At 46.0% G+C, this 144,179-nt stretch overlaps 1 protein-coding gene across 1 annotated transcript; it reads left to right on the plus strand.

The window, feature by feature from the left end:
- Positions 1 to 47,187: 47,187 nt before the first annotated feature.
- Positions 47,188 to 120,348, plus strand: SIAH3 (siah E3 ubiquitin protein ligase family member 3). The gene is made up of 2 exons (XM_060080269.1): positions 47,188 to 47,404; positions 119,677 to 120,348. Exons 1-2 carry the CDS (start codon positions 47,270 to 47,272, stop codon positions 120,346 to 120,348), a joined length of 807 nt encoding a protein of 268 aa, XP_059936252.1. The 5' UTR covers positions 47,188 to 47,269.
- The last annotated feature ends 23,831 nt before the right edge of the window (positions 120,349 to 144,179 follow it).

Raw genomic sequence — 144,179 nt, forward strand, 5'->3', positions numbered from 1 at the left:
TGGTCCATCCAGCCATGACTGAAGTGTGACCGGTCAACCACAACCACAGGATACACGCAAGGCTGCCAAGACCTGCCCCCTCCGTGGAAGCTGAGGGCAGGAATAATTCCCAGAGAACGGACTGTGCCTAATCAGCCTGTTAGATTAGCTAAGGATGGGGCCAATGGAAGGAGTTCCCAGGGATAATTACACTTGCTCAGGAGGCGCCAGTTACAGTGCTCAGTACCTCACCATGTTTTTCGAATCAAAGCCTACAGGTCATTTATTTTCCCTTCCTTTCTCCTTGGAACGCAAACCTCACCCCACCTTCTATTTTCTCCATTTCCACTTTCTCTCATCTTGTACTCGTCTATGCCTCCTCCAACCTTTACGTCCATAAACATGTGATCTCAGCGGTTCCGGCTTCTCTTGCATACCAGATAACGTTAGTTTACTGAAACTTGAGCAAGCTATTTCATAGTGGTAAGAACGCAGGAAAATGCCCTGATTTACCCCCAGTTCATACACTTTTGGTGTACGTATTTGCCTTGCACAGCTGTTCACTATTTGAAGAGGCCATCACAATGCTCAGAAGATAATCAAAGCTACTTAAGAATAACATGCTGTCTTTAAAAAAAAAAAAAAAAAAAAAAAAAAAAACAATGCCCATGCTGAACTCAGAATGATAATGAGCTCAGACAGGAACCCAGCTGAGATACTTGCATTTTATACGAACCTTTTTACGATACTATAAAGTTCACATTTTTACAGTTACAGGTCTTAATCATCATGAAAACCATTTCTGCACGTATCTTTGGTAAACGGAATTCAAATTTCCACATGATCTGGAAATACTAAATTGTTAATAGCTTCTCTAGGGTCTTGTGGCTTGTTCCGACCTCTTGGATGATTTCATCATTGTTTATGCATATAAAAATCACAATCAGGCTCACATGCCTAATGTTAAGTCTCCCAAGCATTTTTCAGCCCATTTTTGCTTTCTGATACTCTTTAAGATAGAGGACCAGGGGTTTGAAAAGCAATGAGTGTATTGGTTGAGGCTTCTAAATCCTCCTCACAACAAGTTTTTTCAATAAGCAACACAAAATAGTACAAAATCATGGAGATATAATATACGCTGGGCTTACAACTTGTAAATACCACTGTATCTATTGTTACACTCTAAAGCATTCATTTGTAACATGCAATCACAAGGTCTGACCCGTAACTTTTAGTTGTTTCACTCAGTATTTGGCTCTTCCATCTGCTTTTCCGTTTATAATCTTTCTTAAACATTGCTCTAACCTCATTCATTTGAGATTTTGAACCTGCTCTTTCTACATCTGCTTACTTTTTAGGTCACAAAGCTTTCTGTAGCAGACTCAAATTTCTTGGATCTAAGGAAGCATTTGATTTAAAAGTTATCTCTGAGCCGTTTAGCAGCGACTTATGGACATTGTATGCTACTCTATGGGAATTCTTCTGAATGTTGCATTCATTTGTATTTTATCAGTTCCATACGTTTGGGGGTAAAGAACATAAAATAGGGGATGTGGTCACAAGACAGTAAATTTAACAAGCTGTTTTTTGACTTAACCATAAAACAAAAGTTTGTGCTGCCTTGAATACATCCTTCACATAAAATGAAGGCCTTTATTCCATGGCTGTTACCTGCCAGAGATGATCAAATCCGTGGTAAACGCTGTCCAGACTGGCTCCGCGGTCAGGCCTCCATCCACGCCGCCATCTTGAGCCCGGCTTTGAGAAGCAGGGAACGCCTTGGTTGAGGCTTATAAACCCCTTTCTCACACCAGGTGTGTGCGGTTAATGGTGCAATGGGGGCAATAGAGAAAGCGCTAAGTTTCCATGGGAACAAATGGAAACTGAAGAATTTGGACACACCTGTAAAGGATCTGATGGGTCCTGCCTGGGTGTCTGACAAAGCCCTGTTGTCCTGACAGTATTGGTCCATAAGGGATGCCGGGTCTGTCTTTTGAATTAGTTTAAGAACTTCCTAGCGGATCTTGCCTGCTTCAGCCTCAACAACGTGGCCCCTGGTTTATCCTTCTCAAATGTAAATGTGATTCTATCGTGTCTTCTTTGAAACACTTCAACGTTTTCCTATGGCTTGCAGGGAAAACATACAAATGAGTTGGCAAGACGGCTAAAGCTAGCGTCCTTTGGGCCCAGCCATCCCTCTGGCCTTGCCTCAAAGCACTTCCTATTAGTCTAGCCCATTCCAGCCCTGTGGAGTTGCATGCAGCCATTCTCCTTTCACGTGTACATATCTGTCTAAAGGGACTCTCCCACCCCATCCTGCTTTTACCTGCCCTGGTAACCCCCTAGCAAACTCCTATTTATCCTTCAAGACCCAGTGCAAGCATTACTTCTATGAAGTTTTCCCTGACCACCAACCCCCTTCCAACAACTGCATTAGTAGTTCCCTCCTTGCTGACGCAGCTCTGTGTTCATATATCACATACTGTTGTAACTATTTTTTCTCCAATGGGCCAGTGGTTGTCTCCTTGATTATATAACAAAGTCGCTTGAGAAGATTTTTTTTTTTCATAATACCTATGAAAAAGGTATTTTAGGCTGCACCTTTGAAGATTCCTGGGGTGGGACTCAGGAATTTTTTTTTTAAGTGCTCCAGGTGATTCTTTTTTTTTTAACACTTTAAAAAAGTTATTTATTTGGCTACGTCGGGTCTTAGTTGTGGTGTGAGGGATCTTTTGTTGCAGTGTGCGGGCTTCCCTCTAGTTGTGGCGCACGGGCTTAGTTGCCCTGCGGCATGTGGGATCTTAGTTCCCCAACCAGGGATCAAACCGGCGTCTCCTGCACTGGAAGGCGGATTCTTAACCACCGGACCACGAGGGAAGTCCCAAGTGCTCCAGCTGATTCTGATGTGCACAATGAAACTCACTGTCGAGATTGTTGAGAATTACCATACTGAACTGTGAGCTCTGGGCAGGCCAGGACTGGGCTTTGTTCATTGTTTACCACACATCTCGCCGCCCCCCATCTATGGCAGAATGGCACTTAATAGATTCTCAGTTGATACTGGGTATGGGTGGAGGGAGAAGGGAAGGAGAGGGGAAGAGAGGAAGGAAGGAAAAGAAAAAGAAAAAAGGAAGAAGGAAGGAAGGTAGAAAGAAAGGAGGAGAGAGAGGGAAGAAAGAAGGAAAGGGGGAAGGGAGAAGGGAAAGAAAGAAGAGAGGAAGGACGGGGAGAGAAATAGAGAGGGAAGAGAGAGAGGAAGGAGGGAGAGAGGGAGAGAGAGAAAGGAAAAAGCAAGGGAGTTCTAGGCTTATTGGAAGCATCTTGCCTCTGGGGGAAAATACTGCAAGTTAATACAGGTTGTTTTTATAAAAAGAAACCTCCTGGTTTGGCCATAAGCACCAGATCTATCTCTCAAGAAGATACAAGCCAGAAGATATACACTTAGAAAGGTGAACTGTGGGCACAGTTAACCATGGAAGTTATGAATGGGTTGGCCAAAAAGTTCATTCAGGTTTTTCTGTAAGATGTTATGGAAAAACCCAAACGAACTTTTTGGCCAACCCAACATAAGCCCCTTATAAGCACCACTCTGAATCACCCATAGAAAACACATCAATCAGCCCCTTGAATTTGGCTAGCTGTACATCACTCCTCTGACAGCCTGGCATCTGGCTTAAAAACGTCTCCCCCTTCTGTGAGTCACAAATTATTCCCAAGACCAGCCAAGTGTTTCCATTCTCAAACCAGTTTTTTGACAATCAGGTGGTCCTCATAGCAGCCCCGCCCCTGCCCAGAGCCACGGCCAGGCTGCTTTGGTCTGGCAGCAGAGATCTGCACTCAGCAGGCATCTTGTACAAGAGGACTGGAGAGACAAGAGAAGACCAGAGCGGGATTAGAAAGAAATCTTCCCCAGCTCCCGAGGGGTTTTCCAGCAGCAGGATTAGCACGTCATTTCCCTCTGCACTAAATACCAGGATTGGGGCTAAGCATCGTGCAAACTCAGCCCCCCAGGGCTGCCAGACTGGTACAAAGGCAGATCTTTCCCAGCTTATGGGATAACCCTTTCACACTCCTGGTTTTTGTAATTAGTGCAAAACAGACCTCAGGACTTTAGCAACCAGTCAGAGCTGACGAATGGCTAATGACTGCGGGTTTTTGTCTTTAAATATATGCCCTGGTTAGGGAAGGAAAACTCATTGCGCAGGGCGCAGCATTTCAAGCACAAACGTGATCTGGGGAAGAGTTATGATTGCAGCAACCACTGCACGACTCCCCTTTGGGGCTCTGCCAGAGTTCCCATAAAACTCTCCTTTTTCTGGCGTCTACACCATGAGCTCTTGTGTAATCAATTTAAGAGGCTTTTATGAGATGCCAGAGCATGTTACTTAAAGCATTCCCATTTACTTTGCCTTACTTTATGTTTTTATTACATAGAATTTGAATTAAATCCATTTGGCAATGTTTTACAGTGGAGAGAGGCGGGGTCCGTCAGGAAGAGAAAAGGAATTTGTCATGAGGGGAAAGTTCTAGCGGTCAGGCTGTTCAGACGCCTTGGAGGAAGCAGAAGTAAAGGTGCCTCAGGTGGGAAGCACACCCTCCCCGCAACTTGGTGAGAATGGACAGTTCCTTAAGCATCACTAGGCTTCCCTCTCTCCTACCATCAGTGGTAATTTTTCCAGAGGCTCTCTCTGCCCACCACTGTTCTGTTCAACACCCTTCAGTGACATCACATTGCCTTCAACATAAAGCCCAGATGCCACAGTGCGATGTTTTTCATCATCTGTGATCGGCCCTCGATCTGCTTCTCCAATGTGACTTACGTTCTTCCCTTTTGCTTCTCGCTCTCCGGCTAAACACGCACTCCCACTCACTCCCACTCACCAGCCTTCGAATCCTACCCGATGGTCAAGGCCCAGACACAACGTCATCCCAGACTCAACATTTCACAGAATACTTCTGGAAGGAAGTAGTTGCTTCCTGTTCTGAATACCTGCGGCATTTTGTTTTTACATCTTTATGACAATCATCACTTTTTATCTTGACTTGTGCACGCATCCCTTTCAAAAAATTGTAAGTCCAGAGCAACAGCTGCCCACATGTTTTATCTCTGAATTATGCTCAGCACCTAGTGGCCTAACTTGAATATCCGAGGGACCCAATACATACTCCTTGAATGGCTATGTCTATGCTGGTGGCCCCAGTAAGCAATTTCAGAATTAAGAAGCACTTGCCACTTAAGTGGAAATGGACCCAAGTGCTTGATTTAGAGGCTGCTCCCAGAGCCACAGCTGTTCACACTCCCCCGCTCCAAGAGCAGTCCTGGCGATCACACAGATCAGCCTCACGGCACCATTGGTTCAGCTCCGCCCCAGCCCAGAGCCAAGGCCAGGCTGATGTGCTCTGACGTCAGAGATCTGCACTCGGATGGCATCCTGCAGAAGAGTACTGAGTTACTGAGGACCAGGATTGTTTCACCCGGTTGCAGTAAAGAGGATTCTACTTAGGTATTACATAAAATCAAGCTCATCTTGAGGATCCAGACGGAGCTGTAATCAGGCCAAGCCCCTCGTGGACACACCTGGGGTCTGGATCTGGGGCCCTTCATTCTGGTGCCCCACCTTGGTCAGACACCACCTCACCTCAGATTCTACCTGCTGGGTCACCCGCAGACCCTCCACCTAGGCGAGGTCTCCCCATGCCCAACTCCACTGCATGGCCTTTGAGCTGGAGCTCTTGCAACCAGCCAGTGAATGCATCGTCTCTCTTTTTTTTTTTTTGCGGTACGCGGGCCTCTCACTGTTGTGGCCTCTCCCGTTGCAGAGCACAGGCCCCAGACGCGCAGGCTCAGCGGCCATGGCTCACGGGCCTAGCCACTCCGCGGCATGTGGGATCTTCCCGGACCGGGGCACAAACCCATGTCCCCTGCATCGGCAGGTGGACTCTCAACCACTGCGCCACCAGGGAAGCCCCCGTCTCTCTTGTTTTTAGTTTAGAGTTCTGAGTAAAGGCATTTGATTGGTCTAGTGCATCTCTGTAAGCCAGGTGACCACGGCCCTTAGGTCAGGTGCCTTCCGTGGAGTCCAGGGACTCGCGTGCATCCCTGGGTGTGTGCAGTGGAAGCTACTGGTCAGGCAGGCACTGCCACGTACCTGTGGAGGATCGTGCCCTGCCTCCACCGTGATCTTGCGCCTCGGTGAGCGTGGGAAGCACGGCTTCTGCTCCCTGTCTGAGCAGCAAAAGAAACACAGTGATCAGATGTGACCCCTAATTTACCCAGATGTCCAGGCTTTGAGGAGGTGAAGTGAGAATTGGGGGCAGTGGTGTGGGGAGAATGAAATCACCACAAGTGACCCCAGACTTGTTAGGAAATAAAAACTAAAAACATACACAAGGGAGAAAGAGAAGAAATGAAGGCAACACCATAATTAGCAGCTGAAGGCTGAGGACAGTCTTCTGTACTGAGTGATAAACTCAGTGCCTTATTTAGAACCTTAAATAGAGCTCATTTGGTTCTCCTGTATTTTAGATTCATATTCTATTCTGGGTCCTCATTTTTAAGACATTTGAGGTTTGCTGTTGGATATTTAAAAAGAAAACAAATCATAAGCCATTGCCTGATTAATGCCTAAGACACAGCCGTTTCTGATGTTCATTGTAAGTTGTGCCTCTAGAAGTGGCTGATGCTTGTTCAATTTTTACCTAACAAGCTCTCCGTTCTCAAGTCTCTGGTACTTTATAATCACAGATGGAGAGCCACGATTAGCTGTGCAATCTGGTGACCACAAGCACTAGTTATTTCTTTTAGCACACTCAGGCCCTGATGTATCTCTGAAAAGAGTCTAAGATCTGATCACAGGGCACTAATGGTCACGGAGGCCCTAGTGCCCTTTCCCTCCCCCCTCCCATGCTTCCTTCTCTTTCTTCCTTCAGGAATCCTTTGGCTCAGAGGATGAATCCAATACCGATCTTAAGAGTCAATATCTATTGAATGCCTAATCTACACCGGGCACCCTTGTAAGCATGTCCCATAATTACCTCACTGAATCCTCACGACAGCCCCACGGGGTGGGTACCATCCATACCTCTAATTTACAGAGATATTTTCAATGGTCTCCTTCCAATCTGGGCCGGGGATGAAGTGGGGGTGAGGAGGAAGGTGGGTACAGGAGCGAGAAAGGCAGGACACATGCCGCACAAAGCCGACTTGATAAAACTTACTAGGTTGTGAAGTAAAGTGAGTGATTCAACGTCTCCATGCCTCAGTTTCCTCATGTGCAAAAGGAGAATAACAGCACAGACCTACCTCACAAAGAGGTTGGGAGGATTAACTCATGCCTGGAACAGACACAGAGCCCTGTAATTGGCAGTGGTTGTAAGTATCCTATCAGCTCATCATGCTCTACCCCAGTGCCAACTGTGGCCCCTCCCAGGAGGGCCTTGCTTCCCAGAGTTCTAGGAAGCAATCTGAATGGCTGATTTCCAAAGAGATGCACTAGGGGGAAGCTTCCTGAGGATGGAATTCCTGGACCTACAACGAGGTGATTAAAATAGGTCGTGGCACATAATATTAGTTTATTTAATTTGCACAACAACTTCTGAGATAACAGATGACTTTATCCTCAGTTTACAAGTGAGGCACAGTGAAATGAAGCACTTTGCCCAACATCAAAGTTGGGCGAGCGGGGGCTTCCCTGGTGGCGCAGTGGTTGAGAGTCTGCCTGCCGATGCAGGGGACACGGGTTCGTGCCCCGGTCTGGGAGGATCCCACATGCCGCGGAGCGGCTGGGCTTGTGAGCCATGGCCGCTGAGCCTGCGCATCCGGAGCCTGTGCTCCGCAACAGGAAAGGCCACAACAGTGAAAGGCCCGCGTGCTGCAAAATATATATATATATATATATATATATATATATATATATATATATATCAGCTTTATTATTAGTAAAAGCTGGATTGGAGGATGTGGCTTAGCTATGCAGCCTCTTACTATTTCCCACTCCTGCCCAACCTCCCCCGGAGAGCCAGCCTCCCGCAAGGGGCAGAGCGTGGATGCCCAGGGAGCTGGCCCCAAGCTGAGAGCTGACAGGCAAACCTCCACGGGGGCCAGATCTGAAAGAGAAAGGACCGTACCAGTCTCAGGCCCGTTTCCAAGCTCACAGGTTCCATACACCAGTTACTCCTCTGCAAAGAAGGAACAGTGAGGGCAGGAGGAGGGCCAGGAATGTTGTTCTGGCTGAAGCCCCTGCACCGGGAACTAGAGACGCACCCTCATAAACACGTTCCCTCCTCTCATGGAGAGGACAGCCCAGCGGGGAAAAGGAAAAGAAGTATACAGTGATGGAGGCAAGATCATTGCTTTACAGAGTAAGGGGGTCTCTGGGCTAAGGCCAGAGAATGAGCGGGGCCCCTACCAGCTGGGCAGGTTGCGGAAGACTCAGATGCACGAAGGCTCAGAGCCTGACATAAAGCGCGTGAGTGCAAGATGAGAGCGGATGTGGGGAAGCGACCAAGGTGGACTTCCCCCTCCTGGCTCTCTAAGGACCAGCTTCCTCTGCCTCCATGACTTTTGCACTCAAGGAATAAGGAAATGAGCACAGGACCCAGGAGGTAGATGCTCCAAGGGCAAAGGCAGGCTTGCTCACGTGCCTGTGGCGGCCTGGTACATGTAGCTGCTCTGCAAGTATTTGTTCTTTGAACTCACATCACATCCCTCCAGCAGCTCTCTGCCCCGCCTGCAGCAGGCCGCTTTTCCTTTGAGCCTGTTTCTTTTAGCTGCAGAGACTCCAATCTGAGTCACCTTCCCACTTCCTCAGCCTCTGCTGTGAACAGTCCAGAAGTGATGTTTGCATAAGCCTGATGCTCTCAGAAGCACGGCCCTCTGTAAATACAGTTTTATTATTAGAAGACGATGAATTTTTAAAATGCCAATTCCAGCGTTTTCATTGTGACAGAGTGTAACTCAAGTCTGCATATACTTTGTTCTTTCTTTATCAGAAAACTTGCAGGTCTCAGCTCTGGGCTGAGGACACGACTCTGGGCAATGGTCAAGGCCACAGGTGCCCAGGGGAGACAGGGTGGTCCTGTGAGTGATGGAGCTTGCCCAGTCGGAGCACGGCCACCCAGCTCCTAGGAATGTTCAGGAATATAGGTCTGGCCATAGCTTGTCAACATTTTCAGCCTTATACTCATTTTTCCTTTCATGATTCCAATTGGAGGACTTGTCCTAATTAAGGTTTTATGCCTTATAGCACTGATTCTTAGCCAAATCGGGTTGGAGGCACACAGGGCAGAGCCTGTGATGTCACACCAGTTTTGGTTCAAATCCTGATTCCATCGCTTAGTGGCTGTGTGATTTTGGCAAATCATTTAATCTTTTTGGACCTCATCTGCAAAAGCGGAATGTTCATAATCCCTATTTCAAAGGATGACTGTGAGAGATACCACAGGTAAAGCACGGAGCACCCTCTTCTGGCAGAGCAAAACCCCAGAAAGAGGTTTCCCTGACCCTGAACGCCTCCTGCCCCCGACAGAGAACCCGGGGGAAATGGAAAGCCAAGTGGGCATCTCCTGGGGAGAGAAAAATAAGACCAGAATCAGCCAGCATCTGGGGCACTTCCTTAATTCTCAGTGGGTTGCTGATCTAACTGGGAAACAATTTGCCACACACCTAACTGGCCTCCCTTACTAATGGGATCAAATAAGCTTGCAGGGCAAAGTCTGAGGCATGGAGGCCTCTTAAGCCCTTGGCATTGACCCTCGGGCCCTGCAGGGGTATACAGCAGTTCCTTCTCTTGGATGAAGACTATTTCCCTGCCTCCTCCAGGACTTGACCGGAGATCTTGATGTGACTCACTTTCATGGCATTTATTATTCTACTGCATTTCTCACTGCCTGCGGGCAGGTCTCTTCCCCATTAGAATGCAAGCCAGTGGGAGGTAGGTTGGACGGCGGGCAGAATCTGCGTCTCCTTCATCCTTGTATCTCCTCTTCCTCCACCAACTTGCCCAGTGGCTGCCAAGTAGTGCTAAAAAACCCAAAACCCGAACCAAACAACTCTCCTAATGAAGGACTGAGCCGAGACCACCACAGGGCCAAAGGGCCTAAATTCTCTGCTAACCCCATGCTAGCTTTTATCCATTGATAGTTTTCACGTCCTTTTCCACTTTAAAGCTCTCAGTGATATCAATTATTGCCTCCACCATAAGACTGTTGTCTGTCTCCTCCTTTACCTTACAGATTCTTTGGGTGCCTGTACAACTTTGAACATGAAACTTTGGAAATAATGGACTGTGGAGAACAGGAACTAGGTCTTTAAAAAAATTTTTTTGGAGGCAAAATTCACATAATATAATTAGCTACCTTAAGGTGTACAATTCAGCAACATTTAGTACATTCACATGGTTGTGCAACCACCACCTATATCTAGTTCCAAAAGATTTTCATCATCCAAAAGGAAATCCCTGGGACTTCCCTGGTGGTGCAGTGGTTAAGAATCTGCCTGCCAATGCAGGGGACACGGGTTCGAGCCCTGGTCCGGGAAGATCCCACATGCCGCGGAGTAGCTAAGCCCGTGAGCCACAACTACTGAAGCCCACATGCCGCAGCTACTGAAGCCCGCGTGCCTAGAGCCCGTGCTGTGCAACAAGAGAAGCTTGCAACCACAATGAGAGGTCTGGCACCGCAACAAAGAGTAGCCCCTGCTTGCCGCAACTAGAGAAAGTCCGTGCGCAGCAACCAAGACCCAACGCAGCCAAAAATAAATAATTAATTAAGTTTAAAAAAAGAGAGAGAGCTTTGCTTTAAAAAACAAAAACAAAAAAACCCGAAGGAAGTCCTGTACCCATCGAGCAGTCACTTCCTCTACTTCCTCCCCACCAGCCCCCGGCATCAATCAATCTGCATTTTGTCTCTATAATAGATTTACCTATGCTGGATAGTTCAATTAAAGGCAATCAGATAACATGCGGCCTTTTGTGTCTGGCTTCTTCCATGTTTTCAAGGTTCATCCATGTCGTAGTAGGCATCAGCACTTTATTCCTTTGTATAGCTGAGTAATATTCTATTGTGTATATATTTTGTTTATCCATTCATTCGTTGAAGGATATTTTAGTTGTTCCGACCTTTTGGCTATGATGACTAACACTGCTATGAATATCTGTGGGGAACTGGGTTTTTTAAACCATTGTATTCTGGGTACAATGGCCCTGCAATAAATATATATTAAATAGTTGGATGGATTTCAAAAATGGTTGTGAAAAATTAGGCCAATGTAATAGCATTTAAAGTGGAAGCTTAAAGGGTCCTGTTACCTCATCTCCAGCTCCAAGGAAAACAGCTCACACTATTCAGTGCTTGGCAGATGTAATGGGTGCCGACAGTGATGATAAGACGGGCGGTAACAGTGAAGAGGAAACTCGGGATGATCGTTACAGACCTTGGTCCTGGCGGTAGCACGGGGTTTCATGGACTCATAGATGAATTCGTTATGGCCACACTGGATAACTTAAAGATGGGTGGCCGGTGTTTTAGATGTTCCTCAGCTCCTGCAGAAATCCAGAGAAAGAAATCCAAAGTTCTGAGATCGGACAAGAACTTGGTATTTGCCCCACGTCTGCCCCAAGGAGCAGCGGAAGCACCGTCCCGAGAGGGGAGCCGTGACATGCCGGGACGCCAGAGTGACAAAGGGACAGGCCTGCTGTGGGATGGTGGGCCGGGGATGGCTCCTTTGAAGGAAGAGAGCAGACTGACCCCGAGCCCAAGAGAAAAGGCTGTGCCAGGCCCGGGGAGAAGAGTAATGTGGTTGTACATCAAAGAGCAATCGCATCGTGGAAAGAAAAAGGGCTCCTACAGCGGTCTTGTCAGGGGCACCTGAACAAATTGTCAGTAACTTTTCAAGGTGTCAGTGTGACTATAAAGTATGTCCTGGATTATGGCACATTGGGAAGAATAACGAATGGTACAGTTTTGTTGCTAGGGTGCCACTTCCCAGTTGTGTGGTGAAGAGCTTGACATAGCCAATGATCCCACATTCATTCATTCGTTCGTTCGTGCATTCAGCAAACATTTACGGCATAACGTCCACACGCAGGGCACTGTGCTCAGTACTCCAGGATGACTGTCAGAAGCTCATTCATCAACGAGCAGAGGCAATTTGGTCTTAAAGGTTGAAGAGAAATTTACCAGGACGGGCATGGGCTGGGGAGGGGAAGGCACAGGCCTGAAAATCTAACTTTGAGGAAGATGAAAAATTATGTCCCAGAGACAAGGTTTTTTCAAGTTTAGATAACGCAGTTATCACTTTGAATATCTTTGGGATGATCTATCATCGGGCAATATCTGAAGCAAGTGATTTTGGAGTAAAATATCTTTCTTCCTCATGATTTATTAGACAGTGGTTACCTGCCAACATTCAAAAGGAACTGAAGTGACTTACAATAAAAGTTCCTTATTCTCTGTGTGAGAGAAAGCCCCAGCTATCTGCGGTTTTAGCAGACGCTGTGGCCCTCGGGGTTCCTGCAGGCAGCCACCTCCACTTGCCCTGGCTCCAGCTCTGCCCGAGGGCTTTCCCAGGAAATGGAACCGCTAGGAGGCAACGCCCCAGCAGCCCCAGGCCAATGACAGGAGAGGGGTGGAGGACAAATACTCCAACCTCCTCGGGTGGGACATTCTCCATGGTGTTCGGAGGCCCCCTTTCCCTGGCAGGACTGAATCCCAACCTCATGCCCTCTGTATTGCCTTCCTTCCCTTCCCTTCCTCATTTCTCCGCCTACTCACAGCGCTTCCTGGGATCACCTTCCGAATTTTTTTTTTTAATTTATTTTTGCTGTGTTGGGTATTCGTTTCTGTGCGAGGGCTTTCTCTAGTTGTGGCAAGCGGGGGCCACTCTTTATCGTGGTGCGCGGGCCTCTCACTATCTCGGCCTCTCTTGTTGTGGAGCACAGGCTTCAGACGCGCAGGCTCAGTAGTTGTGGCTCACGGGCCCAGTTGCTCCGCGGCATGTGGGATCCTCCGAGACTAGGGCTCGAACCCGTGTCCCTTGCATTAGCAGGCAGATTCTCAATCACTGTGCCACCAGGGAAGCCCTCACCTCCCGAATTTGCATTCAAAATTTTGTCTCAGGGTCTGTTTCAGGAGGAACCCAGCTGTTGCAGGTTGAACTGTGTTTCCCAAAAAGATGTGCGGAAGCTTTAACCTTCCCTCCCCGACCTGTGCATGTGACCTCATTTGGAAATAGGATCTTTGTAATTGAAATCAAGTTAGGATGAGGTCTTCCTGGATTAGAGTGGGCCCTAATCCATTATGACTGGCGTCCCTATGAGAAGTCATAGACAGGCACAGGGAGAAGGCCACGAGAAGGTGGAGGCAGGGACTGGAGGGATGTGTCTACAAGCCAAGGAACATCAGGGATTGCCAGCGATCTCCGGAAGCCAGGAGAGGGGCATCGAAAGAATTCTCTCTCTCAGGACCTCCAAAAGGAACCAGTCCTGCTGATCCCTGGATTTTGGACTTCTGGCCTCAAGAACTGTGAGTGAATAAATTCCTGTTCCTGTAAGCCACCCAGTTTGTGGTCCTTTGTTATGGGTTCCCTAGGAAACAAATACACCAACCTATGACAAAAGTGAATGTTTCATTCTTTTGAATTTTCCGAGAGTCTGGGGTTCTTTGACCATGTGCTTCAGAGACCCTTACTGCTGGGGTCCACATTGTCCCTGCTCTGGGGTCAGACTGTGATGACAGGAGGGCTCCAGAAAGGACAGGAGGAGGAGGCTAGTGGACTCTGCTGGGGCCCTCCTGGGTGGTCACAGCCAATGAAAATAACAGTGTGACCAGGTTTAACAAACAGGAGGGATTGGAAATGCCTGATGCTTCTGTAACATGTACAGGTCTTTTCTATACTCCCCCACAAAACCCTACACTCACATGTAACTGAGCTTGTACAGCTGTTAAATGTTACAGTATGCTGTTTGCCATCATTAGATGGATCATGGCACTAATTAAATACTGGCAGGGGAGTTCATGTAACTGTAAAACTTGTTTACGTCAAACTATACATTCCAGATCTCTTGACTGCTTACATTTCTATTCCATTTCCAAGAAAGGAAGGAAGGAAGGAAGGAGGGAGGGAAGGAAGGAAGGAAGGAAGGAAGGAAGGAAGGAAGGAAGGAAAGAAAGAAAGAGAGAGAGAGAGAGAGAGAGAGAGAGAGAGAAAGAAAGAAAGAAAGAAAGAAAAAGAAAGAAAGAAAGAAAGAAAGAAAGAAAGAAAATCACTGACCTCTTTTGGAAATTATCTTAATCCTTTATCAAAACCCAATTCCAGTTTTCAAACCCTCAACTGTTTCTATCTTCTTTTATCTTCCTTTATTGAGCCAGCTGCCTCTTTCTTAACTTGCATTCAGTCCTTTTCTGTAAGAAATAAATCTGCTTTTAAGCGTTTGCCCTCGAGCCCTGAAGACAGAGGAAGGACAGAGGAAAATCAGCACAGCCTGATAAAGACGCTGCAAGCCCTCTCCTGAGGCTGGGGAGACGCTTCATGCGTTGTCTTTGGAACCTTGGAGTTTTCCTCATGGTCTTTTATCCCCTAGGCCAGAGACATCAGGTTCCCCAAGCAAAAACCCAGTGCGGACCTGTGGCTGGAAGTGGCCGTAGCAATTTGGAATCTCTTTTAAGGATTCCCTCTCGCTATTCAGCAGACAAGTGTTGCCATGGTAACTCTCCGGGGGGCATTTTCAACCAGAGACATTCCAACATGTGAAGACGGTTGGTTAGGAAAATCTAGCTTGACAAATAGTTGGCGTTTTAATTTGAGGCAAAGTCAGAAGCTCTGCCTACGGCTCCGAGTGACCCTTTGAGCAGGAGAATGCAAGTGATCAAAGTAATCTGAAATGTCTGTAATCAGACTCCCAACTGGGGAGAGCAGGGCCCGGGAGCCCTTTTGGGGAGGTCTCTCCATAAGAAAGAGGCCCGGCTAGTGAGATATCCTGTGAGTGTTGTTAAGAGCAGAAGTCAATGGTGTTGATTTCTCCTGGAAAGGGGAGACGGGCGCTCTTTTCTTTTACGCTCTTACTCACTTATTCACTCTCCCCATCTCCCTCCTAGAATCTTCCTGCCTTTCCGGGTTCCATTTCTCTTAGGCCACATACCATATTGGATTTTGAATTCATTTGAACCTGGAGTTCGATCCCAGCTGTGTGACCTTGGTCCTTAACCTCTCTGGGCCACAGTTTCCTCATTTGTTAAATGGAGCTAGTACGGTGGAGGATGCTTGTAAACACTGAATGGGATGACATCTGTACCTGGGTTAGCACGAAAGCAGCACAGAGCCACCCAATAAACATTGGTTCCTTCCCCTCTTGTAACTTTTCTTTTTCTTTGTATTCTTTTTTTTTTTTTTTTGCGGTGCGCAGTCCTCTCACCGTTGTGGCCTCTCCCGTTGCGGAGCACAGGCTCTGGACGTGCAGGTCCAGCGGCCATGGCTCACGGGCCCACCAGCTCCGCGGCATGTGGGATCCTCCCGGACCGGGGCACGAACCCGTGTCCCCTGCATCGGCAGGCAGACTCTCAACCACTGCGCCACCAGGGGAGCCCCTCTTTGTATTCTTTATGTAAAGAAGAGTGACCACGAATTTTAGAGAGACATATCCTTCAGTTTCAGTGGGTGTTTGGCTAAAGCGAAAGCATCTCATGGTACCTACTGTTCAAATGGAGAGACCCTCACAGGATAAAGGCACGATATCCCAAGAGAGCTGGAACAGAACCAGCAGAAGTATCAATTGATCAACAAAATCCTGCTATGCCACTTCTAGTAAGTCCAGACTGCTGGGGGTAGGGGTAGGAGGAGATGCAGAAGTGTGTCCAATGGCACACTAGGAATGTAGTTCATGCCACTGAACTGTACACTTAAAAAATAGTTACAATGGTAAATTTCACATTACGTGTCCTATCACAATTTTTTTTAAAAAGTGTCACTAGTGATTTCCTGAGGATTTTATTCCAAAGTGGAAAGAAATAATAATGCAATTAATGCATTAAAGGAAGAAATAAATCCATTTAGGATTTATTCATTAATAACAACCAAGGCATCCTTAACCGGGGTGAACTCTGCAAAGAGAAAAACACTCTAAATTTTGAAAGGCCAGTGAGAGAATGAAAAGTCGTTAAATCCCAAAGACTGCAAACCTCCTTTCAGATCCCCTTGAATTAGGATCTGAGGCACACTCAACACTGGCAAGTCTTTAGGCTGCCTTTAAACACATTTGCTTTTCTCACTAAACATCTCCATAGTCTACCCTTGAAGGTAAATTGATCTTCGTGGAATTGCAGAGTTGTTAAACAACTGTGTCTGAGATGTAGTGGGTTTTTGTCGGGGGGCCGGAAAACCTTTGAGGGTGTCTCCTGCTCTCTAGGCCCCCTAGAGAACACATCCTCCTCCCCCAAGAAGGTTGCTTCTCACCGACCAGGTGGGCTCTAGGAGGGGTTCGGAAAAGTTCTGTTGTAAAGGTGGCTTGAAGGGCTTCCCTGGTGGCGCAGTGGTTGAGAGTCCACCTGCCGATGCAGGGGACATGGGTTCGTGCCTCGGTTCGGGAGGATCCCACATGCCGCGGAGCGGCTGGGCCCGTGAGCCATGGCTGCTGAGCCTGCGCGTCCGGAGCCTGTGCTCTGCAACGGGAGAGGCCACAACAGTGAGAGGTCCGCATACCGCAAAAAAACAAAACAAAAATAAATAAATAAATAAATAAAAATAAAGGTGGCTTGAAGGGTTGCATTAAATTACCACTTAGAATGGCAAGTGCAGTCAATTATTTAATGTATCTTCCACTGCAGGGTTTTGGGCTTTTGTTTTCTTCAAATTAAAAGTGAAGTGGTGGGGGGTGGTTTCCCTGGTGGCTCAGTGGTTAAGAATTCTCCTGCCAATGCAGGGGACACAGGTTCAAGCCCTCATCCGGGAAGATCCCACATGCCACGGAGCAACTAAGCCCATGCACCACATCTACTGAGCCTGTGCTCTAGAGCCCACGAGCCACAACTACTGAGCCCATGTGCCACAACTACTGAAGCCTGTGCTCTAGAGCCTGTGCTCCGCAATAAGAGAAGCCACCGCAATGAGAAGCCCGCGTACCGCAATGAAGAGTGGCCCCCGCTCGCAGCAGCTAGAGAAAAGCCTGCACCCAGCAACAAGCCAACGCAGCCAAAAATAAATAAATAATATAAATAAGTTTATTTTTTTAAAATGAAGGGAAAAAAAAGCAATTTCAGTGAGACTCTGCTTGACAGTTTTTCAAGCCTGTGGAGTTTCATTTCCAGCTCTACCCCCAGAAAAAAAGCATGTCAATCATGGACAGGTGTCTGCAGTCAGGAAGGGGCTTCTGCTGTTCTGGGAGTGAATGGGACCAGAGGTGTGAGGCCACTCACGGGCTGCAGAAAGGGATAGTAAACACTGAACTTGTGGGGCAAGGTTGAGCCTGCTCTGGATCTCTGGCTCACAGGCTCCCCTTTTTCTTTAACTTTTTATTTTATATTGGAGTATAGTTGATTAACAATATTGTGTTAGTTTCACGTGTACAGTAGAGTGATTCAGTTATACATGTATCTATTCTTTTTGAAATTCTTTTCCCATTTAGCTTGTTACATAATATTGAGCAGAGTTTCCTGTGCTATATAGTAGGTCCTTGTTGGTTATCCATTTTAACTATAGCAGTGTGTACATGTCAATCCCAAACTCTCTAACTATCCCTTCCCACCAACCCTTCCCTCCTGGTAACCATAAGTTGGTTCTCTAGGTCTGTGAGCCTGTTTCTATTTTGTAAATAAGTTCATTTGTATCATTTTTTTTAGATTCCGTATATAAGCGATATCATATGCTATTTGTCTTTCTCTGTCTGACTTATTTCACTCAGTATGACAATCTCTAGGTCCATCCATGTTGCTGCAAATGGCATTATTTCATTCTTTTTTATGACTGAGTAGTATTCCACCTTCTATATGTACCACATCTTCTTTATCCATTCATCTGTCGGTGGACATTTAGGTTGCTTCCATGTCTTGGCTACTGTAAACAGCGCTGCAATGAACACTGGGGTGCAAGTATCCTTTCGGATCATATTTTTCTCTGGATATATGCCCAGTAGTGGGATTGCTGGGTCATATGGTAACTCTATTTTTAGCTTTTTAAGGAACCTCCATACTGTTCTCTATAGTGGCTGCACCAATTTACATTCCCAGCAACAGTGTAGGAGGGTTCCCTTCTCTCCACACACATGGGCTCCCTTGATGGGGGAAGGAAATAGTATTTCTCAAAGTCCCTACAAATGACAAGTGCTTTATATGCCTTATCTTTCTGAGTCCCCACATCAACCCTGCATATTAGGTACAATGCTGTGCATCTCATACAAGTGGAAAATGGCTCAGATCAAGTAAATAACTTACACAAGTTAACCCAGATGGTTAACCCAGAGACCTCCCCACTTCCATCAAACCACAAGCTCCATTCAGCACCCTCGGAGGAGAGACCACAGCAGCTTGGGAGAGAGGAGGTTTGCAGTTGGGGTGGAGCAAAGAGGGGCTGGAAAGAAGCAATAAAATGCAGTGCTGCTAAAACAAAAAACAAACAAAAAAATAGCGGCAAAAACCCAGTCATGGCCAAGTCCTGGGGGACTCTGAGTGCTGGAGGGAGGCTCACTGCCCATGTTGAGTCATTAATGGGGAGCCATTGAGGACCGTGAGGAAGGGAGTGCCCATACAGATCTTTAGGAAGGTTCCTCCAGCCTCGATCTGGGGGACACCCCCAAATGGAAGGACCCCCTACATACGAACGAGTTCTGTTCTGAGAGCACATTCATAAGTCCAATTTGTTTGTAAGTTCAACAAAGTTAGCCTAGGTACCCAACTAACACAACTGGCTATATAGTACTGTACTGTAATAGGTTTATAATACTTTTCACACAAATAATACATAAAAAACAAACACAAAAAATAAACAGTGTTAATCTTACAGTACAGTACCTTGAAAAGTACAGTAGTACCAGCTACATCACTGCTGTTTTTGAAAAATAAATTTATTTATTTTATTTATTTATTTTTGGCTGCATTGGGTCTTTGTTGCGGTGGCTTCTCTTGTTGCAGAGCATGGGCTTCAGTACTTGTGGCACGCAGGCTCCGTAGTTGTGGCTCACAGGCTCTAGAGCAGAGTCTCAGTAGTTGTGGCACATGGGCTTCGTTGCTCCGCGGCACGTGGGATCTTCCCAGACCAGGGCTCGAACCCATGTCCCCTGCATTGGCAGGTGGATTCTTAACCACTGCGCCACCAGGGAAGTCCCTCACTGCTGTTTTTAAGCTTGCTTCTGGACATCCTGGGCTTGAAATAAAGATACTGTACTACTGTACCCTATACAGTGCTGCACAGTAGAGTACACAAAAGCACAACCACTTGTAGAGGATGCACATACGTGACAACGTACGCCAGACACGTGAACTAACTTACGTGACTGGACATGCAAACACACGTTCGCATCTTTGAAAGTTCACAACTCGGAGGTTCATACGTAGGGGACTTACTGTATTTGACGGTGATGTCGGCCTCAGGGTTAGACTCTCCCTGTTTTCTGAGCAGGTACACTTTCTCCCTTTCTGGGCACATCTCGTGGGAGGAGGCAGCGGAGCGAGGTGGTCGGGAGCTCTGCTAAGCTCCGCCTCTTTTCAGCTGTGTGTCTGGGGCAAATTACTCTCCCTCTCTGAGCTGAGTTTCCTCTCCTGTAAAATAAGCATAGTACTATGCACCTCAGAGGGTTGCTGTGAAAGACGCAGGAGCAAAAGGTTATGCATCACGTGGCAGAGTGTTACACGTCCGTGAATGACACTCATTATTGTCACTATTAGGACACATCAAAGTGCCCTCCTTCTTCAGTGCAAGCAGGTCTGACCAGAATCAAAACTGTGAAGAAAAGGCAATTCGCCTTTGGTCTCCTTTTATCTGTACCCACAATTCCCAAGCTGCAAAAACTCATTTGGGGGCAAAACCTGCCCTGAAGTCAAGGGAACCTAGTAACAGACTGTATCTCACTTAGTGTGGGACATACCATTTTACTGCTGAAGTGCTTGTGAGCTTGATGATGTGAGGCTTGGCTACGGTGCCCACCTGTTTAGTCATACAATAGTCTAGCAGTTGCTGTGAAGGTATTTTAAAGATGCAATTAACACCTGCTATGAACTGACTTTCAATAAAGAAGATTAGCCTCAAAGGTAGGTGGGCCTCTGTATTAGTTTGCTCGGGCTGCCATAACAAAATACCATAGACTGGGGGGCTTAAACAACAGACATTTCTCACAGTTCTGGAAGCTGGAAGTCCAAGATCAAGGTGTTATCAGGTTTGGTTTTTTCTGAGGTCTCTCTCCTTGGCTTGAAAACCTTCTCTCTGTGTCCTCACAAGGCTTTTTCTCTGCGTGCCCCTCCCTGGTGTCACTTCCTCTTCTTATAAGGACCAGTCATGTTGGATTAGGACCCCGCTCTATGACTTCATTTAACCTTAATTATCTCTTTAGAGACCCTCTCTCCAAATATAATCACATCGGAGGTTAGGATTCTAACGTGTATTCTGGGAGACAAAATTTAGTCTGTAACAGTCTCATCCAATGAGCTGAAGGTCTTAAGAGCAAAAACTGGGATTTCCTGGAGAAGAAGAAATTTTGCTGCCAGACTGTAACACAGAAATCCTGCCTGAGTTCCCACCCTCCTGTCCTGCCCCACAGGTTTTGGACTTGCCAGCTCCCACAATCATGTAAACCAATTCCTTGTATCAAATCTCTTTATATACAGCATATGTATGTGGTATATAATATATGATCTAGAATGGCTAAAGAACATGTGATACACACACACACACACACACACATACATATACACAATGGAATACTACTCAGCCATAAAAAAGAATGAAATAATGCCATTTGCAGCAACATGGATGGACCCAGAGGTTATCATACTAGGTGAAGTAAATCAGAGAAAGGTAAATATCATATGATATCACTTGCATGTGGAAACTAAAACATGATACAAATAGACTTATTTATAAAACAGAAACAGATTCACAGACATAGAAAACAAATTTATGCTTACCAAAGGGGAAAGGGAGGGAGTGATAAATGAGGAGTGTGGGATTAGCAGATACAAACCACTATACATAAAATAGATAAACAATGAGGCCCTACGATATAGCACAGGGAACTATATTCAATATCTTATAATAACCTATCATAGAAAAGAATATGAAAAAGAATATATATACATGTATAACTGACTTTGCTCTACACCTGAAACACAACATTGTAAATCAACTATACTTTGGTTTAAAAAACTATGATCTTTAATCGGATACGTATGTCACGTGTGGTATATAAAGGATGAGTGCTGTGCACGCCTGACTTCTGGCTTCTCCGTCAGGGCTCTCCGTGCCATGCTGTCCAGCAGCTGAAGGTCCAGGACCTGAGGCCTCAGGGCACACTCCTGGAGTGGAGTAGGACTGAAGAGAAGATGGGGGTAATGTAGGTTCTCCAGAGCACCTCGCTGAATGTAAGTGCTTATCCTGTAGGGACTGGCCCTTTGAACGTGAGCCCCATTCGATGACATGGAAACTCTTTCTTTTCCCTGGATAACATGTTTTCTCAGTCTCTAGTGATCAGTCCTTCCTGCCACCGCATCTTGTCCATTTTCCTTATAAGTGATCTCACTCGTGACCCTGAGCTACTAATTAAGTCAGTTAAACACCGTGAGTTTTCTGCCTCCAGCGGTGCTACAGAAATCGAGGGTTTTGCTGGTAAGTGACTAATCTGTCTGAATATATTAATTCCTGCACGACCTGTTAGAGCTTTGAGAACATCCTAAGAACACTCTAAGAATACCTTGATAATAAAACATCTCCCTGCCGCCCCCGCCGTGATTCACCTCTTCGTGGTTGGGAGAATATCTCACACCAAAAGAAAGCCTCCGTCTGTGTAAGGCGCTCCAATACGCACTCAAAACAAGCACTCAGAAACAGAGACCGTGTGAATGTGCTTGCATATTTGTACCTGTGAGGACTGGCCAGGTTATACGGCAGGAAAACAGCTCCCCAAACGCAGCAGCTTAAAAAACAAGTTTCTCTCTTGTTCATGCTACTTAATCCCTAGGGGCTCTGTTCTGGGTCATCCTCACATTGGGAGGAATTCGCTGGAATGAATTAGGCCTCCTTCACAGTGACATCAGGGCAGCTGTGGGTCAAAGTCACGTGCCAGTGAGGCAGAGGAGTGCAGCCTGGAGGTGCGAGGGCACCAGAAAGAGCACCTTTGGGGACAGACAGGCTTGGGTTCAAGTTCCAGCTCCAGCACGTCCCTTGCGTGCGACCTTGGACATGTTCTTTTTTTTTTTTTTTTTTTTAATGCTTTAAAAAACAGATTTATTGAGGTATAATTTACATGGCTTAAAAGTCACCTAATGTAACTGTACTGTATAGATTAATGATTGCAGTACATTTATAGTTGTATGATCATCGCCACAATCTAGTTTTAAAACATTTCCACCACCCGCAAAAGTCCACTCGTGCCCTTTTGCAGTTAATCCCAGTTCCTACCACCAGCTCTTGGCAACCACCAATTTATCTTGTCTCTATAAATTTGCCTTTTCTAGACATTTCCTATAAATATACAGTATATAAACTATTGCATCTGGCTTCTTTCACTTAGCATACAGTTTGGGGGGGTTCATCCACACTGTGACATATATTGGTGCCTCTCTTCTTTTTGTTGCGGCATTTCTTCATTTCATGGATGCATATATTTTGTTTATCCATGCACCAGCTGATGGACATTTGGATAATTTCCACTTTGGGGTAGTATGAATAATGCTCCTATGAACATTAGTGCACATGTCTTTTTGTGAATGTATGTTTTCATTTCTCTTGGAGAGAGTCTTGGGATTGGAATTGCTGGGTCAGAGGGTAATTTATGTTAACTTTATAAGAAACTGCCAAAATGTTTCACAAAGTGGCTATGCCATTTCAATTCCTATCAATAACTCAGGAGGGTTCCAGTTCTCCACATCTTTGCCAACACATGTTATTGTTTGTCTTTTTAATTATAGCCATGCTAATAGATGAGAATTTATTAGTGATTTTTGTATATTTCATTGTGACCTTATTTTCTATTTTCCTAATGAGACTGAATATCTTCCATGTTCTTATGTAGTTACTAGTCATTCATATATCTCATTTTTCTTTTTTCTTTTTCTTTCTTTCCTTTCTTTCTCTTCTTTCTTTCGTCTATTCAAATCCTTTTTTAAACATCTTTATTGGAGTATAATTACTTTACAATGGTGTGTTAGTTTCTGCTTTATAACAAAGTGAATCAGCTATACATATGCATATATCCCCATATCTCCTCCCTCTTGAGTCTCCCTCCCCACTCCCTAGGCCACCCCTCTAGGTGGTCACAGAGCACCGAGCTGATCTCCCTGTGCTATGCAGCTGCTTCCCACTAGCTATCTATTTTACGTTTGGTAGTGTATATAAGTCCATGCCACTTTCTCACTTTGTCCCAGCTTACCCTTCCCCCTCCCTGTGTCCTCAAGTCCATTCTCTACATCTGTGTCTTTATTCCCGTCCTGCCACTAGGTTCTTCAGAATCTTTTTTTTTTTTTTTTTTTAGATTCCATATCTATGTGTTAGCATACGGTATTTGTTTTTCTCTTTCTGACTTCTTCACTCTATATGACAGACTCTAGGTCCATCCACCTCACTACAAGTAACTCAGTTTCATTTCTTTTTATGGCTGAGTAATATTCCATTGTATATATGTGCCACATCTTCTTTATCCATTCATCTGTCGATGGACACCTAGGTTGCTTCCATGTCCTGGCTACTGTAAATAGTGCTGCAATGAACATTGGGGTGCATGTGTCCTTTTGAATTATGGTTTTCTCAGGGTATATGCCCAGTAGTGGGATTGCTGGGTCATATGGTAGTTCTATTTTTACTTTTCTAAGGAACCTCCATACGGTTCTCCATAGTGGCTGTATCAATTTACATTCCCACCAACAGTGCAAGAGGGTTCCCTATTCTCCACACCCTCTCCAGCATTTATTGTTTGTAGATTTTATGATGATGGCCATTCTGACCGGTGTGAGGTGATACCTCATTGTAGTTCTGATTTGCATTTCTCTAATGATTAGTGGTGTTGAGCATCCTTTCATGTGTTTGTTGGCAATCTGTATATCTTCTTTGGAGAAATGGACATGTTCTTTATTCTCTGAACCTCAGTTCTTCTATCCAGTGGGATTAACCACATCTCCTAAGGCTGATGTGAAGATTTAGGAGATGATACTTGGAAAGCGGAAAAGCACTGAGCTCCATGCTTGGCAGGGAACAAGTGCTCAGTCAATGTGAGCATCCTTTTATCCTTTCTGTGGCTCTGATTTCCTCTAAGGCCACCTCCACACACACAGAGACACAGAGACACACCACCACCACCACCGGGCAATGAGAAAATCCCGAGTTTTATAAAAAGTACCATTCTTACCTTAGGAACCTTTAGACTGGTGTTTTCCAACTTTTTTGATCACAGCCCCCAGTCAGAAAAACATCTGAATAAAACAATGTGTGGGCTGGTGGGGGGGGGGAAATGGGTACAAGCACTGAACTGCACCTCACCCGGGAGTATGTGCAGGAATCACAAACCCAGCACCCCTCTCCTGTGTATCCAGAGAAACTCCTTTGCAGGTGTGCCAAGGAAATGAAGGAGAAGGTTCGTAGCAGCCCTGTTTGCAAACACCCAATCTGGAGCCACCCCCATGTCTACCAGCCCTGGGGCGGAACATGGATCACGATGCACTCATAGGAGGAAAAGCATGCAGTGCTGAAAATGAATGAATTCCACCAATGGGAATAATTCAGCAAATACTGAGTGGAAAAAGCAGATTCCAGAAGAACTGTTAGGAAGAACTCAGAGACAGGCCAAACTAAACTCTATCTTTCCTGATGTACATGGGGGGGGGGAAATTATGAAGAAAGCAAGGGGGTGATTATCATAAAAGTCAGGATAGGATAGTGGCTGCCTCTGTGGGGGAGGAGGGTCCTTCAGGTGGTTTCTAGAAGGCACGGCTCTGTCCTAGTTCTTAACCGTAGTGATGGGAATGCAGGGGTTTGCTTTACTAGTCTCTAAAATATATAAATTGTATATATGCTGCTGGGAGTTTAATATATTTCACAAGAAAAATAAAGATTAAAAAAAAAAAAAACAGGGCTTCCCTGGTGGCGCAGTGGTTGAGAGTCCGCCTGCCGATGCAGGGGACACGGGTTTGTGCCCCGGTCCGGGAGGATCCCACATGCTGCGGAGCGGCTGGGCCCGTGAGCCGTGGCCGCTGAGCCTGCGCGTCTGGAGCCTGTGCTCCGCAACGGGAGAGGCCACAACAGTGAGGGGCCCGCGTACCGCAAAAAAAAAAAAAAAAAAAAAAAACAACCACCAAAAATACTTTTTAGGTCCTATCCCAGTACACACATTTATAGACCTGTGTGCATGTGTATACACTAGAACAAAAATTTTCCAAAGAAATCTACCTTTATTACATGAGGTGTATTCATGTGTTTATTTTATTCAATTTGGTTTTTTTTTTTTTTTTTTTTTTTTTTTGGCCGCTCCACCGGCTTGAGTGATCTTAGTTCCCATAACAGGGATCAAACCCATGCCCCCTGTGGTGGAAAGGTGGAGTCATGGAGTCATAACCACTGGACCACCAGGGAATTCCCTCAATTCTATTTTTTAATGCTAGCTGTAAACTACTCAACTGATTTTAGACACCCCTAGTGGATCATGACCTATAGTTTAAGAACACTGCCTTAGACTAATGATAAATACCAACATCCCACCTTGCTTAGATCAGAAAGGCTATTTGAAATATTTGGCCAAGCCCAATGTGGCAAAGCCAGACCTTGTTCTTGGAAGAGGTTTACTGCTTTTGATCAGCCATTTGCAATTCAATGGCAAAGCTTTTCCTCTAGGGAGCCGGTACAATAAGTGATTGCGGGTTATTGTACTGTAGCATCAGGCACCCTCATCCCCTGATTCAAACAGCCGAGGGGGAAAAAAAAATGGCTGGACGCAACAGTTCGGGGGCTGTGTTTCTGGAGTGGAATAACAATGTTTCTGAGAGACAAACTAAAGTGTATCATCAGGAAATGGGCAGTGGAAACTATTTACAGATGCAGCAGGGAGTGAGAATTGCTGTAGGCATCTCTAAAGGACGAAGGATGCTGAGATGAAAATGGCATTGTAACACAGCCTCCCAGGCAAGAGTGCTTTGTTCAGGTGCTGTCCTGTTGTGGTTGGCAAATTACGGAAAGGGAGTGACTTGGGGGTGAAAGCGTTGCTGGCCCGCCCGATAACAGAGCAGCAGATAACAGAGCCATGTTTGCTGGACAACCAGCAAACACTCCTTTAGTGTTTAAATTACTCCAGATGTTCCTTTCCAGTGCTTCAGAGTCAGCATTGCTTTCACTGGTTGAGTGGGACTCTGGGCAGAACAAGCCACATCCCCCAACTCAGATCCATGTGAATTGCACATATGCTCTAAGGAGACCAGACGCCTCTGGTCTCATGCCTTTTGGGATCCCTGGAGTGAAGGCCTTCTTGCCCTCTGACTTTCCTGTACCTCCCAAGTTCAGAAACGGTGACTCCCTCACAGGCCAGAGCGGAAGGCTACAGAATGCTGTCTCCAGGGAGACAAAACCCCATCTAGCAAAAGCCCATACGGACTATTTCCAATGGCCTCTGCCTTGGGCTGGTCCCAGGTCCTTCTCTGGAGAGTAACCAGAGGACGTTAGGCTCTGGCTGCTTGTACGTACTTTGGGACCCATTCCCTTCAAGCCTTGAAAAGATAAGTGGATAAAGCATCCAGGTGTTATCGCCAGGAGAGGTACACGCTGCCCTGTTCCTGCAGGGAACTACAAGAAGGCAGCACACAGATTCTGGTAAATACCCAGCAGATAGATTGGGTCAGGGCCTGTGACATGAGCTGCCAGGAGGCAGGGACATCACTTGGGCTCCAGATGGTCCTGCAGTGATGCCAGGGCACCCAGTCACAGGGGTGTCCACCTAATCACTGGGATGGGTTGCATTAAGACAACGCAGGAATGAGAGAAAACGAGAAAGGAGAAATGACGGAACTCTCACATTCCCCTGTGTTCTTGACAATCACTGGATATTTATAGCCAGCATAATAAAACTTGGGTTCCCCTGTCCCTTTCATCCCAGCATTCCTCTTCAGAAGCAGGAAGGAGAAATGGTCTGCATTCTTGGTGCTTTACAAATCCATTATCATCTTACACGCAGAGAAGCAGACCAGCCCCAGGTACAGTCAGCCCATATATTCTCGGCCTTCCTTCTGCATCAGGGTTTACAGCAAGGCAGAAAATTCGGAACCTCTCTCCTTTGAAAGAATCCACAAGAGAGGTTGGCTATGATGACATGAAATGTGTCCCCTTTGTCCCCAGAAAACTGTTAATACTTCTTTGTGTTGTGGATAAGAGCCTGCGATATGGCAGTTCTGTGTGTGTGTGTGTGTGTGTGTGTGTGTTTGCACGCACATGTGTTTGTTCACACAGCACAGGGAAGAGAGAGAACAAGCTTCTGAGAAAGACCAGAAAGGGATGGAAACACAGCCTATGAAGCAAATGTTGACATGATCAAGATCGGGTATCCCCTTCAGGAAGCAGGTTTTATTCCATGGGCTCCTCTTCCCAGTAAGTGTGGCTCTTGGCTCTTAGCTCAGCCTGTGGATGAGTAGCGCCTGCTTCTAACCTACTTTGTATAGAAGATGCATATCTACATTCTAGGTAGCCCCTAAAAGGAAAATCAAGCTTTGAGAGGCTGAATATGCCATAAAAGCTTTGTGAAACAAAGACTACGTTTCACAGTAAGTGCACACTTCGTGGTAACAACAGAAATTAAGCTGCGGTGGGTTTTTCCTATCCTACTTGTAAATGCGCCCAGAGGGTACTAAGCCATGAACACGTCCAATAACTCTAATCACTGAATAATAAATAAGCACTGAGTCAAGACAGACGGTATGAGGGGGCGCCGGCAGCAGACAGGAGCAGCACCTCCCCAGTGGCACAGAGGCAGGTTGAGACAGATTACAGAGGAAGTGTTCGGACAACCCTCTGGAGATTTCCTGCCCTTGACGTTTGTCCAAGACACGTGGTGCAAACAACCTCCTAAATGCACACCTAGCACACACCCCCGACCTCCTTGCGGCTCTAAAGGAGCCTGTTGAAACCGTGGTTGCTCTGGTGGGGGCTTAAGATAGCCACTAGCAGCTGCAGGGCGATTGCCTGGAGTACTTAGACCATCACAAAATTGGATGGATTCTGACTTCAGCATCAATCAGCTTCTTCCCTGAGGGGGGAAAAAAAATGTGTGCAGTGGGGGGCAGGGAATTAGGTTATTGAGTTGGAAGAATTAACATAATGGAAGGAAATGAGGAGCTACAGAAAGTGCATGAATTCACTGCCATATATAACTCACTCCTGGAAACATTGGTTTTTTTTTTCCTTTATGATCCCTGGAGGATTTGACCCAGTGATTTGGGGGCCCTTGGGAGGCGCCATTTATATCTCAGGTAAGGGAAGAGTGGAGCTCCTTCACTGAAGAAAGACCTACAGGTACCAGAGGAAGGAAGGAAGGAAGGGCTGGTGCGGGTAATGAAATTCGTAGCTCACACTTCTTGGGGGAGCTCAAGTTGGGGCCACGGCCGAATTACAGGGGCAGCCTCCCTCTCCCAGGAGCTCTCATCGGGGAAGCCATGGCCACCTTTAACAGAAACACCCGGAGCTTGCCACTGGCCATGCTCCTTTGGACCCTGGGAGATGGGGAGGGGCATGGGGCCAGCAAATCGCTGTACATTCTATGAACGTTATTAGCACGTCCTTCAGAGAAGTGACAAAGTGCTAGGATATCATTAGAAATGGAAGATATGGTCTCTTTCAGCCCACGGTGTAAAACTACACCATGAAAAACAGTTCTATGAGCACGCATATATTGATCCAACAGTCCTCTGTATTCATTTTACGCATTTAGCATAGCACTCTGAGCACAGGTCCTTTGTTGAAGGTTGTGTGATGACTGGAGAACAGAGGAGGAGGGGGAGAGGAGGAGGAGGGGGAGAGGGAGAGGAGGAGGAGGTGCTGCTGCTAAGGATGGCTTGGAATCGTTTGGCGCAATCTTTTTTTTTTTTTTTTGCGGTATGCGGGCCTCTCACTGTTGTGGCCTCTCCCGTTGCGGAGCACAGGCTCCGGACACACAGGCCCAGCGGCCATGGCTTACGGGCCCAGCCGCTCCGCGGCATGTGGGATCTTCCCGGACCGGGGCACGAACCCGCGTCCCCTGCATCGGCAGGCGGACTCTCAACCACTGCGCCACCAGGGAAGCCCCGGTGCAATCTTTTCTGTAACGAGGATGGATTAAGTGACCTAGACTACTCCTTGTAATCTACGAGAAACCACTCTGCTTTCCTATTCAGTCCCAAAATTCTGTAAATGTGAGTATGGTACCTTTCAGGATTGTGCACATAACAGTTGAATAATAAATCCCTATGGACTGATTTTATGAATCCATTTCATAGACTGTAAGTGGGAGGACCTGTTCCACCATCAGACAGCTTGTCAACAGTGGCGCGCAAACAGAAATGGACCAGGCTGGGTCCCAGATACACAACAGGCCCTTGAATAATGAGCCCTTTGGATTGCATTGCTAAATTCACCTTTTCTGCTGAGAGGGGAAGTGTAAGGAAGCACCACAGTGGTGATGGTAGGGATATCAAAGCCATCTCCTCTCTTTTTTTTTTTTTTTTTTTTTCTTTTTGCGGTATGTGGGCCTCTCACTGTTGTGGCCTCTCCCGTTGCGGAGCACAGGCTCCGGATGCGCAGGCCCAGCGGCCATGGCTCACGGGCCCAGCCGCTCCGCGGCATATGGGATCCTCCCAGACCGGGGCACGAACCCGCATCCCCTGCATCGGCAGGCGGACTCTTAACCACTGCGCCACCAGGGAGGCCCCATCTCCTCTCTTGAAAGGAAGAATCACACACAACCACTGAACCATTAGGAGACTGAAAAATCAGCTTTTGTTTTTCCTAAAGAGCTTCAACTTCTTGTTCTCTCTGTCGGTGGAAGTGAGGAAATTTTGAGCGCTACTGTCTATTATTCATTCATTCATTCATTCAATGATTTTTTTTTTTTTTTACTGAATATATCTGCTAGGTACTGTATGTCATCAATGCCAAGCCAATGTAGAAATTGTCAGTGTCCTCAGGGAGCTTGCAATCTAGTAAGAGTCTAAGAAGTCTTTATATTTTACTACAACACAAGGCAGAATAAGTTAAATGCCCTGAGAGAAATGCAAATAAAGGCTAGTAGGAGTTCTAAGGTGGTAGAGACATGGCGAGAGAAGAATCTATCATCTCCATGATTAATGAGAATGGGGAGAGGCAAGTGGCCCATCAAAACGCTGACTGCCTGGCCTCCTGAAGCCCATCTGAGACTGCAGATACAGGGGTGTGTGTCGGCCTTCCTGCCTGCAATCCCTTTCTCCCTCCATCTTGACTCGTTATTTGCTGCCTCTTTAAGATATAGAGTGATTTTGGCCTTCTGCTTGGTGTTTCAGGATCTAGAAGCCTGAAACGACTTCAAGGGGTCCTAACATATGTGCAATCAGGAGAATAAACCTCTGATTACAGGTCAGTGGTGCAAAAGGAGAACAGGGTAACATGATTATACGCTGGCATTTCTGCAGTGTCCAATCTGAAAAGTGCTGGCTGTTTTCTAGGTTATCTACACTATGAGCACTCAGGGTGAAATGTCCCAGTATTATCAAGAAATAGCATCGTTTCAAGCCCTGCTATTACATATACTAAAAATATCAGGTCTCATGGTTGGCCAAGAGGAAGAAAAATTTTCAACTCTGCTTACACACACACACACACACATCAAGGTTTCTCAGTGCCACCTTTGTTTATATTTCTGACTTCTGATTTTGCCATTAACCCCAGAAACTTCTTGATGAATTTCTGTTAACAAACCTCAAAGATTGCAGTCTTTATGACAATATGGGTGCTAGGGTTTCTTATGGGATTAAATGGCTGCTTTACCTTGCAATGGTTCATGATCTAGCCTTGTTAGAAAGAGCTCTCTGGTTTGGTGTCTGCTAGGATTTTCTTTTCTACAAGAGAGAGAAAATCAATCTGAGAGGTTACTGTCAACAGTGATGTTAAAACACCATGGAGGGTGAAAAATAACAAATAATGCTGAGTACAATGTTCCTCCTCAGATGTCCTGATGGGCCTCAAGAATACACAGCACTCACCCTTCTAATCAAGGATGAGCAGATCGTAGGGCAGTAAATAATATCCAGGAAAGGCATTTTCCCCCTTGATTTTCTTAGCTATATTGATACAAATAATCATACACTCAATGTAGAAAAATAGAAAATACAGATATTAAAAAGAGTTAACCAACCAACATTCTAGTACCCAGAGAAGATGACTGTAAATATTTTGGTATATATCCATTGCTATAGATTGAATGTTTATGTCTCAAACAGAAACTCCCCTGTTGAAATCCTAACCTCCAATGTCATGGTATTTGGAGGCAGGGTCTTTGGCAGGTGATTAGGTCACGAGGGCAAAGCCCTCAAGAATGAGATTGGTGCCCTTACAAAAGAAACCTCAGGGAGCTCCCTCTACCCTTCCGCCATGTAAGGAGACGGTATGAATCAGGAAGTGGGTCCTTAGCAGACACCAAATGTGCCCATGCCTTGATCTTGGACTTCCCAGCCTCCAGAACTATGAGAAAAAAAATTCTGTTGTTTATAAGCCACCTTGTCTGTGGTATTCTATTATAGCAGCCCAAACGAACTAAGACATCATCAAAACTTTTTCACATATCTGTGTGTGGTTATTTTTAATGGAATTAAATCTAAATTTAATATTTTGTGACCTACTTTTTCCCCTTAATGTATCATGAATATCTTTATACACACACACACACATGCGCGCACATCATCAGCTTATTATTTTTAATGGTTAAATAATATTCTACTCTCAAGATGGACTGTAATTCATCTATTCAATCCTGGATATCACTGGGCATTTAGGCTGCTTGCAGTTTTTCACTTTTAAAAGAAGACCCTAATGAATATCCCTGTACATATATTTGCATACTTGTCTGTTACTTACTTAAGGATAAAGTCCTTAGAATGACATTACTAGGTATCTTTCCCTTTTTTAAGCATTTGCTAAATATTTCCAAACTATACACCAGGATTTGTACCGATTTACACTTTTAGCAACAGTGTCTGAGTCTTTTCTCCTAGATGCACGAGAGGCACCTTTTAAAATCCTGTGTATCATCTTTGCCCTTGAACTCCCAACCAGGACACACTCCTTTCCTGACTGCAGCTTACAGAAAGAGCTCTGTACCACTCGTGTGCACCAGACAAAGAAAGATGGGCAGGCAGCCATAAACTGGAGGAACAGCTGAGATGGGCTGTCAGGACATCGCGAAATTTTGCTCAACAGAAAGAAAGAAAAGAGTGAGGTGTCAGCCTCAGAGATATGTGGCTTGGTTCCCTCTTCCCTTCCTTTTAGTGTTAAAAGCAGCAATACTTTCTGTTTACACAGCAAGGTTTCAGCTTTCAACCCATTTCCAGATTCAAGTATAACTGAAATCTGTGTGCTTTGACACAGATGATCGTGGCAAGTCCTCCCCACTACCTGATTTGGTGCAGGTGTGATTATCTGCCTCACTATGGATCAGGACACTTGCCTAAGTGGCAGGGTAGAGTGTTGAACCTCTGGTCCCCAGTCTAGAGCTCCCTTTAAATATTTCCCTCTTTCACTTAATATTTAAGAGATTGGAATAAATACATATTAACCCCAGGACCTGTGGCAGAAATTGCCTTTTTGACATAATTCCTGCTATCAACTTTTGCTGTGCTTTGATTTTCTCCTAAAGAAGGGTGAAGCACCAATAAAGAAAAACTGAAATCTGGTCCCAGCTATTCTGCAGATGCGATGAAATGAGCTGCATTAATGGAACTTATTTATTGTGTGAGTGACTCTCTGGGGTCATGGTTACTGACTCGTGAGGAGGTATCAACGTTTGGACAGTGCTCTAAGGGGCCCTGTCATGGTCAATTTTATCTGTCCACTTGGCTAGGTCATGGTACTCAGATATTTGGTCAAACATAACTCTACATAATTCTGTGAAAGTATTTTTTGATGAGCTTAACATTTAAATCAGCAGACTTTGAGTAAAGCAAATTACCCTCCATAATGTGGGCAGGCTTCATCCAATTAGTTGAAGGCCTTAATAGAAAAAACTGATTTCCCCTTAAGAAGAGGAAGTTCTGCCTCCAGACTACCTGTGGACTTGAACTGCAGCGTCGGCCCTTCCCTGGGCCTCTAGGCTGCTGGTCTGCCCTGCAGATTGTGAACTTGCCAGCATCCACGATGTGTGCACCAATTCCTTAAAATAAATTCCAACCCCCCAGCCCCTGCTCTCTCTCTCTCTAATACATAGAGATTTTAGATATATATTATATATAATTATAGCTATATGTAATAGAGAGAGGTAACATATAACATTATATATATAATATTACATTATATATATATATATATATATATATATATATATATATAGCTAAGAAAATCAAGGGGGAAAATGCCTTTCCTGGATATTATTAGATTTTATATATATATAAAATCTCCTGCTGATTCTGTTTCTCTAGAGAACCCTAATACAGGTCCATTGCCAACTTGTGACCTAACTTTCTGGTCAGGGTTTCTACCTACTCTAGTGTCCCTTTCAAATCCAAGAAGCAAGCACAGGTGAACTCCATTCTTTCTCACCTTTCAAAGACATGTTCAAAGACGAATGAGGATGATAGTAATGGTAATGTCACAGAAGCTGTGCCAACACTAGGCACAGGAGACTTGAACTGCAGTCCACTGTGCAGTCCTAGTCACAACCCAACACTAGGAGGCTGGCCCTGGCATCCCCACTGACAAAGAGAGGAAGCTAAGGCCTGGTGAAGCTGAGCCACCTGCTTCCATCCTTGTAAATGTGACGCCAGTGAAATAATATATAACGAGTAATGAATAAGCAGCTGGAGCAGCAGCTCCAGTCAGGGGATCCAGGTTCCCCTGACTTGCCTGACTCTCAAGTTCAGACTTTTGTTTTGTTTTGTTTTGTTTTGCGGTACGCGGGCCTCTCACTGCTGTGGCCTCTCCCGCTGCAGAGCACAGGCTCCGGATGCGCAGGCTCAGCGGCCATGACTCACGGGCCCAGCCACTCCGCGGCATGTGGGATCTTCCCGGACCAGGGCACGAACTTGCGTCCCCTGCATCGGCAGGCAGACTCAACCGCTGCACCACCAGGGAAGCCCCTCAAGTTCAGACTTTTGATCTCGAGGCCATTCTGCTGTGTTAAAAGTGGTTGGGCATTTGAAAAAATATTCAGCCTCAACTGGGCACGACCAGGGCTCTAAATTCTCTTCCCTTCTGAGCAAGTGAAAACTGCCCAGAGACCGTTTCAGGTTCTGAACACACACAATGAGGTTCAGGCAGGAAAGAGAGTTTTCCCCTGAGCCAGGGCGTCAGAGCTGTGAGTGTCTCCAGGTCGAGAATGATTCTGATGCTCAACATCTGCCACCGATCGTCTCCGTAGCTCCATCTTCATCTCCAGCTCTGATCTCTCTCTCTGAGGCCATCACATGCAGAGCTGGGCTCCAGCCCTGCTTAACTCGCCCTGACTCAACTCTTCCCAGCCTCCCAGTGTCCCCGTGCGGGCTGCCTTGTGGCCAGGTAGCCCTTGGCTGCAAATATCTCTAGCACACTCCCCAGACCTGCTGCTCTCTTTCCCTCCTCACTGCCACATTCTCCTTGATTCATCCTCTTCCTCTGCAGGTGGAAAGATCTGGAGGCAGGAGCCAAGGGGAGGAGAAGAGGAGGAAGAGGACCAAGGCTATTCCTTTCCTCTCTTCTTCCCTTGCAAATCCAGACACAGTCAAAACATAATAAGCATCTTTCAGCCACGTGAATAGATGCTGCAGTAACTGTCACAAGAAAACATCAAGGTGTTTGAACACTCAAGGGGATAGAGCTGTAAGAAAGCCCCGTCCACCGCTGTTCGGAGTCATAGACGGGAAAATGACAATATGACAAGAGGGACCACGTCCCTATTTAGTTCGAGGCAGATTACAATGTGAAAAACACCATTTGCCTTTCACTGATGACACTTTAAGCATTATGGAAGCATGTTGACCGAGAAAATAGTCAATGTTTTACAGTATTCTTTCCTATTTTCCTAGGAAAGATGTACAGAATCATTCTGCCTCTTTATTTCTCCTGTTTTCTCCCTTCCCTCACCCTCCGCAATGCCAGAAGCAGCTGCTGTTGCCTTGGCAACATTACAGAAGAAACTTGTTGCTTTTAGACCATCTGTACCCAACCTGGGCTATGTCGAGGTGGTCTGTTTCCTTTTCCTGTTCATCACCTACCAAAAGCCAGACTTCATAATTCAGATGCTGACTTCCTCAACAGTTATGTGAGGGCTAACTTCTCACGCCCATCTCAGAGTTAGAAGGGCTGGCTTATTCCTTTGAACTCAGGTCTTTTCCAAAGGACCCTTAATAAAATATATGCTTGTTACTAGGGAGATGGGACCCATCAACACACTACAATGGCATTAGTCAGTGTTCTTGCAGAAAACAGAATCTCAATGGACAGCACAGGGCCACCACATGTAACACAAGTGTTAAAGTAATATGCTTTTTTTCCCCTCACTATAGACATATTTTTAGTGATTTATCTATTTGTCCTTATTCCAAGAGAGACAGTGATTATAAAAATATTTGCATCTTAAAACAGATTTGAAAAATACAATATTCCAGAATTACCAATAATCCTGCTACCCACACACATTGTTACTATTTTTGAACATTTTTTTCTCTTGTGCTATATGTTTCTTCAAAACATAAGATGGATTTGTTTTATAAATACAATTTTATATTCTGATTTTCCTAACTTAATATACATTGGGCATTTTTGCACCTTCTAAAAACCGTTTGAAACATGATGTCTTTCTCTCTCACTCCTTTTCCCCATCCCTCTCTCTCTAAGCACTGTTTTATTTATTTATTAAAGAACCTGGTCATTTTTCCTGTAGAGTTTCCTACGCCCTGGATTTTGCTAATTGGATCTCCATGTTGTCATTTATCATGTTCCTGTGTCCCCTGTATTTCCGGAAAATCAGGAGAAAATCAGTAGCTACATCTCAAAGATGGATCAGATTCATGTGGTTACTTTGGTAAGAATGCTCTGTTGTGACTTCCCAGGAGGTACCCAATACCTGGTTGTCTTTCTGTGATGTCAGCAGCCAATGATGATCACCGCCCAGATCCATTACTTCATTAGGAATTTCAAAAAGGTGAATATTCTCATTTTACCATTATTTCTTCATTCGTTAACTGCTATAAAGAGAAACTTCTCCTCACTGACTATTTAATTACACTGAGGTACAGCTCATCGAAGAAAGGCAGGATAAATACCTTATTTATTCCCTTTATTTGCCAGTTATCAAGATAAATGAATTAAGTGCCAAGCGCCATGCAAAGGGAACTAATTCGTTTTTCTGGTGTCATTATGAACGTGTGGATTTAAACATATTTGATGTGTCTCAGTCCCTTGCAGTTATTATTCTTTTTCTTTTTTTTTTTTTTTTTTTTTGCGGTACGCGGGCCTCTCACTGCTGTGGCCTCCCCCGCCGCGGAGCACAGGCTCCGGACGCTCCGCGGCATGCGGGATCCTCCGGGACCGGGGCACGAACCCGCGTCCCCTGCATCGGCAGGCGGACTCCCAACCACTGCGCCACCAGGGAAGCCCCAGTTATTATTCTTAATCATGCTCCAACCGTCCCATCTTCAGGCCGTGGGAGCCTCTTCACTTTGCTTTCTGAATCCTGACAAAGATCCTCGCATTTTTTTTCTAGTAATTTTTTAAAAATTGCATCCTTACTTTCTGTTGTTATGGGATGTTCCAGGCTCATCTTAAACATTTTCTGCTCCAGATCTAGAACTAGCCATTTCTTTAAAGAGATCTAGTTTGTTTGCTTTTTTTTTCTTCTTTTTTTTTTTTTTTTTGCGTTACACGGGCCTCTCACTGCTGTGGCCTCTCCCATTGCGGAGCACAGGCTCTGGACGCGCAGGCTCAGTGGCCATGGCTCACGGGCCCAGCTGCTCCGCGGCACGTCAGATCCTCCCAGACTGGGGCACGAACCCATGTCCCCTGCATCGGCAGGCGGACTCTCAACCACTGTGCCACCAGGGAAGCCCTGTTTGCTTTTAAGTGGGAAATTTTATATAGAATCTGGGTTTTAAGGTATTCATTTTCGAGGTCTTTTCTGTGGACAGAATTAAGAAACTTTGCTTTCGCTTTCCCCTGTCCCTCCTCGTCCTCCTCCTCTCCTTCTGCCCTTACTGCTCTTTAACATAAAATACGCCGTTGCAATGATCGCCATTTGAATTCAAGGTTACAGTATTTTTTCTAACCTCATCAATCTTACACCTGTGGTTCCTTTCCCTTACATCAATGACACCAACATAATTACTCCTTTGCTTCATTAACAATACACACACATCAAATTACCGCACAACTAATGGTTCAAAGCAACAATAAACACTAATTATGTCACAGTTTCTATGGATCAGCAAATCAGAAGCAGCTTAGCTGCACGGTCCGGGTCTGAGTCTCTCATGAGATTGCAGACAAGATGTTAGCCAGGGCCACAGTCATATGAAGGTACGAATGGGGCTGGGAGATCTGCTTCCAAGGGGACCTACTGACATGGCTACCAAGTTGATGCTGGGTGTTGAAAGAAGACTTCAGTGGGTCTCAGAGGGCTGCTGGAGGGTCCAGATGGCATGATCTCTGGCTTCCCCCAAAGTGAGCTATTCAAAATGCAAGGTGTAAATGGCAAGGCCTTTGGTAATCTAGCCTCAAAAATCACACAGTTTCATGTCTACCACATTCTATTGTGATAGTGAATCACTGTGTATGGCTCATATTCAAAGGGAGAATTAGTCTCTACCCACTGAAAGGGGAATGTCAAAGAATTTGCAGGCATATTTCTTTTCACTCTCTGGCTGCAACTTAATTTACATTATAAATGTAAAATATACTCACCCCTACCAAAGACTCCCCCAAAGTCTTATTCTCTTACAGCATCAGCTTGAAGTCCATGATCTTGGTACTAAATCAGGTACAAGTGCAGAGGAGACTCCTCAGGTGTCCTAGAGAACAGCTCCTCGAGTACAGTTCCTCACAATCTGAAGACCTATGATCTAAAAAGAAAAGTTAATTGCCACCTACACACACACACACACACACACACACACATGCAACATCCAATGGTAGGGTAAGCACAGGATAACTACCATGGACCATCACCCCACCACCACTAACATCATTCAAAATAATGGAAAACAGGAGACACACAGAAGCAAAAGATAGGAAAATCCATCAGGGCAAATGTTGAAAGTTCCTTGTTTAGGACTCCAGGTCTGAAAATGAGTCTCCATAGCTTTAAGCTCCAGCCTCTGAGCTCTTGTTTCCACCCTGTAGGTCATCCTCTCTTTTTCATAAAAGGTAGCCCATGTTTTCTACTGAAGAGTATTCTCAGCTTACTTCCTACCAGTAGAAGCTTCAGGGTCCAAAGGCCTCTTATCATTTTATACTAATTCTGCCCCTTTCAATCCAATCCATGTGGTACTTCTGCTAGTTTACTTCTCTTAAAAACTTTATGGATCTCCTATGATTCTGGTTGTAGCCCACTCAGACAAAACCACATTCACAAACTCTTCCAAAATAAGCCCTTCTTGACCTTGGGCTTCTATTCACAGTCTTTTCGAGGCCCTTTAGGCTTTCATTAATACTCTCAGCTTCTGTCCACTGCCCAATTCCAAAGCCGCTCATAAATTTTAGGGTTTTGTCATGGCAGCACCCCAGTCCTGGAACAAATTCTGTATTCGCTATCTATTTCTACATGACAAATTATCCCAAAACTTAGTGGCTTAAAGTAACACTAAACAACTATTATGTCACTGTTTCTGTGAGTTAGGAATTTGAGAGCAGCTCAGTTAGGTAGTTCTGGTGGGGAGTTTCTTATAGGTTGCAGTAAAGAATTTGACCAGAGTTGCAGTTATCTGAAGGCTTGACCAAGGGTGAAGGATCTGCTGCCTAAGTATCTCATCTGCACGGTTAGCAAGTTGGTACTGGCTGTTAGCATGAGACATTAGTTCCTTTCCATATAGGCCTCCCCAGAGGGCTAGTTGAATGTCTTCATGGCATGAAATCCAGCCCCAGAGCAAGTGATCCAAGAGAACAATGGGGAAACTGCAATTCCTTTGATGATCTAGCTTCAAAAATCACACATCATCATTTCCACACTTCATCAGAAGTAAGTCATCAAGTCTGGTTCACATTCAAGGGGAGAGAGATTAGGCTACACTTTCTGAAGGTGGTGATATATTTTTAAACCACTACAGACACTACCACCAGCAATACATTTGCTAAAGGTAGTTAAATTTTTTGAACTTCTTTCTGTCTTTGGAATACATTTTACTAAGGATTTATAGTCATCTTACTGTGTTCCAAAGTAACTTAAAATTGTCTTTTCTGTGTGCATATGCCACCAACTTGTCAAATAGTTGATTTGTTTTATTTTGGTTTTGACTTTTGAAGATTTCTTTTTTATTTTTGTTTCATAATTTTATAAAATAATTTCAAGGTTTTGAAGTCCAACTACAGAACAAGATATATTCAGAGAAGTCTAGCTTTATTTTTGCCTCCTCTACCCTCTTCCCTTCTCACCCCTATAAGTAACTTTGTTGTTAGTTTTTGTTGTTGTTGTTGTTGTTGTTTGTGGTACGCGGGCCTCTCACTGTTGTGGCCTCTCCCGTTGCGGAGCGCCATGGCTCAGTGGCCATGGCTCACTGGCCCAGACGCTCTGTGGCACGTGGGATCTTCCCGGACTGGGGCACAAACCCGTGTCCCCTGCATCGGCAGGCGGACTCTCAACCACTGCGTCACCAAGGAAGCCCTATTGTTAGTTTTTAATTCATTCTTCCATTTTTAAAACATAAATAACAAATAAATAGATATCCCCCATTCTAAGATAAATATTTTCATGTTATGCACAAAATTCTTCACATTACTTTTTTTTAATCTACCAAGATAACCTGAATTCATTGCTTAGCAGTATTTGGAGATAACTGTCATTTCTTTTTATGGTTAATTGTCACCATTTTATAAATGTATATAGTTTATTCAACCAGTCCCCTATGGAGGGATAATGTGGAGGTTTCTAGTCTTGTACTATTACAAATAGTGCCACAGTGAATAGCTTTATGCATACGTCTTTCTATACTTTTTCCAGAAACCTATTTTTACAGCTATAATTTATTCCATGCTGTGGCTAGATGTACCTTAAATTACTTAAGTCTACTTAAATAATTTTGGACACATAGGTTCTTTCTATTATTTCCAGTAGTATAAGTGATACAACAATGAACATCCTCATACTTAAATATTTGTTGACATTTCTGTTTATATCATAAGAACAGATTTCTAGATATTTAGTTGGTAGGTCAAAGTTTATGAACCTTCTTAGGCAGTTAATGCATATTGTCAAATTGTTTTCAAGAAAAGGGTACAAGTATACATTCTGAGAGGCAGTAAATCTCAGTATCTGGCACTGCAGAAATCTGGGGTCAAATCCTACCTTTACCATTTACTAGGTAACCGTGGACAAGTTAATATTCCTGAGCCACAGCTTTCTTGTCTGGAAACGAGAAGAATATCTGATGGGGTTATTGTGAAAAGGAAAATAAGATATTTGACTGTAGATATACTTGACTACAAAGGCCAACTATTTAGCATAGTGCCTGATATCTACAAAGCATTTAAATGTTTATTATTATTCACATCACCAGCAGAGTACAATGTCCTTCTCAATGAAGATTCATCAGCCCTGGTTATTATTGTTTAAAAATAAAAAGTGCCAATTTGACACATAAAAGATGCCATCTGGTGTTTTTTTGGTCTTTGTTTTTGTTTTTTGTGGTACGTGGGTCTCTCACTGTTGTGGCCTCTCCCGTTGCGGAGCACAGGCTCCGGACGCACAGGCTCAGCAGCCATGGCTCACGGGCCCAGCCGCTCCACGGCATGTGGTATCCTCCCGGACCGGGGCACGAACCCGTGTCCCCTGCATCGGCAGGCGGACTGTCAACCACTGTGCCACCAGGGAAGCCCAAAGATGCCATCTTGTTTAAATGCATTTCTTTGATTTCTAGTTCTATTGAACATCTATCATTCATTTATGAATTTTTAAATTTCTTCTTCTGTGTACTATTTATATCCTCTGTCTATCTTGTTTTATATAATTTTAGTTCTTTAAAATGATATACAAGAGTTCTTTATTAGGAATACAAATCTTTTGCTGTCGTAATTGCTGCAAGTATATCCCTCAATATTTTGGGTTTTTTCAATGTCAGTTGTCAGACATTATTTTGACATAGAGTTTAACATTTTATGTAACCAAGTATTTGCCTTTGTGATTACTTCAATAAACTTTTAAAATCTTTATGAATACTTCACTACTTCAAAGTTCAATTATATGCTCATCCACATGTTATTTCAGTATAATTGGGGCATATACCTTACATACAGAAAAGGGCATTGATCATAAGTTCACAGCCTAAAGAATTTCCACCCAACAGATATATCCATTGTATTGTTTTCTAGGGCTGCCATAACAAAGGACCACAAACTGGGTGGCTTAAACAGCATAAATCTATTGTCTTGACAGTGCTGGAGACATCTTAGAAGTCTGATGTCAAAGTGTCAGCAGGGTTGGTTCCTCCTGGAGGCTATGAGGGAGAATCTGTTCCATGCCTCTCCCTTGGCTCCTGGTGGTTTGCTGGTCATCTCTGGTGTTCCTGAGCTTATAGATGTACTGTCCCAATCTCTGTCTTCACGTTCATGTGGCATCCTCCCTGTGTGTATATCTCTATATCAAAATTCTCCCTTTTTATATATGAGCACTAGTCATATTGGATTAAAGCCCACACGAGTGACCTCATGTTAACTTGATGACCTTTGTAATGACCCTATTTCCAAATAAGGTCACATTCTGAGGCACTGGGGATTAGGGCTTCAGCATATCTGTTTTTAGGAAAACAATTCAATCCACAGTGTTCATGAAACTAGAACACAGATCAAGAAACAGAATCTACCTAGCTTTCTAAAACCTACCTCATGTCCCCTTCAGTCGTAACCCCTTGCCAAGGTTACCACTCTTCTGATCTCCTGCACTGTGGATAACCTATTCTATGTTCTTGAACTTCATATAAATGGAATCACACAACATGTATTCTTTTGCATCTGGCCTCTTTACCTCAAAACTGTATCTGTGAGATCCATCCATGTTATTGCATTGTTGCACGTAGCAGTAGTTTATTCTATTTTTTTATGTAGTGTTTAACAAAGGAAGGAAAAAAGTAATGTAATTTATCCATTTTATTTTTGATAGATACTTAGGTTGTTTCCAGTTTTTACCTATTGTGACTACAGTTGCTATGAAACTATATTATGAATACATTGCAATGAAAATCCTAGTACCAGTCTTTTGCTAAGCACACGCTCACACCTCTGTTGGGTATATGGAGTGGGCTTTCTGGGTCATTGGGTTCCCATATGTTTGGCTTTACTAGATGCTTCCAAGCAGCTTTCCAAAGTGGTTTCCAGCAGTGCATGAGAATTTTGGTTGTTCCATATGCTCACCAGAACTTTGGGTTGACTTGGACAAAAATTTTTTTGATGAGAAGATGATGATAATGATGATGACAATAGCTTCTCATTAAAGTTATTATGAAAACCAGTCACTGAGCTGGTTATTTTACTTATATTATCTCACTTCATCTTTAAACTACTTTACAAGGGAGTCATTAGCTTAATTTTAACAGACAAACAAAACTAAGTGTCAGTAAGATTACATAATTTACCCAAAGTAACAGTAAGTAGCAATGTAGGCTTTCAATCCAAATTTGTCTAATTACCAATCTCTGAGACTTTCTGGTCCAGATAAAATGTAAATCTGGTTGCTTTGGAGATGAACGGGAAGACTTGGGCATCGTAGTGCAGCATGAGAGGATTGGTGTGGCTACCGCAGAGGGGCCAACTTAGTGGCAAGAGGTGAACACAGCTCTAAATCTCTACACGAAGGCTAGTTTGTGCCACCCTGTTTTGGGGACATTAACCATGTGCATTTGTTATCAGGGTTAGCTTCAGACATTTCCTGATGGATGATTATTTTGAGGACTGATTCCGAGAACAGATGGGTATGCTTAATATTCAAAAGTAGAGTGATGTAAACCAGTTTTGGGGTAGAGAGTAGGGCAAAAGGTCAGGTCTGGGATTAAGGAAAAGCATCCATAATAGCAGGTCTGTGGCACTGTTCTCACCACTGATGTCAATATGCACTCCTTAGCCCTTTAGCCCTCACTCCCAGACCCAGTGTTCAGGTAATAACAGGATCATCCACCCTTAAGAACATAGCAAGAGTCAAGTCTGCTCATATCATGTCCTCTGTTTTTGTGACCCTGGATGGTAGGGTGAATACTCATGGGGAAAAATATTTCATGGAACAGGAAGGAAAAACATTCTGAAGATAATCACTCTTGAACAAAAGACACTCAGTAGACTCAAGTATTGAAACGCTGCTTTGAATCAGGCACTGTGCTGGGTTCTTCCAGATACATCATCTTAGTCTTCACAATAACCTTGAGAGGGAAATAATTTGCTATTATCCCCATGTTACAGGCGTGGGAACTGAGCCTAAGTGAGGTTTTAAGAAACCTGTCTGAGGTTACCCAGAGGTAGAAACAAACAGCATAATAGTTCCATTCTAACAAAGGATGTAGAAAGAGGAAGTTCGGACCTTCTGAATTATGAACTAGGGGAGTATGGTCACTTTTATTTATTTCTTTTAAAGAAGGCAATAAAAGAATACTGAACGAACACTCTATGACATAAATCACAGCAAGATCCTTTTTGACCCACCTCTCAGAGAAATGGAAATAAAAACAAAAATAAACAAATGGGACCTAATGAAACTTAAAAGCTTTTGCACAGCAAAGGAAACCATAAACAAGACCAAAAGACAACCCTCAGAATGGGAGAAAATATTTGCAAATGAAGCAACTGACAAAGGATTAATCTCCAAAATTTACAAGCAGCTCATGCAGCTCAATAACAAAAAAACAAACAACCCAATCCAAAAATGGGCCAAAGACCTAAACAAACATTTCTCCAAAGAAGATATAGAGACTGCCAACAAACACATGAAAGAATGCTCAACATCACTAATCATTAGAGAAATGCAAATCAAAACTACAATGAGATATCATCTCACACCAGTCAGAACGGCCATCATCAAAAAATCTAGAAACAATAAATGCTGGAGAGGGTGTGGAGAAAAGGGAACGCTCTTGCACTGCTGGTGGGAATGTGAATTGATACAGCCACTATGGAGAACGGTATGGAGGTTCCTTAAAAAACTACAAATAGAACTACCATACGACCCAGCAATCCCACTACTGGGCATATGCCCAGAGAAAACCATAATTCAAAAAGAGTCATGTACCAAAATGTTCATTGCAGCTCTATTTACAATAGCCAGGAGATGGAAACAACCTAAGTGTCCATCATCGGATGAATGGATAAAGAAGATGTGGCACATATATGCAATGGAATATTACTCAGCCATAAAAAGAAATGAAATTGAGCTATTTGTAATGAGGTGGATGGACCTAGTGTCTGTCATACAGAGTGAAGTAGGTCATAAAGAGAAAAACAAATACCGTACGCTAACACATATATTTGGAATCTAAGGGAAAAAAATGTCATGAAGAACCTAGGGGTAAGACAGGAATAAAGACACAGACCTACTAGAGAATGGACTTGAGGATATGGGGAGGGGGAAGGGTAAGCTGTGACAAAGCGAGAGAGTAGCATGGACATATATACACTACCAAACATAAAATAGCTAGCTAGTAGGAAGCAGCCGCACGGCACAGGGAGATCAGCTCGGTGCTTTGTGACCACCTAGAGGGGTGGGATAGGGAGGGTGGGAGGGAGGGAGACGCAAGAGGGAAGAGAGATGGGAACGTATGTATATGTATAACTGATTCACTTTGTTATAAAGCAGAAACTAGCACACCACTGTAAAGCAATCATACTCCAATAAAGATGTAAAAAAATATATTAAAAATAAATAAATAAAAATAAAAAATAAAAAAAAGAATACTGAATATTTTCCTGTTGAACTGCTGAAAGCTTGTTCTGGAAAATGAAAACTTTAGAAAGAGAATTCTGGTATTGTAGGTCAGCAACTCTTATTTATGAACCATATTATGAATGGGTCCAGGGACTCATATCCTATAAAAGCATCACATAGATGAGGTTCTAATCAGTTCAAATGTTGTCATCTTCTAATTTTGTGCCAGTGCAATTATTCTAGAAAGTACAGAGTTTCCATTTTAATTGGTGCTTGGCTTATTTGTTTCTGAACACATTGGTTTGGTTTTAAACTCAAGTGAAAATGAACACCTGGGCTTTGTCCTGGTTTCAGGAAAACTGTGCATTTTTCCCCCTATACTTTAATCAGTAGTTGGTTTAATTGCCTGACAAGGTCACAGATGTAGGTGTCCCAGGTGTGTGTATGCTTTGCCTACATTACAACCCAAGGACTGTAGCCAGAGTGGAGCGAGAGCCACTCAGGGAGAAGCAATGGGCTCACACTCTGAGCGTAATTCACACCCAAGACTGATGCTCACCCAGGCTCACTGCGTCTGGGCTGGCTTCCCAACGGAGAAACAACCAAAGAGAATGAGAAACACAACACATGCAATTCTCCTGCTTTAGTCCCAAAGACTGACTAAGCCATCAGAGCTTGTTCCCCCCAAACCCTAAGACTCCTCGTGTACTGCTCAGGAGCCTTTCTTCCAGAACCAGTGCGTGGGCTTAGCACCTCTACCAGCCCAGTTCTGGAGAGAGAGGGAGTGCAGTCTGAGGACTGGAATGCCCTCTGCCTGCTCTAGCACAGAAATGTGCTGCTGGCATTCGCAGAGACAAGCAAATGATGTTGTATGTGTGCTCTTAACCTCTATTTTAACGTCTCCAACCATCTAGTGGTTAATTAGCAATTTGCTGCCCACCAATATGCAAATGAATGACAAGCAAAAGCCCTCCGCATCTGTAATTATTTTGTTGATTTACAAGCCACTCTCCTCTCCGTGTAGGTTTTTCTGTGTGTGTGCATTCATGCATCAGGGATTTCATTATTTTTAGAAGCGTACTCTGTACACTTTTATGCTTTAATATTTTCAGGCTTCAGTAATTACAGCATTATAGATATACATACATGTTTTTCCCCCTCAACTCCAAACGCATTTATTTGTCAGGAATGCTTTTTCTCTGATAAAGAGTGGAAAGGCAGATTTATCAAGGGGCTGAAATCCAAACTGCAGAGAGAGTCAGAGCACAAGATTGAAAGATGCACGTTTCTGCTGTTGCCAAATCCTTATCTGGAATCGGAGGAGTCTTGTAATATTTGATTTTCTCCCAAGCAGCTCTGGTGAATCAAGCCGCGATCTGCGTTATCCATCTGCTTACTTTGGTGCAGGGTGTTTTACTATTTGGCGGTTGAAATGCTTTACGTTTTTGCCAGCACGTTAAGAAAGCCTCTCGTGTTAAATTAAGTCAATTAATAAATGGAGACACATTAAGCAATCAATTTTGTCAGCCTATCTCCCCAGCATTATGTATGGTTGGCTGTAATCACAAGATAAATGCAATGTGCTGATCTATGGTAATGTTCAATGATACATTCTCCGCCAGGCTCAATTCATCAGGGAGTTTCGGTCGGGGAGGCATTTGTTATTGGCTGTCTCTGCACCTCAAGGATAACATTTCTGTCCTTTCGATTGGCCGCCTCGCTGCTGCAAGATTCTAACCGTCTTATTTTGATGATGAATATGAAGGCACACTAAGCCGGGCTGGAGCGTAGTGTCTCAGAGGCTGCGCTCCTTCCAGAGCCCAAGGACTTACAGCTTCCTCCGCTGCCTTCCTGTGCCAACAACCACCCACCCCCTCAAAAAAGTTGTGATGCTTTTCTTCACCCAGTGCTTTGGGGCTGTGTTAGATCTCATTCACCTCCGCTTTCAGCACTACAAGGCTAAACGGGTGTTCTCCGCCGCTGGGCAACTTGTCTGCGTTGTAAACCCCACGCACAACCTGAAGGTGAGTGGCTCTCTCTCGCTTGACGTTCCCGCGGCTTGGGTTCAAGTCCATCCTCCGGGGGCGTCTGTGACCCTCCCGCGAGCGCGGGGAACGCGCGGCAAAGGCTGGTCCGCTGGCGCCAGGACGGTGTTGGGTACCCGGGGCCGGTGCCTCGGCTCATTCTCCCTCTCTTGGTGGTTGGATGCTCTCGGCGACAGTGTGTTGTTTCCCCGACTGGCAAAGGCAACTGGAGTGAGAGTCCTTTTTTTTTTCTTCTTCTTTTTCCACGCTGTCAGCCTAGGAGTGGGGCGGAGGTCAGAAGTGAGGGCGGTGGACGGCGCAGGGGGCTTGCCCCTCTCTCTCTCCCAAATATTTGTGGGCAAGTGTTTAGGAGACAGGATTTGAAAAGTTACCCAAATCGCAGTCTGTCCCACGTGCTGGAAAGGCAGGCGAGCACACGGATTTAGGAAGCCCCTCTGGCTGCCGCTGAAGTAACTGGGGTCGGGGTGGGGGGACAGGAACCCCGAGGCAGGGATCTGGGAGTTGGGGGAGAGCGGCTCCTTCTTGAAAGTGTTTTCCCCTTGTGCTCAGACTCGGCGTGAGTGGGGATCGGGGTGGGGGCGGGGATGTCGGGAGGAGTTTGTCTCCTTTCCTTCCTGCGAGCTAGATGCGCCCGGTGCGCGGGGGACAGGAGGGGCAGATGTGCTTCAAGAGTATCGAAATGAAACCGGCCCCGAGCCGCCACTGCCCGTATCACCGCAGGCGCTGCGGGTGCCTCTTTGCTGTGGCCGCCGCCGGGCTGCGCTTCCGACGCCGCTGCGTTTGTGCCTTTAGGTCAATGCCCTTTAAGGGAACAGCCAAAATATGGGCTGGAGGGACCGCTTCACATCACCGCCGAGACTGGGGGAGGTGAATGCAGAGCCCCTGGCTAGGGGAGGCAGGGGAGACGGGAAGGCAGGGCGGGAGGGGCGGTGCGAGGGCGCAGCTGAACTCCCCGCAGTGGGAAAGTCTGAGCCCAATGGGCTCTGTCCCCAAATAAACAATGGACTCGCTTGGGAGTTGCTTTCCTGTTCTCGTTATACCCAAGGCGGAGTGACGGGGGAAGGGCACGTCTGCAGCTGAGCCACGGAATGGTCTCTGCCAGAATAGATCTGTCATTCTGACCACTGCTGTTGGGCAGGAGATGTTGCTTGTTGCTCCACACTTTCTAAACTCCTGCAGTCAGACTCTCTTCAGCTGGAGCCCTGCAGGCCAGTGCTGAAGGATGCCTCCCTGCAACACCCGCCCCCCTTTGCCCACAATTCCTGGAAGTCCTCAGGAGGGACAGCTGTCTGGAGTCCCTGGGGCCGTATGCCAAGGCCACTCCTGGATGGAGGGGTGATACACTACTTGGGGACAGCAATGGTGCGCCTGACCTAGGAACCGGCTTTCTGCGGTACCCAAGCTGTGACTAATACCATCTCCCTCAACCGCCCAGCCTCCCCAATCCCAGTCCCTCCTTCTCTCGCGCTCTCTCTCCCTTTCTCCCTCTTCTCCTCCCCTCCTCTCTCTTCCCCTCATTCTATTTTCTTTTTCCCTTCATGGCTTACTTTTATAAATGAGAATTCACCCCCCAGTCATCCTTGGCAAAGCGAGTGTATGATGTACCTACTAAAATAGGATTCTGAATTCCATTTTAGGGCCACTTTTGAGACCGCATTCAAACTCCCATTATTCTGTCGCTTTACATTACTTAGTTGCCTGTGGCAAGAAATTTTGTTTATTCCTGTTTCGTATTTTAAAGCCTTTACAATTTTTTTATGAGACTTAGCATTTCCAAAGTTTGAATTTAGATGGTTCGTTGGCTGCAGCAGATGATGGAGGGGAGGAAGGGTGCTAAGGTCTTGGTGTGGGCTGGAGTGAAAAGCCTCTGTGTGTATGTTTCAGTGATGTCAGCCTGGACATTGACAGGTAGTCCTGCTGCCCGGACTCAGGAGTCCAGAGTCAGTGTGGCAGTCCTTGGGTCAGTGCTGACTAGCTGTGTGACCTTGAATGACTTGATGTCTCTGAGCCTTCCCTTCCTCACCTTCAAAATGAACCTATGAATCTTTAGCCTGCCTCCTCCACGACTCTGTGAGGCTGAAAAAGAGATGATACTCAAGGTAGATGTGCTTTATAATGGTCTCCTCCAAAAAAAGATTACATTATTGTACATAATTTGTAGGGTTCCATTAGGAACTTCAAAAGTTATCACTTAAAGCCTCCGGCCAACCTAGTAACATAAAAATAGTTGACATATGCTTTGAGAGGCTATTTCCCATGGCTCACTTTTTCACGTACATTCTCATTTGGCTTTTCATTTCCTATAAAAAGCCACTTAGAGATTTTGCTCAGATGAGTGTCACTGCAGATAAACAAATCAAGTCGACGGCCGCTAATGTTACCAGGGGTTGCAGCAGGACACACAGGATTTACGGAGGCTGTACCAGGCGGAGACAGACCTCCACATCCCAGGTTGTCCCTGGGGAGGTCTCATCCAGGCTCCAGGTGGTCCATCAGGTAAGTTTTACCTGCTTCTCAAACCTGAGGGCTAACAACCCTTTGGAGCTGATAAAGGAACAGTTCTCTAGGAGCATTTCTACCCCATCACTGATATTAAAAAAATGCAAAGAACCTCGAAAGCAAGTGCTCCTTCTCAGCATTCCTTTCCATAGACCACAGAAATATGCCTTAGATGTAATAAGCTGTGATCCACATAGGAAGAAACATTCTTTTTTTAAAGAAAAAAAAAAAAAGCTGTGGCAATGTTAACCCAGAATAGCTATTGATCTGCGGTGCTTCCCCGCATTTTGTATGACAGGCTGGTACATAAAATGGTGACCAAGGACAGAGAGACTGCAACCTTGCTTTCAATTTTCTAGGTTGCATATTGCTACAAAGAGGGCTGGGAAGCCTGTGTTTTTCTTTGTGGAAGCATTTTTTGCACTTTGTCCTTTCCTGAGAATGCTAGCAGTACTTTAGGATCTGAGGCAAGTGCTGAGTTATAATCAAAATTCACTTACTGAACAGAGAAAAATGTGTATTTACCATGCTTCTATGGGTCACCTTCATTCTCAATTTTATTACGGCAATTACTCGGTAACCTGGGATTCCTTCAAGCAAGCTGATGCCTTTCCTTCTAAGTGGAAGGCAGAAGCCTTCCCGGGGAATGCAGACAACCCAGTTAAAGCCATGACACTCCTTAAGCCCACCCTACTTTAAAGGGGTGTTTAGAGTCGCTGGCCTGGAATAGGAGGGTCTTCTGCTTCAAGAAGAATCCATAGCAGAGCTGGCTCTGTGGACTGCAAATGGCACTCTGTGTTGCCCTGTGTCTGTCTGTCTGTCTCTGCCTACAGGGATGGCTCCTTAAAGGGATCAGGCCCCCCCACTTCTCCTTCCCACCCCATGAAAAGGGACCACCAAGGAGCCGGTGATCTTGGCTGGCTGCCATCTGCTTCCTCATTCATGGAGGTCACTGAAATGTGGCCCATGGGCTGCAGGCTGGCACCGGGGAGGGTGCGGGCTCCTGGTCCTGATTCAGCACTGCTTTCTCCCTCGTGTCCTCTGCTTGTTTCCAAACCAAGAAAGCCTTTCTCTCCTGGCCCCTCTCCCATCGACACTGGCTGCTTGTACAATGCCCTGCCCCGGGCAGCCCTCCCTGCTTCCATCCTATCCCCAGAGGTGCCCTGTGAGGGGTGACCTGGCCAGTCTCTGCACCCAGGCCTCTCCAGGGAAGGGTATGTAGTGGCAGCCAGACCCCTCTGGGGTCAGTGCTCAGCACTTCCCAAGCGGACAGGCGCTGAGCTGAGGCTGGCTGGGCGACTTCCTCCCTGTAGCCACAGCGCTTGATAAACCAGGTTCTGAAAGAAGTCTAGCAAAACACTTTCTGGCAGACTTGCAAAAGGCCCTCACCAGGGCCAATGTCCATTGCTGAGACCCCCAGTGCCCTCCCCAGCATCCAGACCTGAGGGCGGAACCTCCCCACCTCTCCTGGGAGGCTATTCATACCTCCATCCAGCTGGTCCAGTCCCTGCAGCTCTTTTCGATTATTACCCGTTAACCTTGAGTTGACAGACAGACAAACAGACAGACACACACACACACACACACACACACACACACACACACATACACACTCACAGTCATGCAAACACACACAGTGGGAAGGGCATATGGACAATGATGGCTTTAATCTGTGCCTGACAGATACTAAATCTAAAATTAGGGCCTTTTAGTACCATCACTTGAAGCATCCACGTACCTTTCATTCTAAGACCAACCCATATGGATGAATGTGTTCTGAGTGATGGTGGAGCTGGTGGGCTGGGGATCATCCAAGGAGGGAGCCGAGGAGAGGTGGGGGGACAAAGGCAACCCTCACCTCTACCGTTCATGGGCTGATCTTTGGAGGTCCCGCGCCTGCCCTGGGGCTTTCACTAACTCCGCTTGACGTAGCATGGCAGGCAGCTGAAGGAAAGCTAAAGACATGAACATCGTTTTTAGAGATTTAGACGTGGCCCTGGAGTATTCAGCCTGAATAACTGGTTTAAGGCAGTTAAAGGCTTCCGATAAGATTGTTTCATAGGCAGGGTGTGGGTTGCTCAGCTCTTCCTGACACAGCCATGTCTGAGGGTCGCACCCCCAGTCTTCTGGACATTTCACCACCTTCCTTTGCTGCCCGGGCTGGAGGCTCTTCACAGCTCCAACAGCACCTTAGACGGGGGCGGGCAAAGGAGGAGGGAGGAGCTGGCTGTCCTCACTCTGTGAGCTTTATCCTAAAGGCTTTCCCTGGCTGCCTCCTCCAGCCCTTTGGTTTCTGTGAATATTATAAGACATTCTACACTGTAGGCACAGAGCAGTCATGCGGCTTTTCTGGTTACTGGAGATTGCAGATGAGGCTCCTGAGTCACGTAACTGGAGGCGCGAGCCCCGAGCAGCCATTCGGTTAGCAGCGCGCTGGTGATGGGGAAGCAGAGGAGGCTGAAGCTGGCGCAGAGGTGATGTGAGCCCCTTGCCTCCGTACTGCATTTACCCGGCAGCCCCAGAGCAAATTTTGTGGCTCTCCCTTCACCACGGTCCCTCAAGCTGCAGGGACTGTTCGGAAAAAATGAGAAAACAGAGACTGAAGGCTTTTTTTGAAATCCACAGAGAGGTCAGAGCTATTTGGATGGCTTCCCTGGGGCAAGGCAGAATGTTTCCCTAGCAATTAACAATAAGAAAAAAAAAATTAACTGTCTCCGATGGTATTTTACTCTTAGCAAAGTCATCTGGACTCAACCAACTCTGTTCCCCAAAGGGGAAAGGTGGCCTGTTTAGACACAAAGTGCCACATGGAAGGGGTTACCTGGAGAATGGAGCTCCATTCTCTATGGCTCAGAGAGTCATGGGGAGAATGTCAGAACTGGGAGCCTGAACTGTCTTAGTTTACAGTTGAGGAAATGGAGGCCAAAGAGGGGAATGACTTGTATTCAGTTCCTACAGCTGCTGCAACAAATTAGCACAAATGGGGCAGCTGAAAATCAGAGTGATCTATTTCTCAGAGAAATCAGGGGGCTGGAAGTCCAAAGTCAAGGTGTCAGCAGGGCCAGGCTTCTCCAAGGCTCCAAGGAAGAGTCTGTCCCCTGCCTCATCTGGCTTCTGAGAACTCCACGTGTTCCTCGGCTTGTGGCCGCATCCCTCCAGTCTCTGCCTCTGGGGTCACATGGCCTCCTTCTCTCCTTTGTGTGTACATCTTATAAGGATACAGGTTATTGCATTTAGGGCCTACTTGGATAATCCAGGATAAGCTTCTCATTGCAAGATCCTTAATTTAATCACACCTTCGGTCATATAATATTCACTCTCTTGCTAGTTAAGGTAATATTCACAGGTTACAGGCATTAGGATGTGAATATATCTTTTTAACCCACTACTTGACTTTTGCAGAGTCAACCTATTTAGTGACAGAATTTAGGAACCAGAAGTCAGCTCTCCTGATGTCAGACCTAGATCCCCTGCACTGCCCCAGGCTGCCTTCCAATTAGCCCTAACTAAATATCCCTTGCTTGGGTGCATGCTGTGGAAGAAGAAAATTGCAGGGACCCCCCTTCCTGTACCCCATCAGGCCCAGGCCAGCAGTGTGACCCCATGGGCTGCACCACACACCCACCATCTCCCCTTTGTCAGATTCACGTTTCAATCTGGAGCCTCTTCATCTTCCTCCCTTATGCCCCTACCCCCTCCATAAATCTTCTTCCCTTTTCTTTTCTGAATTCTTTAAAAAAATATATAATTAACATGGAGGCATGCACATCGTATTTAAAAAGCAAATGTAAAGAGATACACTGTCAAAAGCGTAGAGCATAGGGAATTCCCTGGCGGTCTAGTGGTTAGGACTCCACGGTTTTACTGCTGAGGGCCTGGGTTCAATCCCTGGTCAGGGAACTAAGGTCCTGCAAGCCACGAGGCCAAAAACAAAAACAAAAACGCATAGAGCATTATATTTTGCCCTCAGTACATATTTTATAAACCCACCAGGTCAATATGGGGAGAAGCAGTGGGTGTAGGAAAAAAACATGGGCTTTGGGGCAGACAGGTCTGAATTCAAATCCAGGCTGTGCCACTGGCCAATGTGTGACTTTGAACAAATGACTTCCTCTCAGAGGCTCCATTTCCTCCCTCTATAAAAAGGAGAAAAGAATACCCACCTTGTGACCACCTAGAGGGTTGGGATAGGGAGGGTGGGAGGGAGACACAAGAGGGAGGGGATATGGGGATATATGTATATATATATAGCTGATTCACTTTGTTATACAGCAGCAACTGACACACCATTGTAAAGCAATTATACTCCAATAAAGATGTTAAAAAAAAAAAAAAAGAACGCCCACCTTCTATGGCCGCTGCAGGCGTAAATGAGTTCACAAAAGGAAAATGTCTACCACAGAGGAGAGAGTCGGTAAATAGCAGCAGTTATTGTCAACACGGGTCATTACGATAAAACTAAAAGCGACTCCTGGGAAGTTAGAGTCAACTCTCCAAAACCCCACCTCCGGTCTTTCTCCGCCTCCCCTCCCTCCCTGCAGGCCTCGGTGCTTGCTGTTCCTTGGTATTCGTGAATTGCCCTTGGCCTTGAAGAGATTTTGAACGGAACAATTTCTTGCCTTACGTAAAAGTCAGATTTGTCCTTACTGTCAAACTTCAAAGAAAGCCCTGAACCCTGCTTGGGTTCTGAGCCCAGAAGTGCAGTGGGAGAGGGGCTGGGGCTGGGAGGACACGTGTGCCTGCGGTGGAACAGGGGCTGAGGACCTGGTGTCCGTCATCGGAGCCAGGAGCCGTGCTGATGAGGCCCCTTTTCCTCCCACCCCAGGACGGGCCCTCGTGACTTATGCATGCCTTCTTTTCATTAGAGGCAGCTGACTAAGCACAGGGGCAAGCTGCCCTGTGAGGGGCGCCTGATCCGGAGGGCGTGGGTCTGAGGCTGAGTGCCACCACTGAGAGATGCAGCGGGGTAGGGAGAGGTAGGTGGGCAAAGACTGCAAGCCCCCTGGGAGACTGCACATTTCCTCTCTGCCCTTCAGTTCATTCTGCCTTGAGGAAGTAGCTTCCCCCTGAGCCGGGCAGGATGAAGGGGGTTGATGCTTAATGGAGGACGCAGCCCCTGGCATCAAGGGCAGGCGAGAGGTGCTCCGACCTTTCTAAGCCAAGAAAGAATTCCTGGATCCCGCTGTCATCAGACACTTTTTAAAAAGCACAGAGGTAGGCCACAGGGCTGAGTTCCCTTATTCCAACCTGAGTTTCTACACACACACACACACACACACACACACACACACACACACACACACACACACACACACAGAGTCAACGGAGGTTCTGAGATGCCAACCTGTTTGTACCCTGAGTGGTCTCTGAATAGCGCACGATCACAGGGTACAGGGCTTCTCTGGTGGCGCAGTGGTTAAGAATCCATCTGCCAATACAGGGGACACGGGTTCGATCCCTGGTCCGGGAAGATCCCACATTCCGCGGAGCAACTAAGTCTGTGCACCACAACTACCGAGCCTGCACTCTAGAGCCTGTAAGCCACAACTACTGAACCCACGTGCCACACTACTAAAGCCCACGCACCTAGAGCCCATACTCCACAAGAGAAGCCACTGCAATGAGAAGCCCACACACGGCAACGAAGAGTAGCCCCCACTTGCCCCAACTAGAGAAAGCCTGCGTGCAGCAACGAAGACCCAATGCAGCCAAAGTGTGTGTGTGTGTGTGTGTGTGTATAAAGATCACAGGGTACGAAGCCCAGTGGATGGGGAAACCTGGTCCCCAGCACTGTGGAGGAAAGCACGGAGATTAACAAGATCCCTCTCCCCGACCCAACCTGTAACTGACCACTCCAGCCTCAGGAAAGGGGTAAATGGGAGAAGACAGTGATGGGCGAGAAAAGAGTAGCATTCTAGTTGAGGTCCTGGAGTGTGGGCTTTGGAGTCAGACTGATCTGGGTTTGAATCCAATGCTGTCACTTGTCTTGAGTAATCTCTTTGACCTCCCTAAGCATGCATTCCTCAACTATAAAATGTCTGTTCTGAAGGTGAAATATCATGATATACATAAAGTGCTTAGCATACCACCCAGCACCTACTACATACTCCATAAATGGTAACTATCATTGCTAGTAAGTGGAGTCCCTTAGAGATGTTACCTGATACACAAGATGTGACCAAGATTCTATTGCCCAACTTGTATGAGTGATCAAACTTCTACTCAAACTGGATGTTGGGGGAAAGAGAGGGATGGGTCAGCAGTAAAAGGACCTGTCTGTTGAGTGACCAAGATTTTGAGCATGGCAGGTCCAAGCTCAGAGAACCAGAGCCATGCTCCAGTTCCAGGTCCTGGTCTAACAGATGAGGCCCAAAGGGGTGATGCCCAAGGTCACAGCTGATGAGGGGTAGGGTGCACTGCTTTTCCTGTGCCACCACACTGCTGGGGGGTAGGGGCGTTGGATAAGGATGCTGCCTGTCTGCTATGACCCACACACACTGGGCATCTTCCCAAGGGGTCCCTGTCCTCAGGACCTTGCCAAGGCATAAACCTTGAGTAAGAGTGGGGCATTAAGAAGGCAACGTTCCTCATGTCTCTAGTGCTGGCACAAATACATAGCGAGTGACCGAGATGAGGCTCTACGTGACATCACTCAAGCCAGGAAGTCATAACCCTAGGCTTTCACATAGCAGGGTGGATCAAGTTCTGCTGCAAAAGGCTGCATTTTCATCTTGACCTTGGGCCCAGGATGAAAGCACCACCAGAAACCAATCTGAAACCAGCCTAATGTTTTTAGCAGAAGAACAAGGTCCTTGTGGATAATTTAGAATTGTGGTGTAACAGGAAATAGCAGTTCTACTTGCAAGATGCTGTAGCTCAATAATTCCTTGGTCCTTTAATGTATGTTTAATCACGAACCGGTGATTAGGAGAGATCTGTGAGCCGCAGAGCTATCTCCAGGTGGCACCGGGAACTCCAGCCAGGAGACACGGGCCTGTGGAAGGGATAGGGCCCCGCAGGACGAAACTGGAGAGTGTCCTCTATGGAAGGGAAAGGCCATCGCAGACCACGTTTGGGGAGGGAAGACGGGGTTAGCATGGCATTAGGAAGGCCCCACAGAGACAGAACCAAATCAGATCAATACCAGATTTTACAAAAGACTGGCCAGCCCATCTAGCGATCTGCCCAGCTTTGTAGCCAATGCCATGGTCCCTCAGATCTAATTCCTATGACTTCACCAAGGATGTGCTGGGAAGTCCCAGGCAAGTAGCCACTCAGAGCCTCGCGTTCCCTTTCTATAAATCAGACGTATATCGTGACTTCGGCTAAGCTGGCCACATATCCTGAAATCCACAGACTGTAGTTTTCTGCTGTTACAGTTATGCACACAATAATAACAATAATGATCAGAACAACCACAAAACAGCTACCATTTATTGAAGGCGTGCTATGTCCAGGAACTGTGTTAAATGCTATGCATTTAGTTCTCCCTAGGAAATAGTATATTATCATTCTATCAAAGCAAAGGAAAGGAAGAGAGCTTACTCAATCTTACACAACTGTTTGCGGCGGAGCCGTTTAAAATTAAAATCCTGCGCTTTTAAGCACTTCTTGGTATGTCATCCCTCAGTGTTCTCTTTTCACAACAAACAACTGGCCATAGGACTAATATTGAGTATATTATATTTCATTGAAAAATACTGCGCTAAGATCCTGTCTCATTCACCTTGTGTCTGCATACATCAAACACACACAGATGCCCCAGCCCTTGGGGGCCGATCCTGGGAGGCATGCTCTAGGCTCCCCTGGGCTGCCTGGGGGAATGGAGCCCTGTGGCCAATGGCAGTGATTTTGCCCCTTCCTCCTGCTTCCTGGAATCACTGCCCAAATACACCACTGCATCCAAGTTTTTATCTCAGGCTCTACTTTGGGGGAACCCAAGTTAAAACTACATATATATATATATATATATATATATATTTTTTTTTTTTTTTTTTTTTTTTTGCACTACGCAGGTACGCCAGATGACCATTTTTCCTACAAGTGGTCCATTAGATGATTCTAGATAGCATAAACACAATTTTTTTTTTTTTTTTTTTGCATTACGCGGGCCTCTCACTGTTGTGGCCTCTCCCGTTGCGGAGCACAGGCTCCGGACGCGCAGGCTCAGCGGCCATGGTTCACGGGCCCAGCCGCTCCTTGGCCTGTGGGATCTTCCCAGACCAGGGCACGAACCCGCGTCCCCTGCATCGGCAGGCGGACTCTCAACCACTGCGCCACCAGGGAAGCCCTGTGTATATGGTTTTGAATTAGCTCACGTTTATTGAGCACTCACTAAGTGCTAAGTGTGATGCTAAGTGATTTACCTGAATTGCCTTTTTAAAAATCCTCAGAACTACGCCGACAATCTATCCCCAAATTACACACGAGGAAGCTGAAGCACAGAGAGATTAAGTAACTTGTCCAAGGATGCATCCAATCAGTGGTAGAGTTTAGCTGGTGCTTTTAATCTTTGTTAAGCTGTCTCTCCCTCTCGGTCACAGAACTGCTTCCCTGGAAGCTTCTACAAAGAGCCTAGCCTTCCAATTCAGGCTCGATAAAAATTATGATTTGCATAAAATACTTGAAGGAAATCTTGGCAACAACTTTATTTAAGTGCATGACTCAAAATTATCCTGCAGAAAAGGAAGTTGGTGCTCCGTGATCATTTTTTTAAATGGGTTACATGGCTGGACAGGAGGACAGATCATCTGAAACTAGCACGGACCCCCAAATCTGGGACATGTGATCGTCTTGTCAATTCCTCACTTGCTTCTCAATGACAGTGGGAACTAGTTGACCACGTCAGAAATGCAAACGTTCTCTAAGCACTGGGATAGCATTAAACAGGCCACTTTTTCTCTGAGAAAAGAAGAAAGAAGTCTTTTCATACAAAAGCAAAAATGTCCTTCAAGAGAATGTGGCTCTTACCCTGTCACACCAGTTCTCTGAGAGAGCCACAGGCCTTTGAAATTTCCTTTCCCATTAGCAGCCATACTTTATTACTAAATTTATTTTTTTTTAACTAAAATCGAAGAGGAGTGAAATTTTAATGACCATTTTCTACCTCACTTCACTGAGCCTCTACCTTGATTAGGGGAAGGGTCGACCCTTCCCCCTAATGCTCTTCAAACATTTCCTTTTTCCAAAACTGCAGTGGGAAGAACTGAGTTGAGGGAGGTGTCCGGGTGAGAGGTGAGCCTCTGGGAGGAGAGCGGAATGATGTTTGTGAGCTTTGTGCCCAGGGTACAAGCTGGAGCCGCAAGGGGCAGCATCTATACTGATTTCAGGGGGCGCGAGGAAAACGCTCAGCCAGGCGCTGTGGAGGGGAGGCCACCAAGGTAATCCCCCAGAGTCACCTCATCCAGCAGCTCTGACATCTGGGGAAAGTCACAGAGGCTGCAGAGGGCTGACGGGGGATACTGACACGAAGGAACTAAAGGAATTCTGCGAGGAAAGTGCCTCAGACTTGAGCGATGTGCCATCACCACCATTCCGAGCCCCGCATGACCCCTGCTCATCCCCACGCCCCTCAGGGTGACAGGCCTGAAGGACCACAGCGGGGGCAGGGGGCTGGCGCTGCAGGCACCTCTGCCGACCCCAGCCCTGCCCGGCCTCCCCGTAAGCAGGAGAGCTGATGAGCACGTGAAGAAGCTGCCTCATTGAAAAGACAGTCTCTTCAGCAAGTGGTGTTGGGAAAGCTGGACGGCCTCATGTACATCAATGAAGTTAGAACACACCCTCACGCCATACACACAAATAAACTCAGAGGGGCTTAAAGACTTAAATATAAGACATGACACCATAAAACTCCATAAAACTCCTAGAAGAGAACATAGACAAAAAAACTTTCTCTGACATAAATCGTAGCAATATTTTCTTACATGAGTCTCCCAAGGCAAAAGAAATAAAAACAAAAATAAACAAATGGGACCTAATCAAGCTTATACGCCTTTGCACAGCAAAGGAAACCATCAACAAAACGGAAAGACAACCTACAGATTGGGAGAAAATATTTGCAAACAATGTGACTGACAAGGGCTTAATTTCCAAAATATACAAACAGCTCATAGAACTTGATATCAAAAAAACAAACAACCCAATCAAAAAATAGTCAGAAGATTTCTCCAATGAAGACATACAGATGGCCAACAGGCACATGAAAAGATGGTCCACATCGCTAGTTACTAGAGAAATGCAAATCAAAATGACAATGAAGTATCACCTTACATGGGTCAGAATGGCCATCATCAAAAAGTCTACAAATAATAAATGCTGGAGAGGGTGTGGAGAAAAGGGAACCCTCCTACACTGCTGGTGGGAATGTAAATTGGTGCAGCCACTATGGAAAACAGTATGAGGGTCCTTAAAAAACTAAAAAATAGAACTACCATATGATCCAGCAATCCCACTCCTGGGTCTGTACCTGGAAAAGACAAAACCTCTAATTCAAAAAAGATACATGCACCCTAATGTTCATAGCAGCACTCTTTACAATAGCCACGGCATGGAAGCAACCCAAGTGTCCATCAACAGATGAACAGATAAAGAAGATGTGGTACAGATACACAATGGAATATTACTCAGCCATAAAAAAGAATGAAATATTGTCATTTACGGCAACATGGATGGACCTAGAGATTATCATACTGAATGAAGTCAGACAGAGAAAGACAAATATTATATGATATTCCTTATATGTGGAATCTAAAAAATAATACAAATGAACTTATTTACAAAACAGAAACAGACTTACAGACATAGAAAACAATCTTATGGTTACCAAAGAGGAAAGGGAGGGATAAATTAGGAGTATGGAATTAACAGATACACACTACTATATATAAAATAGATAAACAACAAGGTCCTACTGTATAGCACAGGGAACTATATTCAGTATCTTGTAATAAGCTGTAATGGAAAAGAATCTGAAAAAGAATATGTGTGTGTGTGTGTGTGTGTGTGTGTGTGTGTGTAACTGAATCATTTTGTCTACACCTGAAGCTAACACAATATTGTAAATCAACTACAGTTCAATTAAAACAAATAAATAACAAAAGACAGAAAAATAGAAGCTGCCTTATGAAGCCCAAGTGATACATCTGTTTTTGGTAATTAAATAAATGCCAGTTGGACCCTTCTCAGCGTGCTTGCTGACGTCAGTGCCAGACACCTGAGGCTCTCCAAGAACCCAAGAGAAATGAGAGCGGAAAGGAAGGCTCCCAGGCACTCACCACGGCTCCATGAAAACGCTCGGCCGAGGAGGCTTCCTTAGAACCCAGAGAGAGGCTGGAGCCCTTATCTGCGGTCTGGCTCCGTTCCCACGGGGTCTTGGGCAAGTCATTTAACCTTGGCTTCTCCATCTGTCAGGTGAGAGGTGACACTTGCTCTGTGCCTCCCTCCTGGGTGACCTCGGTGTGTGGAGGACCGCTCTTCACTGCCGACCTCATCCACACGTGGTCTCTTTTCAAAGGGGTTTGAGACAATTGAAGCCAAATGGTAGCGTGAACAGGTGAATAAAATGGAAGAAAAGTGGAGGATGAGAGTAGTTCACTGGAACGCTTAACCCATTTATCGTGACAAATTTAGTAGAAAAGTGAAATTCTACAGATGTATTTCAAACACCTCTCAGTGTACTGGAAAGATCATGGCCTTTGGACTCAGATGTGGTTTCAAATTTAGTTCCAGTATTCATAGCTGTGCTACCCTTGGCAAGTGACAACCCCTCTGAGCTTCATTTTTCTTGTCTATAATAAGACAAACGCTGCGAAGCTGGTGGAGGATTCAATGTGACAAATACACGCAAAAGCACCTAGATCAGTGCCCAGCACGCAGTAGTGCCCTCGTGGACGCTGATTTCTTTTTGCCTTCCTTCCTTCCCCTTTTCATTTGTTTTTCCCATGGTAAATAAGGATGTCTCCAGGAAACACTTCTGGCATTATGTGAATAGTGGGTTAGAGGAAACTCTGAGAAAGTTTGAAATTACGACAGGAAGAGAGCCTTGTCACGCAGGGAAGGGAGAAATATTCAAGATGAGAAATGACTCAGTTAACTTACCCAAAGTCACCAGATGAGTCTTTTACATTCTCTACGTCATATTTTTGTTATCTGGGTGTAGAATTAATACAATAAGTTCTCTCTACAACTGAGATCTCCCAAGGGTACCTGGGAGTCGAACAGGGAACCCTGGGAGGATGTTTTTTCCACGTGAAGCTGGGAAGACCAGGGGCAGGGGCACTGCCCTGCAAGCAAGGGGTGCAACTCCAGACAGACGTGAAACTTTGCAACATGAGGATGCCTGGGCGGTCTAGGAGGTGCTGGAACCTGCCAGTCCCCTGTTCCTGGAGCTGGCACTGGACGGCAGACGTCTGCCCATTTTCTACTAACCGATTAGAAAGTAAAGATGATAAATGCAGCTCCTTCTTGCACTCTGAGGTCACGTGGGTGTGTCCAAGCAGGCAAAGAGACAACCAGCAAAATTCCAGGCAACTGACTGGTATCAGGGATGCACAGCAGCAGGAAGCAGCCCGTGCCGCCTCCTCTGTGTAGCCTGTCCTGATAACCCCTCTCCCCAGGGAGAATCAAACCTGCCTTGTCCGCTTCAACTGAATTGATGTTCATCGCAGCCCTCAGACTCTTCCACTCTATGCAACCATTTGCACATCTGTGTCCCTGTCACACAAGGTGAGACCCCCCAAGGCTCTGTATCCCTAGGCCTAGCGTAAATGACCATCGCACACTAGGTGCTTGGTGAATGCGGGTCTAATTAATAAATGGAAGGCTCAGGACTCTAAGAACATGGTAAGGAAGCGGGAGAACCGAGCGGGTTAGCAAGACAGAGGCGCAAGAGCAGGGAAAGAGACAGAGCCTGTCTCCTGAAGCCCACGCTAAGCTGGAAACTCACGGAGAGGACAGTCGGGTTACAAGGCCAGAGCTAGACGAGCAGTGAAATTTGGCCCAAGCCCCGCAGGGCCCTCCTGCTTGAGGACAGTGTTGGGTTTCTGAGCCTGGACTGGGTCTGGGCTCACAGTTGGGGTCAGTGATACAATCAAGTGTAGTGTGATGCTGAGGGAGGGACTCTGGAGCCACACTGCCTGGGTTCAACCACTGCCTCCACAGCTATAAGCTGTGCAACGTTGGACTTGCAACCTAGCTTTTTACTGCCTCAGTTTTCCCATCTGTAAAATGGGAATCGTAACAGTAGTACTTGCATCCTAGGATTGTTGTAAGGGCTGTGCTGTCATTACCAGATGCAAGGAGGGCACACTTAGTCCACAGGTCCTGACAGTGATGCAGTGTAAGAGGAAAGAGGAATCTAGTGGGTTCTGACTTCTATCCACTCTATTATAGCTGCTCTAACTTAAACTGGGTAGTGGATCATCTGAAGGTCAGTTCTCTCTCTACATGGTGCTGAGAAACGTTTTAAGGTCCACTTTGGGAGAGTCTGGGAGTCACTACCATGATGGTGCCACGAGTACTTTTAAAAGAACATGGGTTTGGGCTTGGTTTGCTGGTGTATTCAAATGAACCAGTGGGCTTTGTGGTTTAGGTTTTCTGTCTTTATATTCTACCTAAAAAGGACAAAAGAACATTAGAAAGCTCCTTTAGATGTTAAAGTTCCTTTTTGTTTTTAAAGGCACATTTACTGTGAGCCAGGCATGCTGTTCTAATTACAAATATTAACACACTTAATCCTCAAAATAACCCTGTGAAATAGGGCAATAACTATCACCAGTATACAGATGAAGAAAGAGGCAGAGAGAGGGTAAGCACTGTGTCTGCAGCCACACAGCAGTGAGAGGTGGAGCCAGGAGCATGAACTCAGGAGCCTGGCCCCAGAGCTGCTCCAGTGTCTCCTGTTACACCTGTTATGCCAGAAGACCTAAGTTTGGGTAAATTCACAAGAAGGTAAGCGGGCCTCTCCCAGCCCAGGGTGGGTTGAGCTGCCTGATGGTCCTGGGGTAGCTCTGTCTTTCCTGCTGGAAGGAAAGGAGAATCCCACAGACCATATCAGACTCCCTGGGTTGACTCCAAGTGGCCCAGCTTTGGAAGGGAAGTTCTGTGGCCCCCCCAGAAAAGGAGCTGAGAACCCAGGCAGACAACCCCCATGAGGTCAAGGACACTGCCTACCAGCTATGGGGCCTGAGCTCCCAGGGAGCACAGCCCTGTAACCTGAGACCTTAGAGGTAGATCGCGTCTTCCCCTTGGTTTACTATTACCTCTCAGATGGTACCCGACTCAGACAGAGGACTGAGGGCCAGGGGGACTTCCTCCCTCTTCTCAGCAAGTGGAGGGAGCCCCAGGGAGCCCCACGGATGCTGGTAAACAGGTGTATGTGATTGCCAGGCCTTCACAATTGGACAGCCTTTCCTTTCCCCTGATAGAGGTAAATGTTGATAACTCAGTGATGATGATAAAAATTGTAAAGTGCCAGGCACAGCATGTTTAGTTACAAAAGCCAGGAAATAATTGCTGCAGCCTTGCCGCTAAGAAAACCAGTTGTTGAGTCCAGGATAATTCTAGTAAGAAATTGGCACCCAGGGATTAATTGTTTAGAAGGTAATGACCGCTACAACCCAAATTAATGAGAACAGAAGGCAGTTTCCAATTTGAATCTCAGGAATGAAACAGACCTTGCCAGGCTGGCTGATACAGAAAAAGAGAATGGAGGACTTTTTTTTTTTTAACCTCACTAGTGATTGGGCGAAAAATCAGAAAGCATTTTGCAAGAACAGCTTCTGAGAAGACTAGCCAAAAGTCTGTGAGGATGCCTCAGGAAAACTCTTGATTGATTAGTGAAAGCCTGGCTGAGCTCGTCCTAGAATCCCTGAGCAGGTCTGGGGGCAGCAAGGCAGGGGTGAATCATCAGCACGCTGGGGGAGAGGGAACGGGTGCCAGGCATGGAGACAGACCCGCCCCTGACACTTCAGCTTGACCTTCAGCAGATCACCTCTCCTTTCTCAATCTGCTCCTTCCTGCAGACCTGGGATGGACTGCAGTACTTACCCTGCCAACCTCCACGGCTTATTGTGAGGGTCAAACAAGAAAATACCTGGCAAAGTGCTCTGTGATCTTTAAATCACAATGTGGGTGAAGAGTATTCTTTGGATAAATTACCTCCTTCCACATCCTTTTGTTTGCTTAGCCCTTGTTGTTCTAAAAAGGACTCAAGGCAACCTGCCTATTTTTTCCTCATTTCTTGCAGAGTCATAAGCACTCTGTAGAAAAATTGTCATGGCGAGCAGTGTTCAGCCCCAGAAAAGACCCAGGATGGTTTGCTGGGTCCACTGGACAGGAGTCTGAGGGTCCCGGTGGGAGCAGAACCCTTAGCAGGTCTTCAGAGCATTGAACGTGATGGGAAAACGAAGATGGGGTAGCCCATTTGTTCATGTGTCTACTTACTGAGCTCCTGCTATGAGCATATATTTACTGAGGACCTGCTATGAGGATTGGCTCTATCATGGAGAGATAAAAGGACCTTCAAGGGGCTTCCCTGGTGGCGCAGTGGTTGAGAGTCCGCCTGCCGATGCAGGGGACGCGGGTTCGTGCTCCAGTCCTGGAAGATCCCACACGCCGCGGAGCGGCTGGGCCCGTGAGCCATGGCCGCTGAGCCTGCGCGTCCGGAGCCTGTGCTCCACAACGGGAGAGGCCACAACAGTGAGAGGCCCGTGTACCGCAAAAAAAAAAAAAAAAGGACCCTCAAAAGATACCTACTTAACAAACACCCATGGGAGAGGTCCTCAATTCTTCACCAGTTTCCCAGTTCTTATCCATTTCCCTCCCATCTCCATCCCTCTTCCTAGCTGACATTGGTAATAGAGGTGCTGAGCAGTATTCCCCTGAGTTCTTTCAACTAACTGGAAGGCATGCTCATCACAAATGAGGAATCCCAGGACTGCCTGCCAGACTTGAGTGGTCAGAGTAGGTACTGAGACAGGATGTAGACTTGGTGCTCCTAGTCAATGAAAAATCACAAGTGCTGTCAGAGGATGTGGTGAAATTGGGAACCTTGTGCACTACTGCTGAGCCTGTGAAACGGAGCAGCTGCTTAAGTAACAGTGTGCAGTTCCCCAAAAAATTTAGCATAGAATTACCATCTGACCCGGCAATTCCACTCCTGGGTATACACCACAAAAACTGGAAATGGGCTCAAACAGGTATTTGCACACCCATGTTCACAGACGCATTAGTCACAACAGCCAAAGGGTGGAAACAACCCGCCGCGTCCATCAACAGATGAATGGATAAGCAAAATCCATATGGTATATCCATATAATGGAATATTGTTCAGCCATAAAAAGGAATGAAACTCTGACATATGCTACAACATGGATGAACCTTGAAACTATGGTGCTAAGTGCAATAAGCCAGTCACAAAAACACAAAAACTGCATGACTGCACTTATATGAAATATTTCAAATAGGCAAGTTCATAGAGACAAAAAGTAGATTTGAGGGCACCAGGGGCTGAGGGAAAGTGGAACTAGGGAGTTTTTGCCTAATGGTCATAGTTTCTGTTTGGGGTGATTTTTTTTAAGTTCTGGAAAGAGATAATGGTGGTGGTTGTACAATACTGTGAATGTAACTAATGTCACTGAATTGCACACTTAAAACTACTAAACATGGCGAATTCTGTGTTATATATATTTTTTACCATACCAAAAGTATACTTTGTTCAAAAAAAAAAAAAAAAAAAAGGTCAAGTCCTTGAACTTGCTGGTCATAGCGGGGCCCTGGCTTACCATGGGGAGCTTCACGCCACGCCGCTCTCGCCCTCACTCTCCAGCCTCTTGGGCCTGGTTCAGCCTTCCTGTTCATCGTGCTCTCTCCCATAGCTGGGCCTTTGGAATGCTCCTCCACCCACCCAAAGCAAGCCTTTTCAGACCCCTCAGGCTAGGTCAGGTTCCTTGGTTATATGCTCTCAAAGCCCATACACTTTCTCTTCAAAGTACAACCTCCAGTGATGGGATATTCCAATGATGCCTGCCTCCCCCTGGCTCTCCCAGGGACAGTTTAAATCTCTCTAGTTTAGTGCCATTGCCCATAGCAGGCCCTCAGTACATAAATATGTGCTGGATGAAGAAACACATGAAAGACTGAGCTAGTCCGTCTTCTTCCCACCTCCTCCATCATCTCTATCCCATGATTCATTATCCACAGGACTTCGGTCTGTCTGAAATAATTTGAAGTATTTATTTCTTTATGTATCTGTGGCGTCCCTGCCTTCTCATTAGAATGTGAACCCCTTCGGGGTAGGTCCCTCTTCTGCCTTGTCCACTGCACTACCCCCAATATAGAACAGCGCCTGCCATATTGTAGGGCTCAATGGATATCCATTCGATCAATGAATAAGCAGACCTTCATTAGCTCCTGCTTGGATTATCTTCTTCTCGATTTCATGGTCTCCATATCAACGCCAGAGTCCTATGGCTACAGATGTTGATTTGCCTGTGTCCCACTTCTGCTTTAAGCCTTTAGTGCTCCCCCAGGGTCCAGAGGGATGGTCCCTGTTCCTGTTAGAGCATACACTGGCCTCTCCTGACACACCCCAGGTCACCGCTCAAACCTTCCCAGGCTGGAGGGCTCTAAGCTCACTACACAGACCGTTCTTAACTCACGCTGTTCTCTCTCCCCAGAATACCCTTCCCTGCTTCTTCGTCTGGTTAGTACTTTCCCACCCATCAAGACGGCTCAGATGCCATCTCTTTGCAGGATGCCTTCCCCAAACCTCTATCATGACCCAGAATTGTTAACCGCTGGGCTCCCCCACTAGACTTGAGGCAGGAGAGCTGGGAGCAAGTTCCGCTCATGTCGGGACAGGGCTCACTGCCCGGCAGATGGCAAGCCCTCAGTGAAGAGGGGCTTCACCAAACCCAACTGTTCAGAGTGAACTTGAGAAGGACAAGAATGGTCTCCTGTTTGAGACCAATGATCGCAATTCTGTAGAACCACCCTTGGACCAGACAAAAGGGCATTTTAAGCCCCAAGCTCTGCAGGTCCCACCTGGCCCTCCTCATGCTGTGCCCCAAGCCTGTGGGGTAAGGAATCTGCAGCCGCAAGTGAACGTTCCCACCTGGAGCTCGCACCTTCCCTTCCAGGCCTCTCTCTGGGTATCCAGAGCTTATCTTTTGCAGATCTGTGCCCCATGCCACCAGCGTGCTGGGCGGCTGATTAAGGAACGTTAAGCCTTCCTTTTTGTGGAGACCATGGACAGAACTTAGATGTGCAGGCTGGGGTGGCCACGTACATACATCGGGTATGGGATGGAGCCAGAAGTAGGAAGAGAGGCAGGGAAGGGGGCCCAGCCTAGAGCCCCAGCTGACTCTCTACCCCCATGTTTCAGAATTCTGAGGAGTCTGAGCACTCTAAACTCAATCTTGGTCTTCTAACGTGTTATGAAGATGTTTACTTATCAAGATGGAAAAAAAAAGTGCTTTATCAATCTATTGGCTTAGCTGTAACCCTGAAACATCTCGACAAGTGGTCTGTGGGCCTCTATGTTACCCTTGCCTGGGGTCTCCCTAATGTTAAGGGCAGGCCTGACCTCATCACCAGGAGAGGGGCATCATGGAGTGTGGGGCTTGTGTCTCGAACACAGAAGCCTCTAGAAATACGAGGTATTTTTTTACTCTAAATAGAGATTTTACATATAACTGAACCTAAGATATAGATAGGATTTATTAGCAGGGCTGAGAGACAGAAAGCACCTCTTGGTCTCCTCTGAGGAGAAAAATGCAGGAAGGGAAACAAGCAAGATTGTTTTGTCTCAAACTAATTGATGTCAGAAGAGGAATTACAGGGGGGTGGGGGGGAGACGGAGAGAAGTTTCCAGAACGCTGGAAGTGTTCCACATCTTGATCAGAGTGGCGGTTACTGGGTCATGCACATGTTAAAATTCACCAAGCTGCACCCTTGAGATTAATGCACTTTACACATGAGCAGTTTGGGGAGTCAGTCGGCTGGGGCTGGCCAGCTCCATGCCCTCAAGCAAGTCACTTATCCTCTTAAACCTCAATTTACTCATGCGGAGGAGGTAAGGTCAACTCCCTACCTCAGGGTACTGCAGGAGAGGGAGGATGTGCAACTGCTTCATCACTGGTGGTGATTATATTATATCAGCGACATTAACTACTTGTGCATTAGCTATGTAAGCCGGTGCTTAAAATGCTTGAAACTTTGAAAAGTATGGATCTGTTTAAGGTAGAGTTTTTCTAAATGCAACAAAATGAGTTAGTGCTGTCCAAAACTCTCCTCCGCCTAACAAGTCTGTCAATACCACTCATTTTCACTGACGGATTTCTTGGAAACCACACTTGGGTCTAGGTGTCAACTTTTCTGCGTGGTAAGCAGGTTTCCCCTTGGCCATCAGGCATGATGATGTGACTGGAATTCAATCCTAAGGGCAGCTAGAGCCCACTGTGGAAACTGGCTTATTGAAAAAGACCTTTATTAGTCTTGCAGTGGACTTCACCTTGGGCCCCCCAAAAGAGGCCTGGTCCTGGTTGCATTGATTCCTTATGGTCATGTCTCAGCTCTAATCTAATTCCACATGTAAGCTCAGAGGATGTGGAGAGGTTTTTCTGACTGTTTTATATTAGGTAAGCCAAGCCAGGATAGCAAGTTTTGAGTCTCACAAAATATTGACTATGCCTTCTTTGTTATACTGCTGTTAAATTATGCTGTTCTCTAAATCCAACTTCCAAAGGAGAAGTGGGCTTCTCCTAGAGCCCTAGAAGCTTCGAGAGCAGCATCCGTACATCATCAAACCTTTACCTGGTGCCTGCCAAGGACAAAGGACCATCACAGGTACCATGGGAAGAAATAAAGAGGATCTCGACTCTCAAAGAGCTTAACTGGCGGGCCTCCCTGGTGGCGCAAGTGGTTAAGAGTCCGCCTGCCGATGCAGGGGATACGGGTTCGTGCCCCGGTCTGGGAGGATCCCATATGCCGCGGAGCGGCTGGGCCCGTGAGCCATGGCCGCTGAGCCTGCGCGTCCGGAGCCTGTGCTCCGCAACGGGAGAGGCCACAACAGTGAGAGGCCCACATACCGCAAAAAGAAAAAAAAAAAAAGAAAAAAAAAAAAAGAGCTTAACTGGCAATCAACCCCCTAAATGACGTATCAGGAATGTGAACTTCAACCATGGAAATGGGCATGGGTGCAACTAACTGCAGTATGAGTCAGGCCAGGGCTAATACTCAAGAGAAGGGTGGGGGCTTCCCTGGTGGCACAGTGGTTGAGATCTGCCTGCCAATGCAGGGGACACGGGTTCATTCCCTGGTCTGGGAGGATCCCACGTGCCGCGGAGCAACTAAGCCCGTGAGCCACAACTACTGAGCCTGCGCGTCTGGAGCCTGTGCTCCGCAATGAGAGGCCCGCGCACCACGATGAAGAGTGGTCCCCGCTTGCCACAACTAGAGAAAGTCCTCGCACAGAAACGAAGACCCAATGCAGCCAAAAATAAATAAATTTATAAAAAAAAAAAAAGAGAAGGGTGGGAGAAGGAACCAGAACAGGGCACTCACAGAGGCAAGGCACAGCGCGGCTGCTTTGCTTATGTCTCATTTAGTCTCCCCAACAACCGGGCAAAGCAGCTAGGATTATTCTCATTTCACAGATGAGGAAACTGAGGCTCAGAGAAGCTAAGACATAGCCCAAAGTCAAAGTTTGGGCCAGAGGCAGGACTGGCTACGTTTGTGAGGCACAACACAAAGTGAAAATCTAGGACTGTATGTTAAAAAATTAAGAATTTCACAGCAGCGACAGTAGTGCATTAACATCAAGCATGGGACCATTCCAAGTGCAGGGCCCTGTGTACCTGCACAGTTTTGATGCCCATGAAGCCAGCCTTGAATGGAGGAGCTACAAAGAATTGTGGAAGGAAAGAGGGATTAATCTTGGTTGGAAACATTGATAAAATGTAAAGCTTTATTGATAGGGGTGGCAATGAGCTGGAAGGGGAATGTCACTTTGGTTTCATATAGTCAGACCCAAGACCACCCTGGTGGTGCTTTTTAACCTGAGCAAGATGTAGCCAGGAGCTTAGGTATCTCCTGAAGCCTATGAGACGAAAGAGTCTGTCCCGGGAGCAAGCTGCCAGTGCCTGGTTTAATTCTTTGCTGTCTGCAACTTTCCCAATCCCTCTCAGAACCCTGCGACCTTCTGGACCAGCTCCAGGCCTAGACTGGACATGTCTGCCTAGTTCCCTATCAGTTAAGAATAAGTCGAGGGCTTCCCTGGTGGTGCAGTGGTTCAGAATCTGCCTGCCAATGCAGGGGACATGGGTTCGAGCCCCCATCTGGGAGGATCCCACATGCCGCGGAGCGGCTAGGCCCGTGAGCCATAACTACTGAGCCTGCGCGTCTGGAGCCTGTGCTCCGCAACAAGAGAGGCCGCGACAGTGAGAGGCCCGTGCACCGCGATGGAGAGTGGCCCCCACTTGCCACAACTGGAGAAAACCCTCGCACAGAAACGAAGACCCAACGCAGCCAAAATAAATAAATTAATTAATAAACTCCTACCCCCAACATCTCCTTAAAAAAAAAAAAAAGAATAAGTCGAAAATAACAGAATAATTAAGCATCAGTGGCTTGAACAAGTATAGGCCTATTTTTCTCACAAAACAAAGTCTAAGAGTAGATAGTTTCTAGCATTAGTTCAGGTTCTCAAAATGTCAGTATTGGCCTCTCTGTGATTCTCCTGCCCTTTTTGTCAGGGTATCACCTCATGGTTGCAATATGCTTACTGTAGCTACAGCCATCTTGACTGCATTCAAGATAAATAGAAGAGGAAAAGGTGACACTACACACAATAGGGAAAGCAAAAGCTTTCTCAGGATCCCCACCTCCAAATGGTGGCCCTTAAATTTCACTGACTAGAGCTGAGCCACCCAGAACTGCCAAGAAGGGTAGAGAATCAAAGAACAGTGACTGGCTCAGCACTGGAACTGGCCACTAAGCTGCCAGGAAGTACTATTAGCCATGAAAAAAAGAGAACTGATGTTGAGTAGGTCTTCAGCCTGTTGGTTACTCTACGGACAAATCTAGTGCCCGGTGTTCATCCCAGTCCACCTGTATGTCTCCCAGAAACAGTCCTAGAGAATCTTTGGGTCATGGTTGGCCTGGGTATCAATCTGGGGGTGCCTGTTATCCCAGGACTGTGGGCAGCTAGGCCGTCTTCAAAGCGATGACCTGCGGTCCCATGGCACCTCACCTCTTCCCTTTAGGGCACTTACAACTCACACAGAGGATTTAGGTCTTTCCAAGGATGCCCGTTCTCTCCTGTGGGACTATAAACTCCTAGAGGGAATATCCATGTTCAATTTGAAGAAATGTATTTGAGGATGTCAGTTGTTAGGAACTGAGATTTTGCTGCAATCCATTAATGCATAATAAAGGCTGCAGCACAGACACGAGGAGAGTGATAAGAGAAAGCACAGAGTTCCTGTAATAACACAACTTGGAGAGCGAAGGAGGGCTTGCAGAGAAGGCTGTTGACTGATCCATCCCTCCATCCATTTAAATGTTTATTTAACATTATGTGCCAAGCACTGTCCTAGGCTCTGAGGATATATTAATGAAGAAGATAAACAGGTCCCTGATCTCACGGGGCTGATCTCAATCTAGTCCAGGGAGGAAGAAAAATAAAGCTCAAGTAAATAAACAAATATATAAGGTAACGTTACATGCTTTACAGAGAATTACAAGCTTCTATGAATTGGGTCATCCAGGAAAGCCTTCTCTAGACAAATTGCACATGACTTCAAATCTGAATGAAGAGAACGTTTCCAGAACCAGCCCTGCAAGGCTTGGGGGAAAACACCTTTTGGGCAGAGGCTCAACAGAGGAGAAAACAAGAAACAGAGCTTCAGGGCTGGGGTGTTGGGAGCCAGAGCGAGGCAGGCAGGGACCTCTGAGTGCTGAGGGTCCTGGGCTTCCTCGGCGAGCGGGGGGAGCCTCCGGATGAGAGCTGGGTCTTAGAGGATGAGTCCAGGTAGTGAGGAGGGAGCAGGGGGAAGGGTCATCCTATGGACAAAGCAGGATAATGGCAAAGCCCAGAGGCTGTGTGTGGCTGGGCAAGTGTGGCTCGGGGGTAAGGGAAAGTCCTCCGAGACACAAGGGGCCACTGACAAGTGTCCCTGTCCTAGACCCTTGAAAACCGCCTGGGGGAGAGTGAGTGCACAGAGGTGTCTTTAACTCAGGGCAGAGAATGCCAGTGGGAGACCCTCTAGAGGCGTCGAAATATCCAGAAAAGAAACGACAAGGACACACACCTTGGAGGGGGCTGGGTGGTGGGAAACACAGTGGATCTGGGAGATGAGTCGCAAGTAGAAAACAGGACCAGGCTTTCAATCTTTGGACGCTCCGCAGGGCCCACCTGGTACTCTACCTGTTACAAGCGTGCTCGGACGGCAGTGGAAATGAAAGAACAGACGATGCGAGGCTCAGAAGCTCCAGAGAGCAGTGAGAGGGAAATGAGTCGCAGCAACAGAAAGGGCTGCCTCCTAAGTCACTTTCTGTTTACCAAGAGGTTTCATAAAAGACACTGACTTTTTTATTTTCCCCTACCATCACCCTCGGCAGGAAAGCAAGCTGGGAGAAGTGGTCACCTGGAGCACTAATTTACAAAGGTGCGAAAAGGTCACTTCAGATTTACCGCTGAGCACGTCACCCCGACCCCCGGCTTTGGTGAAATCGGTTTCCCCTCCTGTGTTTTATGGTGAGCAGCACGGTGGGAAGCTCTGGCGTGGAGACTGCAATCCCTTCCCTGCCTTTTCTCCATCATCTTCCTTCCCATTTTATTAATGTGATGTTCCCAGAGTCGAGATAATGATTTAAAAGCTCTAATTTTGTTACATTCTGAAGGCTGTCTGCCATCAAGGCTGATTGTAATGAGATTTGGGAAGGAGCTGAGCTCTTAGCTGGGGTCAATTCATCTCTGGGAGAAAGTGCTACCATCAAAACGCCCAGGAATTATTAGCACTTAGAGGATGGCTGAAGAGACCTATTAAATGCGAGCTGCCTGGGGAGTCCTGAAGTGTGAGGTGCAATTATATTTCTTATTTATTTCCTCCGGCTTCGTATTTAAGGGTGAAGAAAAGATGGGGAGAAAAGATCTAGTGAAAAATCACTAAATACTTAGCGATGCTGTCCCAGCGCCTTGCCCAGGTACCACGTTCTGGCACTCCTAGATGTGAGCACATCAGCACACGCTAAGTCTCGCATCCACTTCTCAGCCCAGCCCTGCAGACAGGAGAGGATGGCCTGTTTTCCATGTTTGTTTTTTTTAGAATGAGGAATCTGAGGCTCAGGAAGAATAAGTCCCTTTCTCTAATAAGTGGTAGAACAGGATTTAAAGCTGGATTTTCCATTCCTGGTGCACTGTTTTTATAAATCCATCACACCCCTTTCTTTACATGCCAGGCTCTGTGTGATGCAGTCTGGGGGTCCGGAGAGATTTTAGCAAGTGGTTTCCAACCCTGCCTGCATGTTAGACTCAGCTAGGAAGCTTTTTTTTTTTTTTTTTACATCTTTATTGGAGTATAATTGCTTAACAATGGTGTGTTAGTTTCTGCTTTATAACAAAGTGAATCAGTTATACATATACATATGTTCCCATATCCCCTCCCTCTTGCGTCTCCCTCCCACCTAGGAAGCTTTAAAAGAAGAAAAAAATGTCAAAACCTGGTCCCCAACCCCAGAGATTCTGCTTTAATTAGATGAGGTCAGGCCCAGACCCTTTGAGCTTACAGAGATGGGAGAGAAGGAAGAATGTGGGAAAGACACCGAATCGTAGGGGGGTCGTGGTTACTCTGTTACTATTTTTATTACTATCAATGCTTTAATGACTGCAAGACCCACCAGGTGCCCTGCCTGCTTCTGGGCCTTAATCACACTCAATCCCACTAACAAGCCTCTGAGGCAGAGAACATAATTGACACTTTTAGGCAACTTAATATGGCACAGGGAGACGAATTAAGGGCTTGGAACTAATAGGAACTGACTTCAAAACCAAGTTCTGCCGGCTTCTATTTGTGTGATTTTGAACAAGTCACTTAAACCTCTTTAAGTCAAATTTGCCTAGTTTGTAAAATGGGATGTAAAAATTGCCTAAGTTATAGTGTGTGGAGATCAAATGGAAGAAAGTGTGTCTTTGAACTTTGTGGAGTCTACTACGTAGGCCATCAAAACAACGTCCTGATGATACTACAGAGGAAAAACACTGAGGATCAGAGCAGGAAGCAAGTTTCCCAAGGTCACAGGCGGGACACACTCCAGATACAAATCCGTATCACCTCCTCTACTGTGGACCTACAGGATTAAACCACCAGATGAACATTTTCATGGTACCTGGTTGCCCTGAAGGCATCTGCATCTTTAGACCTCTGTCTTAAAGGAAGGGCAGGATAATGTGGGCGGAGAGGAGTAGGAAAAGCTTCCTAGTGTCTTTGGATGGTGTAGGTCTGAGACCAAAATGTTGCCAGTGCTTGGGGGGATCACGGGATGGACCAAACTCTCTAGGGCCGAGAGTTTACATTCAGCTAAGTGGAAAATTTTGAAGCTGGAAGTCATATCAACTGTAGGTTTCACGAAGGAAATGGGAAAAACTCCAGAGGTAGAACGAGACTTAAGGTTTCTAAAGTAGTAGCTATAAAAAGACTTGCCTTGGAAACTGGGGCAGACTTGCCTTGCCTGTAGCAGTTCTGAGGATCAGCTGAAATAGCAGACTAGCGCTTCTCAGCGCTGGCTGCATATCAGAATCACCTGGGGAGCTTTCACAAGACTCCAGAAGCAGATTAAGTCAGCAGGCTGGGGGTGGGCCGGGCAGTAAAAGCTCCCCAGGCAAATCAATTGTGCAGTTAGACCTGAGAAACCGCCACTCTGAAGCATCATGCAAATCTGAGCTGTGATTATGTTATTAGGCAAGTACCCCCAAGACCATCATGGAATACAGTGCCCACCTTCTACTGAGGTTCAAATAAGAGCTAAGAGCATTATCTACAGCAGAAGGGACCAGTTACACCAAAGGAGGAGCTGTCCGTCCTGAGGGTGGATGAAAAGAATCCCTTGTGGTTGCCTCTCTCTAGGGCAACCCGAGCATAGACTTCCACGACCATGTGACCTCCAGCCTTCATTGGCTCTTTAATAAAGGAAATAAGTGAAACCGCACGGAGCTCATATTTAAGGCTGGGCTGGAGGCCATGGGGGCAGGAGGTGGAGTTGTACAGCACTTCAGCCTTCAGACCAGCTCCTGTTTCAGAATGAGGATGGATTTCTGTCTCCCAGGTCTGCGTACACCCAGCTCTCACACATTAGATATGTGTCAACTGTACTTAGGATACTGACTTTTTAAAAAATAACGTTTTTCTGATTGGATGAAAAATACACGTTCATTTTCAAAATTTGGCAATAAAAATATTAAAACTTAAATTGCCCATAATCTCACAGCCCAGAGGCAATCCTTATTAATATTAATTAACATTATTTATGCCTTTTCCCCCCATTCTCTCTCTCTTTCTCTCTCTCTCTATACTCACTTGATAATGAAAACTTTAGCTCACTTTTTCATGGCATTAATCACTCCTGAGTAATAATTCAGAGCTGAAGCTTAAATCAGAAAAGATTCAAATTCAAATGCAGTTTATTACATTACAAGAAAAACCCCTTTAGCTCAGTGTGTTTTCACATGATCCAATATGCTGCTTACTATACAGGCACACCTCATTTTATCGTGCTGCACAGATATTGTCTTGTTTACAAATTGAACGTTTGAAGGTTTGTGGCCACCCTGCGTTGCCAGATGATTGTTAGCATTTTTTTAGCAATAAATTATTTTTAAATTAAGGTAGGTACATTGGTTTTTTAGACATAATGCTATTGCACACTTAACAGGCTACAGTGTAGTAAATGTAACTTTTATATGCCCTGGGAAATTTTAAAATGTGTGTGACTTGCTTTATTGCAATATTCTCTTTATTGCGGTGGTCTGGAACCGAACCTACAAGATCTCTGAGGTCTGCCTGGACTTTGAAAAAGTAATGAGTGATTAGTGGGGAAATATAGTCACTTCTAAGAAATTTACATCAGAGTTGAAGAACAAGTTCACAAATCACATTCCAGAAAGACTGCAGTTTTTCTGCTCATTGTTCCCCAGTTATGGGAGCAGGATATCAGACGGGTGTGGGATGAGACCTCAGTGTCTTCAGAAGGTGCCCTGTGAGTAGTTGAGCAGGTGTCAGGACTAACTCTGGAGAGCCTGGGCTGGTAGCTCCAGGAGCCAGACTTCTCTGAGATGCCCTGGGTCCCACGTGTCCCCCGCAGCGGGGCACACATGCCCCAGGAGTAAAAGCATGGTATCCCAGTTAGGAACACACAGGTATGATGCATTCCCTGCTGATGGCCCTCATAAATCCCTCCTGCCTCTTCCCCAGGCCCTCAGCCCTGCTTCCTGGAGGGTGGTGCTGAAGCATAAGAACCAGAAATCAATTTGGCCCGTGAGGAAGCACCTCCAGGTATCTTGCAGGGCACATTTGTTCTGTTCTCTCTTCCTACGCAGCTGGCTGAGCTGCAAATCGCCCCCTTCACTGCCTTTCTGCCCCACTTCATTGATTATCGACCCAATAATCCAGGACAGGTATTTCCTGGGGGCACCATCTAGGTGATGAGATAATTAAGAGGGGCTACAGAGCTGTTTAAGTAACACGTGTTTGTAATTTGCATCTTTGTATAGTTAATTAGGACAACAGTTAAAATTCTCTCTAGCAGTTTTCCACCTCAAAGTCTAATTATTCTTATGGCACTGACATTTTCTGATGGCCTACTATGTGTCAGGCACTGTACTAGATCCTGGGGCAATACGGTCCAGGCCTTCAAGGAGCTGAAGGCTTATCGTTGTGGAGACAAGAAATCAAATAAATGTAACAGGCTGTGATTGGGCTATCAGTATCTGTGTTAGTTTCCTAAGGCTGCTATAACAAAGTGCCACAGCTTAGCGGGCTTGAGACTAAGAGATTAATTGTCTCATGGTTCTGGAAGTCCAAAATCAAGGCACGGGCAGGGTTGACGCTGGGAGGGAGAATGTCCCACACCTCATTCCGGTGGCCTCAGGACTTCCTTGGCTTGTAGATGGCGCTCTCCCTGTGTCTCCACATCCTCTTTCCTCTGTGTGTGTCTGTCTTTGGGTCCAAAATTATCTTTTGATAAGGGCACCAGTCATATTGGATCAGGGCCCACCCTAACAGCCTCATTTTAATTTGATCATCTGCAAAGACCCTATTTCCAAATAAGGCCATGTTCACAGGTACTGGGGGTTACGACCTCAGCATCTTTTTCGGGGACACAACTCACCCATAATGGTACCTGTATCTATGTACAAAGCACAGAGGAGAACACAGAAGAGGAGCAACAGAGCCTGCTGGGAGAGTTTGGGAAGGAGAGGACTTTCCAGGAAGACACCAGAAGCAGCATGTCAGAGAGATGCCCCACAGCTGGCTGTTCCCCGGTGAGGCCGCTCCAAGGACCCCAGAATCTGGGGGAGGAGGAGAAAGAGAAGCCCCTGGGAACCCAGAGACGCTCACAGAAGCGGCCCTGGTGGAGAGTCTTTCTCCCCAGGTTATTCAGGATGTGAAGAAGGAAGGGAAGGTGGTGGGAAGAGGGTCAGCGGCTGCTCAGAAGGACTCTGGAATCGCCAGGCACCATCACCCTGAGCAGACCTGCCCCTAATACTTGTGAGGCCTGGGGCAAGAGGAAGCCCCCATCTCATATGTCAACACTTTGCAAAGAGCAGCCCCACGAGCCTTCAGCATCTCGATGAGGGGAAGCAGGCGAAGGTGGACGGTGCGCTCCGTTACCCGTGCCAAGCAAGCTTAATCAGAGGGTGCGCCCCGGAAGGCTGCCGTCCTGGGGCTTCTGTTGATGTTTCCATCCAGATGAATGCCATTCCTAAAGGGTTTTGTAACTCAACTGGTCTAATTGATAACAACACTCTAAAGAACATACATGCACATAATTTTCCACTCCACTTGTTAGTGGACATAAGTGGCTGTAAACACCTCTCTTCTTTTGCTGGGATATGAACACCGGATAAGCCTGCCTTCGCTGTCTTTATTCCAGTCTGGTCACCAGGATCCTAAGGTGAAGAGGCTGGCGGAACCGGGGCCAGCAGGTCGCCAGCCCGCAGGGCACCGTTCCTGGGGCCTTTCCCCTGGAGCGGAGCAATGGGGTGGCGCAAAACAGACACAAACTAGAGGGCGCTTCAGCCTCCCTCCGCGGTCTCAATGCAGGCTTAGCAGGGCGGCTGCCGGGGCTTCTTCACTCCTGCCTCCAACCCACCTGGGTGAATCTGGGCGATGCAGCTAAGTTTCTCTGTGCCTCAGTTTCCTCATCTCTAGCACGGGAAGATTCCTAACTGGTGGCTTTGCTGTGAGGATGAAATGAGATCGTGCATGTAACGTGCTTCCCTTGAGAAATGTTACATAAGTAGTACCTGTTGTCATTTTTATTATGAGGCTCCCCATGCTGCCATGTCACCTGAACTGCCGCTGTCAGTTGTGTGACAGATGAAGAAACCAACTCCCAGGAAGTTCATTGACTTGTCTGGACTCTAGAGACCCGGGGCAGGCATGGAATTCGGGGCTGTTTTTTTTCCTACCAAGTCCTTTGTGATCATAGTGTGAACACCTGTGATCAGCAGGAAAAGCCAGAAAGCATGGTCTTTCCTGGTGGATAAAATGTAACACTTTCAAATGAATCAAGGCAACCTAAAGGCGCCAGGGCTTATCCAGTGTAATAGTCAAGGTTCTCCAGAGAACAGAACCGATAGGATCTGTATCTATCTATCTATCGATCGATCAATCAGTGCATCGAGAGAGAGAGAGAGATTTATTTTAAGCAACTGACTCACACGATTGTGGAGGCTGGCAAGAACAAAATCTGCAGGGCAGGTGGCCGGCTAGAGACCCAGGGAAGGGTTGATGTTGCAACTAGAGTCTGAAGGCAGACTGCAGGCAGAATTCCCTCTTCCTCAGGGTATGTGGTTCTGTTTTCTCTTAAAGCCTTCAACTGATTGGATAAGGCCCACCCACGTTGTGGAGGGTAATCTGCTCTACTCAGAGTCTACTGATTTAAGTGTTAATCTCGTCCCCCAAACATTTACCTTCATAGCAACATGTGCACTGGTCTTTGATCACATATCTGTGTACCATGGCCTAGCCAAATTGACCCATAAGATTAACCATCACATCCAAAACATGCAGCAGGGCAGGCCCTACCCAACAAGCACCCACAGTGATTTTTTTATTTCTGCTAGATCTCTGCAGGAAAATAAACTCATGACTTGCAGCCCAGAAAGACCTGAGCAGCATGGGATCGTGGGGAGGAGCCGAGATGAGAATGAAGCCTCCACACTGCGGCATGACCTCTGCAGGTGCTGCTGACTGTGCCAGCTAGCCTGCTCCCCTGTTTCTCTTTGCTTGCCCAGTTCTTGTTCATTCCCTGAGAGGTCACTTCTTCCGGGAAGCCTCCCCCGACACTCTGAAATGGTGCTCGTTTTCCTCTTAAATATTCCCTGGCACCCAGTGACCACGCCGTGCCAGGGCACTTCTCCCATGTGATGTCACTGCTGGTTACTTGTCAGTTGCTCACACTGGACTGTCAGGGCTTCGGGGACTACGCTCCACAAACACTTCTTGAATGGGTGGATGAGTGTTATGGACTTCATGTTTGTGTCCCCCCCAAAATTCATATACTGAAATCTTAGCCTCCAAGGGGATGATATGAGGAGGTGGAGCCTCTGGGGGGTAATTAGGTTTAGATGAGGTTATGAGGCTGGAGCCCCCATGATGGGATTAGTGTCCTCCTTCTAAGAAAAGACTAGAGCTCCCTCCACCATGTGAGGACACAGCAAGAAGACAGCCATCTGCAAACCAGGAAAAGGGCTCTCACCAGACCCTGGAGCTACCCTGCTCACAAGTGCTGGGACCTTAGGCCTTGTTCTCAGCACCCAGCGCGAGCTGCCTCACCTGGATGCCCTGGGGATGGGGAGGTCGGTCTGTCTCTCTCTCTCTCTCTACCTATCTATCTATATCTAGATATATAGATATACACACACGTGCACGCCCATATGGGTCACAGAAAAGCGTGGCAGTAAGGAAGCTGTTCCCCAGGCTCCCAGTGATTCTATGTCATGATAACGATCATTATAATCATTATAATATTAGCCACCCGCTGCTCCAGAATGGCTGTGAGGATTAATGGGATGCTGTTAACAAAGTCCTTGGGGAAAGCTCTTTAGCGGGGACTGTTATTAACCTCTTTCAGGTGGGGGGAAGAAAGGCTAAACTAGGAATGGGACCACATCCTGGCCATCGCCCTGCCATGTCCTAGCTGCAAGGCCTCAGGCCAGTTGCGTCACCCCTCTGACTCTGTTTCCTCATCCATAAAATGGGCTCACAGGGCTTGTCCGTCCTCTCTCCTGGGATTTGGGGGAGGACAAAAGGAGACCCTGTGAGTGAATGCCCTGTGAAAACTAGCAAGCTTGGGACACCTTCCCAAGCCTGACCCTGCATTATCAACCTCAGGTCCTGTTTCTGCATCACACAGCTTGGGAGTCCACTGGCAGCTCCTCCTCAGAAGTCCCTGGTCTGCTCGACACGACTCACTTGTTTCTTCTCTCTCTCCACTGGTGCTGGGAGGTGTCCTTTGGATGAGTGGCTCTAGGCTAAAAGGAGCACATGGGGAGAGCTGGGCTCCTGTTCTGTGAATATGTCCCTCGGCATCTATCCTCGCCCAATCGACAGCTGAGGAATCTCTGAAAGTTCAGATGGAGGCTTCCCACAGGGTTCCAGTGCAGAGCTCAGGCCCTGAGCCCTTCTCACAACAAGACCAGGTTAAAAGCTCTCTGGTTCCCCAGAGACAGAATCACCTTCCCTTTGGAAGACTCTTTCCCTAAAATGACCTCTGAGCCCTAGGTCAGTAGAGGCTGGTGTACATAAGATGTGGAAGTGAAACCAAGAGCAGCAAACTCCAGGACAGGGTGGCCCTGGGGACCTTGGAAGGAGAAACTGGAGCAGGTGACAATGAAAGTAGTTATTTCCCGTCCGCAAGAAACTTCAGGACAGGAAGAGTACCAGGACCACAGTTTCATAGCCTAAGACCCTGAAGTGGTTTCCTGAAATTAAAAAAAAAAAAAAGTCACCCATAAGAGGTGTCATTTAGAGGGCATAAAAATGCCTTTCCAGAACATCTGTTTGTCCTATCAACAAAGCCTAATTACAGAGTTTTCAAAATCTAGTTAGGCTGAAAACTTTTTTTTTTTTTTTTTCTGCACGGCTTGCGGGGTCTTAGTTCCCCGACCAGGGATAGAACTCGTGCCGTTGGCAGTGAAAGCACAGAGTCCTAACCACTGGACCACCAGGGAGTTCCCTGAAAACGTTCATTTCTCTAAGGAAAGGTTCATTGCCTCCCTCATGGCCAGAGTACGAACTACCACCACCCTTCACCCCCTCCAGCTAGTCCCGCCTCGCTAAGTTCCAGAAACGATCACCACCACCACCATCATCGTCATCACTACCAACACTGATTAGCAACTCCTCTGTCCTAGACAATGTGCTAAGGTACATGACTCTCTCCTTTAATTCTTAAAATCACCCTATGACAGAACTTCTCTCATTGTCCTAATTTTACATAGGAAGCTCAGAGAGGTTAAGTAACTTTCCCCAGGTTGCACAGCGAATGAACAGCTGAACCAGAACTCCAAAGTTCATGCTCTTAACTTCTCTATTTTACTGCTCTTGGGTGTAACAGAATAGTTCCTCAACCATATTCCTGTGGAAACCAACCAGAGAGATACGGGCATGCAAGCTGTGCATTTTCTTTCTTTCTGACTCTGGGCCTGGTTTCTGTCTGTCCCAGGCCCTTGCAGGTGATGTACATGCAGACCCTCACTCTAACTAAAGAAAATGAACCAGAGGGCCCAGGGGAACTTTGTAAAATTTGTTGCTTCGTATCTCCAGAACTGCCTGTAACTGAATCGGTAGTGACAATTCACTGTCAAATTTTCACAGTAGAATCTGTTCAGAGCAATCATTTTGGTAGAGTATCAATTCTAGACTCCCATCAGTCACACAAATAGAGCAGCACATTGTTTCTCTAAGGGTTTGTCTCTGACTCCAAGGCTAGAAGTGGAGAAACTGACTAGCTCCATGCAAACACTGGGCTAAAATTCCAGTCCTACATCACTCCCTGTTGCAGCATTTTTCTATTTCCTGAGTGTGATTTGCTCTGATTCCAGGACACATCAATACCCCATGTCTAAGCCACCAAATCAGCCACTGGTAGCAGAGTCTGAAAAATACCCCCTGGATTTTAAGTATCCAGGGTGGTTTGCAGCAGCACTACATCAGCCCGACAACACGAGCCAAGATATATGTGTGCTCCTGATACAAACCATCCTTCACCCAGGCTCTGTGTGGAAGCTGACTCCCACGCGAAGCAGAAGTGCATCCATCCATTCAGCCAGCTGACCATTGCGGAGCATCCCCAGTGCACACGGGATAGGGCCGGACCTGCTTGTCTCTCACCTTCACTGAAAGGTGGAGGTTGGATTGAGCAACCGGAGGGCCCTGGCATCTCCTGGGGGAGGATGCAGAGCTCGGTTTCCTGGGAGGGTCCAGAATGTTGGCTGTGGGCCACTGTGACCTAAGCTGACAGCTCCTCAGCTACCTTTGCTGAATTGTGCCTTCAGCTTGTTGCCCCAGGACTTTGTACTGGTTTAGGAACTTTGGGTGCTGTGGGTCGGAACTGGCTCAAATAGGGGGCCTGCTGATAGGAGGAGTTCTGAATGCAAGTGGTTTTTTCTTCTGTTTTTGCTTTGTTTCATTCCTGTCCCTTTCTCTCTCTCTCTCTCTTTCTCCCTCTCTCCCTCTTTCTCCCTGTCTCCCTGCTACACACATTCTTTTTAAAATAACGTTTACTTTTTTAATGACAACATCAGCACATGCTCTGTAAGGACGCTTATAAAATACAGAAAACCACTAAGAAAAAAATTGCCTATAATCAATCCCACCCAGAGATAACCACAATTCTGGTGACTGTGCTTCCAGTAAATTTTTTTTTTTTTTTTTTTTTTGCTGTACGCGGGCCTCTCACTGCTGCGGCCTCTCCCGTTGCGGAGCACAGGCTCCGGAAACACAGGCTCCGCGGCCACGGCTCGCGAGCCCAGCCGCTCCGCGGCATGTGGGATCCTCCGGGATCGGGGCACGAACCCGTGTCCCCTGCATCGGCAGGCGGACTCTCAACCACTGCGCCACCAGGGAAGCCCCAGTAAATTTTTAACACAATACATTTGCTTGTATTTTTATAAGAGGAGCATTAAATAGCATTATGCATATACAGTCTTATCTTTCTTTTTAAAAAATTAATATATTGTAAACATTTTACAAGGTCAGTATGAAGGTAGGACCTTTTTGGGTAAGCACCTTGGGTACTTTTCAGCCCCGTGTTCCCTGACTTGAGTCTCAGCCAGGCTAGAGGAAGATGGTCCAAATTACTGATGCCCTTGGCTGAAACTGTCCTTGCAGTCTTGAAGCAACTGATCTGCCCATGATCAGGCATCATGCCTGGCAAAATCCCCATGAGACACAGCTCTCCGTCTCTAGTGGGCACATCTGATTTATTTAGGGCATTTGTTACAACATCCAGAGATTCTCATTCCACAGATCTACAGGCACGAAAAACATGTCTAGTACTTGTAATGATTTCCAAACCATAGTCTATAAATTTCCAGGGTAGCCTTAAATGTGGAATGGAAATTATGGAGTCCATTTAAAGGTCTCAGTTCTATAGAGCCCCCAACGTCCCCAATCCCCTCCACCCTAACTCCCAACAACTCAGCCAATTACCTTAAGGCGGCAGCCACTGAAAGGTCAAAGGTTATGCAGGGCAGCCTCAGGATTTATGTCCACTTCAAGACTCATTGACCCTCATCAATTCCTCTTATGTGTCAGGACTGAGAAGGGACCATCAATATTGTTACAACAGAGTTGGAGGCCCGCTCATTCCCCGTGTGGGATGTGCCGCGGAAGGCATAAACCGAGGGCACTCTGGTCTCAGAAGCTTCTTATTCAACTAAGCTCTTTCAGATGAGAAATAAGCACAAATCTTAAACATATTCATAATTTGAGAACTGCAATAAATGCAAGATTCTTTTCTCTATAACTGAATTTAATATATATCTTGGGTTCCCATTCCGTCAAGAGTGGAAACAATCTTAGCCAAGTTGAAGATTCCCCCACTTTTGCCCAGAGTTGTGTCCACATCTTGAGAAGCCTATGAAATGACCTTTTTTTTTGGCCTCACTGCACGGCTTGCAGGATCTTAGCTCCCCAACCGGGGATGGAACCCGGGCCCCCTGCAGTGGAAGCTCGGAGTCCTAACCACTGGACCACCAGGGAAGTCCCTGGAGTGATGTTCTGATCTGTGTTTAACAGTCAGCTCTCTGGGGGAAAAGTACGTGTATACATATATACGTAAGTTTATTATAAACTTACACAGAAGATGTATGACAATTCTAAAAAATAATAAAATATACAATATTCTTAATTTTAAATTCCATATAGCCACACAGAATGCGTTGGTTTTGCTGAACTTTTGTACCCATAGCCAACCTATGGTTGCAATTCAGCCATCCTTTGACAAGGTCAGATTACTATGAGAAGTCACCACAGCACTGATGAATGTGTATGATTTCCCTGTTAATGTTGCTTGATAGTTTCTTTTATGTGAACAAGATAAAAGTAAACCAGCAAAGGTAAATAATAGAATATCACTCACTCCTCAATGATTTGAATGACCTCTTGTCTGAATCAGGTAATAATTTTAGAATACTACAAGAATATTTCCTCAATTTTTTGTGCTATTTAACACACCAAAAAAAAACAGCTATATACACAACACACTTTTAAATGTAATTTGCCTTGTTAACATTTTCTCCATTCCTTTCTTCAATCTACTCTAGACAGTCAAAAAAACAGGAAATCAAGCCCTAGTTTCCAGCATTTGCCAATTTCCTAAATACTCTCACGGTGGCTAATTTCAAGCTACTGAGGTGACATTATACCTGAAGTTGTGAAGAGATGTTTACCATTACTTAGCATTTCCATCATACAGATAAAGATATAAAGGTTTATAGATATATAAATAACCTCAAGAACACATATAATAGTAAAATGATTAGGAAGTGATAAATTTTGAGTATTTACTACCTTTCTTTTTTTAATGTAATTTACCTGTCAGTTTACATAATTTAATTTTAGTAATGGCTGGGTTTAACAATCAGCACATAAAATTCCTGAAACTTTAACAATTAGCTCTTGTGAGCTGAGAGACACTTGCCTATGGGCTGTCAGTGATTGGGTTTGGGGGACATTCTTTCTAGCCACTGTCATCTATCCATACTGACACCCACTGGTCTCTGGTCATGGGTCCGAGCAGGACACCGCTGTGTCCTGATTTCTCTACACACAGTGCTTTCTCCAGGTCCATAAGCTCTCAGCTCACTCCTGTGCCTCTATGGACGAACTGGGGATGCAGATTCTAAAACACATTAGAAGACTTGGTAGTGTATACTAGTCCATGCCACCCTCACTTCGTCCCAGCTTACCCTTCCCCCTCCCCGTGTCCTCAAGTCCATTCTATACATCTGCATCTTTATTCCTGTCCTGCCCTAAGTTCTTCAGAACCTTTTTTTTTTTTTTTTAGATTCCATATATATGTGTTAGCACACGGTATTTGTTTTGCTCTTTCTGACTTACTTCACTCTGTATGACAGACTCAAGGTCCATCCACCTCACTACAAATAACTCAAGTTTCGTTTCTTTTTATGGCTGAGTCATATTCCATTGTATATATGTGCCACATCTTCTTTATCCATTCATCTGTCAATGGACACTTAGGTTGCTTCCATGTCCTGGCTATTGCAAATAGAGCTGCAATGAACATTGTGGTACATGACTCTTTTTTAATTATGGTTTTCTCAGGGTATATGCCCAGTAGTGGGATTTCTGGGTCATATGGTAGTTCTATTTTTAGTTTTTTAAGGAACCTCCATACTCTTCTCCATAGTGGCTGTATCAATTTACATTCCCACCAGCAGTGCAAGAGGGTTCCCTTTTTTCCACAAGCTCTCCAGCATGTATTGTTTGTAGATTTTTTGATGATGGCCATTATGACTAGTGTGAGGTGATACCTCATTGTAGTTTTGACTTGCATTTCTCTAATGACTAGTGATGTTGAGCATCCTTTCATGTGTTTGTTGGCAATCTATATATCTTCTTTGGAGAAATGTCTATTTAAGTTTTCTGCCCATTTTTGGATTGGGTTGTTTGGTTTTTTGATACTGAGCTGCATGAGCTGCTTGTATATTTTGGAGATTAATCCTTTGTCAGTTGCTTAGTTTCCAAATATTTTCTCCCATTCTGAGGGTTGTCTTTTCATCTTGTTTATGGTTTCCTTTGCTATGCAAAAGCTTTTAAGTTTCATTAGGTTCCATTTGTTTATTTTTGTTTTTATTTCCATTTCTCTAGGAGGTGGGTCAAAAAGGATCTTGCTGTGATTTATGTCATAGAGTGTTCTGCCTATGGTTTCCTCTAAGAGTTTGATAGTGTCTGGCCTTACATTTAGGTCTTTAATCCATTTTGAGTTTATTTTTGTGTATGGTGTTAGGGAGTGTTCTAATTTCATTCTTTTACATGTAGCTATCCAGTTTTCCCAGCACCACTTATTGAGGAGACTGTCTTTTCTCCATTGTATATCCTTGCCTCCTTCGTCATAGATTAGTTGACCATAGGTGCATGGGTTTATCTCTAGGCTTTCTATCCTGTTCCATTGATCTATATTTCTGTTTTTGTGCCAGTACCATATCGTGTTGATTACTGTAGCTTTGTAGTATAGTTTGAAGTCAGGGAGTCCGATTCCTCCAGCTCTGTTTTTTTTTTTTTTTTTTCTCAAGATTACTTTGGCTATTCGGGGTCTTTCGTGTCTCCATACAAATTTTTTTTGTTCTAGTTCTGTAAAAAAAAATGCCAGTGGTAGTTTGATAGGGATTGCATTGAATCTGTAGATTGCTTTGGGTAGTAGAGTCATTTTCACAATGTTGATTCTTCCAATCCAAGAACATGGTATATCTCTCCATCTGTTTGTATAATCTTTAATTTCTTTCATCAGTGTCTTATAATTTTCTGCATACAGGTCTTTTGTCTCCTTAGGTAGGTTTATTCCTAGGTATTTTATTCTTTTTGTTGCAGTGGTAAATTGGAGTGTTTTCTTAATTTCACTTTCAGATTTTTCATCATTAGTGTATAGGAATGCAAGAGATTTCTGTGCATTAATTTTGTATCCTGCTACTTTACCAAATTCATTGATTAGCTCTAGTAGTTTTCTGGTAGCATCTTTAGGATTCTGTACGTATAGTATCATGTCATCTGAAAACAGTGACAGTTTTACTTCTTCTTTTCCGATTTGGATTCCTTTTATGACTTTTTCTTCTCTGATTGCTGTGGCTAAAACTTCCAAAACTATGTTGACTAATAGTGGTGAGAGTGGCCAACCTTGTCTTGCTCCTGATCTTAGTGGAAATGGTTTCAGTTTTCCACCATTGAGGATGATGTTGGCTGTGGGTTTGCCATATATGGCCTTTATTATGTTGAGGTAAGTTCCCTCTATGCCTACTTTCTGGAGGGTTTTTTTATCATAAATTGGTGTTGAATTCTGTCAAAAGCTTTTTTGCATCTACTGAGATGATCATATTGTTTTTATCCTTTAATTTGTTAATATGGTTTATCACACTGATTGATTTGCGTATATTGAAGAATCCTTGCATTCCTTGGATAAACCCCACTTGATCATGGTGTATGATCCTTTTAATGTGCTGTTGGATTCTGTTTGCTAGTGTTTTGTTGAGGATTTGTGCATCTATGTTCATCAGTGGTACTAGCCTGTAGTTTTCTTTTTCTGTGACCTCTTTGTCTGGCTTTGGTATCAGGGTGATGGTGGCCTCATAGAATGAGTTTGGGAGTATTCCTCCCTCTGCTATATTTTGGAAGAGTTTGAGAAGGATGGGTGTTAGCTCTTCTCTAAATGTTTGATAGAATTCGCCTGTGAAGCCATCTGGTCCTAGGCTTTTGTTTGTTGGAAGACTTTTAATCAATTTCAATTTCAGTGCTTGTGATTGGTCTGTTTATACTTTCTATTTCTTCCTGGTTCAGTCTCGGAAGGTTGTGCTTTTCTAAGAATTTGTCCATTTCTTCCAGGTTGTCCATTTCTTGTATATGGTTGCTTGTAGTAATCTCTCATGATCCTTTGTATTTCTGCAGTGTCAGTTGTTACTTCTCCTTTTTCATTTCTAATTCTATTGATTTGAGTCTTCTCCCCTTTTTTCTTGATGAGTCTGGCTAATGGTTCATCAATTTTGTTTATCTTCTCAAAGAACTAGCTCTTAGTTTTATTGATCTTTGCTATCGTTTCCTTCATTTCTTTTTCATTTATTTCTGATCTGATTTTTATGATTTCTTTCCTTCTGTTAACTTTGGGGATTTTTTCTTCTTCTCTCTCTAATTGCTTTAGGTGTAAGGTTAGGTTGTTTGACATGTTTCTTGTTTCCTGAGGTATGACTGTATTGCTATAAACTTCCCTCTTAGAACTGCTTTTGCTGAATCCCATAGGTTTTGGATCGTCGTGTTTTCACTGTCATTTGTTTCTAGGTATTTTTTGATTTCCTCTTTTATTTCTTCAGTGATCTCTTGGTTATTTAATAGTGTATTGTTTAGCCGCCATGTGTTTGTATTTTTTACAGTTTTTTTCCTGTAACTGATATCTAGTCTTACAGCGCTGTGGTCGGAAAAGGTACTTGATACGATTTCAATTTTCTTAAATTTACCAAGGCTTGATTTGTGACCCAAGATATGATCTATCCTGGAGAATGTTCCATGAGTACTTGAGAAAAAAGCGTATTCTGTTGTTTTTGGATGGAATGTCCTATAAATATCAATTAAGTCCATCTTGTTTAATGTGTCATTTAAAGCTTGTGTTTCCTCATTTATCTTCATTTTGGATGATCTGTCCATTGGTGAAAGTGGGGTGTTAAAGTCCCCTATTATTATTCTGTTACTGTTGATTTCCCTTCTTACGGCTGTTAGCATTTGCCTTATGTATTGAGGTGCTCTTATGTTGGGTGCATAAATATTAACAATTTTATATCTTCTTCTTGGATTGATCCCCTGATCATTATGTAGTGTCCTTGTCTCTTGTAACATTCTTTATTTTAAAGTATATTTTGCCTGATATGAGAATTGCTACTCCAGCTTTCTTTTGATTTCCATTTGCATAGAATATCTTTTTCCATCCCCTCACTTTCAGTCTATATGTGTCCCTAGGTCTGAAGTGGGTCTCTTGTAGACAGCATATACACGGGTCTTGTTTTTGTATCCATTCAGCTAGTCTATGTCTTTTGGTTGGAGCATTTAATCTATTTACACTTAAGGTAATTATCGATATGTATGTTCCTATTCCCATTTTCTTAATTGTTTTGGGTTTGTTATTGTAGGTCTTTTCCTTCTCTTGCGTTTCCTGCCTAGAGAAGTTCCTTTAGCATTTGTTGTAAAGCTGGTTTTGTGGTGCTGAATTCTCTTAGCTTTTGCTTGTCTGTAAAGGTTTTAATTTCTCTGTCGAATCTAAATGAGATCCTTGCTGGGTAGAGTAATCTTGGTTGTAGGTTTTTCCCTTTCATCTCTTTAAATATGTCCTGCCACACCCTTATGGCCTGCAGAGTTTCTGCTGAAAGATCAGCTGTTAACTTTATGGGGTTTCCCTTGTATGTTATTTGTTGCTTTTCCCTTGCTGCTTTTAATATTTTTTCTTTGAATTTAATTTTTGATAGTTTGATTAATATGTGTCTTGACGTGTTTCTCCTTGAATTTATCCAGTATGGGACTCTCTGCCCTTCCTGGACTTGATGGACTATCTCCTTTCCCATATTAGGGAAGTTTTCAACTATAATCTCTTCAAATATTTTCTCACACTCTTTCTTTTTCTCTTCTTCTTCTGGGACCTGTATAATTCAAATGTTGCTGTGTTTAATGTTGTCCCAGAGGTGTCTCAGATTTTCCTCAATTCTTTTCATTCTTTTTTCTTTATTCTGCTCTGCAGTAGTTATTTCCACTATTTTATCTTCCAGGTCACTTATCTGTTCTTCTACCTCAGTTATTCTGCTATTGATTCCTTCTAGAGAATTTTTAATTTCATTTATTATGTTGCTCATCATTGTTTGCTCTTTAGTTCTTCTATGTCCTTGTTAAACATTTCTTGTATTTTCTCCATTCTATGTCCAAGATTTTGGATCATCTTTACTATCATTCTGAATTCTTTTTCAGGTAGACTGCCTATTTCCTCTTCATTTGTTTGGTCTGGTGGGTTTTTTACCTTGCTCCTTCTTCTGCTGTGTGTTTCTCTGTCTTCTCATTTTGCTTAACTTACTGTGTTTGGGGTCTCCTTTTCGCAGGCTGCAGGTTCGTAGTTCCCGTTGTTTTTGGTGTCTTCCCCCCTTGGGTAAGTTTGGTTCAGTGGGTTGTGTAGGCTTCCTGGTAGAGGGGACTGGTGCCTGTGTTTTGGTGGATGAGGCTAGATCTTGTCCTTCTGGTGAGCAGGACCGAATCCAGTGGTGCGTTTTGGGGTGTCTGCGAACTTATTATCATTTTAGGCAGCCTCTTTGCTAACAGGTGGGGTTATGTTCCTGTCTTGTTAGTTGTTTGGCATGGGGTGTCCAGCATTGGAGCTTGCTGGTCATTGAGTGGCGCTGGGTCTTAGTGTTGAGACAGAGATCTCTGGGAGAGCTCTCGCCAACTGTTATTACATGAGGCCGGGAGGTCTCTGGTGGACCAATGTCCTGAACTCGGCTCTCCCACCTCAGAGGCTCAGGCCTGACACCTGGCTGGAACACCAAGACCCTTTTGGGAAGTCTGAGGTCTTTTGCCAGCATTCAGCAGGTGTTCTGTAGGAGTTGTTCCACAGGTAGATGTATTTTTGATGTATTTGTGGGGAGGAAGGTGATCTCCACGTCTTACTCCTCCGTCTTCTTGAAGGTCCCACCCATCCCTTTTTATTGCCAAATTATATGCCATTGGATGGATATACTACATTTTCTTTATCCATTTATCAGTTGATGGGCATTTGGTTTTTTTCACGTCTTTGGCTCTTGTGAATAATACTTCTGTGAACATCTGTGTGAAACTTTTTGTGTGGACTTAAGTTTTCATTACTCTTAGGTATGTACCTAGGAGTGGGTCATATGGTAATTCTATGTTTAATATTCTGAGGAGTGGCCAGAATGTCTTCCAAAGCAGCTGTACCATTTTGCATTTCCACATACAGTGTATGAGTGCTCCAATTTCTCTACCTCCTCACCAACACTTGTTATCAATCTTTTTTATTTTAGCCATCCTAGTGGGTGTGAATTGGTATCTCATTGTGGTTTTGAGTTGAATTTCTCTGAAAGCTGATGACATTGAACTCTTTTTATTTGCTTACTGGCTATATATCTTCTTTTGAGAAATACATATGCAAATCCTTCACCCATTTCTTAATTGGGTTATTTGTCTTTTTGTTGTTGAGTTGTAAGAGTTCTTTATATATTCTGGATATGAGCCCCTTATTGGATATATGATTTGCAGATAGTTTCTCTCATTTTTTGCTTTATCAAATATCTTTTCAACATCAAGGAAGATAATTATGTAATTCTTTTTTATCTATTTATATGGTAAATCATATTAACAGCTTTCTAATATTTAATCATTCTTGCATTCCTGATATGAATCCTTCTTAGCCAAGGGGTATTATTGTTTCAACATGCTGCTACCATACTCTATTTGTACCATTTTATTTAGAAATTTACACAAATATTCATAAGTGAGATTAGTCTAAGCTCTCTTTTTGTGCTATCTTCATTAAATTTTATTATTAATATTTTGATGGTTTTCTAAAAATCAGATTTCCTTTTAGTCTGCTTAACAATTTAAATACAATAAGGATCATCTGTTTGGTAAAGATTTGATGGAATTCCTCTGTGGAACCACCTGGCCCTGGTGGTTGCATCTTGGGAGGGTGTGAGAGAGGAATGACAGCTTCCTCTATTGCTTCTTAGATTTTCCATCTCTTCTGAGATTACTTTTGTGAACTCATCTCTTGTAGGGAAAATATACATGCATTTGCATAGGCTGAAGTAAAACAGTGTTTCATAATTTTTACAAATTTCCTCTCTGCTTATTTTCATTTCATATTTGTACACTGTCCTTTAGTAATGACTCAAGGTGTTCTCTGTGGGAAAGGAGACCCCTCTGTGTGTCCCACCTTTGCCCACTAACCCCAGTGGATCAATTTAAATGTGAGACAAGAAGTTAGATCCAGCTTGGTCAACCCAGGCTCTCCATGCAGGACACTTGGTACATGTTCCACCAAGTCAAGAGCCATTTTCCTCTCCTTCTCTTGAATGTTCTTCTCATTTCCCCTTATTCCCTTTGAGTGATTCCCTAAACAAACATATGCTAATCAGGACTTAGGAAGTAGCTTATTGCTAAATTTGAATAGTGTCTGTAATTTGTTAAGAGCATTGCACCAATTTTATTTTCCTGATATTGACAATTGCAAGATGGTTATATAAGTTGTTAGCATTAGGTGAAGCTGGATTCACAGCACATAGGAAATCTCTGAAATATTTTAGGTGAAGCTGGATTCACGGTACACAGGAAATCTCTGAAATCTTTTTGCAACTTTTCTCTAAGTCTCAAATGAGTTCAAAATAAAAATTATTAAAGAAAATACCTGATAGTATACACAAAAGTTGAATGTATGACTTTACAGCCTAAGATGGAGTATGTGCAATATAAAAAAAGTCTTTGCTTTTTACAAATAGATTTGTTTTAATTCATATGTATTTATAGAATATTAATATATTAATAGTAGGAATGGTAATAATGAACTCACCTAAATTACATATAAAGTGATTTTATTTTTAAAAATGTAATATGTAAAACCATTCTATTTGTAAAAGTTCCAACCACAATTTACTTTCTAGGAATCAATCTGTTTTCAGTGTACAACTATATGCATCTCTAAAAAGGGGTGTATATAATTAGATAAAAATATACACCCTAACTGCTACTAACCTTATATCCCTCTTTACATCCCACCCCATCTACATGTCAAATTTTTAGTAAGAAATTTGCTGATGTCAGCCTCTTCCCTTTCCCCCTTAAAATCCTTTAGTGGACCCACCAAAGCCTTCATGACAAGACCCGAACTCCTTAGCAGGGCATCCACAGCTCCATGGCCTCTGCTGTGTCGTTTCTCATCATTCCCACCCACCTTGACCTTGACCACCTCGACTTCCCAGGCTGGCTGAATTATTTGTAGCCTTCAACTCTGTCGACATGTCCTTGCCTTTTGTCTACCTGAATGTCCTTTCCTTCTCCCCACAACCTGCCCTTTGCCAAGGTAGTCCCTATTTGTCCTTCAAGGCTGGGCTCAGCTATCAGCTCCCCCATGAAACGTTCCCTGGCTGGACTTCTCTCCTTGCCTATCCTCTGCTCCCACCACTTCCTGGCCGTATTTCTACCACGGCACTGACCACACATGTATTGTAGTTGTCTGTTTTCCAGCCTGTCCCTCCATCAGACTGTCCTCTCTTTAGAGGGCAGACACTAGGCCTTATTTATCATTTTATCATCAGGATGTATCACAGTTCCTGGCACATGGAAGATGGTTGATAAAACGTGCTAAGTGAATGAATGAATGAATAAAATGAAATCCATACACTCCAGCTTTAGGCAAATCAACAGACACTCTTGATCACCTCTACATACCCACCAGTGACGTGAGCAAGTCAGAGCTGTATAAAGTGCAGTCCCCATTTCAAACTACTTCAAAGAGTAAGTTGCTCCTGCCCACACTCTACTGAACAGGCTTTGTAATCCAAGCCTGCTCAACCCAGAACTCCTGGTTCTGCCTTCTTTCACTTGCCTAGTGCATATTAATTGGGGACGGCAATGTGCTGAATGCAGAACTGGAGCTAGCAGGGCACTTTCATGAAGCTCTCCGAGGTCTCTGCTCTCTGTTTTAAAATAGTGCATCAGGGCCTCCCTGGTGGCGCAGTGGTTAAGAGTCCGCCTGCCGATGCAGGGGATACGGGTTCGTGCCCCAGTCTGGGAGGATCCCATATGCCGCGGAGCGGCTGGGCCCGTGAGCCATGGCCGCTGGGCCTGCGCATCCGGAGCCTGTGCTCCGCAACGGGAGAGGCCACAACAGTGAGAGGCCCGCATACCGCAAAAAAAGAAAAAAAAAAAAAAAATAGTGCATCATCCCAGAAAACCCCACCCCCTAACCCAAAACATGAACCGTGGCTCCTAGTGACAGCCAATGTGACTCCCCAGTCTAGCGTATGAATACCTTGGCTGAGAATTATCCTAATAATCCAGAAGCTTTTCCCACTCTCCTTTCTGCTCAGGGACCATACTCCAAGATACAAAAGAAAGATTAACTCAATAGTTCCTTCCCTGGATCACCCCACTGTGCTCTGTGACCTCACCACCCTCATCATCAGGTCAGGGCCTAGTGGCTGGGAAAAAACTAGACTCCTGTCATTCTGCCACTTTATTGAAGCTTAAACTCTTTTTTTTTTCTTTTTTTAACCAATTTTCTGGCTGATTCTTTTACATAATGTCCCAATCTCCATGAACAGCGTTTTCCCCTCCTGCTACCTGCATCTTCCAGAGTCAGCCTGGACGGGCACAATCTGCACCAAAACTTAGCCTCGCTGCCACTGTGACACTAGGCCAGAGTCTTTTGCTGCTGGCCTAGAACAATGCCTAGAATTGTAGGGAGTATCAGCAAATGTCATCAACTGGGTGACAAGTGCACTTGACCTTCCCTATATTCAGGAGTACATGAGACACTAGGCATGAAAACACTTTCAAATGGTAAAGTGATGGTTTAAGGCAGTAGTTCTTGACTGAAGACAAGGCAAAACAATGAATAATGTAACACGTTATTAAGTATCTGTTGAGCTCCCGCTGTGTGAAAAGCTCTATGCACACTATTTCCATTATAATTTTCAGTCACTAATATTAGAAAGCATGGCATATTCAATACACCCTGTGTATCATGATCATGTATCCAGGATATGAAACCAATCCAAAGTGAATCCCCATGCTACCCCCCACCCCATCTTGCTTTCAAAGCTCTCGGTAATGTGGTCACGCCTCTCTAATTCGGCCTTATTTCTCATTATTCTGCTAAGGCCTCACCAGTCCATGAAAAGACTAGCTCCAAACCAAGCTCACGTTGTTCCCTGGCCTCTGGAAGCACTCTCTTCCCAACCCTCCACCATCCAGCTCTCATCCGTCATTTCCGGTCCATTTCAAGGGCCAACCCCTGCACAAGCCTTTTCCTATAACTCAAGCCATTGGATACTAGAGGGAACGCAGCCTGCATCACTCCACGCTCTCTTATATCACAGAAACATATGGCTTCACATATGGGCTTGTGCTGGCAAGCCCCCTGATGGCCAAAACAGCGACGTCTCTGCGCGTGTCCCCTTCAACACATCACACGGTGTCCAGCATACTCTAGTTGCTTCACAGGCACAAGCTGGTTGATAAGGACCCCGGGAAAAAATGGCCCTGAGCCTACCATCAAAAGTGGACACAGGTGGAATTGGCCCTTCTCGTGGGAGGGTCGCGGAAGCGAGGCCCCCTCCTCTCCTCCCGGCTGTGAACATGGCACCGGGAGAGGTCACCCACAAAGACAGTGTTCTACCTCATTACCAGTTCAGTCCCCGTGGAAACCTTTGCCAGGGCCCTTAATTTCTTGTGTTAAAACAACACACGAGGTGACCCCAGCACAATCTCTAAAAGGTAGCATGGGTCAACAATTATTCATTTGTACTACAGCTTTTCGCATGACGGGCTGAGATGAAAACTGGTCCTCTTCCTGGCAAGAGCTATAAATTAGTTTTATGCTACTGTTAAACCCAGAGGCAAAAGGGGGAAGGGACTGGAAGTGGGGGAGGGTCAGTGAATAAGGCCTGGCTGCTTCCAGGGACAAAGCTACTTCTTGGACCCTGTGGACAAGGGCGGAGGGGACAACAGAGGACAGTGAGATTGGGCCACAAAAGAAACTGATGCAGAGACTCTGAGACAAGACAGTGAACTCTTTGAAGATCTGAACTGAATCTTAGTTTTCTTTTTATGCCCAATATCTGGCAGGTCTGCTGAATGAATGAATAAATGATTGGATGCATGCAACTGTATCTCTCAGCCAGATGTGCACAAAACCAATTATGCCACCCTCCGTATGAGTCTTCCATGAGTTCTCTGAGGCCAATGGAGCCAATACAAATGCTGGTGCTAATCAACATTGTTTGACACGTACTGTATTGTTCCATAAGCTGTCAAATGGAAAAAACAGTGTACAAGACCATACATATAATATTTAAGTATTTATGTTTAAAAGGCATTGAAAAAAATACCCACCAAAACATTAACAGTGGTACCAACAGGATAGTGGCCTTCTGAGTTTTCTATTTTCTTCTTTATACTATGCAGAATTTTCTGAAATTTCTTTGACCAGAATACATTCCCTTCTGATCAGAGAAAAAAAAAAGTAAAAAAAAAAAAAAAATCTACCATCAAGCCATAGTTATCTGGGTTAGAAAAAGAGAACAGTGGTGTAGATCATCTAGAAGATGGGAAAAATCATCCACGCTTGACTTTGGAATATGTTACATGCATTTTTCCCCCAGAAGATTTATCTTCCTAATTATGCTTTGCTCTTTACTTAATATCAGGATTAGTTCTAAGTCCCTGAGCTCCCTTGCCAACTAATGAGCTGAACTGGATGGCAAGAAAAAGTCAGCTTGGAGTAAAATGAAATATGAGCTGCAGGTAATCCACAGGCGGATACTTGAGCTTTGGCTGCACACAGAGAGGGGGCAGGAAGCCCTGGGGGCCTCTGTTCCCCTGCGCAGAAGCCAGATTCCCAAGGGTCAAACTGCTAACCCCAAACTTATAGGGAGAGACCCTATCCTTTCTTTTTTTTTTTTAACACCTTTATTGGAGTAAAATTGCTTTACAATGGTGTGTTAGTTTCTGCTGTATAACAAAGTAACCCAGCTATACGCATATGTATATCCCCATATCTCCTCCCTCTTGGGTCTCCCTCCCACCCTCCCTATCCCATCCCTCTAGGTGGTCACAAAGCACCAAGCTGATCTCCCTGTGCTATGCAGCTGCTTCCCACTAGCTACCTATTTTACATTTGGTAGTGTATATATGTCCGTGCCACTCTCTCACTTCATCCCAGCTTACCCTTCCCCCTCCCCGTGGCCTCGAGTCCATTCTCTATGTCTGTGCCTTTATTCCTGTCCTACCCCTACGTTCATCATAACAATTTTTTTTTAGATTCCATATATATGTGTTAGCATATGGTATTTGTTTTTCTCTTTCTGACTTAACTTCACTCTGTATGACAGACTCTAGGTCCATCCACCTCACTACAAATAACTCAATTTCATTAACTTTTTATGGGTGAGTGATATTCCATTGTATATATGTGCCACATCTTCTTTATCCATTCGTCTGTCGATGGACACCAAGGTTGCTTCCATGTCCTGACTATTGTAAACAGAGCTGCGGTGAACATTGTGGTGCATGACTCTCTTTGAATTATGGTTTCCTCCGGGTAGATGCCCAGGAGTGGGATTGCTGGGGAGAGACCCATCCTTTCTGTGCTCTAGTTTCCCGGGATGCAGATTGCTAGTGATAATGGTCCCCGCCTCCTGGAGCCAGAGGAGGATTAAAGGAGATGATGCATGTAATGCACTTAGCCCAGGCCCTCAGCACGTGTCAGCCAGGACAATTATGTTGGGGCACAGCCAGCCCACAATTTGCATCCATATAATATTTTCTTCCAAATGGATTTCACCATTTAAAACACATTTCAACGTCTCCTTTCTATCCTCTAGTTGGAGGGCAGGTGCCAACATTCTCATTTTACAGTTATGGAAATGAAGACCTGGAAAAGTGAAAAGAGTTGCTTTGGGTTTTGGAAGCAGTGGAAGAATTGGGACCACATCGCATTTCTTTAGGAGCCTTTATGGCCAGGTGCCCCTGTCCCCGCCCCATCACACATGGTCGAGGCTTCAACTCTACGCCTCAGTCCCTTTCTTAGCCAACACAAGGAAATTTAAGTTTCATCCCAAGGCTTGTCCACTAAGACTTGGGAAGATTAGCCAAGAAATTACTGTTAAGTGCTCGGCCAAGATCAAATGCTGTGGAAATGCCAAGTTCCAGTAATGGGGAGAAACTGAAGAGACTTCCATTCACTCTGACTCTTTGTCAGGAGGCTGGCACGTTAGCAGGGCTAGAATTGAGGACTCGTCATTTCTGTGTTTTATGGAGGAAGGCCTTTGTGCCATTATCAATTTATCTCCTTTCCGAAATCTTCTCCAGTGTTAGATTCATGGAAGAATCTTTTGGCCATGGTGGAATGGGGGAAGGTACAGGGAGGAAGATAGAAGTCCTTACAAACCCCCTGCTTTTGCAAGTAATTTATACAGAGACCAGACCCTTAGATTCTAGAGCGGAGTCTAGCTCCTTCCTCACCTCCCACCCAAGGCACCTTCTTTTCCCTCTTACCTTCCCTCCCCTCCCCATGGGTTTGACATTAAGAAAGGAGAAAGCAGAAAAGACAGGGCAGTTTGCACTCAGCTTCTCTCTTCAAGACACCGCACAGGGTACCGCCCTGATCATTCTCCTACAAATTCCTGGCTAACCCCTGTGAGCATGTGCTCTCCCTGCTAGGAAAGTCTGCTCTGTGAAGACTGGGACCACCTTGTCTTGTGCACGTCCCATGGCACATAGTAACAGCTCAATATAGATTTGTTGAATGAATGAGTGAGTGAATGAATGAATGAATTCTCTCTGTGACAGCAGACGGCATGGCTATCAACGGACACTGCCGAAGGGGGTGATGCTTGTTTGTTTAGGTATTACTACTTAAAACTCGGAGGAGGAAGCTGTTTCTAAGTTCCAAACATGAAAACCCAATTAAACTAAATAGTAGGAAATTACAGGCAGCCATAAAAAATGAAGAATTTATTAATTAAAGCTAAACTCGCTCCTAAAAAATGAATTGAAATACTGTGAAAAGAAAGAAGATAAACCAACTTCCCATTCTGTGCTTAAAAATTCCCTCAAAGGGGCTTCCCTGGTGGTGCGGTGGTTGAGAGTCTGCCTGCCGATGCGGGGGACACGAGTTCGTGCCCCGGTCTGGGAGGATCCCACATGCCACGGAGCGGCAGGGCCCGTGAGCCATGGCCGCTGAGCCTGCGCGTCCGGAGCCTGTGCTCCATGACGGGAGAGGCCATAGCAGTGAGAGGCCCGCGTACCGCAAAAAAAAAAAAAAAAATCCCTCAGAGCATGACATAAATCACAGCAAGATCCTTTTTGACCCACCTCCTAGAGAAATGGAAATGAAAACAAAAATAAACAAATGGGACATAATGAAACTTCAAATCTTTTGCACAGCAAAGGAAACCATAAACAAGAACAAAAGACAACCCTCAGAATGGGAGAAAATATTTGCAAATGAAGCAACTGACAAAGGATTAATCTCCAAAATATACAGGCAGCTCATGCATCTCATGCAACAAACAACCCAATCCAACAATGGGCAGAAGACCTAAACAGACATTTCTCCAAAGAAGATATACAGATTGCCAACAAACACATGAAAAGATGCTCAACATCACGAATTATCAGAGAAATGCAAATGAAAACTACAATGAGGTATCACCTCACACCGGTCAGAATGGCCATCATCAAAAAACCTACAAACAATAAATGCTGGAGAGGGTGTGGAGAAAAGGGAACCCTCTTGCACTGTTGGTGGGAATGTGAATAGATACAGCCACTATGGAGAACAGTAATGGAGGTTCCTTAAAAAACTACAAATAGAACTACCATACGACCCAGCAATCCCACTACTGGGCACATACCCTGAGAAAACCATAATTCAAAAAGAGACATGTACCAAAATGTTCATAGCAGCACTATTTACAACAGTCAGAACATGGAAGCAACCTAAGTGTCCATCAATAGATGAATGGATAAAGAAGATGTGGCACATAGATACAATGGAATATTATCCAGCCATAAAAAGAAACGAAATTGAGTTATTTGTAGTGAGGTGGAGGGACCCAGAGATTACCATACTAAGTGAAATTAAGTCAGACAGAGAAACACAAATATGATATCACTCATATGTGGAATCTAATTTTTAAAAAATGATATAAATGAACTTATTTAACAAAACAGAAACAAACTCACAGATTTCGAAAACAAATTTATGGTTACCAAAGGGGAAACATCGGTGGGGGGAGGGATAAATTAGGAGCTTGGGATTAACATACAGACACTACTATATATGAAATAGATAACCAACGAGGACCTACTGTAGAGCACAGGGAACTCTAGTCAATACCCTGTAATGACCTTTATGGGAAAAGAATCTGAAAAAGAATGAATACTTGTATATGTATAACTGAATCCCTATGCTGTACACCTGAAATTAATGCAACACTGTAAATCAACTATACTCCAATAAAATTTAAAAAAATAATAACACACACACAAAAAAAATTCCCTCAGAGCTATGCCTCCCCCCTGCCCCTCCCGTGAAGTGGGTATATGTTACCAGGCTCTGTCTGGGTACTGGGGACCCCATACGACTGACAAATCAAGCCGTTATCCTGCAGAATAGGGGAGCCAGATCACCTCTATTACGAAGGTGCCCTCAAAGTTTGTTAAAGAATCAGAGACTTGGGCTTCCCTGGTGGCGCAGTGGTTGAGAGTCTGCCTGCCGATGCAGGGGACACGGGTTCGTTCCCCGGTCCGGGAAGATCCCACATGCCGCGGAGCGGCTGGGCCCGTGAGCCATGGCCGCTGAGCCTGCGCGTCCGGAGCCTGTGCTCCGCAACAGGAGAAGCCACGGCAGTGAGAGGCCCGCGTACCGCAAAAAAAAAAAAAAAAAAAAGAATCAGAGACTTAAGAGGAATGTCTGAGGTCCTTAAGGACCATCTATTTGATTCCAAAAGAGATGCCCAGTAGGCTCTAAGAGGGCGGGGAAGGGCGGCCTAGCCCCTTGCTCAACCTCAAAGCGTGGTCTGGGACGCAGCAGCTTTGGCATCCAGGTAGGAGCGCAGAATCTCGGCCCCGGCGCACACCTGCTGAATCGCAGTCTGCGCTTTCACAAGACGCCCGGGGAATTCGCATGCACGCTGCAGTGTTTGAGGACGACGGGTCTAGCCCACTCTCAGCGGAACAGTGAAAGGAGAGTTTTGCGCCTTATGAAACTGCAAGGGATGATATAGGACAGGGGTCCCCAGCTCCTGGGCTGCGGACCGGTACCGGTCAGCAGGAGGTGAGCGCGGGCCAGCGAGCGAAGGTTCACCTGCCGCTCCCCATGGCTCGCGTTACCGCCTGAACTACCCCGCACACCCACCGTCGGTGGAAAAATCGTCTTCCACGAAACCAGTCCCTGGTGCCAAAAAGGTTAGGGACCGCTGCTATAGGAGATTTATACAAGTGCAGGGCACATGCCTTCCCTTCTACAACATCCCCTGAGAGCACTGGGAATGGCAGAGAAATAGGAAGCCATCCTGGGGTGACCCCAGAGGTGACCCGCGCTGCAGGCGCTGTTCAGGCTGTTGCCATCCTAGCCTGCAGAGGGCCGAGCCAGAGCCTGGGGACCATCTCCTTCCCCTTGGGCCAGCTGGAGTGTTTGGGACCCTTGTAGAAAGTGAGCACCCTCCAATGGGGAAAACAGGACCAAAACAGGACCAATGTTGAAATGTAGCCACGGTGAATTCTGTAAAGAAATACAGCTCTGGGGACAATTTCAATTGCCTTGAAGTACGTTGGGCTAATTATCTTTGCAGACACTAATAAACGTGTTCCTTAGAGACGCACGGTGACTGTCATAACTCAAAGATGAATATTGGATAAATGAGTTATTAGGGACTGGCCAGACTGCTAACCTCCCAAGCCCAAGGGGCAGCAATTCCCCTTTCTGCCTTCCCATGTCTTCCCCCTTAAGCCTAACTAAGATTTGCGTTAAATATGTACGCAGCTACTGGGAGAGCTTTAGAGTCAATAAGACACTGGCCCCCACCTCGCTTAAGGGGATTGACTTGGAGCCATCAGCAGGGGTGGGGAGAGCCTCGTTGCAGAGACAGGAGGAGACATTTACTCAGCCGGGCCTCAGCCCGCAGCCAGGGGTTAGTCTCCTCTAATCCTTGGTCCTGCTGTGGTATTAGTTTCAGTCCTTAGCCCCCAATCTAGTCTCAGGAACAGCCTTCTGCCCTAAGGACCAAAGGGCTAGGCTTGCCAAACTCCAGGCACAGCTGTGAATACCTGCAATCCTTTCCTCTGGTTTCCAGTCTCCCTGGGAGTGTCAGCCAGACCCCACCTTTTAAGAGCAAGGAACTCTTAACTCTCCCTGGCTACTCAGAGCCTGTCCCTGTTGTGACTCCCATCCCCATCCTCTGATCACCCTAGTTATTAGCATCCCAGGCAACCAGATCACTAGAGGATCAAATGAACACATGGGAACATGAAAGAAAAGGTTTTCTGGGTTCTGCCTTAAGCCCCGTACGTTATGCCCATTTAACAGTGACCTGGAGACAACAGCCATGCACACCCACTCTCCCACTTTCTTTTTTGTTTGTTGTTTGGTTTTTGTTCTTTCATGTATAGCGTGCAGTGAGGTACACAATCTCTAGTATATATCCCGACAGATTTTTACATATATATGCATCCAACTAACCACCTGGATCAAAAGTTAAAATATTTCCATCTCCCCCCACCCAGGGGTTCCCTCATGTCCCTTCCTAGTCAATATGCTCCCACACAAAGGTCCCACTGTTCAGACCTCTCATCATAGGTCAGTTATGCATGGTTTTGAACTTCATACACACAGAATCATTAAGTATGTGCTCTTCTATGTCTAGCTTTTCTTAATCAACATGTTTTTGAAATATAGCCATATGTGTAGCAGTCTTTCATTGTCTTGTGATAGCTGGGTAGCATTCCATTGTGGGAATATACTACAATGTATCCATTGAAAGGACGTTTAGGTGGTTTTTAGACTTCTGGCTACTATGAATTAATCCTTCTATAAATATCCATGTGTATGTTTTTTGATCACACAATGCTCACTTCTGTCAGGGGCTGAATGTAACCAAGATGGGTCTGAGATTTTACTCAATTTAAAGGCTCACAAAGTAGCCTGCTGATTTCATGGATGCTGGCAGAAGACACAACACTCCTGGGTCAGAGGTGAAGGGCCGTTTCTCACCCACAGCAAGAGCAGCAGCCAGAGGATTTGTATTTTTGCACCAGTTCTTTGAGACCCAATCCCTAACGGGTAACTAATGCAGAAAGGGACAAATGATGCCCACACACACAGTAGGGTGTATTACAAATGCTTGGGGAACCCACATTTTTTTATAATGGACAGTAAGCATGCCTGCCTTTAGTTCTGGAGGGAGATACAATATCTGTGTCCCAAGACTGTAAGCAAATCTGTCTTTTGCGAGGGAGACACTATCTCTGTATCTCAAGGCTGTTCAGTATACAAACATCCTTGAAAACATAGTCTGGAACAAAGGACATTCAATGCCTTGCTTACAAGGTGTACAGAAATGCAAGAGCCCAACAGAGAATTGTTTCCCAACAGGTAAATGCCCAGGAGTGGAACTGCTGAGTCAAACGGGCTGGCCTATATTTAGTTTTAGCAGATGCTGCCAAAAAAGGGGTCCCAAAGTGATTGTACCAATTTACACTCCCATTAGCAGAGTCTGAGGTTTCAACTGCTCCACATCCTTGCCAGCACCTGGTATTGTTGATCTGTTTCATTTCAGCCAAACAGCCATACTGATCTGTTTTACTATGGCCAGGCCTTTGTTTTTTCAAGAACTCTTCCACATGGCAGATGTTCAGATGTTATGTATGTATGTATGTATGTATGTATGTATGTATGTATGTGGTACACGGGCCTCTCACCGTTGTGGCCTCTCCCATTGCGGAGCACAGGCTCTGGACGCGCAGGCTCAGCGGCCATGGCTCACGGGCCCAGCCACTCCGTGGCATGTGGGATCCTCCCAGACCGGGGCACGAACCCGTGTCCCCTGCATCGGCAGGCGGACTCTCAACCACTGCGCCACCAGGGAAGCCCAAGTCAGGGAGGTTTGAAGAGAGATTTGGAAGGGCTTTTGTGTTTTTATGATTCCATCCAATTCAGTTATGTGTCTAGAAATTATGTAGGGTGAACTTCCTTAGCTTACATCTCGATTAGCCAGCTATTCAATAACAATAATAACAATAGTGATGACGGTGATAATATCTTCTTACTCTGGGCTAGGCATGATACAATGTACTTTGTATTTCAGTCAGTCCTTACTTCCACCCTATAAGATATTACAATTCCCATTTTACAGAGGAAGAAACAAGTAGGGAGAGGTTAATTAATGAGTCCATGGTCTCACAGCTTTTAGTAGCAAAGCCAGGATTCATACCCCAGTAGGTCTGACTTCAAAAATGTTTTCTTTCTACTCTGCAGCTCTGTCTTTCCATCTACGCTTGGTCAAACGACACGCTTCTTATTTTAGGGACAGGCTTATAGGAAGGCCTAATTTGCTAAGGATGATTATTGGGAATTAAGCCTGCCGTTGGAAGATGGATTTTTGTGTGTGTGAAATGACCTGGTTCTCTGCTCTAGATTTGTGCAGCTCTGGTTTTAGTACATGGATACTAAGTTGACAATCATCCTGGGAAAGACTGCTACATCCACGCCTGGGGGTAGACATGGCGTTTCCTGACAGTGAGGCCATTCCCAGCCCCAGTCATCCTCAGGCAAGTCCTCAGGGAGGAAACCAGAATTCTGAGCAGAGGTCCTAAGCAGACAGAGAGGGACCCCGTGCTTCTTTCACAGTCTTGTCGTCTTGGGCCTAGAAGATTTAGAGGAATACAGGTGTGTAGGCATGAGTTTGTCAGCACTGGGAGATTTGGAGACAGACTGGGAACCAGGATGGGACAGACTTGAAAGTCCTAGAGGCCAGGCCTCATATTTACACAGTAAGCTAGGCCTGATCGCAAGCACTGGTCCAGGGTCAAAGTCTGGTCAGAGTGAGCTCAGGTTTGTTTTTGCTGCATTTTACTTTGAATCTGCAAATAAGCAGGTCAAAGATACACCCAGGGTCAGGGACACACATGAGTGAACACTGCTCTCCAGTGCCTCCTTAGCTCCCTACAGACACCAGAAGTTCATGGTCTCAGCAGCCACAGGCTATGAGAAATTTGCAAGGTCAGGGTTGGACAAAACTCTGATGGGGAGACCTGGGGGCAGGGGGTGGAGGGAGGGGGGAATGGGGAGAGTCCCTGTCATATCAACATCCCAGTGACACGTGCACTTTACCCAGGTTCTCTAAGATGGAAAAGTTTAAGACCCAAAGGAATTTATCCATTCATTCAAAAACAAAAAAAACCTACTGAGCTCTTTTAGGTATCAGATAATGTTCTAGAGATACAACGGTGAACACAACCAAATTCCTAGTCCCAAGAAATATACATTGCACAGACGGTACACAAATAAGTATATAACCTACACTATATATACTATAATATAATGTTATAATTGTATAGAACTGATAAATACTAGGAAGTGAAATAAAGCAGAGTAAGGGGATTGAGAGGGTTTCCTTAATAGATAAGTGAAGGACAGCCTCAGAGTAGAGGTAGTTTTGGAACAGAGACATGAATGAAGTGCGAGAGTAAGCCATGTGGGTAGCTGGTGTTGTTCCAAGTAAAGGGAATAGACAGTGCAAAGGCCCTGTGGCAAGTGTGTAGACAGTGTGTTCAAAGAACAGCAAGAGGCCAATGTGCTTAGAGCAGAGTAGCAAAGGGATGCAGGGGAAAAAAAGATGAGGCAGAGAGTTAGCTGGGGGCCAGAGGATGTTGGTTCTTTTTTTTTTTTTAATTGAAGTATAGTTGACTTACAATGTTGTGCTTGTTTCAGGTGTATAGCAAAGTGATTCAGCAAAGTGATTCAGTTATACATATAAGAATACATATATATATATATTTGTTTTCAGATTCTTTTCCATTATGGGTTATTATAAGTATTGACTATAGTCCCCTGTGCTATAGGTCCTTACTGTTTATCTATTTTATATATAGTAGTATCTGTTAATCCCAAACTCTTAATTTATCACTCCTCTTCTCTTTCCCCTTTGGTAACAATAAGTTTGTTTTCTATGTCTGTGAGTCTATTTCTGTTTTGAAAATAAGTTCATTTATATCACTTTTTTGGATTCCACATATATGTGATATGGTATTTTTCTCTGACTTACTTCACTTAGTATGATAATCTCTAGGTCCATCTATGTTGCTGCAAATGGTATTATTTCATTCTTTTTTTATGACTAATATTCTATTGTGTATATATACCAAATCTTCTTTATCCATTCACCTGTTGATAGACATTTAGGTTGCTTCCTTGTCTTGGCTATTGTAGACAATGATGCTATGAACATAGGGGTGCATGTATCTTTTTGAATTAGAGTTTTCGTCTTTTCTGGATATATGCCCAGGAGTGGGATTGCTGGATCATATGGTAGCTCTATTTTTAGTTTTTTAAGGAACCTCTGTACTGTTCTCCATAGTGGCCGCACCAATTTACATTCCCACTAACAGTGTAGGAGGCTTCCCTTTTCTCCACACCCTCTCCAGCATTTATTATTTGTAGACTTTTTTTTTTTTTTTTTTTTTTTTTTGCGGTACATGGGCCTCTCACTGTTGTGGCCTCTCCCATTGCAGAGCACAGGCTCTGGACACACATGCTCAGCTGCCATGGCTCACAGGCCCAGCCGCTCCGCAGCATGTGGGATCTTCCCAGACCGGGGCACGAACCCATATTCCCTGCATCGGCAGGCGGACTCTCAACCACTGTGCCACCAGGGAAGCCCTATTTGTAGACTTTTTGATGATGGCCATTCTGACCGGTGTAAGGTGGTACTTCATTGTAGGTTTTTTTGTTGTTGTTGTTTTGTTTTTTTGCAGTATGCGGGCCTCCTCCTGGTGTGGCCTCTCCCGTTGCAGAGCACAGGCTCCGGACGCGCAGGCTCAGCAGCCATGGCTCACGGGCCCAGCCGCTCCGTGGCATGTGGGATCTTCCCGGACCGGGGCACGAACCCGTGTCCCCTGCATCGGCAGGCGGACTCCCAACCACTGAGCCACCAGAGAAGCCCTTCATTGTAGTTTTGATTTGCATTTCTCCAATAATTAGTGATGTTGAGCATCTTTTCATGTGCCTATTGGCCATCTGTATGTCTTCTAGAGTATGTTGGTTCTTGATGGAATGGATAGGGAGTTTGTGTTTCACTCTGATACTGATGGAAAACTATTAAAAGATTTTGTGAGAAAAGTTACAGTCTGTATGAGGCCAAGAATGGATGCAGGAAGACTTGTGTATTTATTTCTTAGGGTTGCCATACAAAACCACAAACTTGGTGGCTCAAAATAACAGAAATTTATTTTCACACAGTTTTAGAGGCCAAAATGGTAAACATCAAGTTGTTGGCAGGGCCATGCTCCCTCTGAAGGCTCGAGGAGAGAATCCTTCCTTGCTTCTGGTTCTGGTGGCTCCGGGCATTCCTTGGCTGTGGCAGCATCTTTCCAACCTCCACCTCTATCTTCACATGGTCTTCTCGTCTGTGTCTGTGTCTTCTCCTCTTCTGTCTCTAAGAACGCTTGTCATTGGATTTGGGGCCTACCTGGATAATCCAGAGTGATCTCATCTTGAAATCCTTAATTTATCTACATCTACAGAGACCATTTTCTCAAATAAAGTCACATTCTCAGTTCCAGGGGTTACCATGTGGACACCTTTTGGAGGCCACCTTTCAACCCACTACATCTAGTCAGGAGGCTATCATAGTAGCCCAGAAAGGCAGTAAGGGTGACACTTGCCTTAGAGTGGGGGCAGCCAGATGGTGAGAAGTGGTTGGATTGTATTAGGGTGACAGCTCAATGGAGAGGATTCACTCGTTCATCATCTCCACAAATATTTCTCGGGTTCCTACCATGTTCCAAGCACTGCCAGCACTAAGGATACAGCATGGAAGAAACAGATGCAACACTCACCCACCTGAGCTCACATCACGGTCCAGCAGCAAAACACCTAAGTGTGCTATGTGTCTTAAAGGAACACGCAACAGTACAGAACACTGGAAGGAGGAATACAACTTAGCCAGGCCAAAGGGTACCCCGGGGGTGGGAGATGGAGAGGGTTGAGAGCCCTGGTGGAGAGAGCTGAATTTGTGGAGTTCCTGGTCACAATGTCTTTAAAGAACCAGACAAACAAGGGTGGCATGTGGCCTTGGGGCAGCCTGGCCATCAGAATGTCTCAGACCACCCGGGACATACCGCGGTCCACTCGTAGCCTGCCAACACATCTGCTTCTGAAGTTTGCATTTGCATGTGTAACCATTTTAGCAACCCACCCCCCTCCCTAACTTTATGGCCCCGGATCCTACCACAGCGACATCAGGTACATGAGCAAAATTGTCGCCCACAACCCGAGGTTATCCAGATCAGGTGAGGCTGCTCCCAGCATGCTATGTACACCACCCTTGAGTCACCCCCAGGGTCCTTAAGTAATCCTACCCAGATCCCTGCAGTTAATGGGTCTTCAGGTAATCAAATCCTAACCTTTAAATTGCTCATACAGACCCTGGGTTTCACTTGCCGGTTGCAGATATAAAAGTCTGACTACTCAAAAAGTTGCTTTTCAGGAAAGGTCTTTCCTCTGCAAGATTCATAAAACTCATTAGCATGCTCAAAACCTCGCAGATAAAAGGCAGAGTCAAAGAATAAGTGGAAATGAGCAGGATTCCTCTGCTGTGTGGTTTGACTGCAGGCCCGCCCCTAACGTTTGCGGGGCTCTAGGCAAAAGTGAAGGCAGAGGCCCACACACTGCATGTCTAAACACTTAAAAGATCAAGGTGAGAGACACTTAAAAATGGTGTCCCCCCCTACTTTAATAATTATCCCTTCATCACGATCTGGATGGCCACAGCCCCCAGCCCGCAACCCGTCTCACTTTCTTCCTAATGAGGCTTCATCCTGCACTGAAATGAGTCCCAGGCAAAGGCAAGTGGACACCCTAGCCCACACATCCAAGCCCCAAATAGTCCCCCATGGGCCACATCTCATGACTAACGGTCCGCCTTCTGGATAATGGATCCCAGAAATAGCACAGGCTCCCAGAAGCTGACTCAGAGCCATTGGGTAGGGAATTCCAGGATCCCAGTTATCTGGAGTATGGTCTGGAAGGGCCAGTTCAGGGCACTGGGTGGGCACAACCCATTAGTCCCCCCACCTTACGGGGAAGGGGAAAACTGGGGGAGGGCCCATAATCTTCGGTTGGACTGAAGTTACTTCCTGATGATTGTTAACAGAAACTGGGAAGTATGGGGGCATCCAACCTTTAGTTAGGTCACTGGTCCTGCTGAAGTGCCAGAGGGGAAAGCAGGTCTAGACCAATCAAAGAGGGTTCGATTAAGACCATCTAAGTCAGTCTGCTGGATCCAGGGTTGATCCAGCAGACTGTCCTTCCCAAACAAATTGTAAGAAACAATCTGCTATTGATAAAGGGAATGCCTAAGACTCCGAATAATCTCTATACAAAGTCAAAGCAAAGAAAGTACCTCACTGGCATGAGAAGTTCCTTCTTGGAGGCTGTTATTTGACTTTCCATGATGGCAGCTGGATACGTATCAGTGTCCTGCTCCTGGTCAGGTCCCATTGTCCCATCACTGTCGAGTTCTGGGTGAGAAGCCACCAGGAGACCTACCTGATAAGCCAACAGCTATGGACTCACATGCACGTGCGCACACATACACACACACACACCACGCCACACATACGTCTACAGGAAGGGAGGGTAGAGAACAGAGCCTCTGACTGAAGACAAGCAGCCTTTCCATGGATACAGTGCAGGACGCGGGTGCATTTATGAATCGTTCATTCATTCATTCAAGCAACAAATACGCAGGGAGAGTCTAGTAGATGCCAGACACTGCACGGTGCTGGCATTGCCCATCACGGGGCTAAGCACTGGGCAAACTAAACCCTGTCTCTGCCCTCTGACTTCCAACCTAGCTAAGAAGAGAAAGCCACGCACTAGTGATTTTCAAAACGAGTTGAAATTAAAAAATGAATTGTACGGACAGATCTTGACCACTGCTTGACTTCTCAGGTCAGGGAGGGATGCACCATCCCCGTCTTACAGGGGCTGGTGGCCTCAAAGCAACCATACCAGTTGGGACCGTGATGGAGGCACGCTGGGCGGCCGTGGGCCAGGATCTAGGAACTAAAGAAAGGCCTGGGGTGCTTGAGGACTGAGTCATATTGTTGGTTTCCACAATGTCGTCCACACATTTCTTCCCAGCCTCTCACACAGCCAGGGTCTGAATTTATAAGACGACCAGCTGAGTCACGAGCCTTTTGAGACCATAGGACCAGTGCCGGTGTAGACATCTGTATGAATCCCTCTCACTGTTTTTCACCCATGGACCTTGGGTTCTAAAAATTTGATCCACCCACATTTTTATCTTCCTCTTTTCACAGTAATAACTCACTTTCCTCTTTTTTATTTCTGGCATATATAGCTCAGGACTCAAGGCTTCTGTGTGTTTGCTAACAAGTGACTCCTTGCTCAATTTACATAATTTTAATTGCCAGCGAGGAAAGTTTGTATGCAGTCATCTTCCAGGAGCAAGATTCTGATACTCTTAGAGATGGTACCAGACCATGGTAAGTCCTTGACTCAGTGGCCAGAGTCACGAATAGTCAGGGAACAAGCTCCCGGGCTCGTCCCTAAAGTGTGGGATTCCTCTGAAGTGTTTTAAACAATCTTCGTAGCTTGAAAACCAGGAATTTCATCAAGGAGAGTCCATTTCTAGCATCTACTATGCTGATTAACAAACTACTAATTTCGCCAATGGAAACCTCTGTGGAAATGTTAATTAGCAGCATCTGGTGTGGATCAGAAATACAGATACTAATTGAAGCAACTGTAGTCGTTATCTCTGGAGTGTGATCTTTGGATAAAATGTTAGGTGATCACCTTGAAGTGAGAACTCCTGATTAGGGAATTGACAGCCCCTGGAGTGTAGGTTAAAAATGTACACATTCCTATCACATTCTCTCTATGAAAGCGTTTTAAAGAAAATTACAGACATTATCATGCTGCCCACACGAAGCTCTCATTCATTCTGTGTTCTAAGTATAACCGTCTGGGGGGAAAGGAGCATGAGACACATTTTCTAAGGAAGACAGTCTATCCCAGGCAATAAAAGCCCCGTTGTTGTTTTCTATCTCCGTGTAACTTATTTCTCAACTGTTTGCTGGAAGCTTTCCAGAGTCCTCCTGGGTTTCATATGCATATGCACGGTCATTCTAGGTTTTGCGGAAGAGGGTTGGAGAGGTGGGTGTCCCAGGAAAATGGAACGCGGAACACTAAGCCTTGACTGTCCTTCCAAGAAACGGAGGGGATTTTTTTTTTTTTTCCTTTGCGGTGTGCGGGCGTCTCACTGCTGTGGCCTCTCCCGTTGCGGAGCACAAGCTCCGGACACGCAGGCTCAGCGGCCATGGCTCACGGGCCCAGCCGCTCGGCAGCATGTGGGATCCTCCCGGACCAGGGCACGAACCCGTGTCCCCTGCATCGGCAGGCGGACTCTCAACCACCGCGCCACCAGGGAAGCCCCGGAGGGGATTTTTAAAGACTACAGAGTGGGACCTGGAGCAGGTACAGATACTCTCCCTTCTCTGCAGACCTGATTCCCAACTAGGTTCCAGCCTCCCTTCTTTTTTTTTTTTTAGCATCTTTATTGGAGTATAATTGCTTTACAATGGTGTGTTAGTTTCTGCTGTATAACAAAGTGAATCAGCTATACGTATACATATATCCCCGTATCTCCTCCCTCTTGCGTCTCCCTCCCACCCTCCCTATCCCACCCCTCTAGGTGGTCACAAAGCACCGAGCTGATCTCCCTGTGCTATGCGGCTGCTTCCCACTAGCTATCTATTTTACGTTTGGTAGTGTATATATGTCCATGCCACTCTCTCACTTCACCCCAGCTTACCCTTCCCCCTCCCCGTGGCCTCAAGTCCATTCTCTAGTAGGTCTGTGTCTTTATTCCTGTCCTGCCCCTAGGTTCTTCAAAACCTTTTTTTTTAGATTCCATATATATGTGTTAGTATACAGTATTTAGTTTTCTCTTTCTGACTTACTTCACTCTGTATGACAGTCTCTAGGTCCATCCACCTCACTACAAATAACTCCATTTCGTTTCTTTTTACGGCTGAGTAATATTCCATTGTATATATGTGCCACATATTCTTTATCCATTCATCTGTCAATGGACACTTAGGTTGCTTCCATGTCCTGACTATTGTAAATAGAGCTGCAATGAATATTGTGGTACATGACTCTTTTTGAATTATGGTTTTCTCAGGGTATATGCCCAGTAGTGGGATTGCTGGGTCGTATCAGCCTCCCTTCTTTGCAGACCTGATTCCCAACTAAGTTCCAGCCTTGACTTTATCCCAATGTTCTCATACCTGCCCTGAAATGTCACTCCTCCCCGCTCTTCTCTCCTGTGTGTGAGATACATCGATAGCATTGCTGCCTTTCCCCTTCCCCCCTGTACTGAAAGCTTCACTTCATTAATTCTCACAAATAAGGGCATGAGAAAACTCAAAGCACATGCCTGTCGTTTTTTTTTAAGCATTTTTCTTTTTGACGTGGACCATGTTTAAAGTCTTCATTGAACTTGTCACAATACTGCTTCTGTTTTATGTTTTGGCTTTTTTGGCTGCAAGGCATGTGGGATCTTACCTCCCCGACCAGGGATCAAACCCACACCCCCTGCACTGGAAGGAGAAGTCTTAACCACTGGACCACCAGGGAAGTCCTGCACATGCCTGTCATTTGAAATTGGGTGCAAAAAATCTGCCTTCAGCTGAAATGCATTAATTAGCATGGCACAGTTCCTGGGATCAAGTGGAAGGAGAAAGCAGTCCTCCAAGTGAGCTCGCTGACCAGAGGGAACAGATGCTGGAGAAAGGGTCACGTGGCTTTCCAGGGGCAGGTTTCCTCTTTGGATGCCAGGATTTGCAGGGAGAGCCATTACCAACCATGGGAGTGTGGCTGATGAAATTAAGGAAGGCATTTTTAAATTCAATTACACCCTCAGTGGAAATGGTCTCACTAATGCTTGGGGAGAGAATGATACCCAGTCCATAAAGCCTAACACTTCTAAACCCAATTTTGCAAATTATTCTAAAGGTTAATTCAAGATCTCTCTTCCAAATGGGAATTTAAATATGGCCAATGGAAGGAAGACATCCGCAGACGGACTGAGGGGTTTATCAGCCTGTAAGAGCTTTAATGAATGTAATCACTAATGTTGCATTAACCGTTTAGTGAAGGAAAGTAATTACTCACACATCCACTGTATCAGATGGGAAGATTAGAATTCATTTTCCAAAGCGATTAGCATTTTGCCAATTAAAAGAATCCCTTCTCCCTGCCAGCAGCCCTGTGACCTCGCTCACCCGAAGATCATTTAAATGAAACATATTTTGCATCAGAAGATAGAGCAGGAAGAAATGGAGAATTAAGGCTGTGTTTATTCTTAGCGCCTTCTCAGGGCACAGCAAGCGCAGGGCTCTCCGTGAGTTTATAATGTCTCGCTTTATTTGTATAGTCATTCACTTCAGTCACTTTGGATTATACCACTGGCTGCTCCGTTACCCTGCAGCAATTAAACAACGGAAAGGCCAGTGGAAGACGAGGCCAAAGGGAAGCAAGGGGAGAGTCTGGGTGGAATGACCAAGCCTAGGGTCCAGGGGTTGGACAAGTGCCAGGACTCACTGTTGCCCCATCCTGAGTGACAGCTGGAACCGGCTCTGCTGGTGGGCTTGGGCCATCATGCTGCCCGCAGGGGCTCCCTAAAGTGTGAAGCTGTGTCCCTTGGGCCCTCCTACGGATGGCCCCTGAGTGTTGGGTGTCATCTCCGTGCCAAGACTTTGGCAATACGGTCCGACTGCTCTCCAGCCCTCCTCCTCACCGTCTCTGGCAGAGCCTCTAGTGACAGCCACTTGGAACTTTTCATTTCTTAGAAATCCCATGGTCTTTCAGATCCAGCTCCTGGGAACCTGTTATTCACCCCATCAGCAAACCTTCTGCCTACTTTGTTAGAGCATCACCCTTCCTGCTTCGCCCAGGGTAAATAGCACTTGGCACTGACTAGAATAGCTATGGCCCCCACTTGGCACACTCAGAGCCCCTCCGGTCCTGCATTTTTGCATTGTGTTATATTATACTAATCACAGTGAGCTACTGAGACAGGAACTGGGATCGTACTCTGCTCAGTGTTCTCAGCCTGTGCTGAGGCGGTGCACGTGTCAGCTGGTGTATCCATTCTTGCCGAACGGCTTAATGATTGTGGGCATATATTAGCCCTCCCTGCCTCGCCCCTGTCAGCCTCATCAAAGCTCAGCCTAGGAGGCCCAGACTGGTCGGATCAGCTAACATCACAAAGGAGGGAACTGAGACATTTGCATACAGGTGGGCATTCCCTCTTCACACGTGCTCCTCAGTGGTGAAGGGCCATTTCCAACGGGGGCTTGACCCTCACTGAGTACACCTCCTGGGCTTCCTTCTGCTATGTCTGCTATGTCTCTGACTGCGTTTAGCCAATGGGAAGCACTGGCAGGAGATTGGAGTCGGGGAAGAAAGGGAGGTCGATGTGTTTCTTCCTCATGCCCTCCTTACTTTGATTTCACATCTCTGATACTAGCTGCACAGAACAGGATGGAGAAGATGGAAGATGGATCTGCAGAAGGGCAGAGAATAGCCCAGAGGCCATTTCTGAGATGGGAATTTCAGGATATTCCGTCATCATGCATCGGCATTGGACAGGAGGCCCCAGCCAAGTGCTATGTTGTGGTCTCCAGACCCTTCTGGTGGCCTGTGTCCAGCCCAGAGTGCTGCCCAGGTGTGAGGGTCAGCTGACCAGGACCAAGGCAGGCAGCCATGGACTGAGGGGGAAGGCCACCGAAACGCTTCATCCCAAACCGTATCCAAATGGAAATGCCATACTGATGTAATACTTGATGTGGTTAGTAAAGCTGTTTGACAGGCACTGTTTCACTTGATTCCCCTAACAACCCTATGAAATAAATATTTTGCTGATGGGGCAACTGACTTAATCAAGGCTGCTGGACAAGTAAACGGTGGAACAGACCAAAGTTGGCCAACATCCGGCTGGTGATCTTCCCAGGCTATGATCTATATCACCTTTAACTGATCTGGGCTCCATTCCCATCTGCACCCCTTATAAGCTGTGTGACCCTGGGCAAGTGACTCAACCTCTCTGTGTCCATTTCTTCATCTAGAAGACACACATAACATGTTTCTCTCGTGACTGCTGTGACCTAAATGAGGGTGGGGGGCTTCTCAGAGGCTGGGAGAGGGGACAGCGTTCGGGGCTTTCCATGAGAAGCCAACACCAGGTCCTCTTGAGCAAAACAGAAGAGGCTGATCTTCTGCCGGGCCTGTTGGGAGGACCTGGGAGGGGTCCTTGCATCTGGCTGGTGGAGTGTATGAGCCTGGGCTACTTGTACAATCCCAAGGGATTCTAGGAATTGGCCCCCCTCCTTCACCCGTTGACTAAATGATATCAGCCACCAGCAAGCAGGTAGGAACTAAGCCAGATTTAACTTTTTTAAGAAGTAAGAAAATTGATCTTTTCTGTGAGAAATTAAATAAAATAATGACACACAAAAAATCTACTTTCCACAGCGCCTAACACTTAGTAGATGCTACATACTAGTTAATTCCCTTCCCCATATTTAACACGAAAGGCTGAGTCAGACCCATCACTAGCAGGATTCTAGAACACAGCCTTTCCATCAAGGGGAAGACACTGTCCCCCTTGGGACAGGTGGCTTGGCGGGTGTGCAGGATGGGTGACGAAAGGCTGCCCAGTAGCTGCCACGCAGGAGCTACTGGAAGGGCCCTGTAGCTCACCCTCCAGGTCGGCTGGGCTCCAGGCGGGGGAGAGAGCGGGGGTGAACAACTCCAGAACAGAGCTAGTCGGGCCCCCAGTGTGTGTGTATGTGTGTCTGGGTGCTCTAAAGAAAGGGAAGCTCGCCAGGCCTCCACTCTCAGCCACTCTCTGAGCCCGGGGAGATAGAGACTGGCCGCAACAGTGATGAGTATGAAAGACAGACCATCACCCATCACCCTGGTCCTCTACATGCTGGGAAGGAACCGAAGCGAGGCAAGTGCCCAAAGGCACCCTTAGTCCAGAGGGGCTTGGAGAGCGAACCTGAGGGCAGCCCAGAGAAGGCTACCACGTGAACGCCTCATGCCTGGAGCACCCTGCAGACCGGCCACCTCCCCTGCACAGCCCAGATCCCACAGACTAATTAAAGAAAAAAACCTCGGGGCTCCCCTGGTGGCACAGTGGTTGGGAGTCCACCTGCTGATGCAGGAGACATGGGTTCGTGCCCTGGTCTGGGAAGATCCCACATGCCGCGGAGCGGCTGGACCCGTGAGCCATGGCCGCTGAGCCTGCGCGTCCGGAGCCTGTGCTCAGCAATGGGAGAGGTCACGGACGGCAGTGAGAGGCCCGCGTACCGCAAAAAAAAAAAAAAGAAAAAAACCTCAAAGAATGGGGGAGGGAGCCGGAGGTGGGATTACTGAGGGGAGGGCAGTTGCTGTGTTCAGAGTCATGAGGCGTGAAAATGAATCCCATCTTTCACTTCCCAGCTTGGTAACCTTGGGCATGTTACTACTGAAGCCTGCTTCTTCAACTGAAAAACAGGAATCACAGTCCTCATGCCAGGCAGGATCCTTTTCAAAACCATAATTAATTAGATACGTACTAATGTCGGTACCACCTACACCGAGAAACGCAGTGTTTATTTTGCTCACAGCTGTATCTCTAGGGTCTGGTCATGGCAGGTGCTCAGTAAATGCTTACTGATACCCGACCAGAAAGTGTTGTCACAGCTCCTGATGTCTTGAGGGCATTGGTGGGCACACTGTCGTGAAGAACAAAAGGTCAAGAGAGTCTCAGGGTGGAAGCTGCCTAGTGGTTAGCCCCTGGCCAGTTGTTCTGGAACGGTGAGCCTAAAGCAGGACAGAAGTGTGCCTGGTGGGGAAAAGTCCCAGGAGTCATAGCTCAGGCTCCCTCCCTGGGGACGGTGGTCCAGCTGCACACAATCAGCTCGGGGTCCCATGGTTGCCTTACTACCCAGAAGGGCACCGTGTATAGCACAACCCCTGGCAGCACTGGAAGGACAAATAGGTATTTACCAAAATTTTGTTCTAAAAATAACAGTAATGATAAAACAGAGGGAAAAAATTCCATTGACTTCCAGTCCCTGCACAAAAATATCAACAGTACCAAAAAAGCAGAAAAGCATTGATTTCTTTCTTCTTTATGACTAATGATCATCAATGCAAGTTATTTGAAGGGGAAAATTGCCTGAGTACCTAATTGAAGAATCAGAAAGGCATAAATATTGCATTTTCTTGGATGAGTTTTCAGAATCTCAACCACCCAAGGCATCCACCATGTCCCTCATTGTTTTAAAGTTTTGTTTTGTTTTGTTTGAGGTACGCGGGCCTCTCACTGCTGTGGCCTCCCACATTGCGGAGCACAGGCTCCAGACGCGCAGGCTCAGCGGCCATGGCTCACGGGCCCAGCCGCTCCACGGCATGTGGGATCTTCCCGGACCAGGGCACAAACCCATGTCCCCTGCATCGGCAGGCGGACTCTCAACCACTGCACCACCAGGGAAGCTCTGTTTTCTTTTTTTTTTTTTTTTTTTTGTGGTATGCGGGCCTCTCACTGTTGTGGCCTCCCCCGTTGCGGAGCACAGGCTCCGGACGCGCAGGCTCCGGACGCACAGGCTCAGCGGCCATGGCTCACGGGCCCAGCCGCTCCGCGGCATATGGGATCCTCCCAGACCGGGGCACGAACCCGTATCCCCTGCATCGGCAGGCGGACTCTCAACCACTTGCGCCACCAGGGAGGCCCTCTGTTTTCTTTTTTAAATATACTAATACATTTGGAAAATCTCTTCTTGCAGGAGGAATCTCTTGAAGGAGCTTCTATTTCCGATTGGGTAAATTGACATTCTATACTGAAATGAAATGACTTGGAGGAGACCTCAGCATCTAAATCTGGCAAAACATTCAAAACAATGAATTCTGTCTCATTAAAATATGTCAAAACAGATAATAACAAGTGTTGGCAAGGATGTGGAGAAACCGGAACTCTCTTAAATGGCTGATGGGGATGTAGAATGGTGCTGCCCTTTTGGAAAACAGTCTGGCAGGTCTCATTTTTTTAAGAAATAGAGCTTTCTCTACCGGTACGGGACAGTCTGCTTTCCACATTCTGAACACAGGGGGAGTCTCAGCCAGGCTGAGAGACTTATCTCACTGCCACTAACGTTCTTCTCTTTTGCCTACAGTATGTGTCCGGCCGACGCGCCGTCACCCAGAGCGCCCCGGAGCCCGGCAGCTTCCCCCCTCACCTCCTCCCCCCACTCCTCCGCCACCACGCCTGCCAGCCCCACCTCCGCCACCACGCCCGCCCTCACCACCACCCGCACCAGGAGGCGGGGCTACACGCTGCCCAGGTGACGCCCTGCACCTGCCCCTTGTTCTCCTGCCAGTGGGAAGGCCACCTGGAGGTGGTGGTGCCCCACCTGCGGCAGGTGCACAGGGTGGACATCCTCCAGGGAGCCGAGATCGTCTTCCTGGCCACGGACATGCACCTCCCGGCACCGGCCGACTGGATCATCATGCACTCCTGCCTCGGCCACCACTTTCTGCTGGTGCTCAGGAAACGGGAGAGGCACGCAGGGCACCCCCAGTTCTTCGCCACCATGCTGCTCATCGGGACCCCCACCCAGGCCGACTGCTTCACCTACTGCCTGGAGCTCAACAGAAACCACCGGCGTCTCAAGTGGGAGGCCACCCCCCGGTCTGTGCTGGAGTGCGTGGACTCGGTGATCACTGACGGGGACTGCCTCGTCCTCAACACGTCGCTGGCCCAGCTCTTCTCCGACAACGGCAGCCTCGCCATCGGGATTGCCATCACTGCGGCGACGGAGGTCTGCTCCTCAGAAGCTGCGATGTGAAGCAGGGGCCCCGGACGGTCACGTGCAGCCACCCGTTCCCCGAGGAACTCTGCCTGGGCCCTTGGATCTCCGAAGGCCAGGACTCCAGGCTCCTTTCTATTCTTCTCCCTCCTTCTCTCCTTCCTTCCTTTCCTTTTTTGTCTCAGGTACTTTGTGGTATTTGGTATACGTCTGCCATGGGCATTATATTACGTAAACATCTTGTGATTCAAGATCTGGGTGTGAGGTTTGTCCTGATTTGTTGGTATCGTTTTATAGAACACTTTTAATCGGATTCAGTCAGAATGGTGATTTCTCGCCACCTTCTCCTTGCAATTCCCTTCTCCGCTGCTTCTAAATTGAGCAAAAGTCACCAAGGTCACAAAGCAGAGACTCTTGGGGTTGAAAGGAGACTTAGCGTCCAAATCATTTCTTCCTTCTCTTTTTAATCTATTTCAGAGTGAGCTAACTCTGAAATGCGTGCCGACAGCAGATTAGGGAACGGGACCTGGCCAGCTCGGAGGTATGTATTTCAGACCAACCAGACGCAAGTCTGCCACCTTCACAGGAACCTCAGGGGCCACGCTGCCTGGACACAAGGAGATGGCGTCTCCTCCGAAGGCCAGGGCGCTGGGCTGGAGGCACCACCACGCCATGTGTCCTCTGGATTGATCCCGGGGCTGGGGGTAACAGGCAGAGGTTGAACCCTCTTTTGGCAGGCTGTTATGAGCTTGCTCTCAGCCCAGGCCATCTTTTCCTGCTCCGAAATCAAAGGCCTCAAGGGTTTGGTGCTTTCTTGAAAATCTCTTTGCCTTCTGTTGAGCAAGTCATAGAAAAGGATGGGCAAGATGCAGGGGGAGAGAAGCAGCCGAAAAACCGAAGGATAAAATGAATCTCCCACCTCTGGGAGGGCGTTCTCTCCTGAGAGAGCTTTATTATCAAGTTATAAAATCCATCAATCCTTTCCCTGGGCTGGAGCACTGTTGTTGTTTTTTTTTTTTTTTTTTTTTTTTGCGGTACGCGGGTCTCTCTCCGCTGCGGCCTCTCCCGTTGCGGAGCACAGGCTCCGGACGTGCAGGCTCAGCGGCCACGGCTCATGGGCCCAGCCGCTCCGCGGCATGTGGGATCTTCCCGGACCTGGGCACGAACCCGTGTCCGCTGCATTGGCAGGCGGACTCTCAACCACTGTGCCACCAGGGAAGCCCAGAGCACTTTTGTATCAGGCAAAGAGCCCTCTGTGTGCTCTTGACAGCTCATAAGCAGAACCACGATTCGGCATCAAACACAAGGAACTTGAAGGCTGCAGCCAGGTCCTCTGACCTGAAGGGCTGTGCCCATCACTCAGACACCTGAGAGGGTCCTCTTTCCTTCCCTTACTTCTAAAACGCTCCGAGGGCCCCATTCGGCACACACACGCTATCACTGGTCAGTATGCATCCAGCGCCCCGTTGCAGTATGAAGAGGCCACGAAAATCCATACTGCCTCCAGGTGGAGGGCCCTCCCTTATTCGGCTGTCAGAACAACTTGCCGGCCTCTCCTTGTGGAAGTCTCTCGTGGTTTTGAAGAAAGTAAGCATGTCCGGTCGACTCTGTCTCTTCTGACGGAAGCTGAACACCTGTCAGCCTTCCCGGTACGCCCTCCTCCCCCTCCTTTTGGTCATTTTTGTTCTCCCCTCGGCCAATCCCTGGTTGCAGCAGCTGCATGGGGCCCCCAAACCCCACACGACGCTCACCAGTGGACCTTTTGCCAAGCAGACGTTGTTCTCGGTCCCGTTCCCTCCCCTGGCCATCTCGGCCGGGTCCTGGCAGGCCTCCCAGTGAGGATTTAGTTTCGGGCAGCTTTTGCCCTGACTGGCCATCAGCAATCTCTTCTCTGCCAAAAATAATTGATCCAGAGACACAACACCCTTCCCCCAACAACTGGGTAATCCCGCAGCTCCAGCTCTGCAAGGGCAGGGTCAGTCGATAGAGGAGCTCGGAATGCAGCCCCCTCTAGTTATACAGTAACCGCTGGGGCCTGGGATCTGAGGTTTTGTTCTCTAGGAGCCCTAAGGAGACCAGTAAACACTGTGTCACTGATTGAGGCAAACGCCAGGTGCGCAGTCCCAAGGGTTGTAAGCTCCTTTCCCTCAGTGCTGTCAGACATCCCACAGGGCACCAGCATCCCCCGCCTAGAACCGCACCACCAGCCTGGGAACAAGCTGAGGCTGGTTGGTCCATGAGAGGAGAGACTGGCTCCTTACTTTACCCCCAGGCCCTTCCCCAGAACCTAAGACCCCTTTGGCTGTAAGTCCGATGCCTCCAGAAGCTGCATTCCTTCCATGGTTCCTGATTCTCCACCACTTAGAAAACATTTGTGTAGCGTCACAGGTGCTCCAGATAAACAAACAAACCAAACCTCGTTAAGAGTATAATTACCATCCACAGGGCCTTAGGGCTCGCGCAGACACCACCTCTGCCTTCCTGTGGTGCCAAGTTAGGAGAGCCTAACTGAGAAGAACTTCAGGCTATTAGTAGTGCACACAGGACTGTATTATGAATGAGTGATCCCAGGTAGGAACAGATATTTTTGGTTGCTAGAAGCCTTTAGATTAAAGGGTAGAGGTGTGTTTTTTCACCCATCTATGGTGCTCCCAAGAAGCCCTTCCTCTCTATAGCCATGTGTGAAGAATTGAAGGAAAAAGGAGCAAACTAGAAACAATGAACAGGGATTAGAAAATGGTACCAACAGAGTGTGCTGTGTTGAGCTTTACAGTCACAGAGGGTTCCCTCATTTGAGTCTCAGGCGAATCCTCATCAGCATCCTCAATATACTAAAAAAACAGAAGTGCAGAGACATGAAATGACCTTCCCAAAGTCACACACCAAGTGTTTGGGACCACAGCTTGAACCTGGCCCACCGACTGCAAACTTGGTGTTCTTGCCAGAGGAAGACGAACACAGAGTAGTCAGCATGTTCCCACCTCATCAGTGGACTGGGGTCCCAAGGGTCCACTGGGTCTTGGTTCGGGGAGCAGGGAGAGTCTGAAGTAGCTTTGCTTTTAGAGGCATCTCAGCTCGAAGAACTGGTCAACCTGGAAGCAGGGGGAGGGGTGGGGGGCAAGGGAACCAAGCAGTGAGGTTTTCAGTGGCCTCAGGCCCCTTCCTATATCACATCGCCCACTGCAGGTTCCTCATTTTTAGATTCCCAGGAGTCCGCTCAACACAGAGCCCTGGGATCTGACTGCCTCATGCACACCCAGGTGCTGACTTGATACCCACCCTCTAAGGAGTACAGTCAGCCCTCTCTATCTGCAGGGGATTGGGTCTTCGATACGCCCCCTAACCCCACGCCTGGATACCAAAATCCACGGATGCTCGAGTTCCTTATACAAAATGCCATAGTACAATCGAAACCCACAGATGCACAGGGCCAACTGTATTTGCATTTAAAAAGTAGGCCTAGGGATATATGTGAAAAGAATCTTAAAAAAGAGTGGATATATGTATATGTATAACAGATTCACTCTGCTGAACACCTACACAACACTGTAAATCAACTAGACCCCAATACAAATTACAATTTAAAAAAAAAGTAGCCCTAGGAAGACAGCAGCCCTTGACAGCAAGAAATGAGTTACCAGCATTTGACCTTGAGGCAGGAGGTGTGAAGAGAAGGTCACTCCTGCCCTTGAGGCTGAGCCTGCATAAATGGTCAGTGCAGAATGGAAGTCAGGCCACGCAAAGAAGATTGCCTTTAATTATCCTTCTCTCCATGTACTTGCAGCTGGGATAGACCCCATCACTACCTGTGGCTATTGTGGACCTTTAAGAAACGGATCAGGCTAATAGTAATAATAGTACTCATGGCTACCACTTATTGAGGGTTTACTATGTAACCTAGTGAGCTAAGTACTTTGAGCATATTATCTCATTTAATCCCCATAACAACCTTATGAAGCAGGTACTATTATTTCACCCATGAAGAAACTTAAGCTAAGAGGGATTAGACACTTTTAAGGTCACACAGTAGCAAATGGTACAGCTGGGTCTGGAATTCAGTGTGTCTTGCTCCAAAGTCCAGGCTTCAGACCAATACCAACTATGTCATTTCTAGAAATTCATGGACCCAAGGCTCAGAAGGACCAGTCATAAATTCTGAATGGCACAGAGACCTTTTAGTAGAGTTGTATTAAATGCGCCCTTTCACTTCTTCCCTTTCTCCCTCTTTTCCCAGACGAAGACAGAACGGTGTGCTAGAGCTGGCTTGTGTAACAGTTGTTAAATTTTTTAGGAATTTTACGAACTGTTAAGCACAGCCACTATTAAAAATTAAATTATATAAATTTACAATTAAATAAGTTCTATTAAAAAGAAGGTAATAAATACTCAAAACTCATCACTTCCTAATTATTTCACTACTCTTTTATTTTCTATGCTCTCAAGGTTATTTACCTTGATCATATGTGTGTGGTGAACATACTATATAATGATGCGCCACCAACCCCATGTTTGGTGACATCATGGTAACAGCTTGAAACTGGCCACGGTGGCAGTGTTTACCCCATGGAAATTGTCAATGCTATAAGCCAGGGTGTTTCCCACTTGGAGAACTAGCTGTGAAAACATTTACCAGCACACCACTGCCTGGACAGTTCTGATGCAAATGGCAGGGTGGGGAGAGGGGACTTTGGAAGGAGAAACAAGAGCCTGGTGGCCACACTGACAGGGACAGAGATAACAGCCAAGCTAGCCAAATAGCAAATTTTCGGGAAAACATAAATTGTTCCGGAGAAGGGAGTCTGAGGCCTCTAAGCAACTTCAAGGGCACTCCCTGCCCTATTCCAGATCCTTCCCTATTGCTGTTAGTGTGGGAAGTTCTATCTGATGACTTTCATGGAAAAATTATGGTCCCACAAAACCAACCTATTGCAATCCCAATCCCAAAAGTAAGACCAAACTCTACAAAATTAGAATCTCCCATTGCTTGTTCTTATAGGTCATTTTTCTTACCTCTGTACATAGACCCAAACCTAAAGAAATATTTTACTTTGCAGTTAGAGATTGGAAATATCCAACATCTGAGAATGACGCAGTGGGCAGTAGCTGCAAACATCACATAAAATGCATGACCACAGAAATAGGACCCTCACATCCCCAAAGCTGAAGGACAAAAACGGGGACAGATCAGGGGATGTTACATGAAGAACAGAGCCTAGCGCTAAAATCTGGCTACTTCACTGCAACCCAACAAGGAGCCTGTTCACAATCCGTAGCCTACCCAGACCAATACTCTTTCCACATTAAGGGTATGGTTCCCATTAGGATAAAAGTCACAAGGAACTCCAGGCTGAGTGCCCTGTAGCAGGCAGAATCTCCAAGGTCAATGGTGAATCCGTTACTCTGATCCCAGTGGCTTCAACGTTAAGTGAAAGAAGTGAGGCTTGTTGAAGCCCCCACTTGGATGCAATTTCTGGTGGAAGGGGAAGGGACTGTGGACTGGACATCAAAGAATTATGCTTCGATTAAAGTTCAGCTACAAATAGCATCAAGAGTAGAGTCTCCTAGTAGATTGTTAGACCTTCAGATTATTTGTTCTGAAGATTTCCTTTAAGAATTGGTGAGCTCTCGAGTGTGTTAACCTGGAGAATGGCCAGCCAAGGAAAACTTCACTGAAAAGAGATCCAAGAAATCTGTCGTAGATAAGCGTTGACTTGGTTTCCCCCAAATCAGATGATCACATGGGTTACCTACATGGGTGAGGGTTTGTGTTTTCCAATATTGTATGAAAATATTTCACCTTGAGTACTGTACTATAAACACTCCCCTCCCCTTTTTAACCTTTTTTTAGGGTATTGAGATGAGACAGAGAAAGGAAATCGAGAATCACTTTACTCGATCTGAACTGATGTATATATAATTTTCTAGGCTTTCTTATGACGTTAAAGACAAGAAACAGCAGCAGATTTAGAATTCTACTTTCTCTCTACTCTGTCTCCCATGAAAAATGTCATTAAATTGCATTTGATATTGTTTCCTCGAGGCTTTGGAGTTGTTTGTTGTTGTTGGGATGTTTTTTCTCTCCGTAGGCTACTGTGCGACGTGAGGGAATAGAAATGAAACGCTATACCCAGCAGTGCAATGATCAGAAATTCACCAGCTGCCACGTTTGAGTCATGTTTCATTATCTTCCTCCCCTTTTCATTTTTGCCTCCATTTTAAAGTCATAATTGGATGTAAGGGAGAAAGTACGGCTGAAGGTGAATAAACCCTGTGGCAGCTAATCTGCCCTCAGTACTATTTCAGCATCTGGTGCTACCCTGAGAAGAGAGACCAAAGCCTCCCTCGCCGGCCTTCACTGCCCACCCCCTTCCTCCCAGTGCCCCCTTATCTCAGCTCTCCCCTGCCTCTGCCTGACAACAGTGTCCCTGAAATTTACTTCTGGGCCTATCAGATCAGTTGTCAAGGGAGCCTTCATGGTTTAATTCTTTAGTTTCAGGCCACTGTTACTTACTCGCAAGATCAGGATTGAGCAAGAGTTTTAATCCTATAGCCTGTCAAGTCGTCTTAACCTCTATCTTCTTCCCTCCGTTCTTAGTCCCAGAACCTGTTTTCTGCTCTCACAAAGGTTTATAGAAAGCGCCTTGAATTGATCTGAGAGATCAAAACTGACCACAGGGCCACCATGAATATTCATGAGCCAGGTTACTTTTCAGGCCACGGCCTTTCTTGAGACACTTCTGCACACCATGGTGTCCCAAACACTTGCTCTTGCCCTAAAAATACACTCAGAGACGCACAGTAAGGTTGCTGAGTGCCAGAGAGACACTCCACTGAAAGAAGGGGGAAACTCACCCATCGGAAAGTCAGCCGGGGAGGGAGGCCCAGTCCCGAACCCACTCGGGGATGCAAGGTTAGTTCTCAGACTTGAGTGTGCTTAAGAATGCTCAACAGAACTTGATTTCTGGGCCCTAGAAACCAGAGATTTTCCTTCAGGAGGGCCAGAGTGGAACCCAGGGTTCTGATTTAACATTCTCCCCCAGAGGATTCTGCTGGAGGTATGTGGCTGAGGACTAGATTCTCAAATCCAGAACTGAGCACACTGGTGCTAACAGGGGCCACAGGAGACAATAAAGGAGCAGATAAAGCCACCTGAAGAAGAGAGCCGGTCTTTCTGCGGGAGGAAGGCAGGCAGGAAAGGAGGTGACGGGAAGCAATCACGGTTACCTTCAGATGGAGAAGCAGGAAACACTTAAATGGAGACCAAAAAGGAGAGCAGAGGGCAATTGGGTAGGAGTTCCCTGTAACTGAGTGGCAGAGGGAACTCTATTCTCCTGTCATTTGGGGGCAGAGATGGTAGGTACAGAGGAGTGAGAGAAGGCTGGGCAGGCAGGATGCCGGAGCCGTGACCAGGGCTGGCAGACGGAAGCCAGCGTGGAAGGGTCCTCAGTGCTGCGTGTCACGCAGTGAAAATCCTGGCAGCCTGGTGCTGACGAAGGGACTGTGTAAATCTTCCCCAGGAGCACAGAAGGGGGCTTATCTTGTAAATCCCTGCCAGGTTGGGATGGTAATTCATATTTAAATCTCTGCCCCCAGCCCTGACAGGGAGATACCTTGCAAATCCCCAGGGAGGCATTTATTTATCCTGCAAATCTCCCCAGGATGCCTGAACAGGGGTCACCATTTCAGGGCCCTCTGTGGGGGATGTGAATTATCAGGCCACTTTTGGCAGCCGCTCAGAGCTAAGCCCCATGTAAGCCTTGCCTATGGGGCGAGAGAAAAGGAAATCACTGAACTAGTTTCTTACTAGCCTAGAGGTAGACAAGATAAACTCTGTACACCCTCTGTAAGGGGGCCACTGGGAAAAGCATCTATTAAGGATAAAGTTGGGGGCATGGATTACCACCCATCCATGAGGTAATTCAATCTTCCCTTCTCTCTGCCTCTTCCCAGGTTCCAAATCAGCTTTTGTTAATACACAGAGATAGACGTTTCTTGATTTTTACATCTGACTTGACACATAATTCTGGCAATTACAGAGTTAAAAAACAAAACACAATCAAACAGGAAATCAAGCACCCCAATACATCGAAATGTTAGGGAATCGTTGACGGAAACCGCCCGCCTTGGCCAGGCACGGTGATAACCGCTTGAAGGACCTTATCCGGAGGTCGCGATGAAGAATGCAGTGCTGCCGAGGAAAACTAACAGGGAGAATTCGGGAGGGGCCGAAAGGAGGAGGGAGGAGACAACATGCCCTGCCAACCTCCCAGAAACCATCACGCTGGATCCATCTTGGCTGAGAGACGCATGCGCCACCAGCAACGACCCTGAGTCAGACCAGCTACGGGCCAAGCAAGATGATTGGCCAGAGACAACCAGGAAACTAACACCATTACCATAAAACCTGAGACTGCAAGCCACGTGGACAGCCGTTCTCCTGGGCTGCCTTACCCTGCCGCTCTCCGCTCGGGTGCCCCTTCCCAATAAAATCTTTTGCTTTATCAGCACGTGTGTCTCCTCGGACAATCCATTTCCTAGTGTTTGACAAGAGCCCACTCTCAGGCCCGGGAAGGGGTCGCCCTTCCTGCAACAGAAAAGCTTCCAGATCATTCAGAAGGTGAGCCCACCACCTACCTTGTGGTCCTGCTTCCTGCAAACAATGACAGAAGGTCGCGGTCGGTCAGCAAAACTCAAGGAAGGTCTCCTGAAACTCTGGGTCCATCCCCTCAACATTCGGACCTGCATCTTCACCCACCCGGGAAAGGTGCTCTGTGAAACAAGACAATCAGGAGAACCACGGTCACTGGGGCTGGTTTAGTGATGTGGCCACATCCTGAGGGTGAGGCTCAGTTGGGGAATGGGCTCTAGAGGGGAGAGGGCGGAGGATAAGCCTGCTTAGTAGATAAAATATTGCTAAATCTGTTAAACCTAGGAGGAAAGAGTCCCTAAAGTGCATTTGTTTCATTGTGGGTGCAGGTTACTAGCCACAGTAGGCCCTCAGGGGGCGTGTCCCCATCTTGCTAATTCTGCCTCTAATCGGGGGAGCCGAGTGTATGGCCAATTCTCTCCGGCCACAGGGCTGGTGGAGCAGTATTCCCTAGGTCCCGCTGCCGCATCCATGGTGGGCTGTTCTCTGGGTGGGCTCTGGTGGGCTCGAACTCGCCTCTGCTTCTTCTTTTGCGGTACGCGGGCCTCTCACTGTTGTGGCCTCTCCCGTTGCGGAGCACAGGCTCCGGATGCGCAGGCTCAGCGGCCATGGCTCACGGTCCCAGCCGCTCCGCGGCATGTGGGATCTTTCCGGACCGGGACACGAACCTGTGTCCCCTGCATCGGCAGGCGGACTCCCAACCACTGCGCCACCAGGGAAGCCCTTGCCTCTGCTTCTTAACAAGCCCAGGATGGCTTGAGATCCCAGAGTCTCAGGGGCGCTTGGGCACAGGGAAGCCATGGCAGTTTAGAAATAGTCACAAGTCTTCATGTGCCATTAAGAAGAGTGCTTCAGGACAGGATGTAGGAGTGCCTTCAGCCTAAGCAACAAAATATTACTGAATGCCTATGTATGTTGGGCTTGCTGGAGGATACAAAGGGAAAAGAGGGTCTGGTCCCTGCCCTCAGGAACGTCTTAGTGGACTCAAGGAGCCAAAATAAATGCATTTAAATGTGCATCAAGCAACTCTCAAATGGTCCAGCAGTTCCTAAGCAGCAGCCCAGTAGCAGTGGTTGGGTTGGATTACATGCATCCATAGATTTGGCCAGAAGGAGACAATGAGCCCAAATGGATTTAGATGATTTACTGTTGACAGTGAGAAGAACATTTTAGTCCAGGTTCCCTGAGCCCCAGTTCCAAAAGAACAATGAATAGGTGTTGACTGTGCACAGAGTGGGGATGCATTAGGGAGAGGAACTCTGAGATCAGGAGACTCTGATCTTATACGGGGTTGCTAGCAAAACTGCCCATCCTCCTTTCTGGAGAGAGAGATTATTTTTATTACTCTGGAATATAAGCAAATCTCTCTGAGGAGGGAATACCTCTATTTTTTACTACCCAGTAATGTAAATAAATTTGTTCTAGAAGGAGTCACTGTCTCTATGCTTACACTGATATTCCTAAAAAGATAGTTCTACAGCAAACAGGCTCTTCATGCCTAGACGAGTAGAAACACACAGCCTTAGATAATAAAGAGCTAATGAAATGATTAAGACTTTAACTGGGGCTTCCCTGGTGGCACAGTGGTTGAGAATCCGCCTGCCAATGCAGGGGACACGGGTTCGAGCCCTGGTCCGGGAAGATCCCACATGCCACGGAGCAACTAAGCCCGTGTGCCACAACTACTGAGCCTGCGCTCTAGAGCCCGTGCTCCGCAACAAGAGAAGCCACCGCAGTGAAAAGCCCGCGTACCACAACAAAGACTAGCCCACGCTCGCCACAACTAGAGAGGGCCCACGTGCAGCAACAAAGACTTGATGCAGCCAAAAATGAAATAAAATAAATAAACTTAAAAAAAAAGACTTTAACTGGCATGGTTTGAAGAGGAACTTGATGGAAGCTTATATGATTTAAAAAAATGCTTCATGGAGGAAGAAGAACTTGACATTGTCCCTGAAGAACTTGTAAATAATGTCCAGGACTCCAGCCCATTCTATCTGCTAGGACAGGGGCTGGCCAGATAATAAATATTTTAGGTTTTGCAGACTATATGCCCTCTACGGCAACTATTTAATTCTGCCATTGTGGTGTGGAAGCAGCCTCAGACAATACATGAATGAATGAGTGTGCTGTGCTCCAATAAAACATTATTTACAAAAGCAGGCAGCAGACTGGATTTGTCCAATGGGCTACAGTTGGTCAACTCCTGCACTGGAATACACAACAATGAACTTTAACACAGATTCAAGGGGATGATCAAATGTTGGAATGGCAGAAAGGATTCATGCAATGGGAAGAGAGTTGGATGAAGAAGCACTGAATAATGAAGAGAGTAATCGAGGAAATATCTAGATTAGGTAATTTGTAGGATCCTTTATCACTCTGATATTCCATAATTGTTTAGGGTCTTGGTAGAGTAACTATAAACTCTACAGGCATTTTGAGTTTTCTTCCAGATATAAGAATGAAGTTAGAGCCCTATTAGAATCTTAATCTATATATTCACCTCCAAAATTCTAGAAGAGCTAGAGATTCTAGAAGGCCACAGAGAGCCTTACTCATGATAGCTCCTAGGTTCTCTGAAATAAATGATAAAGGGGACTTGGAGTCTGATGGTCAGTGACCTGTCCAAAACACCAGGATTACTGCTTCATTATAACAATGAGGGGGAATGCATTGATGGGGAATCCTTTAAATAACTTCCCGGAAGCAGAGGACAATCAAAATACAAGGGTGCTGTCTTGGGAAATCCAGGTTGTCATAAGACATAAAGACTTTGGAATACAATACTATCTAGTGCCACTCAAATACTTTCTTTCCCAGTGTTTTAAGATGCCCAGGATTTGTTTTAACCAGATTTGATAAGATGGTAGACACAGAGACAACTACCTTTGAAAGAAAAGCTTATTACTTATAATTCCCAAGAGGAGGGGGGACCCACCATGCCACACAGAGCCACACAAGGAAGCACCAGGGTTGATCTGGAGGCAGGAGTGAGGGGAAAGCGTCCTGGGCAAAAGCCATTATTGGTACTCTTTTGGAGAAGGAATGGGTGACGCAGAGGAAACACTGATCAGGTTTAGAATTAGGTATTTGAATCTCAGTGGCCTCTGGGCTACAAGGATTGTCTCTTATTTGCTCGACACTTGGCCCCTGGGGTGATTTAGGGTAGGGGCCTGATAAAAGGAGGAGGGTAGGGGTGTGGACTCAGGATTGGTTGGTTTGCATATCAAGGGCCTGCTCTCAGGCAAGTTGTTTGCTCTCTCTAGGAATTATCTATCTCACCTTAGGAGGGGCTGTCCCTCTTCTAGGTCCTCAAGGCCCCAAGATGTCAAAACATCATAAAAAATAAAACACATGATTAATACAGTTTTCCAGGCCCTGGAAAATTTTGTTCTAAATGTCTGGACAGAAGAAACTATAGACTAAAAGAGTTTTAATTCCTTGGAGAAGGTCATGTGGGCTGAAAGAATTGTCATCTTTGTAGAAAATTCTCCCTTCACACTTGGGTGGCTACAATACCAGCTGTGGAGTGAGGCCCAAACTAAGGCAGTGGGAGCAGCAGAGCTTAGAGACCGACAACAGCCTTTCAGGAGAACAGCAGTGCATAAGGAAAAGGTGTTCAGCCTAGGTGAATGCTGCCCTCTGGAGTTGTGCAGTGCACCACCTGAACAGCTGTACACCAGAGGCCTGAGTGTGAACCACCCAGGACAACACAGGAATGGGGGAGTATATCAGTCAAGATTTTTAGTTGTGGACAATGAAATCTACTGCAGCTAGTTTAAGCAGAAAATACATGAGGTAGTTCACAGGCAGGCCAGAGAGTCACAAAGTCAGGGACGGAGCAGCCAGAGAAAACACCCGGCCACTGCACAGAATTCTTCCAGCAGAAATACCACTGTGTTGACTTCTGCTTCTCGATACCTTGACGCTAGGAGGCCAGATGCTAGGGTCAGAAACTCTACCACAGCTGCTTCAGAAGAGTGAAGGCACCCCAAAGCAGAATACGGCACCCCAAAGTGTGACTATAGGAGTTCAGAACATGCCACCCCAAAATATGCCACTTTGGTATATTGATTATTTTGAGCCCTAGGCACTTGGAAAATCCCAAACATTGTACAAGGAAAGGCTTTCTCTGAACTCCCCTTATCTGCCTAAAGAAGATCCTCCAGAAGGAACTCAACTGTCATAAATCCCCTCCCCGGGAGTTTCATCAACCAGGGAAGATGGACTCATCACAGAAGAGAGAACTAGAAGTCGGCACCACACTCAGACAAACTTCATCACAAACTACCACACCTCCCATCTGGTCTTCTAAGGGTCCATTCATCGTTCCTAAAAGTCAATTTCTCCCCCTCCCGCAGCAAAGGCCTACCCCCGCCTCTCCCTGTCCCTATTAAGATGGTTTTTAAGCCTGAATTCTAAGCCACCTCTTTGAGTTACTCATTTTTCCTGGGTGTCTCCCATGCATACATGAGGTGTACATGTTAATAAACTGCTGTTTGTTTTTCTCTTGTCCATCTGTGATTTATTACAGGGATCTCAGCTAAGAACTCAGAAGGGTAGAGGGAAAGTATTTTTCCTCCCCTACAAGGGCCAGATATCCCTGCCACTGTGCTTGCCAGGAGATCAAATCCCTAAATCATATGAGGAGTTCTAAATGCCAGGGAAACTAGGCAGAATTGGTCTTAGCTTTCAGGCTCTGTAAGCTCCAGAAATCAAACTGAAAGGGACTGGAATCTGTACTACACAAGTCAACTTACACTACCTGTCACAGTAAAGAATGAGAGGCTTCGAGTTCCAGGAACACAACTGGGGATTCAAAGTGGCTACCACTGGGCTGATCGCCTGAGTTCTGGCTTGGCCCAGTGCCGGTGTGGGCTGGGAAACAAGGGGTGAATAATCTGAAGTAAGAAGCACAAAAATCCTTGAAGTAGACTGCATTTTGCCAATAGACCTATTCCTGAAACAATGAACTAAATCACATACTAAGTGCCACATATAATATTTACTACTTAAAGAACCCCGTTGTGCATCCTCTGCAAAGTGAATAACTGTACTTCTATATTTCTCTCACGCGAAGCTGGATTTAATGTATTGAGCTTTCTTAAATCAAGGTATACTATCCCCTTGGAGCCTTTAAAAGAACGGAACGTCACAAATCTCATGAAAGGAGGCCATAAAGAGTCACAGTTTTGACATAACAGGCATGACATAACTGCAAAATGGAAACTGGCAGTTGGCAGTGTCGCCGTTAAGCTCCCTGCCTTCCAAATTAAGAGCTGGAACTCATCAGCTTGGACACGGAAGGAACGATCTGTGTGATCCTAATACCTGGCTGCGTCCACTTAGTAGCTAAAGTCCTCAGAGTATCAACTCGAACGCAGATCCTGGGTCCCACGTTCACATGTGTGCTATAAATACTCACTCGGGTGCCGGATGGGAGGCATAGGTACTTAACGCTCTCATAAAAGGCAGCACGCAGATGGTAATTAATGCCTCACACTGTCCCCAACGCGCAAAGCAGATTTGCTACAGTGGCAGCAACTCTGATTTCTGATTTCTTTTTTTTTTTTTTAATTTTTGCCCAGACAGCCGGAGGCCAAAAGCTTTACATTATGAAAGCTTTCTCTGCCAGTTCCCTCAAATCTCAGCACATAATGGAGACTGGTTCTCCTTAATAGATTCATGTACTCCTTCCCCAGTGCCTTGTCAAATAATAGCACAGTCCAAGCAATAAGAGAGGAGTCCACACTCACAGCCGGCTCACAAGTGCAACAGTGGGAAGGGGGCTTGTTTATTACCCTGTCTGGAGCAGAATCAAATTATTTATGGCCCATTTAGATGCAAATATATCATTCATTTAGCAAACACGCTGCATATGCAGACAGTTTAGCCAAACAATGGATCTATAAGGACATCCCCCACTAATCTTCGAATATCAACTGTGCCTTTTCAAAGGGGATTTGGATTTTCTCTGAATTGATCAAACTTGACAACTAATTTCTACCTAATGTTCTGGCTAGGCTCTTCTCTCTTCACCATCTGTAGGTGAGAAATCCTATTGTGTGCTAGTGAGGAGGTAAAACCTTTCTGCAGGTTCTGTTTTGTTTGGTTGCCTTGAAATTACAAAACCTTTCCAGTCCACACATGCCCCATCCCCCAATCAATTTACGCTTCCTGAGCTGTTGCAGGAGAGGAAGCTGTGAAGAAACCTAAGCCATCTTTGTACAAAGGGAGACAGTGTTCTTGCACACCAGCCCACAAGACTGCCTCAGTCCCTGCCTGGGAATTGTACACCAGCCACTGCTGTTCCAACAACTCTCGGAATCAATGAAAACCGCATTAGGGAAAAAGACACCGAATTTGAAAACTCTCCCTGTCCTGGAGTTTATTATCGAAACACCAGCTTGATTCAGTTGTAGTAAACAATTGGGTGAATAGGAGAAGACCAAGGTAATAAGCCCAGCAGGTCAGAGATGTAAGATGGGATTAGAAGAATTTTTCTACCGAGGGCTCAAAGGGAGGGGCTAGGGGGCTGTGTTGCCTTTGAATGAGCTCAAAGGTCAGCCTCTAGTATTCTACTAATCTCAGGACTAAAACCTACGTGAGTTTCTGTCCTAGTACCAGGCAAGTGACCTTTAAAAAAAAAAAATCACATTTTTCTTTGTCCATGTCCAAATGGAAAAATACTTGTGATCTGCCCACTGTCTCTTCAAGGAGCCTTAGCCCAACAGAATCTCCTACCAATCCCAGGAGATCCTTTGGCTTGGTCATTAGAAAACAATAATTAAATTGCCAACAAGTCCTTTAACTACGTTACCTCCATTTTACTAGAAGGCCAGTCAACGCCTAGATTCAACTGACAATGATAAAGTGGTAATGATGTGTACCAGGAACAAGGGGCCAGATGCCTTTGAAATTTTTTAAGGAAACAAACAAAAAAAGCCTTGATATTGTTTTTTATTAATTCAACACATTTTATAAAATGCTGGCTAGGGTATAATTCTCCAAGTGCTAAATAGAATACATGCCAAATGAATAGTAAGTCCCCTTATCTATCCCACCCACCCCAACACTAGACACACACACACACACACACACACACACACACACACACACACACACACTCTCTGTATCCAAACTAGTTTCCCACTCACCACTCCTTGCAACAATTCTTAAAACCTGCTGCTTTACTTCCTTAACCGCTAATGTCATCCTTTATCTGTGTTCTAGCTTCATCCCTCACTATGGCGCAAGTTGACTTTTGCAAACTCTGAAAAAATAATTCCACACCTCTTGGCCTTTCTGACAGGATCTACTGGGTCCCTGTCTGCAGATTTGAGGACTGGCTGCAGTGACATCAGTGCCGTTCTGTTGTCAGCTGTCCTAGCTCTTTGGTTCACTGTGCTCCCTCTCCAGGCCTATCCCCAGGCCCAGCGCCTACGTTGACAGTATGTCCTCTAGGGCCCACCAGGGACATGTTCTCTACTCACGCAGGTTTGAGGATGCTGCAGTCCCTGCAGAAGCTGGTGACTCTGCTTCCACATAAGCAACCACCATTCCTCTACAAGTCAGAGCCAAGCCTGGTGGTATGGGGACATCCAGAATGTGAGGCAAGGCAGGAGCACCTTGAGAGCCTAGATAAGCAGGCAAGCAACTTCTCAAGAACATGGCATCAAGTTGTCCTATTTCTCTGCCCCATATGGGAGGAGGGCCACCAGAGGGAAAGGAGAGGGAGAAAGAGCAGGTAGGGGTGCAGTGGAGAGACGGCAGAGGTGATGAATGGGGGAGGGAGAGGCAGACCCAAGGATTAGACTAGATTAGTCTCCTCCAGCTTTAGGGCACCCCGGAATCACTTGGGGGTCTTGTAAAAATGCAGGTTCTGATTCCACAGGGCTGCGTGTAGCATCTCAGACTCTGCTTTTCTGACAAGCCCACGGGTGACGGCTGCACTGCTGGGCCTCAGACCACACACACTGTGTAATAAAGACTGAGGGACTTCCCTGGAGGTCCAGTGGCTGACTCCGCGCTCCCATTGCAGGGGGCCCAGGTTCGATCCCTGGTCAGGGAACTGGATTCCACATGCCGCAACTAAGAGTTCGCATGCCACAACTAGGAGTCCACGTGCCGCAACAAAGATCCCGCGTGCTGCAACGAAGATCCCGCGTGCCACAGCTAAGACCCGGCGCAGAGAAATAAATAAATAAATATTTTTTTTAAAAGAAAAGACTAAGATGATTTCTTAAGGCCCCTTCTGTGCTGGGACTGAGCCTATAATTCTCTAAAGGGCTGGAATTAGGGTGACCACACTGACTGGTGGGGGCTGTGAAGAGGCATCTTTATTCAGTATGACCATATGCCTAGTAAAAATGGGAGGTTCTGGTACTATAAAAGAAGGAGAGAACAGATTTTGGAGGATCACTACTGCTTCTGCCACACTGACACTGAATCACCACTTACTGTGTGCTGAGCATTGGGCTTGGTACTTTATTGGCAAAGCATGACCTATAAGACAGACACTCTTGGAGCCCAGAAGTAAACCCACACACCTATGATCAATTAATCTTCAACAAGCAAGGCAAAAATATACAATGGAGAAGACAGTCTATTCAGCAAGTGGTGTTGGGAAAGCCGGACAGGTTCATGTAAATCAATGAAGTTAGAATACTCCCTCACACCATACACAAAAATAAACTCAAAAGGGCTTAAAGACTTAAATATAAGACATGACACCATAAAACTCCTAGAAGAAAACATAGGCAAAACATTCTCTGACATAAATCGTAGCAGTATTTTCTTAGATCAGTCCCCCAAGGCAATATATAAAAGCAAAAATAAACAAATGGGACCTAATCAAACTTATAAGCCTTTGCACAGCAAAGGAAACCACCAACAAAATGAAAAGACAACCTACAGACTGGGAGAAAATATTTGCAAACGATGTAACTGACAAGGGCTTAATTTCCAAAATATACAAACAGCTCATACCACTCAAAATCAAAAAAACAACCCAACCGAAAATTGGGCAGAAGACCTAAACAGACATTTCAAAGAAGACATAGAGATGGCCAATAGGCACATGAAAAGATGCTCAACATTGCTAATTATTAGAGAAATGCAAATCAAAACTACAATGAGGTATCACCTGACACCAGTCAGAATGGCCATCATTAAAAGTCTACAAATAATAAACACTGGAGAGGGAGTGGAGAAAAGGGAACCCTCCTACACTGTTGGTGGGAATGTAAATTGGTGCAGTCACTATGGAAAACAGTATGGAGGTTCCTTAAAAAACTAAAAATAGAACTACCGTGTGACCCAGCAATCCCACTCCTGGGCATGTATCCAGAGGAAACTAACTTGAAAAGATACATGTACCCCAATGTTCATAGCAGCACTATTTACAATAGCCAAGATATGGAAACAACCTAAATGCCTGTCACCAGATGAATGGATAAAGAAGATGTGGTACACATCAATGGAATACTAGTCAGCCATAAAAAAAAGAATAAAATGATGCCATTTGCAACAACGATGGACCTAGAGATTATCATACTAAGTGAAGTAAGTCAGACAGAGAAAGACAAATATTGTATCACATGTGGAACCTAAAATATGATACAAATGAACTTATTCACAGAACAGAAACAGACTCATAGACATAGAAAACAGATTCATGGTTACCCAAGGAGAAAGTGGGGGGACAGATAAATAAGGAGTTTAGGATTAGCAGATACAAACTACTCTGCAAAATAAACAACAAGGCCCTACAGTATAGCATAGGGAACCATATTCAATATCTTGTAATAAGCAATGTATAATGGAAAAGGAGATGAAAAAGAATATATATATATATATATATATATATATACACAAAACTGAATCACTTTGCTGTACACCAGAAACTAACACAACATTGTAAATCAACTATACTCCAATAAAAATTAAAAAAAAAGACGGCCACTCTTGTTATTCCCATTTTATAGCTGAGGAAATTGAGGCTTGCTTAGGGAGGCTTAAGTTATTTGCCCCAAGTCACCCACCTTGAAAATGGCCAAATTAGATTTTGAATACAGTAGGCTAAGCCCAGAGCTGTAATCACTATAATCTGCAATCAATTTGCCATGGCCAGGTGACTTGCATTTAAATGAGGACTCCATCTCCTCCTGGATGCGTTCTCTTGAGCATACAGTAAGTGAGTGATAACAGTGTCTATTATTACTATCATAATTATTACCATTAATTGAGACCATGGAGCAGGATGCCTGTGGATTTAGAAAGCAGGGGAAGGAAGGGAGGATCGCTGGGAGGCTCCTGAACCTCCTGGCCAGAATTAAACCTCTGCCCATGGAAAGCCCAGAACCAAGAAGCATGGCTCTCATTCTTTTGCCCTGAATCAGTGATTCCCCTTCCTGAAGCATCAGACACCCAGTAGGGAAGTGGGGCAAAGATGACCTCAACCGTAGAGCTCTCATTTTCATCAGCTACATCTACAAGGGATGGGATACATTTACAGTTGCAAAAAGAAGACCAGAGAGACATGGCTGACTGCTCGGCCAATGGTCAGCTAAGGCAGGACAACACGGTCAAGGCCCTGCATTGAAAGTGACAGTAGGTTGGGGAAGACCTTGAAAGCTGGCACAGGGCAGGAATAGGGTGAGGAGAGTGAGGCATTCACTTTGGGAGCAAAATTTAAGGAAGTGCCAAAAATTAGTAATCGAGATAAATAATATTTTAATGCAATTTTTTTTTTTTTTTTTTTTTGCGGTACGCAGGCCTCTCACTGTTGTGGCCTCTCCCGTTGTGGAGCACAGGCTCTGGACGCGCAGGCTCAGCGGCCATGCCTCTCTGCGGCATGTGGGATCCTCCCGGACTGGGGCACAAACCCGTGTCCCCTGCATCGGCAGGCGGACTCTCAACCACTGCGCCACCAGGGAAGCCCGCAATATTATTTTAAAAATCAAAATTGGGGCTTCCCTGGTGGCGCAGTGGTTGGGAGTCCGCCTGCCGATGCAGGGGACACGGGTTCGTGCCCCGGTCCGGGAAGATCCCACATGCCGCAGAGCGATTGGGCCCGTGAGCCATGGCCGCTGAGCCTGCGTGTCCAGAGCCTGTGCTCTGCAACGGGAGAGGCCACAACAGTGAGAGGCCCGCATGCTGGAAAAAAAAAAAAAAAATCAAAATTGATGCCCAAAAATTCCATGCAGAAAAAAATGATCAGTAATATAAATAAAGACCAGATGTGACCCTGAACTTTGTACAACCCTGAGAGTGAGTTCCTCACCTGGTCCAGCCTTGATTAGCTGGGCAAGAGACCTAGCGCCACACATTTGGTGCAGGGACAAAAGGAGGAGGTGTGGTTCCCACCCTTCATAAACTTACAGGTTTATCCTGGTGAAACTAGGGTGCACTCATAACAGTACAACTGCTTGCTGGGCCAAAGGAAGTTGGAGCAATATTTAGGAAGGATAAAATGTCAATATCGCTCAAAACCCTTCAAAATTCACATGCACTTTAACACAGCAATTCTGCTTCTAAGACGTTATCTCAAGGAAATAATAACAGATATGTGCAAAGACATTCATCACAGCATAGTTTATTTGAGAGAACTCTTAGAAGCCTCTTACATGGCCCAAAATAAGGAATTGATTTTAAAACAATAACGAGATATCCATATAATAAAATATTGGGTTGGCCAAAAAGCTCATTCAGGTTTTTCCGTAACACCTTATGGAAAAATCTGAATGAATTTTTTGGCCAACCCAATACTATTCTGCCCTTTAAAACAATGCTGTAGAGGAATGGTTGATGACATGAGGAAAAGCTCATGGCACACTGTCAAGTGCGGAAAGTAACTGAATATGTACATATGAAAACCCTCGTTAAAGAGCTAAAAATGATTACCTTTGGGGGCAGTGGGATATATGGTGGTTTATATTATATTCTGTATTATCAACATTTTCTAAAATGAATTGTTCTTAAAATCGGATGTCAGCATACTCTATTTTTTAAGAAGCAAGGATCTATTTACAGATTAGTAGAAGCCCGAGAGGAAGGAGACGCATCATTCTGGGGAAGGTGATGGGCACAGGCAGTGGGGTTGGCCAGGCTGGCTGGAGCAGGGGAGGTGCCCAGCTAAGTATGGTGTCCTCGGACGCACCCATGGAGGAACAGGGGGGCACAGAGCCTGGAGTGGAGTGAAGGTTCGTCAGACTCAGAGCAGGAAACAGCTGCCCACATGGCTGCCAATTCCAGAAAGCCCTGATAATCCTAGATCCTGCACACAAAGGATCCAGTGAACCTGTTCCATCAGAGAGGGAAGGAGCCACAGGCATAATTCAGAGCCGTGATGAAAGTTCCAGCAGCTCCTCTGATTAAAACTGCAAATCCACAATTCTCCACCTAATCCCTTGGTGAAAGGGAAGATTAGCACAAGTCCGCAGCCCTGATAACTCCTACTACCCCTTTAAGTCCCATGTAAAATTTCAGGCATCTCCCTGGAGACCCCAAGCTGGGCTATTGCCATTGCTTTCCCACTAATTGGAAAACTATAATAAGAAGGGAAACATTGCCGATTCCATAATAACCTCAATAATAGAGCAGCTTGCCTTGTGCTCCCTGATTACTCTATCCGTTTACTAAATACACTTGCAGGGCTTGAAAGGATGAATGATGGAGGTTATTGTAAGCCCTTGATGTCACTGCATTTTTCATTATATTAAAACAATAACATTTGTACTGGGGGAGATCATTTGGTCCAGAAAACCTTCAGACTCCTGCGTGCTGGGATGGAGGCTTTGCAAATTTGAACGACTCCCTTTGGGGACATAAAGACATGCAGCTTTCTGTGCCCACAACGGAATCTTTAAACCACAGCGGGAGGAGGGGCGGGATGAGCACAGGGGCCTCAGTGAAGCTGTCGCTTCTTCCTCCCTTTTTGTTCCAAACCACTTCGCATCTGGCATCTCATGGTATCTTAAGAGGCTATGGCTGTGAGCAAAGGAGGCGAGGGGGAGTCCATGGGGCAGGGAGAGGCTGGAGCGGCTCGATGGGGGAGTGGACGATGTGTCCCCATCCCCCCGGCTCCCAACCCCATCACAAGGTCCAGAGAGCTGTGCGGTGGCTGTAGCCCGCCTGCTGCTCCTGGGGAAGACCCAGCCACCACCATGCCCTCAAAGAAACTGCATTCCCAGCCCTGGGTGGCCCTTATCAGTCAAATGACAACACAGGGGCCCAAGGACCCCTAATGCAGAATCCACTGATTTCCTATTTTCCCAACACTGTATAGCAGAGGGAACTCTACTCAATAATCTGTAATGACCTATGGGAAAAGAATCTAAAAACGAGTGGATATATGTATATGTATAACTGATTCACACTGCTGTACACCTAACAGGAACACAACATTGTAAATCAACTGTACTCTAATAAAAATTTAAAAACAACCAGTACACAAATAGACCACGATCGTTATTTTTGCACAAGAGCGGCAGAGGTGTTAACTGTGGGGCTGTCTCAGACTTTACACAAAGGAATACATTTTTAAATGGGCGTCTGGTTTGAGATAAAATGACAGGTGCACTTACAGTGGTAACAAAGGGGGGTGCCTCTGACAATGTAAATTTCCATGGCATGGGATATGGCAGATGATACCACTTCCCTTCATCTGGAACAAGCACTGGACAATGAGCCACACTTGTACTGCAGAGAGGAATCAGGCCCAGAAATAAACCAGGAGCCACGTGGCAAGGCGTGCATTAGCCTGAAATCGAGAAGAGAGGCAAGGCTGAAGGAGGGAGTATAGCGGGGCCAGGGGAGAAGATTCTGCTGGCCAAGTGTGTGGCGGTCCTTGGCATTGTCCTTTGTTTGGCCTAATCCCCAAAGTCACCTCACTCTGTAAAACCCTGCATGTTGGGGCAACACACAGTTTTTAGGAAGGGGTTTTCCCCATGCATGACAATTCTTTTCCACACCATAATAAGAGCTAAGGCTTACCAAGGCAGTCTTTCCCAAGTTTTTACAGGCACATGAATCACCTGGAGATTTTGTTAAAATGCAGATTAGGATTTGATTGGTCTGTGTTGAGGTCCGAGATTCCTGCATTTCTAACCAGTTCATAGATGTGGTGGATTCACCTGGTCCATGGACCACACTTGGAGAAGCAATGTTACATTGTTACCGTGAGCCAGGCAGGCACTGTTACAGGTGCTTCATGCATAGTGTGTACTCATCACAACAAACCTCTCAGGTAGGTACCATTTTGTAGATGGAGAGATGTGAGCACAGGGGTGTTTTGCAACTTGGCTAAGGTCACACAGCCAGTAAGGAACAGAGCCAGGATTTGATCCCTGGCAATCAAGTGCTAGAATCTGACTTTTAAAAATCAGTTTTAGGGGCCTTCCCTGGTGGCGCAATGGTTGAGAGTCCGCCTGCCAATGCAGGACACACGGGTTCGAGCCCTGGTCTGGGAGGATCCCACATGCCACGGAGCAGCTGGCCCCGTGAGCCACAATTACTGAGCCTGTGCGTCTGGAGCCTGTGCTCCGCAACAAGAGAGGCCGCGATAGTGAGAGGCCCGCACACCGCGATGAGGAGTGGCCCCCACTTGCCGCAACTGGAGAAAGCCCTCGCACAGAAACGAAGACCCAACACAGCCATAAATAAATAAATAAAATTAATAATAAAAAAAAAAGAGCCGGTGACACGTACGTGTGCCAAGACAGTGCGAATTGGAGGAAAAAAATCAGTTTTAATTCTTAGAGATATAATTCCTCATACACCCCTATCCCACAGTGAAGTCATATACACAGGTTCTGTTTTCTGCCTGTGGACATTTCTTCAACACGGTTATTTGACGACATTTACAGAGTGAGTGTTCTGAGCCAGGCCCTGGGCTAAGCTCAAGTTTGTAGAGAGCCGGCCCTGCCTAGAGGAACGGGGCGGGGGGGGGGGGGGGCGGGGGGGGCGAGGCAGGCAGGGCAGTGGGACAAGTGATCTGACAGCTCTAATGCAGGGTGACCCACCCTGGGATCACAAAATGCGCTGGATAAACTCGCATAGGTTACACTGTTTTCTTCTCCCCAGGGTGGAAGGGAAGGGAAGGGAAGAAGAGGGAAACTAAGATTTTATCTTTCAAAAGCCTCATACATCGGGCCTCCCTGGTGGCGCAGTGGTTGAGAGTCCGCCTGCCGATGCAGGGGATACGGGTTCGTGCCCCGGT

The sequence above is a fragment of the Mesoplodon densirostris genome, chromosome 17 (assembly GCF_025265405.1).
Source record: "Mesoplodon densirostris isolate mMesDen1 chromosome 17, mMesDen1 primary haplotype, whole genome shotgun sequence".
Lineage (NCBI taxonomy): Eukaryota > Metazoa > Chordata > Mammalia > Artiodactyla > Ziphiidae > Mesoplodon > Mesoplodon densirostris.

What these genes read in the sequence shown, in the direction of transcription:
- SIAH3 (XM_060080269.1), top strand. Translation starts at nt 47,270, where the DNA reads ATGCTTTTCTTCACCCAGTGCTTTGGGGCTGTGTTAGATCTCATTCAC. An exon ending in ACCCCACGCACAACCTGAAG is followed by an intron (nt 47,405 to 119,676) that starts GTGAGTGGCTCT and finishes TTTTGCCTACAG; the next exon opens with TATGTGTCCGGCCGACGCGC.